At 41.5% G+C, this 144,179-nt stretch overlaps 1 protein-coding gene across 5 annotated transcripts; it reads left to right on the top strand.

The window, feature by feature from the left end:
* The first annotated feature begins 47,336 nt into the window (after nucleotides 1-47,336).
* Nucleotides 47,337-125,740, top strand: LOC112249847 (ephrin type-A receptor 7). 5 transcript variants are annotated; one of them, XM_042321601.1, is made up of 17 exons: nucleotides 47,337-47,512; nucleotides 49,263-49,327; nucleotides 50,329-50,998; nucleotides 71,472-71,627; nucleotides 78,439-78,774; nucleotides 107,717-107,841; nucleotides 108,922-109,090; nucleotides 109,739-109,850; nucleotides 110,734-110,789; nucleotides 114,490-114,603; nucleotides 115,046-115,231; nucleotides 116,761-116,822; nucleotides 116,996-117,205; nucleotides 117,530-117,679; nucleotides 119,679-119,872; nucleotides 121,433-121,588; nucleotides 121,867-125,740. In XM_042321601.1, exons 1-17 carry the CDS (start codon nucleotides 47,419-47,421, stop codon nucleotides 121,979-121,981), a joined length of 2,970 nt encoding a protein of 989 aa, XP_042177535.1. In that variant the 5' UTR covers nucleotides 47,337-47,418; the 3' UTR covers nucleotides 121,982-125,740. The 5 variants fall into 5 exon arrangements, with proteins under 5 accessions (XP_042177535.1, XP_042177533.1, XP_042177534.1 ...); XM_042321599.1 differs by having other exon boundaries at nucleotides 117,464-117,679; XM_042321600.1 differs by having other exon boundaries at nucleotides 114,478-114,603.
* The last annotated feature ends 18,439 nt before the right edge of the window (nucleotides 125,741-144,179 follow it).

The raw sequence follows: 144,179 nt of genomic DNA, 5'->3' as shown, positions 1-144,179 counted from the left end.
TGTACAATAACAATACTACAATTACAACGTCCCCGTATGTTGGCATTCCCAGGATCCTGTCCCACTAGCTCCATGTTGCCTGTGGAGTCTGGGGCACAACGCTGTCTTTGTTCTGTCAGGATAAACACTTTACAAAGAGATAAATCTGAAGACCCAGCGCTGTACTTATTCTTTAGTTTACTATCCAAATCATGATTGGGCAATTCCTGACCCTTGTTTTCCACTTCAACTCACGCATGGCTAGTTTCTGTCTCAGAAAGGCTAGATTGTAAAGGGATAAAGAGTTGCTAAAAAAGTGCTAAAATATGCCCTCACAGACTGTTTTCATCTTATAATACTCTAATCACTTAGATTATTAAAAAAGCTGCTAAAATATGCCCTCACAGACTGTTTTCATCTTATAATACTCTAATCACTTAGATTATTAAAAAAGCTGCTAAAATATGCCCTCACAGACTGTTTTCATCTTATAATACTCTAATCACTTAGATTATTAAAAAAGCTGCTAAAATATGCCCTCACAGACTGTTTTCATCTTATAATACTCTAATCACTTAGATTATTAAAAAAGCTGCTAAAATATGCCCTCACAGACTGTTTTCATCTTATAATACTCTAATCACTTAGATTATTAAAAAAGCTGCTAAAATATGCCCTCACAGACTGTTTTCATCTTATAATACTCTAATCACTTAGATTATTAAAAAAGCTGCTAAAATATGCCCTCACAGACTGTTTTCATCTTATAATACTCTAATCACTTAGATTATTAAAAAAGCTGCTAAAATATGCCCTCACAGACTGTTTTCATCTTATAATACTCTAATCACTTAGATTATTAAAAAAGCTGCTAAAATATGCCCTCACAGACTGTTTTCATCTTATAATACTCTAATCACTTAGATTATTAAAAAAGCTGCTAAAATATGCCCTCACAGACTGTTTTCATCTTATAATACTCTAATCACTTAGATTATTAAAAAAGCTGCTAAAATATGCCCTCACAGACTGTTTTCATCTTATAATACTCTAATCACTTCGATTATTAAAAAAGCTGCTAAAATACGCCCTCACAGACTGTTTTCATCTTATAATACTCTAATCACTTCGATTATTAAAAAAGCTGCTAAAATACGCCCTCACAGACTGTTTTCATCTTATAATACTCTGATCATTTAGATGATTAAAAAAGTTGCTAAAATATGCCCTCACAGACTGTTTTCATCTTGTAATATTCTGATCATTTAGATTATTAAAAAAGTAGTTGCTAAAAAATGCAGTATTGTAACACTTGTGGAATGGAATCGCCATGTCATACTTAATTGCCCAGACAGTTAATCTATGCCCAGACAGCCTCGCCTCTTTAACACAGATGATGAGCATTGCTCTTTTTATTGCCTGTTATATATTTGCCTGTACTGGAGTTGTGGCTGATGAAACCTTTATAGCCATGTAGAGGAATAAAACCCTAAAGTCTGTCATCTAAAGACAGCTGACAGTTATTCAATAAGATGACAGCATGGGGTTTTAAAGATTTTACTGGGCAGGGATTTTCACTTAGAGGAGAGCACATAAATCTGGACAAACACAGGGCTCTATTCAGATGGCACACAAACCTAACGCTGCCTTGTTAGTATCAATAAAGTAAAACACAATGTGCTTCGAAAGCTGAAGAGCAAACTGGGTGCCACCGGATGTCTCAATAGCACCAAAGAACACGTGGGAATGGAGAGCTCAGATTAGCAACAAGACTCCAATCCCGTCAACTCTGCCATCTAATAGAATGAGAGAGAGCAATTGACCCTTGAGCCTCGCTGAAAGAAAAATCACTTGTCCTAGTAATGACTGCTTTCTACATCGTCAGAGAGCGAGATCACATCGCAGATATATGGTCCAACGGTTACACTGTTCATTGTCAAAACTCTGTTGAGAATGGATGAGGAGAAGGAGGGGAACGATGCTGGCTGCCTCATCAAAACTCCAGCTGGTGTGCAGAATGAGGATCACACTACATCCTCTATCTAAACAAGAGGTGATGAACACAAACAAGGCTGGATCTTGTACAACAGAGTGATAGTAATTAGCATTAAGGCAGCTGAAGTGAACAAATAACAGAATGAAGAGCTGAATGAGGAAAAACATGTTTATTTACACACTGAAAGCAAGGATCTTTGCATTCTAAGCTGTCCCAATATACAAGACGAGAAAATGGGTGCTTGTGCATATACGTGAGGAAAGAGTTCATTTCACCTATCAGGGGACGTCTGTGTGTACGGAGGGTTCCAAACATTCACCCTGCCTGGCTGTAGGACCTATTTCCATTCCAGACTGGCCACACAACTCATAGAGGTGCTGATAATGGAGCAAAAAAATTGACAAATCACTAATCTACCCTATCTGGGGCAGATTCCGGTGTTGAGTGTGTGTCTCCATGTGTTAAATTGGCCTTGCCCCAGCCTTCCCAAACGTCCCTGTAATCCTGATAAGCGGTACTAACTCCCACCCCAGGCCATTCAGCCCTCCCAGCAGCACTCACCCCCTGCCGGTGTTCATGTATTAATCGTCCCTAGTGTTCCATTTGAGAGGAGCGTCACTCCCACAACCCTCCTAAACCCAGCCCCCCCTGCTCTCCTCCTCTGCTCTCCTGCTATCACTCTCACAATAATGTGTTCCCCCTCAGTCTATCTGTCGGGGAATTGCACTCTCTCCTGGTGACAGCCTCTTCCAAATGGCTCCTTGATAGTTGGATATCTCTGTGCCCAAATACGTCCCCCCACACACACTGTTGTGGCCTTGCCTCCAGCCCACAGCTCGACGCTGGTCATCTGTCTTCCTCAAATCTATCTAATGGTGTTTTTCCCGGCCTCTGCATGCCACACCGCCAGGTCTTTGAGGGGCTGAGAATCCGATGTCTCGTTGTATTTTTAGAGTTGCGCCGGAATAGATGAGGAGCCATGAGTGGGAATGGTTGCAGGGTGACAGTTAAAATGTGCAGAATGGCTTCCAAAATGTTAATGATCTCCCAGAGAAATTTAGAGTAGTTTACAACATGTGGACACATCGAAAGTCAACACGAATAAAGAAATAATCTGTCACAAAGGCATAATTCTGGTGTTTCAAGGAGGCACATTCATTTTTACACTGTGAGTATATATATATAGCTCGACTTGGGATGGAGAGGAAATTCATCATTCATAAGCTGGTAAATGGACTTTCCATGTAGATCCATATGATATGCGTCAAAGGGATTATCTACAACTAAAAGTGTTACATTAGTCAGCAGAAATGAAAATATGAATATGTCTCTTAGGAAGGGACTGTAGCTGTCAGTCAGTGGCTGTTGGTTTCCTTGTGTTGCAATTATCCACCAGACCTCTTCTTCTAATCTTAACCACAACACAATCTGTCTCGAGACTCAGGCCAGACTCCCAGTGACATCGCTAACAAATACATCAACGTCTGATCGTTTCACAAAGAGGAAGACAGGAGAGAAAGGAATAAATCAGCAGATGCAAATATTGACCTAGCTCCACAATTGCAAATCAGTTGCAAAATAGAATGACAGTCCCTACTATACTCTTTCTGGTAACCCCCTTTGAGATATATTTGAAGGGAAAATAACTATCTGTACATTTCAAGCAGTAACCTTTTATCTAGAACAAAAACCTAAACACAGCATGTAAAATGTTGTTCCCATGTTTCATGGGCTGAAATAAAAGTTCCCAGAAATGTTCCATACGCATAAAAAGCTTATTTCTCTCCAATTTTGAGAATTTTGTAAACAAATTTGTTTACATCCCTGCTAGTTGGCATTTCTCCTTTACCAAGATAATCCATCCACCTGACAGGTGTGGCATATCAATAATCTGATTAAACAGCATGGTAATTACACAGGTGCACCTTGTGTTGGGGAAAATAAAAGGCCACTCTAAAATGTGCAGTTTTGTCACACAGCACAATGCCACAGATGTCTCAAGTTTTGAGTGAGTATGCAATTGGCATGCTGACTGCAGGGATATCCAACAGAGCTGCTTCCAGATAATTGAATGTTAATTTCTCTACCATTAGCTGCCTCCAACGTTGTTTCAGAGAATTTGGCAGTACGTCCAACCGGCCTCAGACCACGTGTAATTGTTATGCGAATATTTTAATTTTTTTCCAGTCTCCATAAATATATTTGACTGTGCATCATGTTTATGTCTTGGTAGTGCCTCTAGCGTGTTTGTTATGGGGAGTGTTGTGTTGTAATGAGAGCACCGGAATGCTGCTCTCTGGTACATTGGAATGTTTATGTGAAGATATGAGGTGAGGTCCACTCAGGTGCAAGTTGAAAGGAGAGAAGGGGGCAGAGGTCACACACTCGATGAATAATCAGTTAAAGGTGAATTACAAGCGTTACACATATTTGCCAAACAATATAACTTTCTTGATTGAAAAGTGCAGCATGAACATACCCTTGCGAGGGAGTTTGGAAATGGCCTACTTCTCTCTGCTTGAGTAATGGATATGAGAGTGGCAGGTTCACAAAGGCCAAACAGTTATCGGAGCCTGCCAGCAGTAGGTGAAAAGAAGCCATTTTTAATTGAATGTTAGAGTCAAGCAAACTGAAGATGACTTATGATCTAAACACTTTTGAATGATTTTGTTTTGCACGTTTAAATTGCTTAAAGCCTGTCTCTAGGCTATCGAGTTAAATATGAATTATCTGCCTTGGGAAAATCGCCTATCAAGCTAAAATCAAACACTTCAGTTACTCCATTTGGTGACAACAGAACATTTGGCAACCCATTGTTTTCTTGGAGTCATTGGAACTGTGGTGTGTGGGTTGAGGTTATGATGAGCTGCTGTCCCTAAGGCAATGAAATGCACTGCAATGAAATGCACTGACAATCTCCAAAACAGGCATTGTTATGTGGGATAAAAGAGGTTCTGGCAGGAATTTCATGAAAAATGAAATGAGAAATGGATTTCCTCTAGCTTTAAAGAAAGAAAGGATTATGTAAAGCAGGGATGGGCAACTGGCTCCTTTTGTAGGCCGGCCGATCAATTTCCCAAATATTATTATTGTTATTTATTTTTGGGGAACTCATCATTCGGGGTCTCAACTTACTGTTAAGAGTTAGAATAGTAGAATACACAAGGTGCAATTTCAAATTTGGGTTGTTCATCAGCAGTTTTTCTCTTGTTATGTCAGTCACTGACAGTCACTCAATTAGCCCACATCGGTCGACATTTTTTAGATTGGTAAATTAGTCTCACCAGCTATCCAAACCTGTAGTAATCATGGTCGAATTATCGACCGGGGGCCCCCATTGATTTTGTTTGCACTCTCACTCAGATATCATATTAACATGGCATAAGTCTGGGCAAAATGTGTGTGTGTGTGGGTACGCAGACCCGTAAGCTACTGTGGCCCCACATGATGTGTTCAAATTTTTTGTGGCCCGACCCCCATCAAAGTTGCCCATCCCTGATGTTAAGGATATCTAGCTACAGATACAAAAGATGTTCAGACAGAATTGATCATGTCATCTTCACCTCTATTCAACTTTTTGGAATCTTGGAATGTCCCCTGAAATTCTTGTTTTTTGGTTCCAACTTGAGACCGCTGAAGGGTCAGGGAGACAGAGATACTTCTAGGATAAACTATGTGACTAATCAATCTCAAAGGACTGAAGATTACCGTGGAGGAATGTTTCTCTGATTCTTAATGATGTGATAATTGATATTACTGTCCTTTTTCAGGGTGACCTGGAAAACACATACATTTATACATGTGCAAGCACATGCAAGCACACAGGCACACACATACACATAGCAAGTCACATGTAAAAACATTACATCTTTTGTGCCTTTCAGGCCTGGACATCCTTGACATTCTGATGCTCTTGTTGATATGATGATTGTGGACTATATCGAATGGCATGTTTGTGTGCCCACATTTCAATAACCCTACAGAAGACCGGATGGCAGTCGCTCACATCTCATCTCGGGGACTTGCTCTTCGCAATGTCATTGCCGTGTTTATTGTCAGTTCCGTGACTGACCCTGAAGCTCATCTACATGCCTCTGCTTTGCACATCATTTGTGTTGACAGGATAACAAGCGTTCGTGTCCATAGTAAACTACCCTCCACTTCAGCCCTATGAACGACATAATGTAACAGACAATCTGAGGTAAGGTGAGGAGATGGATGAAGAGAGGAAGGATTCTCAGGTTGACAGAACAGAGACGTCGGCTCATACATTATTTTTGATGTAAACAAAGTTGACATGTGAACTCCAGAAGGTTGAAGCTGTCAGTCAAACCTATCGGATCCTTGACATTTGCTGTGACAAGACACACCGACGAGGGGACATCCAACACCTCACACCATCTTTAGCCTACACTCACTTTCTTCAAGCCGCTAACCCTACATTCAACTTAGTCATGGAGTAAACAATGCAGTATTGTGTGTCCTCATGTAACGCTTACCATAGCATAAGGACAAAGATGATTGTTATTGATTGTGTTCGAAAAGGGCTGTGCAGCAGGAGGACCAGTGAGAACACCTATAGAACGGAACAGGGAGGCTTCCTCGTGAATAAATCAATCTGGCTCACACTGGGAGCTGTTGTAAAGCAGCCAGCTTCAATTTCATTCACAAGGCTTCCCGGCTGACCCCAGGCCTGTGTTTACCTGACTGCTAATTGGAAGACCTGTTTAAACTGCTGCAGAAATGATACATGACCCTTCTCAGAGCAGCTACAATGTGCTTCTGCAGAAACTGCTCTATAAGCACATACTGTATAACAGGTGTGGATTGCTTTTGTGTTGTTGTTGTTGTTGTTTTGGTAAATCCCTTACATTGGCTACAGAGAAAGAGCTCCAAAAGTATTGGGACAGTTTTGGCTCCTTACTCCAGCACTTTGGGTTTGAAATTATACAATGACTATGAGGTTAAAATGCAGACTGTCATCTTGCATTTGAGGGTATATTCATCATACCGGGTGAACCGTTTAGAAATTACAGCACTTTTTGTACATAGTAACCCCCTTTTTAGGGGGCCAAATGTGTTGGGACAAATTAATTTATATGTGTATTAAAGTAGTCAAAAGTGATTAGAAACATATTCTATTCTTACTTGCAATAAAAGTGACTCCAAAATGACACATTATTTACCATTCATTTCTATTGTGCACAAAATAATCTGACACACAACCATAACCAACAGCAACATTTGCATCTAACACGTTTTTAGAGTCACAAGCTTGATATAATCAATGCTGTGAATATGGGACCAAATACTTAACTTTTGATTACTTTAACACACATATAAGTGAATTTGTCCCAATACTATTGGTCCCCTAAACTGTACAAAAAGTGCTGTAATTTCTAAACAGTTCACATGATATGGATGAGAATACATCCAAATTAAAGCTGACAGTCTGGACTTCAAATCCAAAGTGGTGGAGTACAGAGCCAAAACAACAGCAAAATGTGTCACTGTCCCAATAGTTTTGGAGCTCACTGAATGTGGAGCGCAGTGCATTCGGAAAGTATTCAGACTTTGTCCACATTTTGTTACATTACAGCCTTATTCTAAAATGAATTAAATAAAAACATTTCCTTTTTTACAACAGCTGCCTCTATGGTGTAAAGAAGGCCATATAAAGTTAGTGAACATTTTTGGGAATTTCTTGTCAGTTGAAGATGTGAACATATGCTTTGTACATCTGAACTAGACATGAAGGGCCAGTGAGGATGGAGGGTGGATCTTAGAGTCCTGGGGGCATCATTGACAGCAAGAGGGAGGAGAAAATGGCTGCATGGTACATCAAGAGTCTCTGGTGTGAAACATGAACGTGTCTCGGAGTGTAAACTGAGATTTTCATGTTTCCTGTGACCCGGGCTTTCCCCCCGTCCAGCCACACTCAATCACTGCTGAAGAGCGAAAAGCAGAGGGGAAAATCTGTGGAATGAGTATATTCATCCTCCAGTGAAGAGCACCGGGCAGGGAAGGGTCATCTGATGGCATGCCCATCCATAGTCTGCTGGGCTGGGTGAACATACATTCCTGATTCTGAGCAGGAATCTGCCTCTGTCCATTGAATCTAGGATCACTTGATAGAGACCGATTTTAAATACAGTAGTTCCTTGGCACATGGGTGTCCACATCACTAAGGACTTAACATGGTCCACACACACCCACACAGTCGTGAAGAGGGCATGGCTGCACCATTTCCCCCTCAGGAGGCTGAAAAGATTTGGCATGGGCCCTCGGATCCTCAAAAAGTTCTACAGCTACACCATCGAGAGATCATCTTGACTGGCTGCATCATCGCTTGGTATGGCAAATGCACCGCCCTTGACCGCAAAGTGCTACAAAGGGTGGTGGGGACAGCCCAGTACATCACTGGGGCTGAGCTCCCTGCCACCCAGGACGTATATATCAGGCGGTGTCAAAGGAAGGCCCAAACAATTGCCACCCAAGTTTCTATTCCCAAGCCATAAACTTGCTAATTAGCCAGACTGCTAAATAGTTCATTAATGGTACCTGAACTATTTCCAACGACTATCTTGAACTGACCCTACGCGCACACTCACTAGACAATATATATACACCATATACACACTCACTAGCAATATATATACACCATATACACACTCACTAGACAATATATATACACCATATACACACACTCACTCACTCACTCATTCACTCACACACACTACATTGACACTCCCACAAAAAACCCACACACATCCACATACACAACATACGTTCCACACACCAGTGGAGACTCCTCAGAGAAAGAAGGGAAGGCCCATCCTCCTCAGTCAATTTCATAAAAATAAACATGGTAAAACATTGAAAAAAAGTTATCCTTTTTAGATAAAACTATACTAAATATATTCACATCACCAAATAATTAAAACACACTGTTTTGCAGTGAAGGTCTACACTAGCCTCAACAGCACTCTGTAGGGTAGCACCATGGTGTAGCCAGAGGACAGCTAGCTTCCGTGCTCCTCTTGGTATGTTGACTTCATTACAAAACCTAGGAGGCTCTTGGTTCTCACCCCCTTCCATAACTAAACAGTAATTATGACAACTTCCGGAGGACATCCTCCAACCTATCAGAGCTCTTGCAGCATGAACTGACATGTTGTCCACCCAATTAAAGGATCAGACAATTAATCTAATACTGAAAGCATAAGCTACAGAGCTAACTAGCATTGCAGTGCATAAAATGTCATGAGTAGTTAACTCAAAGTGGGAGAAATACAATAGTTTAACAGTTTTCAATAAATTAATTTATTCAAAAATGAAGGAGAAGCAAGAGAGAGCGAGCGAATGAGACAGAGAGATTTCGTCTTTTTTTTCACTTTCAGTTTCACTCACTTAGCTAAAAAATGCAGGCGGCTAGTTTAGTTACTTAAACACCGGGCTCAAACAGAGGGATGCTATGTTAGCTAGCTAGCTATGACTATCCAACAAAACACTGGAACTCTTCCAAGTCAAGGTAAGCTTTTGGTTTTATTAATTTATTGCCACGGGGCCCGCCGGTGTAACTGCTTACTGACTATACACTGTAATGTTACTGCATGATTGTAGCGGGTTTACAAATGCATTAGTTATATAAGCTATTTTGACTAGGACATTACTTTAGCTAATAAGGGGACAATGACGTAGGCTGGGTGTAGCAGTTATGACATGGTTTGGCTTGGAAAGGTTTTTTCACCTGTTCACATACAGTTCATTTGAGTCCACAAACGAAGGAAAAATATAAGAGGAGGAGGAGAGTGCATAGAGGTGCGAAGGAATACAACGTGGCTGCTATGAAAGTGAACTGTGTTTATGCATGATCAGGGGTATATTCATTCTGCCCATTCTGTTGAAAAACCTTTCTTAAACAGAAGCAAACTAAACAGGGATAAAAATACCTGAATTTGTCCAATAGAAACTCTCATTTGCAACTAATGATTACACCCTAGAAAAGCTAGATGCAGGTAAGAGTGTACAAGGCGGTATTTAATGTGTTACTGTCCGTCCATGTGTCACTGTCTGTCATCTCAAATTTTTCTCTTGACCTGTGTGCACCTACGTTGTAAACTTTCCTTCATAGGCTAGATTGTTGCAACTTCATGATAGGTATATGGAAAATTTGAGGATCATGTAGTAGCCTAAATCTATGACTGTTACATTGAACTGGGTGAATGGAATATGAATAGTCATCCAACATGCTGTAATAGAAATAAGGCCATGCTCATGAACAAAAAATTCCTTCTTCGCCATAAGGGGCACTGACCACCACTGACACACACACACATAACGTATACACGTATACCGACACAACACACACACACACACACACACACACACACACACACACACACACACACACACACACACACACACACACACACACACACACACACACACACACACACACACACACACACACACACACACACACATGTCTTGCTGCTACTGCTACTGCTCTGTTCTTTATTTTACTTTCATTATTATCTATCCTGATGCCTAGTCACTTTGCCCTGCCTTCATGTACATACAGTGCATTCGGAAATGATGAAGATCCCTTCCCCTTTTCCACATTTTATTATGTTACAGCCTTATTCTAAAATTGAAAAAATAAAAACAATTATCAATCAACACACAATACCCCATAATGACAAAGTGAAAACAGCTTTCTTTTACATTTTGCAAATGTATTAAAAATAAAAACAGAAATACCTTATTTACATACAGTATGTATTCAGACCCTTTGCTAGTAGACTCAAAATTGAGCTCAGGTGCATCGTGTTTCCATAGATCACCCTTGAGATGTTTCTAAAACTTGATTGGAATCCTACTTGTGGTAAATTAAATTGATTGGACATGATTTGGAAAGGCACACACGTTTCTAAGTAAGATCCCACGGTTGACAGAGACGGAGAAGGGCCTTGGTCAGGGAGGTGACCAAGAACCCCATGGTCACTCCGACAGAGCTCCAGAGTTTCTCTGTGGAGATGGGAGAACCTTCCAGAAGGACTACCATCTCTGTAGCACTCCACAAATCAGCCCTTTACGGTAGAGTGGCCAGATGGAGATTCTTGGAGATTCTCTGGTATGATGAACCTGCTCCAGAGTGCTCATGACCTCAAACTGGGGTGAAGGTTCACCTTCCAAAAGGACAGCAACCCCAAGCACATGGCCAAGACAACGCAGGAGTGGCGTTGGGACAAGTCTCTGAATGTCCTTTAGTGGCCCAGCCAGAACCCTGACTTGAACCCGATTGAACATCTCTGGAAAGACATGAAAATAGCTGTGCAGAGACACTCCCCATCCAACCTGACAGAGCTTGAGAGGATCTGCGTGAAATAATGGGAGAAACTCCTCAAATACAAGTGTGTCAAGCCAAGAAGACTCAAGGCTGTAATTACTGCCAAAGGGGCTTCAACAAAGTACTGAGAACTGACATCAGCCGATGTCACAAAGTGCAATACAGAAACCCAGCCTAAAACCCCAAACAGCAAGCAATGTAGACGTAGAAGCACGGTGGCTAGGAAAAACCCCTCAGAAAGGCAGGAACCTAGGAAGAAACCTAGAGAGGAACCAGGCTCTGAGGGGTGGAGATTATAAAAGTACATGACCAAGATGTTCAAAGGTTCATAGACGACTAGCATGGTCAAATAATAATAATCACAGTGGTTGTAGAGGGTCGAACAGGTCAGCACCTCAGTAGTAAATGTCAGTTGGCTTTTAGACGATCATTCAGAGTTAGAGACAGCAGGTGCGGTAGAGAGAGAGAGTTGAAAACAGCAGGTGCGGGACAAGGTAGTATGTGTGAACAGGTCAGAGTTCCATAGCCGCAGGCAGAACAGTTGAAAATGGAGCAGCAGCATGACTAGGTGGACTCGAGACAGCAAGGAGTCATCAGGCCAGGTAGTCCTGAGGCATGGTCCTAGGGCTCAGGTCCTCCGAGAGAAGAGAAAGAGAATGAGAAAGAGAGAGAGAATTAGAGGGAGCATACTTAAATTCACACAGGACACCAGATAAGACAGGAGAAATTATCCAGATATAATAGTCTGACCCAACTGTAACGGTCGTCGTATGAAGGAGAGGACCAAAGCGCAGCGTTGTAAGTGGTCATCTTGATTTTTAATACGAATAGTGAACACTGAAACAAAAACAATAAAATGACAAACGAACAGTCCTGAACGGTGAAATAAAACACAGAACAGAAAATAAAAGAACTAAGGTCAGAACGTGACAGTACCCCCCCCAAAGGTGAGGACTCCGGCCGCAAAACCTAAACCTATAGGGGAGGGCCTGGGTGGGTGTCTGTCCACGGTGGCGGCTCTGGCGCGGGACGTAGACCCCACTACTTCTCCTTCTCTGCCTCTATACCCGCCTCCGTGGCCTCTTTAACGCGGCGACCCTCGCCGCCGACCTCGGACTGGGGACCCAAGCCACAGGTCCTGAATGGACGGGAGACTCCGGCAGCACCGGACGGACGGGAGATTCCGGCAGCACCGGACAGGCGGAAGACTCCGGCAGCTCCGGAGTGAAGGGCGATTCTGGCAGTTCCTGGCTGACGGACGACTCTGGCAGCTCCTGGCTGACTGATGGCTCTGGCAGCTCCTGGCTGACTGATGGCTCTGGCAGCTCCTGGCTGACTGACGGCTCTGGCAGCTCCTGGCTGACTGACGGCTCTGGCAGCTTCTGGCTGACGGGCGACTCTGGCAGCTCAGGACAGATGGGCGACTCTGGCAGCTCAGGACAGACAGGAGACTCTAGCAGCTCAGGACAGACGGGAGACTCTGGCAGCTCAGGACAGACGGGAGACTCTGGCAGCTCAGGACAGACGGGAGACTCTGGCAGCGCTGAGCAGGCGGGAGCACCTGTAGGAAGGATACGGAGAGACAGCCTGGTGCGGGGGGCTGTGTGGAGGTGGCACCGGATAGACCGGACCGTGAAGGCACACTGGAGCTCTCGAGCACTGAGCCTGCCCAACCTTACCTGGTTGAATGCTCCCCGTAGCCAGGCCAGTGCGGCGAGGTGGAATAGCCCGCACTGGGATGTGCTGGCGAACCGGGGACACCATGCGTAAGGCTGGTGCCATGTACCCCGGCCCGAGGAGACACACTGGAGACCAGATGCGCTGAGCCGGCTTCATGGCACCTGGCTCGAGGCCCACTCTAACCCGGCCGATGTATCGCACCGGGTGACTCAGCCCCCGTAATAGGGTTAGAGGCAGAGAATCCCAGTCAAGTGAGAGGAACCGGCCAGGCAGAGACAGCAAGGGTGGTTATTCGCTCCAGTGCCTTTCCGTTCACCTTCATACTCCTGGGCCAGACTACACTCAATCGTAGGACCTACTGAAGAGACGAGTCTTCAATAAAGACTTAAAGGTTGAGACTGCGTCTGCGTCGCTCACAAGGATAGGCAGACCATTCCATAAAGCTCAGTAGGAGAAAGCCCTGCCTCCAGCTGTTTGCTTAGAATTTCTATGGACAATACTGTATAATGCCTGCATCTTGTGACCGTAGTGTACGTGTAGGTATGTACGGCAGGACCAAATCGGAAAGATAGATAGGAGCAAGCCCATGTAATGCTTTGTAGGTTAGCAGTAAAACCTTGAAATCAGCCTAGCCTTACAGGAAGCCAATGTAGAGAGGCTAGGTTCTAGCAGCCGTGTTTAGCCCAAACTGAAGTTTATTTAGTGCTTTATCCGAGTAGCCAGAAAGTAGAGCATGGCAGTAGTCTAATCTAGAAGTGAAGCATGGATTCATTTTTCTGCATAATTTTTGGACAAACATTTTCTGATTTTACGTAGATGGAAAAAAGCTGTCCTAGAAACAGTAGATCAGGGTCCAGAGTAACGCGAGGTCCTTTACAGTTTTATTTGAGACGACTGTACAACCATCAAGACTAATTGTCAGATCCAACAGAAGATCTCTTTGTTTCTTGGGACCTAGAACTAGCATCTCTGTTTTGTTCGAGTTTAAAAGTAAAAATGTTGCCTCCATACACTTCCTTATGTCTGAAACACAGGCTTCCAGGGAGGGCAATTTTGGGGCTTCACCATGTTTCATCGAAATGTACAGCTGTGTATTGTCTGCATAGCAGTGAAAGTTAACAGTATGTTTCCGTATGACATCACCAAGAGGTAAAATATATAGTGAAAACAATTGAGGTCCTAAAAAGCAACCTAGAGGAACACCGACATTTACAGTTGATTTGTCAGAGGACAAACCACCCCACAGAGACATTCTGATATCTTTCTGACAGATAAGATCTAAACCAGGCCAGAACTTGTCCGTGTAGACCAATTTGGGTTTCCAATCTCTCCAAAAGAATGTGGTGATCGATGGTATCAAACGCAGCATTAAGGTCTAGGAACACGAGGACAGATGCAGAGCCTCGGTCTGACGCCATTAAAAGGTCCTTTACCACCTTCACGAGTGCAGTTTCAGTGCAGTGATGGGATCTAAAACCAGACTGAAGCATTTCGTATACATTGTTTGTCTTCAGAAAGGCAGTGAGTTGCTGCGCAACAGCTTTTTCAAAAAATGTTGAAAGGAATGTGAGATTTGATATAGGTTGATAATTTTTATATTTTCTTGGTCAAGGTTTGGCTTTTTCAAGAGAGGCTTTAATACTGCCACTTTTAGTGAGTTTGGTACACATCCGGTGGACAGGGAGGTGTTTATTATGTTCAACATAGGATGGCCAAGCACAGGAAGCAGCTCTTTCAGTAGTTTAGTCAGAATAGGGCCCAGTATACAGATTGAAGGTTTAGAGGCCATGACTATTTTCATCAATGTTTGAAGAGATATAGTATTAAAAAACTTGAGTGTCTCCCTTGATCCTAGGTCCTCACAGTGTTGTGCAGACTCAGGACAACTGACTTTTGGAGAAATATGTAGATTTAAAGAGGAGTCTGTAACTTGCTTTCTAATGATCATGATCTTTTCATCAAAGAAGTTCATTAATTTATGAAGTGAAGTGAAAGCCATCCTCTCTTGGGGAATGCTGCTTTTTAGTTAGCTTTGCGACAGTATTCTCCTCAATTAAGTTGGAAAAATAGGATGATCGTGCAACAGTGAGAGCTCTTCGATACTGCACGATACTGTCTTTCCAAGCTAGTAGGAAAAGACTTCCAGTTTGTTGTAGTGCCATTTCTGTTCCAATTTTCTGCAAGCTTGCTTCAGGGCTCGGGTATTTTCTGTATACCAGGGAGCTAGTTTCTTATGACAAATGTTTTTGGTTTATTGGGGTGTGACTGCATCTAGAGTATTATTCAAGGTTAAATTAAGTTCCTCAGTTAGGTTGTTAACCAATTGTTGTACTCTGACATCCTTGGGTAGGTGGAGGGAGTCTGGAAAGGCATCTAGGAATCTTTGGGTTGTTCGAGATTTTATAGCACAGCTTTGATGGTCCTTGGTTGTGGTCTGAGCAGATTATTTGTTGCGATTGCAAACATAAAACGGTGGTCTGATAGTCCAGGATTAAGAGGTAAAACATTAAGATCCACAATATTTATTCCACGGAACAGAACTAGGTCTAGAGTATGACTGTGGCAGTGAGTAGGTCCGGAGACATGTTGGACAAAACCCACTGAGTCGATGATGGCTCCGAAAGCTTTTTGGAGTGGGTCTGTGGACTTTTCCATTTGAATATTAAAGTCACCAAAAATGTGAATATTATCTGCCATGACTACAAGGTCCGATAGGAATTCAGGGAACTCAGTGGGGAACGCTGTATACGGCCCAGGATGCCTGTAAACAGTAGCTATAAAAAGTGATTCCAGTGAGATTTATTCCAGTATATCTTTATTCCAGTGAGATTGCTAAAATGAACACTGCCATGTTTAGTTTTGCCCAACCTAGATGGGAATAGCTGAGCTGACTACACTGACTGTGCTAGTGGCAGACTCCACTAAGCTGGCAGGCTGGCTAACAGCCTGCTGCTTGGCCTGCACCCTATCTCATTGTGGAGCTAGAGGAGTTAGAGCCCTGTCTATGTTCATAGATAAGATGAGGGTCTGAATACTTATGTGTGTGATATTTCAGTTGTTGTTTTTTATAAATTTGCACACATTTCTAAAAACCTGTTTTTGCTTTGTCATTATGGGGTATTTATTGTGTTTAGATTGATGAGGGAGAAAAAAAATTAAATCCATTTTAGAAAAAGTCTGTAATGTAACAAAATGTGGAAACAGTTAAAGTGTCTGAATACTTTCCGAATGCATTGAATCTACCTCAAATACCTAGTACCTCTGCACATTGATCTGGTACTGGTACTCCTTGTATATAGCTCCATTCCTGTGCATACAGTTTATTCCTTTCGTGTTACTATTTTAATTACATTTGTATTATCATTTTTAAACTCCGCATCGTTGGGAAGGGCTCTTAAGCAAGCATTTCACGGTGAAGTCTATAACAGTGTATTCCGCCCATAATATAGCACATCCCATTAGCATCAACCTTGATGATGTGTACGGTCAATAAATGTAAGGGTTTTCCTCCTCCTCTTCGTCTGAGGAGAAGAAGCGAGAAGGATCGGAGGACCAATGCGCAGCATGGTAAGTGTCCATGGTTGTGTATTTAAGAAAACATAAACTGAACACTATGAATACAAAAACAATAAACGTGAAACGAACGAAAACCGAAACAGTACCGTGTGGCGAACAAACACAGACACAGAAACAAACACCCACAAACAAACAGTGAAACCCAGGCTACCTAAGTATGATTCTCAATCAGAGACAACTAACGACACCTGCCTCTGATTGAGAACCATACTAGGCCGAAACATAGAAATCCCAAAATCATAGAAAAAACAAACATAGACTGCCCACCCCAACTCACGCCCTGACCATACTAAATAACGACAAAACAAAGGAAATAAAAGTCAGAACGTGACAATAAATCAGATTTGCAAATATCTAACTTAATCAGCACCTTTTTCTATTTATACAGGTAAGTCAATTAAGACTAAATGCTTATTTACAATGACGACCTGTCAGAGAGAGGGCGCAGCACGTATAACACACAAATAGGTTAAACAATATGATACAAACAACAGTCAAAAATGCACAGTCGGTAAAACAGTCAGTAAGACGTTCAGTAATAGGCAGCATTTAAGAGTCACAAGCAGTTATCAATTAAAACGACAGACTGTTTATTTTTAAAAGTATGAATGGGCACAAAAGAGCTTGGTTCCACTGATCAATAGCTCAGTAGAACCTGATCAATAGAACTAGCGCATTCTCATTCTCACTGTCACTCTCCTTTCCTACCTCTCTTGCTCTCTCTCTCCCCCTCTCTTGCCTTCTCTCTCTCCTTCTCTCACTCTCTCTCTCCTTCCTCTTTCCCCCCCTTCTCTATTGTTGTCCGGTGGACGGCCTGGAAAGGTGACTTGCTGCAATGGCACATACACTACAAGAAAAGTATGTGGACAGCTGCTTGTCAAACATGTAATTCTAAAATCATGTGAATTAATATGGAGTTGGTCCCCCCTTTGCTGCTATAACAGCCTCCACTGAACTGGGAAGGCTTTCCACTAGATATTGGAACATTGCTGCGGGGACTTGCTTCCATTCAGTCACAAGAACATTAGTACGATCGGGCATTGATGTTGGGCGATCAGGCCTGGCTCACCGCAGTCGGTGATTCAATTAATCCCAAAGGTGTTCGATGAGGTTGAGGTCAGGGCTCTGTGCAAGCCAGTCAAGTTTTTCCACACCGATCTCGACAAACCCTTTCTGTATGGACCTCGCTTTGTGCACGGGGGCATTCTCATGCTGAAACAGGAAAGGGCCTTCCCCAAACTGTTGCCACAAAGTTGGAAGCACAGAATTGTATACAATGTCATTGTGCTGTAGCGTTTAGATTTTCCCTTCACTGAAGCGAAGGGGCCTAGCCCGAACCATGAAAAACAGACCCAGACCATTATTCCTCCTTCGCTAAACTTTACAGTTGGCACTATGCATTGGGGCATAGCATCTGTCAGACTGCCAGATGGTGATTCATCACTCCAGAAAAAGCGTTTCCACTGCTCCAGTCTAATGGCCGTGAGCTTTACACCACTCCAGCCAACGCTTGGTATTGCTCATGGTGATCTTAGGCTTGTGTTCGGCTGCTCGGCCATGGAAACCCATTTCATGAATCTCCCGACGAACAGTTCTTGTGTTGACTTTGCTTCCAGAGGCAGTTTGGAACTCCGAGGACAGATGAATTTAACGCGGTATGTGCTTCAACTCTTGGATGTCCCGTTCTGTGAGCTTGTGTGGTCTATCACTTCGTGGAAGAGCTGTTGTTGCTCCTAGACATTTCCACTTCAGAATAACAGCACTTACAGTTGACCTTGACAGCTCAAGCAGGACAAATTGACTTGTTGGAAAGGTGGCATCCTTTGACAGTGCCACTTTGAAAGTCACTGAGCTCTTCAATACGGGCCATTCAACTGTAAATGTGTGTCTATGGAGATTGCATGGCTGTGTGCTTAATTATATACTCTGGTCAGCAACGGGTGTGGCTTACAATGCCAAATTGAAGGGGTGTCCACATACTTTTGTATATATAGTGTAGCTGTGTTGCGTTGTGGCTGTGGGGAATGGGCCTGTGCCAGGGGTGTCTCTGTGACACACAGAACAGATGTCGTACACTAACAAACAGCACAGTGTGGCTACAGCCTCCTGCAGCGCACCGAACCTGTACTGCTACAGCAACAAGAACAGGAAGCCCCCAGACCTGCAGCTGCTGAAGGGGAGACTCAATCCCCTCACTAATCTGCAAAGGTGATTTGTAAATCACTTCAGATGTTGATGTGTGTGCCTACATACGTGCACGCAAATATGTGTGTGTGTCACTTACATTGTTTCTTCTTTTACAGGTTTGTTCATTTGATATGTGCTTTGTGTGACTTTTTATGTTGGCATACAGAAAGGAAAGGAGACATTGCATGTAGCATGTAGTTCTTTCAACCAACAGTCTTTTGTTACAAGCATATTCAACATATTCCGACTTTGAAGATGTGCTATTGATGTAGTATGCACTGTGAAGTGTATAACCTACTATAACCTACCAAAGGAAAATACAAGCTTTTTGTTGTTCTTTTGATCTTTTTGCTACTCACACCATTTTTGTGGTGTACTTTTAACTTTTAACGAAGTTGAAATAACAAGCAATGGTGTTAGTCACCAAAGAGCTAAAGACCTGACTTCAATAGTAGATCTAATTTCATCAACATCACCCCCACTATGCTGAGGTTGTTTGTTACTTTAATTGTGGGGTTGAACTGTAGTTAAAACAAGCACAACATACAAACACACATAAACACACAAACTGATCTCCCTGATACAGACCCAAAGTAAAATGACTTATTGAGTATCTTTGGGTTCGGCCAATGTGCATAACAGTGCCATGGGCTTTAAATTAGACACAAACAGGCATTTAATTAATCTACCATGAATATTTCAAAGTCACATCTCTTTAAAGCAGGATTATTATTGGAGTTTATGGATAAATGACTACTAATAGAAACGGGTGCAGCTTGCATGCATTTGAATTATTCCCCGACAGCAGGGGATATAAAAACGACTAATCATCCGCTGCCAAGTGGTCTACCACCTCCAGTAGTGGAGCTTCTTCCTCTCCTCACTGATGAGTGGAGCTCTGCTGGCTAACGTGCCATTCCAGATTGGTACTTGAAATGTGGCATGCAGCACGGCAGTTTAGCTCTATAAAGCAGTGGTATGTAGGCTGACTTGTAATTGTGTGTTTCGACCTCTCTCATTAGATAATGTATACAGGAAAAACATGACGGCTGGCCTGAAGAGCATCCCATGCTTTGATCTGATACCAGTGCAGAGGCGGAGTTCTTGCCGGTGCTTGTTAGATGTGTGCTGTGGGCAAGTTGGTGCATTAAATATGTGTCAAGCTTTTTGTCTTCCTGTGTATGATCATGTTATAAGCATCATTGTAAACTGGGTGGTTTGATCCCTGAATGCTGATTGTCTGACAGTCGTGGTATATCAGACCGTATACGGCAGGTATGACAAAACATTTATTTTTACTGCTCTACTTACATTGGTAACCAGTTTATAATAGCAATAAGGCATGGGGGGGTGTGGTATATGGCCAATTTACCATGACTAAGGGCTGTTTTAGGCAGGACGCATCATGGAGTGCCTGGACACAGCCCTTAGCTGTGGTATATACAGTTGAAGTCGGAAGTTTACATACACTTAGGTTAGAGTCATTAAAACTCCTTTTTCAACCACTCCACAAATTTCTTGTTAACAAACTATAGTTTTGGTAAGTCGGTTAGGACATCTACTTTGTGCATGACACAGATAATTTTTCCATCAATTGTTTACAGACAGATTATTTCACTTAAAATTCACTATATCACAATTCCAGTGGGTTAGAAGTTTAAATGCACTAAGTCGACTGTGCCTTTAAACAGCTCAGAAAATTCCAGAAAATTATGTAATGGCTTTAGAAGCTTCTGATAGGCAAATTGGCATAATTCGAGTCAATTGGAAGTGTACCTGTGGATGTATTTCAAGGCCTAAATTCAAACTCAGTGCCTCTTTGCTTGACATCATGGGAAAATCAAAAGAAATCAGCCAAGACCTCAGAAAAAAATGTAGACCTCCACAAGTCTGGATCATCCTTGGGTGCAATTTCCAAATGCCTGAAGGTACCACGTTCATCTGTACAAACAATAGTACGTAAGTATAAACACCATGGGTCCACGCAGCCGTCATACCACTCAGGAAGGAAACGCGTTCTGTCTCCTAGAGATGAACGTACTTTGTTGCGAAAAGTGCAAATCAATCCCAGAACAACAGGAAAGGACCTTATGAAGATGCTGGTGGAAACAGGTACAAAGTATCTATATCCACAGTAAAACGAGTCCCATATCGACATAACCTGAAAGTCCGCTCAGCAAGGAAGAATCCACTGCTCCAAACCCGTCATAAAAAAGCCAGACTACGGTTCTCAACTGCACATGGGGACAAAGATGGTACTTTTTGGAGATATGTCCTCTGGTCTGATGAAACAAAAATAGAACTGTTTGGCCATAATGACCCTCGTTATGTTTGGAGGGAAAAGGGTGAGGCTTGCAAGCCGAAGAACACCATCCCAACTGTAAAACACGGGGGTGGCAGCATTCTGCTGTGGGGGTGCTTTGCTGCAGGAGGGACTGGTGCACGTCACAAAATAGAAGGCATCATGAGGCAGAAAAAGTATGTTGATATATTGAAGCAACATCTCATGACATCAGCCAGGAAGTTAAAGCTTGGTCGCAAATGGGTCTTCCAAATGGACAATGTATTGGATTGGATTTGTATTAAAGACACAACTTCATTGTTTGCCACATTTTTTGCTGTATTACTTTAGTGCCTTGTTGCACTAAATGGACTATGACCCAAAGCATATTTCCAAAGTTGTGGCAAAATGGCTTAAGGGCAACAAAGTCAAGGTATCGGAGTGGCCATCACAAAGCCCTGACCTCAATCCTATAGACAATTTGTGGGCAGAACTGAAAAAGCATGTGCAAGCAAGGAGGCCTACAAACCTGACTCAGTTACACCAGCTCTGTCAGGAGGAATGGGCCAAAACTCACCCAACTTATTTTGGGAAGCTTGTGGAAGGCTACCCAAAACATTTGACCCAAGTTAAACAATTTAAAGGCAATGCTACCAAATACTAATTGAGTGTATGTAAACTTCTGACCCACTGGGAATGTGATGAAAGAAATAAAAGCTGAAAAAGATCATTCTCTCTACTACTATCCTGACATTTCACATTCTTAAAATAGAGTGGTGATCCTAGCTGAGCTAAGACAGGGAATTTAACGATTTAATGTCAGGAATTGTGAAAAACTGAGATTAAATGTATTTGTCTAAGGTGTATGTAAACCTCTGACTTCAACTGTATGTCATATACCACAAACGCTGAGGTGCCTTATTGCTATTATTAACTGGTAATCTGTCACATTCTGACCATAGTTCTTTTGTGTTTTCCTTGTTTTAGTGTTGGTCAGGACGTGAGCTGGGTGGGCATTCTATGTTGTGTGTCTAGTTTGTCCGTTTCTATGTATGGCCTGATATGGTCTCAATCAGAGGCAGGTGTTAGTCATTGTCTCTGATTGGGAACCATATTTAGGTAGCTTGTTTTGTGTTGTGGTTTGTGGGTGGTTGTTTCCTGTCTTTGTGTTCTCTGCACCAGATAGGACTGTTTCAGTTTTGCCACGTTTGTTATTTTGTGGCGTGTTCACGTTATCGTCTTTCATTAAACATGTTGAACACGAACTACGCTGCATTTTGGTCCTCTTCTCCTTCGACGGAAGAAAGCCGTTACATAATCATCTTATATCATCGAAATGAAAGTCATGTTGGGGTGCTTGTCTTGTCCCCTGTTTTAAGCAGATACACAACCAACCTTAATCTCCCTGAAACGGGGGCTCCCAATCAGCTGGGTCATTTTCTCCGAACACAGATATTTAAACAAGCTAAACGGTCTGGGGTTTAAATCAGTAGATATAGATGTGAACTTCAAAATAGCCTGCGGTGTATCATGGTCCCAATGTGATCAGACGTTGCCATCAAAGTGAGTTACATAAATGTTGTAAGACTCTTTGTTCGCAAAGGGATAAAAGACATCTGAAAATGCAGCATGAAAATTATCATTTTTCTTAAAATATCTGAACTGGATAAAAAAAAGAGATTCAATAGCCTCCGCATGTCTCAAGGACAAATTCAACATAATAGTTGAGAATGCTCTGGGAGAAGTCATTGAATCCAATACATATGCATAAAGTGAAAGATACTCAAACTGTTTGTGATTCACTGTGACCTTGAAAAGGCAGCCTGTTTAGAATCTGCCAATACTTAACAACCTCCAGCTAAATCAGGTCAGATAGTGTGAGCTTGGCATTGTACTGTACGTAAAAGACTGCAAGAAATAAAAGACTGAGGAGGTTGTTCAAAAGTTTGAAAAATCTCAATTCAAGTAGTTTATTGTGAGTAACAAAAGAGAAGTTATACAATCCTTTCTATTAATTCAACATCTCCCTATGTGAACCTTGATATTGTTGATATGACTTTGTAACAACCCCCACACCTAGTTCCCTCAGTTCACTCTTTGTACTGATCTTCATAACTCTGATCCTGAATCAAACTTGGTGACATTGTGCTTTGTTTCCTCAGGGGCACGCTGAGGGGACATATTCTATGCTATTTCAGCTCTGCATGTCTCCAGTGCTGAGGCTGGGTGGGAGGCTACTTGCAGGGCAACAGATGAGAATGCTGATATGCTGTTCCAGAAGGCCCATGCACCCCCCTTTGAGCCACCAGCAGACCCCTGTCCTCTCTCTGCCCATACATTTTGAACGGTTGCAAGGGATTATGGGTTCATTTGGCCAGACATTTAGCTCTCCAAAGCCGCTCCGTCCTCGGACTGGAGGTGCCTCGAGAACATGAGCCCTTCTGTACCAACCCTGCATGCTAAATGGGGATGGGGACTCAGGAGGCAGCTCTACTCCATGACAATCCCTGCCCCGGAGCTTGACGGGGTGTCAGACAGTCAGCCCAGGTGCCACAGTGGCTCAGCCCCTCTCAGAGCTCCAGACAGGGCCGAGCCAAGCCTCTGACATCCTCAGTTTATGGGGAGAGGCTCGGTCCAGACACACAGCTGACCCCATGCCCTCCTGTCCACTATTTACCTTCAGGTGGCCACACTTCCAAGAAAAAAATGGGATTTTAAAAAACACTCACGTCTGCTTTCTTTTAGGTTTTCAAGACAGAAATGTGAAATTGACAACAATGGGTTAGAAAACACCTCATCTGACCCTGTGGGCCCAGTGGGGCTCCCAGACTCTGACTGGAGATTTATTTTATTTAACCTTTATTTAACTAAACCTTTTCTTCAGGCCAACTGAGCACACACACATTCAGTGTTACCTGGATGGGATGGGGAGAAAGGACACATGAATCACCATTGAAAATATTAATGAACACTGGCACCTTTCTCCACCTTGAACTCCTTCTTTACTATTAGCTTAATTTTATATTATTTCAAACATTTTATTATACAACCTCACATGCAAAATATATGAAAACACAATATAATATATTTACATAAACTTGACCTTTGAAGATGGGTTTAAAAAGAACGGACAGCAATTAAAGACAAACACTTCTGGTTTAGTGAATAGTGTGCTGTTCTTGGTGAGCATTAGTGCATGTGCAATTATGGAGAATTATTCAATGGGAGCGTAATTATGCAAAGCCTTTTAAATGACAGCCAAATCTGTTGCATTATGTTCATTGTTTTGCAAATGTGGTTCATGATTCCTTTCTCTGTCTTTTGCTTAGCAACACCTATTTAGTATAATTTAAACAAACTTTGACATGGGCTTTTGACAGTGGCAATCTACATAATCACAAATGTCATTCTGCACTGGGTATTGGCTGGGTAATAGCTGTCCACTGGTGATATTCCATATGTGCATTCTTCAATAATAGCTCAGCTATAATACAGATCTACTATACCCTCTTGTTTTGAAAAATATATTTATAACAAACCTAGCATCGTTTTGCCTTAAGCTGTAGCTTATCCAGACAAAATGCTTATACTAGTTAACATGGCAGTTTTCCAAAGAAATTGTAGGCTACTGTAAATGTTGTTTTAGAAAATGTAATGTTTAGGTGGATACATGAGAGATCTCTCGAGGTTGGATTTCACTGTCATTTAAAAAATGGAATGGAATCAGTAATTACGTTGGTACACAAATTAAAGGATGCAATTGAGAAAAGTACAAAGCTGTCATAACACATTTAAATGGTATTTGTGTTTGAACAATAATTGTAGAAGTATGTGTATTTGCGTTTATGTCCTGATCTGTCTGAGATGCACAGAAAACTAGAGCATAAATCAAAGCCAAAGCAGTAGATACGCCTATATGGGCTCTGAAAGCAATTTGTTTCACCCTTAAACGAGAAATGTTTCAAATTGATTTCAAATTGTTAAACAGATGAAAAGGAAGGTGAAAGAATGAAAGTAGATAGGAGTATTCTGATTGTCTCATGGCAGAATTGAAATGTAAGTCAAAAGGGATCACCAGTGTCCTCAAATGGTGCTCCCAAGGGGTCAAAGTCAATAACGTATTACATGAATTAAAATAGCCTCCTCCGTCCCTCACTGTTCTCTGCTGGACAACAAATAGCTTCTGATTTTTTATTCATTGGTTTCTATCAGCAAGAGATAGTTGGTAAAGAATGTGTCAGAAACTCTCTAGTAGGACATACCTTCCCTACAGAAGGAGAGACCCATGCTGAGACCCACTGCATTGGACTTCAGAAACTCTCTAGTAGGACATACCTTCCCCACAGAAGGAGAGACCCATGCTGAGACCCACTGAATTGGACTTCAGAAACTCTCTAGTAGGACATACCTTCCCCACAGAAGGAGAGACCCATGCTGAGACCCACTGCAATGGACTTCCTACCTCACAAAGAGAGAGAAAATCCTATTTCATAGAAAATCTTAAGCAAAGAGCACAAAAATCCCCATGATCAAGCGGCATGGTGTGAAAAAGAAAAACACTCTCTGGTTATGAGCTGACAACACAGTGCCTTTATTTAACATGGTTTTCATCTGTGACCGATCTCACCATTTATTTCAGAGTTGCACCTCAGATCAGATTGTGTCTAACCTGAGCAGCGAATCCTCGTGAATTGGCCGCTTAGAACGTTTTACACCATGGCACCATGAAATGGAATGGGTGCCATGCTTCCAATCCACCACAGATATGTTAGGTTCTGCCTGACAACATTTTTACCACCCAATAGGGGGACTTCAATGGCAGACTTGACTACCATTACACCTGCAATTCGAAAACCTTTTGTACCTTGTTGTGAACCAACCCATGGTTTAATCAAACTGCTTACCTGTAACCTTTTGAGTTTGCATGGACAATACAAAGGGTGTACATAGCACCCTTTTGGGAACCATTCTTGATATTCCATTACAACTATGTTATAAGAATATGAATGCCAGTTCTCTATACAAAAACATGTAAACAATATATGCGCGAGCTAGCATTCTACTACCACTAGCAACTCCATGATAAACTAAGACAATTGTGGTGAAGTGACCTAGCTATGTTTCACCATTACGTTTTAATTACCTGGGTGATTTGATTCACACTGCCCATTGAGTTCCAGACTTGTCCCCGACACAGAAGTTGTTAAAGGCCTGGCTGTGATTTATTTAGCCAATTAAACTTGGGGATAATTAGGCAGAGACAATGAGAGAAGTGGGCAGGGAATTTGTCCAGTATGCAAAGGTTAATGATAAGCCTCTTTGAGATAAGTGCCATGTGACCAGTTAAGACTTCAGTGTAACGTCTGATCCTACACCCACAGACATTGTCGTTGTCGTGCTCTGGTCTCCCAGCTCTAGCTGTGGATCTATTAGCGCTGCTGCATAGGTCAATAGTTGCTTCATTGAGTTACTGAAAATGCAAGGGTCCAGACAGAGGCAATAGAATGCCAGATCCAGACTACTGTAGTACTTCCACACTTTATTCACTCACACTTATTTGGACCTCATAACTAACGATATTTTTGAATAATGCAACCTGAAAATGTAATTACTGTGTTAAGAGTATCTTAAATAACTCTCACGGTACATCAGACACCCCCCCTACCCATTCCAACTAGCGCTGGCTTTGCTGATAAAACTTTGTTGAGGGTAAATGTACTTGATATGATTGTGATGTGTTGTTGTCTCAAGTAGGTATCTTAAGATTAATGCACTAATTGTAAGTCGCTCTGGATAAGAGTGTCTGCTAAATGACTCAAATGTAAGATACGTAGATGTTACTGATCCATGCTGTACGTGTTGAAATTCACCATCACCAGACATGTGCTCTGCTGTGATGGTTCCCTCTATGATCATGGTGTAGAGTGAGAACACAACACTGAATCAAGGAGAACAGGCACCGTAAAAGTGGGACAAATATTGTGTGGTTGCATGACATACATTAAAAATAAACTGTTACCATTTTATTTCTCATCCCGCATGTACTGCTATGGTAATTGGTAATAGTCTGTGAAGGAGCTCTGAAAATACAAGTGACAGATGTGAGTCAAAGCCAGGTCTATGTCTGAAATAATCCCTGGGAGCGCTCTGAGACCTCTCACCACTTGCCACCAACAGATGGATCTGAATTAGAGAAGATAAATGAGAAATGACTTGTACTGTATGAACACCGTCCAGCACACAATACAACACAGAAATGTTATCCATGGCATGAGAAACAGACCTGGAATGCTGGTTCACTATGGGGAATAAGTAAACCCACATTATTCTGATGTGAAACTCAAGCCATGAGAAAAGAATAAGATCAATCATGTCTTTCATGCTTTTCTCCAAATGCAGGATGTTACTAGTCTGGTAGGCCAGTGTCAATGACAGGTTGTATACTATAAAGCACTGGTAGCATGTACATTGAAACAACACACAAACCCAAGAACAGGAACAAAACGTCTACACTGCGTCATGGCTCAGGAGCCGCTGGGAATGCAGAGGGGGATGGCAAAAGAAGAATCCCTGGATGGGGAGAAAAGAAAACTGGGCCTGTTAGTCTGTCCATTTATACCTGCTGGGAGAACTGGTGAGGGAAGTGATCCTGTAAGTCTACTCTGTTTTGCCTGCACCTCCCACCCACATACCTCCCTCCAACCTCCTCTGATAGAAGCAGCAGTCTTTGCAGACCTGTGCTAAACAGACAGCCTATTGTAGCCCCTTGCCCTTCAGGCTACGAGCTTTCATCGGTGGGTTTGTCGTGCCCAAACAAAAGGGGGAAGTTCTGGGGTCGTTACACACAGAGACACAAGGCTTTGTTTACTGTATGACTTCCTAAAAGCCTCCCAGCAGAATTGGGTCGACCACCGTATTGCAAGTCAGTGGCAACACTCCAAAGATAGAGAAGGGGCTTCTTCGAGGACAACCTATCATTGCCTCATCATTGCTCAGGGTGTATTACTGTAATTCACATTAGCACATTAGCCTCTTCTGATTTCAGTCTAAAAGGGGATAGACAATGAGTAGCGCTTTCATGAGTGAATAGAGGAAATCAGAAATAAATTGTTCGAATTCCCCCCCAAAAACCTCTTTACTGTATTAATTTGGGACACGTCCGTGGAATCATCTGAAGGTGAGTAAAAAATATGATTTGTGCCAGATGCCTCCAATAAAATGATAGGGGATTTTTTGCCATTTTGTAGCCTACAGCAATCTACTCTAAGTATTCTGTTGGAGATTCTGATTTTGACGGTCATTCAATTAGGTTTGAAGCCACCGTTATTTCATCTACATCTCAGTGGTTTAGCGCCATATTCCCAGGTGTGCTAACCATACACAGTACCAGTCAAAAGTTTGAACACACTTACTCATTCAAGGGTTCTTCTTTATTGTTACTATTTTCAACATTGTGGAATCATATTGAAGACATCAAAACTATGAATTAACACAAATGGAACAATGTAATAACCAAAACATTGTTAAACAAATCTTCAACATAGCCACCCTTTGCCTTGATGACAGCTTTACACACTCGTGGAATTCTCTCAACCAGCTTCATGAGGAATGCTTTTCCAACAGTCTTGAAGGAGTTCCCACATATGCTGAGCACTTGTTGGTTGCTATTCCTTCACTCTGCAGTCCAACTCATCCCAAACCATTTCAATTGGGTTGAGGTCGGGTAATTTTGAAGGCCAGGTCATCTGATGCAGCACCATTACTCTCCTTCTTGGTCAAATAGCCCTTTCACAGCCTGGAGGCGTAGGTGTGTTTTGGGTCATTGTCCTGTTAAAAACAACTGATAGTCCCACTAAGAGCAAACCAGATGGGATGGCGTAACGCTGCCGAATGCTGCGGTAGCCATGCTGGTTAAGTGTGCCTTGAATTCTAAATAAATCACAGACATTGTCACCAGCAAAGCACTCCCACACCAATACACCTCCTCCTCCATGCTTCACAGTGGGAACCACACATGCAGAGATCATCCATTCACCTACTCTGCGTCTCACAAAGACATGGCGGTTTGAACCATATATCTCAAATTTGGACTCCACCAGTCTAATGTTCATTGCTTGTGTTTCTTGGCCCAAGCAAGTCTCGTCTTGTTATTGGTGTCCTTTAGTAATGGTTTCTTTGCAGCAATTCGACCACGAAGGCCTGATTCACGCAATCTCCTCTGAACAGTTGATGTTGAGATGTGTCTGTTACTGTCAGGTTAGTTGGAATGAATATCGGACCAAGGCGCAGCGTATGTTGAGTTCCACATAATTTTAATGAATAAAGTGAAACTTAGCAAAGACAAAAAACAAAATAAACAATAAACTAACAACAAACCGTGACTACAGAGATGCTACGTGCAATAACTCAAAACATATACATTCAAACAATTGGGAATCATACACAAACCCCAACATAGAAAATTAAACCTAGAACCCCACATAGAAATAATAAACTATACTAAAACCCCTAGTCATGCCCTGACCTACTCTACCATAGAAAATATAGGCTTTCTGTGGTCAGGACGTGACAGTTACTTAAACTCTGTGAAGCATTTATTTGAGCTGCAATCTGAGGCTGGTAACTCTAATGAACTTGTCCTCTGCAGCAGAGGTAACTCTGGGTCTTCCTTTCCTGTGGCGGTCCTCATGATTGCCAGTTTCATCATAGCACTTGATGGTTTTTGCAATAGCACTTGAAGAAACTTTCAAAGTTCTTGAAATAATCCGGATTGACGGACCTTCATGTCTTAAAGTAATGATGGATTGTCATTTCTCTTTACTTATTTGAGCTGTTCTTGCCATAATATGGACTTGGTCTTTTACCAAATAGGGCTGCCTTCTGTATACCACCCCTACCTTGTCACAACACAACTGTTTGGCTCAAACACATTAAGGAAAGAAATTCCACAGATTAACTTTTAACAAGGCACACCTGTTAATTGAAATGCATTCCAGGTGACTACCTCATGAAGCTGGTTGATGTCAATAGTGTGCAAAGCTTTCATCAAGGCAAAGGGTGGCTACTTTGAAGAATCTCAAATATAAAATATATTTAGATTTGTTTAACACATTTTTGGTTACACCATGATTCCATATGTGTTATTTCATAGCTTTGACGTCTTCACTATTACTCTTCAATGTAGAAAATAGTAAAAATAAAGAAAAACCATTGAATGAGTAGGTGTGTCCAAACTTTTGACTGGTACTGTACATTACATCTTCAAAACCATTTAGCACATTTCATAAGATGGTGATGATGTATGTTTGATCCTGTTGAATGCCCTCTAAAAATCCAGAAATTAATGTGACATGAACATGAAAATTACATATTTAGGTTACACTGAAACTATGGTTATGTATGTAAATATTTGTTATTGCTGGTGGTTATAAGGTATATATTTTTTAACAAGGTAGGCGTGTTTGTAAATGTGCTTAAAAAGCACTTCATTAATAAGCAAGATGGAAATATGTTACTGGCTGGATATTGTATCTGTGTTTTATACTACCCTGCATAAAAATGTTGCTGAGTTGCAAAAAGCTTGTTAGAAGGTCTACCACCTCCACATACTGTAGCATTCCCACTGGAGAACTAGCCATCTAGGCTGTCGTCAGTGTCAAATAACCTACCCTCTACACTCATGCTTTTCCTAGCTTCATGCTACCAACGTACAGGGTCACAGTGAGTCTACACAGACAGTACACACAGAGAGTTGCGCAACTTTTTGGCCACAGAATTGTGTAAGCAGTTCCCTCTGTCTGAAGTAGGCTGTGCTGCTTAGCTTGTAAGTCTTCCTAACACGTTTTAATATTCCATTACAGCTTTCTATTAGCAAATGATTCCTTACGTACTAAGAGCCATATATTTAGAGAGTTAGGCCAACTTTAAGAATTTGTAATATTGTACTAATTCTAGAATTTCAGGTACATTGCATTGTTTAAATATTCCCCATATAATGTTAATGGGGAGCTAAGATGGCTACCATAGAATGTTGAAGTGTCATGTAAATGCATCATAATGTAGAAACCTGCTTCGGCCCAACTCTCTAAATCCATGGCTCTGAGCATACCCTGTTTGGTATTTGTTAAGAAAACAATTCCAGCAATTAAATGTAAGGAGAGGGAATCAAAAAGACCACACTATGATTTTCTGGTTTTAACTAAGAAAAACTACAGTTGAGATGATATGGGCAGGGTTCTAATGGAATGTCTAAATTGTTTCGTTTTCCAAGACATTAAGAAGATAAATGATTGTGCGTGTCTGTTGTCGACATGGGATATGCGGTATCCTGACCTGAAGTCTACAGTTGCTATTGCCAGAAGAAGTGAAAGAAAAACAGGGAATGGAAAACCTATCTGAGTGTGTGATTGCAGTGCGTCCTGGGTAAGAAAGACAACAACTGGACCCCTTTGACAGCTTGCACTTTTATATCTGACAGGCAAAGAAAGGGAATTATGTGGAAAGAGAGAGAGATATCAGGATCTGAAAGATGAGGAGATATAACAAATCAAATGCAGAGAAAAAAATAATATAGATAAAAGATAAGACCAGAATAATAAAGATTAGATGTAAGACCAGAATAATAAAGATAAAAGATAAGACCAGAATAATAAAGATAAAAGATAAGACCAGAATAATAAAGATTAGAAGTAAGACCAGAATAATAAAGACAAAAGATAGGACCAGAATAATAAAGATAAAAGATAAGACCAGAATAATAAAGATTAGAAGTAAGACCAGAATAATAAAGATAAAAGATAAGACCAGAATAATAAAGATAAAAGGTAAGACCAGAATAATAAAGATAAAAGATAAGACCAGAATAATAAAAATAAAAGGTAAGACCAGAATAATAAAGACAAAAGATAGGACCAGAATAATAAAGATAAAAGATAGGACCAGAATAATAAAGATAAAATGTAAGACCAGAATAATAAAGACAAAAGATAAGACCAGAATAAATAAAGATAAAAGATAGGACCAGAATAATAAAGACAAAAGATAGGACCAGAATAATAAAGATAAAATGTAAGACCAGAATAATAAAGACAAAAGATAGGACCAGAATAATAAAGATAAAATGTAAGACCAGAATAATAAAGACAAAAGATAAGACCAGAATAATAAAGATAAAATGTAAGACCAGAATAATAAAGACAAAAGATAGGACCAGAATAATAAAGATAAAATGTAAGACCAGAATAATAAAGACAAAAGATAAGACCAGAATAAATAAAGATAAAAGATAAGACCAGAATAATAAAGATAAAAGATGAGACCAGAATAATAAAGACAAAAGATAAGACCAGAATAATAAAGACAAAAGATAAGACCAGAATAATAAAGATAAAAGATAAGACCAGAATAATAAAGACAAAAGATAAGACCAGAATAATAAAGATAAAAGATAAGACCAGAATAATAAAGATAAAAGATAAGACCAGAATAATAAAGATAAAAGATGAGACCAGAATAATAAAGACAAAAGATAAGACCAGAATAATAAAAATTAAAGGTAAGACCAGAATGTCCCGCTCATGCTCTTTCTTTCTTTTCAATCAATGAACCTATAAAACTAGAGCTTCCAGTCCGGCATTATTGAGACCTATGAATGCAGAGGCAATGCAATCATGTAGATTACATTGGTGCATACAGACAGTATGAAGTTCAGCAAATAACAGCAACACATTCATATTGACCTGGCACCCTGGCACCATTAAGCAATTACCAGCTAATGACTATGTTTGTGAAGGCCAGAGGGTTATCATCATTATGTGTGTAGTGAGCCGCAATGGTCAGCTCTGTCTGACCAGTGAGGGAGGTGTAAATAGATGTGACCTGCATATACATATTTCAGAAAGATGTTCTCAAAACAGAGGCATTAAGGAAAAGCAATACACTATAATCCACAGCATGCCTGTGCAGGACAGAACTTCTGCATGTTCAACTGCACAGACTTGCCTAGAGTCATCAAATAACGGAGATAATAACACTACATTTAGGATGATCCTCATGCCCTAGCATGTACTCTATGATGAAAGGCAATCAAAGTATTTAAATATAAGCCATAGATAAAAATATAAAAATATAAACACAACATGCAACAATTTAAATGTTTTTATTGAGCTACAGTTCATATAGGGAAATCAGTCAATTGAAATCCATTCATTAGGCCATAATCTATGGATTTCACATGACTGGGCAGGGGCGCAGCCATGGGTGGGCCTGGCTCCCAAATGGATGGCTCCCAAATGGATGGGCCTATGCCTCCCAGGCCCACCCATTATTTTTGTTCAGTGTATAAAGTCTAGAATTGCACCACTATGTAGCTGAGTGGGATTATATGAGTTTCATGTGGTGATACGGCGCAGACACTTACGACTTGCCCAGGGGAGTAGAAAACAATAATTTTGCAAAAGCAGCATGGGACAAGGAACATTTCACTAAACAATGTCTGTTTTCCCCTGCATCTTCATACTCTACATGAGGACATTTATATACTGTAAGTGATGATTAGGAGGGAATGAGGTCTAATAACTGTCTTAGAATGTCACTCAAGTGTCACCAACTTGACAGTAAGTACGTTATCCCCCCAAGCCAGGGAGACATAAATGTCTATTGAGCAGACCCCAAGCTGGTGGGGCAAATCCCCATGCCATATCTATTACTAGGAATTTCAATTTAACCGCAAATATAACTTTACATCCATTTAAACCCATAAAGTGCACTTTAGAGCTCCCTTTGTTATACAGTGGCTATTATTAAGTGAAACGCTCAGAAAAGGGAATAATTGGTACTCTGGTTCTTCATAACGTTGAGTTTTCTAATCCAGTAATGTTGAGCTATCTCTGGGAATTAAAAGTGTGTCTGTTCTTTTTGTGCTTTGTGTCTTAGAGTGCCAGTTTAGATTTCACATGTTGAATCAAACATTTAAGAAGATGTCACAATCGTCGCGTGATTTAATTATCTGATAACATTGTATAAGCTATGCTTTTCCAGTTAAATCCATGTATCTGGATCTGTCTTGTCAATCCTGACCAGTGCCCGACTACTATCTGACCCTTTTCCCAACAGTCCTCAGGGTCAGAAAGTTAAGCTGTCTTTTGTTTATCATTTTTTTCACTTTTGGTCACTTATGATAATGTCTGATTTTTCTCTCATTTTGGTCACATATGATAATGTCTGATTTTTCTCTCATTTTGGTCACATATGATAATGTCTGTTTTTTCAAACTTTTGGTCACGTGATAATGTCTGTTTTTTCTCATTTTGGTCACATATGATAATGTCTGTTTTGGCTGTATGTCAACCTCTGGCTACACATTGAAAGTGGGTTATTATGTCTTTCTATATGTATCTTATTTAAACAATATTTTGTTATGTGTTTTGTATCAACGTGTTTGTAATCTGAGACAGAGGTCAAATGTGTGTCAGAGAAAACAGGCCCCATAATTGTTTTCTTCTCTAACAACATCAGCTTTAAACCATAGCTCTCTGATTATTTTCTCTTTGATGAGATGCAGACCGTTGTTTAGCATCATCTCTTGTTTTGTTGCTTTCTTGTGTGTTAAAATATCTTTATTTCATATTCAATAGGATTTGTTTTGCTAGTTTTTGTTATTAAAATCGATGATTAACATTAATAAAATCCTTAACATCACATTTACATTTCATAATACAAAAAGGATTGAGAATTGATTATAAAGAAATCCAAAAAACAAGAATCTCCCATTGTTCACCCCTTCCTCGTTTCATTTCAATAGTTCTTCTCCCTTTTAGTTCCTTTCGACTTGCCTCCCGGTTGTTAGCTTGTGCTACGGTATTAATATCACTTCCTATAATGACCAAATAAAATTGATAAAAGTTCCACCACTGACATTCCTTTTACTCATAGCCCACGTTTTAAACTTGGTCAACTTCTTTTAGATTTTTCAGGCAGAATTTTTGTACAAAAATAATATCGGCCTTGTCTTTTAAAAGGGTCTCTATTTCTCCTTCCGATTACTGCTCAACTACTATAAAGGCCATGTAGATTACTTCAGAATGTTAATTTAGTGTGGCATCATCAACAAATATAGGGTGAAATGCTATGTAGGGGTAGGTTTCACTCCTTTCTTTTTCCATTACATGTACTGTAGAGTAACTTCGCTTAACAGTTTGAGCAGGCCGCATTGATTTTTTGGGGGACCGTTTTTGTTCACCAGAAGCAATTTGCAGGCCAAATTGCTGGACGATATGGACAAAAAGTCATACCACAATAAATTAACCCATTGTATATATATACCATATACAGTGGGGAGAACAAGTATTTGATACACTGCCGATTTTGTACCATATACAGTGGGGAGAACAAGTATTTGATACACTGCCGATTTTGCAGGTTTTCCTACTTACAAAGCATGTAGAGGTCTGTAAAAAAACGAACGAAAACAAAACAAAACAGTTCTGTCTGGTAAAGACACAGAGACAGAAACAATCACCCACAACTAAAATGGGGAAAACAGTCTACCTAAGTATGATTCTCAATCAGAGACAACAAATGACACCTGCCTCTGATTGAGAACCATACCAGACCACACTCATAAACACAACATAGAAAAAAGAACATAGACTACCCACCCCAACTCACGCCCTGATCAAACTAACACAAAGACATAATAAAGGAACTAAGGTCAGAACGTGACATTCAGCCTCATTTACTGCCTTTAAGTTGTTTTTATAGTTCACTAATATGGAATGGCATTCCCATAGGAAATCGTGTTGAAAATGTACTGGTATTGTTGTGGGGCAGCTCACAGACATTTGCATCTGACACCGGTTTGTTGATAAAATCACATTTCTGTCTCTGAGAGTCTGTCTCTGCCCGGGTGAAGTTTAAAAAAATGCAAAGCACTGAAGAAACAGTAATCATGCCACATAATTTCCCCCATGTTTAAACAGTAGAAGGCTCTTATTCATGCCTTGGGTCACAATTAAGTTCATATGAAAAGTAGCGAGAAAAGGAGGGAAATCGTCAGAAAAACCTTAATATGCAGCGATCCAATTAGTCAGTTCAAATAGAGTGATATGAAAACTTATCTTTACTAAGCATTTTCCTATCTGGTGTGTAGTTCTATTCAGAGATAACAGGAAGGAAGGATAGCAGGAAGGTTTAATTTGAGGCATATGTAGAGAGAACGTATTGTACTGCGGTGTTCTCGGCTACTTGTGTATGCCATTGGAACCAGAGTACGATGATTTGTCAGTGTATAAAGGCAGGCTGTTAAGCTTGAGTAATTGTCATAGCAATAATTTTTAAAAGTACACTTTTTTATATTTCATTTAATTATACGAAGAACAGAAGTTGGAATGGAAAATTATACACAATTGAAGACTAATGGAGCCTCAAACGACACAACAGAGGAAAAAACAAGCATTGATTGATGTGCTCACATTAAAGTTAAGCTACAACTATACTTGTGCTTTCTATTCAAGCATGTTATTTCATAGCAAGTGGAAATTAATTAAAGCTTTCAAACTATCTGCAGTATGTACACAAAAACACTGCCTTTATGCACCGATTTCAAATGCATCTGCCGTTTTAACCAAATGGGGATAGAGTCGGTTTGCTTTCCGTCCATAATTTTCCTTTAACATTGAAGTTCCAGTATTTTTCAGGGAAGCACTTCAGTTCTGCTTGTGTCGTGTGAGTTCTTCCTCTGCGTGCTGGTTCCTTAGAGGTCTGCCTTACTAATGACTGGGTCAGTGCCTGTGTCATGGGTCTTTGGGCTACCCCAGACATGGCGGGATTCTTGGAGTGACAGATGAAGACATCCAGACACCCATATGTATGGAAACCATGTGGTTACTCAGTTCCTCCTTCATGCTTCAGGAGAAGCAATTTGATTGGCTGAGACAGGATCATTAATGTCTACCTGTATATTTTGGAATGGTGAAAAAGACCCGCCTACATAACTTCAGTTGTTTAAACAGCTGTCACTTTGTACCTGGAAAAATTATGAACTATAGGGTCACTTTGTCCAAGAATAAAATCACAAATCACCGTTTGCATAAACTGTACAAGGAAGGGTAGGCCATTCTTGCAATCAATGATTAAGTCATTGAGATGTAGCTTTGAGATACATAAACCTTTTCCTCCTTATACCTGACTATAAATGTGATCTTTATATCCTCTGAAACACAGATGACAGCACATGGTGAGAACTGACATTGACAGGTTCCCGCGCAAAGATCAGACTTATGATATAATCTCATGATATGCTGTGGAGTTTCAATGTTAAGACTGAAAGAATATGAAAGGATGAGGTGTGACAATGACACTAAGAACCTATAAGCCGCCAATTACTGTCCATGTCTCATGCAGACCACTGTTCAATGAACAGTACATTTACAACACCCTATTCGTTATCACTTTACTTGCCACCCAGTGTCATATACAATGATATAACCATGTCATAATATGTCATAACAGCTGACATCATTTGTCATAACCTGACATCATTTATATTTACACCTGTTGTGACATATATTGTGTTATTTTATGGCTGGTTATGACATACTGTATGAGTGTCAAAACCCACATTAATTCAAATTAGTTTTTTCCCTGCTAAGAAGTTTCCTTTAAAAAAAAAAAGTTTTTATCTTAGATCCTTTGTAGATGTTGTAATGAATTCTCTACAGTCATGTTTTTTTTCATCATATTTTAAATGACTTCTAGAAAATACACTTTATGACACTGTCATGAAGCATTATGACCATCCTGTGTCGCTTTACTTGGACTAAGAAAATACACTTCATGATACTGTCAGGAAGGATTATGAGCATCTTAACCATATAAGCCAGGCCTATCATGTACATTCCCTTATTTATATCAGTCAACAGTCAACAAGGGGGTGTCTTGTCCTGCTCCTGAAATCTGCTCCTGCATTCATTCCAGCAACAGAGCTTTGGAGTAGGTGCATGCCTGACATCAATGTGTGCTCAATTACAGTGATAATTTAACATGGTCAATGTCAAAAACAGGTAATCATTTATATCATAAACATACTGTTGACACGTATTGTTACCCACCTGGAGGCCCGCGGGTGATTTTATTTGGCCCCCCAAGTTTTCTGAGCAAAAGATAAATAAATAAATAAAATACTTGTTGAATTTTCATTGTTGAACATAAAAAACAGTAAAAACACCAGGAATCAGCTATAAGTGATTTTAATTTGGGAAATCTGAGAAATGTAAGATGTGATCGCATACAAATGCAAGCAAGGTTTGAAATCATAATGTTTTAGTCCAATATTACGTCTGTTTGGGCTTCTTGCAGTCAATTTGCAGTCAGTTATTTGTAATTATGTTCCAGCTCCCCGACCATGCGCTCAAGAAATAAATCGGCCCCCGGCTGAATGATCCCTGGTGTAATGGAATGTTTTTCCTTGTGTGGTAAGTTTTGTGGGTTTTGACGCTCTTATGGAGGTGTCATAACCATTCATAAAATAACACAAAGTAAAACTATGTTTGTCTGAATTATTGCAGAATAAGAGTGGGTAAAACTTTATTGACACCCAGCATCGTAACACATTATGACACGGTCATAACCATGTCATAATATGTCATAACAGCTGACATAACTTGTCATAACCTGTCATAGCAGGTGTAAATATTTGGGTCATGACAGTGTTATGACCATATTATGACAGGTTATGACAAGTTTTGTCAGCTGTTATGACATATTATGACATTGTTATGACCTTGTTATAACGTGTTACGACGATGGGTGTCAATAAAGTGTTACCCACTATTCTTCTGCAATAATTCATGCAAACATAGTGTCTATGGTATGTATTGTAAAATGTAAAGTGTTACCATAAATGTATTAATAACCTGCTGCAAGACTTCAGCATGTAATAACCTGCTGCAAGACTCCTGCTGCAAGGATTCTGTGGTGGAGAAATACACTTCACGTATGAAAACGAATAATTTAAAGTTATCATTATTCAGCTGTTCATGCAACGATGAATCTCATTTTAAAGACAAAAATAGGTACGGGTTGCTGGGCTCAAATCAAGGGATACGTCCCAAATGGCACCATATTTCATTGTGCACCCTATACCCTACATAGTGCACTACTTTAACTAGGGCCCATTGGGCACTCGTCAAAAGTAGTGCACTATGTAGCGAATAGGGTGCCACTTAGGACACATTCAAAGCCTCTCTCTTTCAGATATTGCAGCTCTGTCAGAGTGTTACTGTATGTGTCACCAAGATCCAAATGTGGTAACAGTATAGCATTACTTGACTGTCTCTAATAAATCAACTACCTCAGAGAGAAAAAAACAGCCAGGGAGTCAGTTAGGATTTCCATAGCGTGAAATAGTAGTCGGTGGCCCCTCTGAATCTGAAGGATGCCCAGCAGAAAGGTGTTTTATTTGACTGTTTCTCCAGCTGCCTGCTCTGAAATGCTGACGGCATCCACTTTGGTAATGGTTGGCCTGCCTCTCCCAGCATGTGCAGCCAGCCAGGCAAACGGCCACCCACAGCCCAGACAGAACAGAGCCTAGCCCAGCTAGCCGTTGTCAAGCAGCCATTGCTCCTGAAAAATAATATATGTCCTATCCTCCAATTATGGTTTAATCAGGTCCCTGCACAATATATTGACCATTTCTCATTCCTTTAAGCATTTTTGTTTGGAATATTGCAATCGTATCCTCTTGTGAACACAACCAAGGTTATTTCTCCACTGTCTCATCCTTATGGGAATGGTATTTGCCTTCAATGTTATTTTTGGCAAATATTTGGTTAGTTTGTCAATTGAATATGCTTTTTCATGAAGTGTAAGGGCTTACTCTGTAACAAACTTGCATAAAGCCTAAACTTGTCTGAAATGAGACATTGGGGAACTTGGTCAGTGCAACAGTAGTGTATTGATAGGAAAATCAAAGGAGTTCAGCATAAACAACAAAATAATGATTCAATAATTAACAACAAATTAACTGAAAACCTTAGTCCTACCAGAACCTCTGGTTGAGTCAAAGTCCAAGTCCAAATAAATGTTTGTATTCTAATGGAAAAACCTTTGACGGACAAAATCCAGACGGATTTAAAGTCCCAGATATAAAGTCCATAATCCAACATCAATTGAAGTTGATGGTTCTGAACTATTCAATTTACACCAAAAACAGAGGAATATGGGAGTAAAGAGACCTGAAATCCATTTGAGCAAACAATGCTAGCTCTCATTTTCATTTTAGGCTATCATGGTAACACACGTTACAACTCTACTACTTCATTGCAATTGACCCCAAAAGTGAAACTCACCAATTCGACAGACTGTAATTCTTTACTGCATTAAGCTGTGAGATGGTAAGTGTAATTTCAGAAGTTTTGTCCTAAAAAGCCAATTAGTAGTTACAGTGCTCCCTATCCCTCTCTATTATAAAATGAGTGTCTTTACCCATGGAGAAAAATGGCCAAGCTCCTTCATCTGGCAAATCAAAGCAAAATAATTCTACGCTCTTCAGATTTTGCAGAAGCCCCGAGCTTTCAGATAATGAACTAGTGGCCTTGGGAAGAACCTACTATCATTAAAACATCAATTGTCTCATCAAGGGTCTGCTACTTTTTCAGCACTACTTTTTCCCTTTTCTCAGAAAACCACTATTTTTTTTACCTGTACAGATATAGGATCTTAATTTGATCACCCTGTTGCAGGATAACTTTCCTGTAATACAATAATTCAACTGTAAAATGTGTAGTATATTTGAAGTTTCAAAAGACTTCTGAAGTTTGTCATTTCAACTTTGAAATTTCAGACTTGATTTTTCATTACGAAAAACGTATCAACCCGTACAAAAATGTCCATTAATTATAATCCACATAATAATTCACACTTCCTGTTGCTGCAGGATTATTTTCATGCTGTAGAAAACTGGCTCAAATTAAGATCCTGCATCTGTATGCCTTGACTCAGGAAGGAGACAAAGTAAGAGACCAAGAAATAAATCCTTTAACCTGTGAGACACCTTAATGAGATGTCACTTGTTTCGCTCCAAAGTTTCGGCTCAACTTCAGACTTAGTTAATTTTTCCTGCAGGAAACAAAAGGCATTATGTTAGCTTTAAAGGGATTGGCCCCATCTAGCCCTGCTCTTCTGTTCCATTTCATCTCCTGATTGGGTTAATTCTTGTTTTGGGTAAAGGAGGAGGCAGAAGTGCTGAGTGAGCGAGAGAATGGCTTTGAAGCAGGGCCCGCCGTGCCATACTGCCACTGTACATACTTTGCTCTACCGGGGTCCTTTCTCTGCTCAGAGTACACAGGCTGAGGAGCCTCTCTCTCCATCTCTTCTCTGTCTCTCTCTCCTCTCTCTCTCCCCCTTTCTCTTCTCTCTCTCTCTTTCTCTCTTCACATCACCATGTGTCCTTTGTCTCCACACCACTGTCTCTGCCTAGTTTTCCTCACCTGTACTTCTCCATTTCTCTTGCTCTCTCTCTTTTGCGCTCTCTTTTTTCTCTCTCTCTGTGTGTGTACATGTTTGTGTGCGTATGTGCGTGTATTTCGCACCACCTCTCACTCTCTTTGTACTGCTTCGTCATTTCCCATCTCCCCCTCTGTCTATATGTACTGCATTATGTGAAACTCCCTCCCTCCCATTTTCTCCCTCTACTACACTCTCTGTGAAGCCACACTCCTTCATTTCTCCCTGTGAACATCAGTTAGAGACAGAGAGAGAGTGAGAGAGAGAGAGAGAGAGAGAGAAAAAGAGAGAGAGAGAGAGAAAGACTCACTATGCTTCTTCTGACAGCCATGTAAACCCCAAAGTCACACAAGTTAACAGTGGCATATTTTCACATGCTAATTCAGGTGCCCTGGGAAGTGTGGGCATGCAACAATGACTTATCTCCGAGTTAACGTACTCCACTAGCATATTAATGCCAATATAAACAATACTCTAGGGGTAAATTACACGAGTCGGGCAATACCACCTACATGTATATTTTTATCAATATGATTTATTATTATTTCACATTTGAGTGTTTAAAATTTCCACTTACTGTACCATGAAAGGGCAAGACTATAAATTCAAGCTAAATTAAGGCAAGCAAGCCCCTAAGGGTGGTAATGTATTTGCATGTTGGTTCTAAAAAAACATTATTTTAGAACAGTCATCAAATGACCTCAAGAACACTCACCTCTAGACAAGACATTCTTCTGGGACAATGTGTATGGTGGTAATAATAACAGTCAAATTAAGGGTGAAGGTGAAAATTTTAACACATGCTAGACCTACCAAGCCAAAAACGTCACATGGTTGGATAGATAACAACTACAAGATAGATAACCAAAGTCATGGGCAGAGGCAGACTTACCATTAGGCAACTCAATTGCCTGAGGCTTCATATCATCAGTGGCCTCGTGAACTTGGCATAATTTCATTTATTTGGTCAATAGTAATATGCATTAACCTGCTTATTTTGCTGCCTGCTCTCACTCCCTCTCCCCAATTTGTTCATGGAGTGAAGGGAGAGATCAAATCAAATCAAACTTTATTTGTCACATAGACCTTACCGTGAAATGCTTACTTACAAGCACTTAACCAATAGTGCAGTTCAAGAAGAATTAAGAAAATATTTACCAAATAACTCAAAAGTAACACAGTAAAATAACAATAACTAGGCTATATTGCAGGGAGTACCGGTACCGAGTCAATGTGAGGGGTTAGTCGAGGTAATTTGTACATGTAGGTGGGGCAGTGGCGACACGTCATTCAGGGCAGCGCCCCACCTGTTTTGAGCCCCATATTTTAATAAATAAACAATAATAAAAAATATAGTTTTTATTTTATTTTTTAAATTGGGGGGGACTTGCCTATTTTGCATGCTATTTTGGCCTTAATACGTGTCACATGTCAGTTTGCAAATAATGTAAAAAAAAATATATATATATCATTGAGTTAATAAAGCCGCATACAAACATGGTCTCTTTTTTGTTTTCTTGAGTAAGGCAGCTCCAAAATGCAGGTGCTTCAGCCTAGATCTGTGCTTTCTATGGTGGTGGGACAAGCCAAACAGAAAATAGGAGCATTGCGCCGTGATAGGCTCAGTGTTCTGTCACTCATGGGGACACCACGTCATAATCAATTCTGAGTTCTTAGTAAGGGTAGACATTGAAATGTTTAAGCCCTTTGGGTCCTGCCATAGAGTTACATTATAAGTGCCCTTCCAAAAAGGCTCAAGTTCATTGGCCACAAATAAAATGATGTCAAATCACACGTTATATGTACAGCAGCTTTGATTGGGCTGATCATGTCAACATCTTACTTTCAACATTTCAGCTAGCAGTCATCATCATGAATCAAGTCGACAATCTACTGGCATATCATTTTTAATCCTTGTCATATAAAGAGAAATTATAGATGAAGGGTATCGGTGCTCATTGGTCATTGGACAGTAACATGACATAACAAGTTTGCCACGTTCGTTCGTAGAAATAGACCAAGGTACAGCGTATGTTGAGTTCCACGTAATTGAATAAAGAAAGTGAAACTTTAGCAAAGGCAAAACAATAAACAATAACTAACAAACAACGAACCGTGACTACAACACTAACTCAAATGCTGCTGAATAAATTATGTAATATGCCAGGGAGATATACTGTAGCTAAGAAAGTAATACTAAGTTTATGTTGTGTAGTAAGCGCTTAGTAGCACATGTGCCTCGCCCTAATAATTTGGTCTATTGTCACCTCTTCATTTTGCCTACTGTTCTGACTTGGTGGTGCACATGTAGCCTATAACCTGTTTTTGAGAAATGTAATCATTGAATATTGTAAGAGCTTTCATTATCTGCTTGTATGCCCCCTTTATTTATCCTACGGTTCTGACTTGGTGTACAGGGAGAACATTGTAAGAACATGTTCTGAATTCTGTCGCTGCACATATCAAAAGCGCTTAACAAATAGTTATATTGACTACCTCTGGTTACTCACAACGTGATGCTAATTGCATTAGCCTACGTTAGTTCAACTGTCCCGTGGATGGGACACCGATCCTGAAGAAAAGTAAATCAGGTGTTAAATGAGGTTAAAAGGAGACTGGAGTGCCACTTTACAGCTCTGGGTGGTGTGTTCCTGGACATTCAAATTAGCAAAATATGTTCCGCTTGGTATGGTTACAAAAGACAGAAGGTTACTAAAGGTAAAAACGAAAGTAGGGTGGTTGGTTGGGGTGGGTGCTCTGTGTTCGAATCTCATCGCTGACAACTTCAGCGTTTTAGCTCTTTATTAACTTTATAACTACTTACTACATTTTAGCTACTTTGCAAATTCTTAGCATGTTAGCTAACCCTTCGCCTAACCCTAACCTAACTCCTAATACTAACTCCTAATACCCAACCTTACCCCCTAACTCTGCTAATGTTAGCCACCTAGCTAACATTAGCATTAGCCACCTAGCTAACTTTAGCCACAGCAAATTGGAATTCATATCATATCATACATTTTACAAATTCGTAACATATTATACAAATTGTAATTTGTAACATATCATGCGAAATGAATGATGGACGATGACAAATCAATACATTTAAGTGAACTATGTTACGTCTATCCTTGAGTCCAGGATGTTATAAGTAACCAGTCACCAACTTCTCAGCAGTCTTCAGATTGCTTTTGGTGAGAACCACATAATTCAGTCCTGCAGGGAAAGAAGCTAAAAAAAAAGTGTTTTGTAACTGCCTGCTGATGACGACAGTGTGGTTGGTGGAGGATCAGCTTTCACTGGAAGGGAACCAGAAAATAAATGTTGTATATAGCTGTATAATAAACTATTGCGTATGTGTCACTAAATTTGTAGTTACTCTTGTGAATTATTGGTCGCAGAGGGTAATTTCTTCTCAGGCTTTATGAATTGATTCGGTTTTGGTAGGCTACAGTACATCCACTTGCCTAATGATGTCACATTCATTTCCAATGATATCTCAACAACTAGGGGGTTCCTTAAACAGACTGAATGGGAGCAGTAAGTGTCTGTCAGTTCACAGCTTGAAAGAACACTTGGTTTTGCAGCAACAGCTGCATCTAACCCTCTGGCCACTCTCTCATCATTGTTTCCCCATATGATGGACAGTTGGACACCCGTTTCAACATAAGTTGCTATAATTTAAATACTATATGCAAAAATAGGATTTCATTGCCTAATCTACACCATTCAAAAACTATGATTTATGTTTATTTATGTGTACCTTTCATCTGACACATATATATATGGGTTCCTGTGTAATAATTTATCCACACCTTATTGCAGAGGATAGGCCTAGTTGCTGCTGATAGCTTTACTAGAGCTGCGTACCAAATGGGACCCTATTCTTTATTTAGTCACAATTCACACCCTGAAAAGGGAATAAGGTGCCATTTGTGACACAATCTATAAAACAGTGAACTCCACCACTACAACAATACGTCTTCCCTTGTGAAGAATGTCACTTCCACATGACCACTAACCACAGCACGGCTATAATAATAAGAACCCAATTAGAGAGTGCCATGGTCACAGTAAGCAACAGATAGTAAAAACAAATAGAAGGTAGAGGTAATGCATCTTGGAAGCTTATAATGACCTGAGATCTGACCCAGAGTGACAATTCCTTGGCATAATACAGAATATGGTTTGATGGATCATGGATACTCTATGATGTATTAATGCCGGAATGTTAATATTAACATCATAAAAAGACAGCATTGTGCTTTTCGGGAAACTACTTGTAAATGTAGAAACCTTTATGTATTGTTTACTCTTTGAATATCCTTGTGATCATTTGTCTATTCTAGCGATGGGGAAGCTTTGTAATGCCTGAGCTTGTCACGTGGGAATCAAGCCAAAGATTGAGAGTGAATAACAAATAGCCATGAATATTCAAATGTCTTTGATACAAATCCAACAGACAGAGTATAATGACAGTCAGTGGTACAGTAAATAAACACAGTCAGCAGGTCTGAAATGATGCCCCACTGAACATAATTTTTTTTTTTTAAATCAATGATTAAAGTCACGGTTTACATTATTGAGATAGACTATAACTATAAATAATAAAACATGCTGTATGAAGGTAACTTTAAGACATTTAAATGATCTAATAATGAAGGATACAGCATAATGCATTGGAGGAACACGTTTCATAGGTGAAGAGGATTAAGATTAATTTGCATAATAAACATGTCAAACAAAAAGTTAGGTACATAAAACTTGAATGTCTCCTTTCATCCATTCATGATGTACATAGTTTATTAATCAATATTTGTGGGCCATAATTACAGCTGTTTTTACTTGGTAGAGGTAAATTGTGATTAATTGGTGAGCTGAAACACATGTTGTGTATGTAAAGGGTTACTGTGTTCCTCTTTTACACTTTCATTTATCAGTGATTTTCCAAATCAACTGAGCAACGGGAAATTAACGTTACACTTTTTAATTGTGTTCTGTGTTTATCTTGATGTAGAGCGCTACTTAGAACCCCAGGATGCAGTTAGTTCCATCTTTACTGTCGCAGTTTTCCATGCAGCAACACAACATAAGGAGTCAACTCATCTCCTCCTAATGCCCAGACTCTTAAGGTGGCGTTCTCAAATCAACTTGTATTTGTCACATGCGCCGAATACAACAGGTGTTATAGTGAAATGTTTACTTTCAAGTCCTTAACCAATAATACAGTTTGTTTTTCTGAAGATGATGCACACTACTCCAATGTCTCTACCCATTGTCTTTACTCACTCTTCTAAACAAATGCATGGGACATTACAGCGAAGTGGTGACATGGTGAAAGTATGGTAACAGTTTATAGCAACATTATTTGCCCAGATAGCCCTTAATCTGTTTATATTTATGTTGTTATTTCAGGGTAATGCACCACATACTTTGGATTAGAGTTTTTTGGTTTAGGCTATGTTAATGTAGGCTGATAACTATTTGCTTTGTCTTGTATGGAAGGAAAGTTTCTTACCATCATCTTACCCAAAGCAAAGAGGTCCATCTTGCCCAAAGAAGACTAGACTGTAACATTGACTAAAACCATAATTCATTCAATTATCCTGAAGAACAGCCTCTGCAACGAATGTATTTGTCACAATGCTTGCACAGGATACTTTTCTACCAGCCGCGAGTGGATCATTCTTCTGTCAGTCTAGTTGAGTGACATCAGTTGTGTTACAGTCCACGCCCAGCAGATGCGGATGCTATTTGAGTGAGACACGGCAGGTTCTCGTACATAGAGCTGTTTTAGCGTCGTCAATGGGAAGTGCACGCCAAGGTGGAAAAGCGAATACTGTCTAGCTAACTTCCATTTACAACATGGGTTCTACGTCGATTCCGTGTTTGTGGATTACATTTTGCCTTCATTTATGTTGTTTGATGAACACTGGAAAAGCGCAGAATGCGAAAGAAGGTATGTAATAAAGTTTGATAACCTCTCATCATCGCCTCATCCAGGCTACATCTCGAAAACTGATCGGCAATCGCGCGAAGTGACATCCAGAGAAATAGCGCGCAGTAGACTATCCTGCGATTTTGTTGCTTGCGCACTAATGATCATTCCTGTATTTGTCAAATGTTTAAAAAATACAATATGTCAAGACATTAGTTCAATGACATTACAGTGTTGTTAGTCAGTGGATTGCAGTCTGTGGACATTACACAGCGTTTGTGTGACAAACGACCCGTCGTAGGCTATTTTAGTAGGCTTTTACGCGTGGCACCAAATCCAAAATAAGGCTCTATACGGACGATGGTGAAATTGTTGTTTTCAAGGCTAAAATATTCTACATTTAGACTGTCATTCCACTCAGTCTCATATCATGACTTGGGATAAACTTCCAAGATCGATGGGTAAGCTAACACCAACCCATTCACCCTAAGTATGGTACGCATTAACCCTCCTTGTCATTACAGGAGTTCATATTTGAAAGACCTGAAATGAGTCTATAAAAACTGACATGCACATAGCGAGAGCGCACAAGGAAAGTCTATGTCACAGACACGGAGAGATAGCAAGATCAAGGTATACTGTTTATATAAATGAACTAAAGGTTAATTTTGCTAAAGAAATTGACTTATTAATAAACAAATACAATTGGAAGGAGATAAATAATATTAAAGTATTGCCAAGTTGCTGACCTTCACTTTTAAGGTGATTATTGTATTCGTAAACACACTAATGATTCTGAAATACAAACTATTTTCGAGTCTGTCTGAAGTTTGAAACGGTCTGTGTAAATGATTTAAAGCATATGGGGCTATAATATATGATCGCATGTCTGATCAATAGATTGAAATTATATTTAGCCTATAGTAACTCTGCTATTAAACACTTTCTTTCACGGCTCTGCGTTCACGGAGAGGAATCGGCAGTAGGCTCTGAGGCTCTATTCGGGTGAATGAATACAAAGTCTACCTGCTAATAATCTATTAAATGCATATATATATATATATATATATATATATATATATATATATATATATATTATGTTAGACAAGTGACACTTTTACACCAAATTCACCAAATTCATGTTGCCGTTGGTAGACTACAGCCGAACAGTTTTAGGATTATATTTATCTTGTCAGTGCGCCTGTCGCCCATGGCACAGCAAGGACTCCTGCATTGCTTTTTATTGTCTTAGATTTACGTATAGAGGCAGGTGTTCTTGTTTGACCCTATTGCACGGGTATGTGTGCCTCCATACTGAAAAGTCACAAACAGATAGATAGGTTTAAATAATTTTGCCATTTTACCCCATGTTTATGTGGGTTGTAGGCTTCATGAAACCCAAAGTTGTCACAAATAACACTTACCATTTAGCTTAATGGAGATAAAAGCTGGCCTTAGTCTTAATAGGAAGGGTAGCCTACTGTATGTGACATGCGTTTATCCAGTAGTCTTCAATGTGAAAGCAGTTCTCAGGCAGTGCCATTGAGGTAAAAGTATTGTCATCAAATCAGTACCCTATTGCACAGCCTGTAATTGTTCATTTTCATAGCTGGCTGCAGAAAATGGGTCATGTGTCTAGTCATCTAGCCCTCACATACTGTATCAGCCTGTAGACTTTCATAGCTTATTCATTTAATAATATTTGTCGAACTGACAGTGGCACATACAGAGAATTAATCATCTGTTCTACTCTTTTATTTCCTGTCGCTAGTGATTCTGTTGGATTCCAAGGCACAGCAGACAGAGCTGGAGTGGATATCTTCTCCTCCTGGTGGGGTAAGTGGGACACTAACTAGCCTACACCTCTGGAAACATATAATACTCCAATTAACACTATTCCTTTCAGCGTTACCATGCTCTACCTCAATGGAGGAAAATCTAGATTTAAATGTGAAATTTCGACACGGTCCAGTATTATTATGTATTTCTGGCTGTGTCATTACCATGGATATGAGCCTCTGGGTCATTACCATGGATATGAGCCTCTGGGTCATTACCATGGATATGTACCTCTGGGTCATTATCAGTCGCACTATCCAGAGGCAAGCTTTTTAAAATGGTCACAGTGTCGGACCGAGTTCGAGAAAAGCCATTTGGGTGGGGTGTTTGTTTATGTTAATTGTTGTTAATTGTAGCAGTCCTGAAAATCTATAGGATGTGAAGAGATATTGATGTTGTTTTTTGATGTAGCCCAGGCCTCAAGTCACCTTTCCATAATAGCCTGTCCGTAAAGGTTTTAAAATCTAAAATAACAACATTTAAATAATAAATAAATACAAATCTAGCAATATGACTGGAAAGTAATCCTAGTTGATCCATTTGATTTTATGCTTATCAGATTTACTTATTTGCTATATTAGGAATATCTAACTTTAGGCTTATCTCTGTTGTCTAATCTTTCTTAAGGTCTGATTTTATAATAACATTGCAGAGGTTTATGGATTTTGTTTAATAGTTCCATACTCATTTCCAAATACTGTAAAAGCAAAATGTATGACCAATTGTTTTTAAAGTGCTCCAATAATGGAGGTCTTTTCATGCCCTATGTTTTTGTGATTTTATTTAGCTAACCCAACTTTAGACAGTGTTATTACTAGTTGTTACACCTTGTACACGTCTTTATTAATATGTTAAAACACTGTATTGAATCAACACTACAGTAGGACACAAAACCAGCCAGTATTTACATTGTTGTGTTTTGATTTCCTTGCAAAAGTATGTTGCTGTTGAGAACCAATCCATATAAATATACCAAACTTGTGCTCTGTTCTTTTCAGTGGGAAGAGATCAGCGGGTTGGATGAAAACTACACCCCCATTCGCACATACCAGGTTTGTCAGGTCATGGAGCCCAATCAGAATAACTGGCTTCGGACTAGCTGGATAGAGAAGGGCGATGCCCAGAGGATTTTTGTGGAACTGAAGTTCACGTTGAGGGATTGTAACAGTCTACCCGGTGTGGTGGGCACGTGCAAGGAGACATTCAACTTGTATTATCAGGAAACCGATTCGGAGGTCGGCAGGAATATACGAGAGAACCAGTACGTGAAAATTGACACAATCGCAGCAGATGAGAGCTTCACTCAGGGGGACCTGGGAGAGAGGAAGATGAAGCTGAATACAGAAGTGCGCATCATTGGGCCGCTGTCCAGACGAGGGTTTTATCTGGCCTTCCAGGATGTAGGGGCATGCATCGCTCTGGTCTCTGTCAAAGTTTATTACAAGAAGTGCTGGTCCATCATTGAGAACCTGGCCACTTTCCCAGACACTGTTACGGGATCAGAATTCTCCTCTCTGGTCGAGGTCGAGGGCATGTGTGTCAGTGACGCTGAGGAGGAGGCCGATAACGCTCCCAAGATGCACTGCAGCGCAGAGGGAGAATGGCTGGTGCCTATAGGGAAATGTATATGCAAAGCTGGATTTCATCAGAAGGGCGATGCATGTGAACGTGAGTGCAGTTATATTCATCTTGCTCTATCCTCTCTATACGTCATTTTCATTAGTGGCATAACTTTTTCTATCCTCTGCTACACTGCAATTTTCAATATGGAAAAATAGTATTGTTTTAATTAGGGGAAATAGGAAACTTATTGGTAAGCAGAAAATGTGCCTCATTCAAATGTAAATGTTTAGACTAGTTTTTCCCTTTGATTTATGGTTTTGCACAGGGTCACCCATGCCTAAACAACAGAAAGAATCTGTTGAGTATTTGAGTTTTTAATTATACCAAACAGGCAAAGGACAATCTAGGCCACATTGAATAGTTGTGGTGGCAAATAAAATGAAAGCAGCTAATTTGAGGGCCATATTAATGATGGATAAAGTATGGAGGCCTGAAAATCCTCAGTGTAATAATTGGAATCCATGTTAATTGTTTGATTAGCAGGCTCTTAATTTATAGCCATGGTTCTGTTGACACTGGGATTAAATGATAACTTGCACTTCAGTTTAGCTCAGTGCTCCTCGGTAAGAGCACTTCCCTCTCTGGCTGGCTGCTGGCCAAGGCAATCACTTGCAGAATAGACAGGTCTGGAGGATGTCCAACCAATCTCAGTATCCCTCTGCCCCTTCCAAACAACCCTGACAGAGAGAGAAAACAAATAGCCGCCATACTGTGGCATTTAGGCCCCAAGATATTTATGAAGGGCCCTAACAGGAAACACAATTAAAGTCGCTGCGGATATGCATTTTGTGTTGTTTGGTCCTAGCACCATGCCTCGGCAGTTAGCATTAAATGCTTTATGTCACTCTAATTGCACAAAAGATTATTTTCAGCGGCCACCTGACTTGTAAGATAACAATCACTGTGGATTAAAGGGGAACTACTTAAGTCACCGAGTTTAAGTGCTCTGTCTTGTCAGCCAAGCTTTTTTTCTTTCACGGAATGGGCAGTGTCCCTCTAAGCAGCTTATGAGGGGTACTGACCAGTAATAATTAAAGGAAATGTGTCTCAGGACAAACTAGAAGTCCAGGCAGGCTGGCCACTTTCAGGCAACAACGTAGGCCTCCACCAGAGAGGTAGGTCTATACCTTCTACCATGTGAAGTGTACTTAGGTGATATTATCAAAAACAAACAAAAATTGCCTCTTGAGTTATGTTGCTCTAAAATGTGGTTAGAGGTTAGAGCTTGTTCAACACCCGGTGAGTCCTTTTTTGTGTAGTCGTTTATATTATTTTGGAGCAAACAATGTAGCATATATTACATCAAAGCTTTGTCTAAAAGTACCAGCTGAAGCCTGCTCTTCTGCTTGTAAAGCAGGCCTGTTAGAACTGAACTGTTGCCCATTCGAGGCAATTAACTGGTCCAACTACTGTGCCAGCTAAAACTGTCCTTAATGAGGTGGAAAACATACCCACCTGTGTATGAGTGATTCAAATCCTTTCTCAACATGGTAACTTTATAAGATATTTATTTCCATTGGGGCATGGCTGGCCATTGTATTGAGGGGTAGTTAATCTAAATAAAATGAACATCTTACTGCAGAATCAGCAGCTTCTCGCAGAGATCTGTTGATAGTAAATTGCCCATTCAGTGGTTTCTCCTAGAGCAAGGGGAAAATCCAACAGTTTTCCATCGGTTGAACACCACTTCAATGGGGCCTAGAACGGAAGAGGGTTTTGTCCTCTGTAAATGCCCATTAGCTACAGTACAGCTACAATACTTGTGTTGGTGTTTACTCAGTCTTCACCCAGGCCTCTCTTTTCGCATCCTGCTTGCGATACTGTGACTTTCTATATAGAAAATAGATACACATTCCGCTCACTGTTCTATTTTCAATATATGCAGTATCCTCCAATTGTAAAATGTCCATCTGTGAAATATTGAGCAGAAGGCTTTAGGAGGAGCAAGTGAGTTGAGCTGTCAGTCATGTCATTCGAGGACTAGGAGCCCCCCCTCTGTGAATGCAGAGGCCTCCTCCAAAACGTGTTGTGATCCACTCATTCATCACCGTCACTGGAGAGGGACTGCATGTCTTTCACTCCTCTCCCTCCCCGTCTCTGTCTCTCTTTAACTATTTTGTGGCATCTGCAGCACTATAAATACCTGTGTTTCTCTCTCTCCCAATGTTAGGAGAATCAGTGTTATGGGTGTTGAAAAGGGCACATTTTAAGTGTCCTGCAACGTGCACAGGGTTTATTTGCATAGAAGTGTGTGGTGCTAAAATAGTGGCCATTCAGAAATGGAGCCACTGAGTCGTTACGAGAAATAGAGGGCCCTTGTGGACAGACATTGGTGTCTTTGTTTTGCCAGGAATGTAGGTTGTCCAATTTTAACACATCACATAATTATACCCTAAAGCAACTGACTCTTGAGAACTGATGAACTATTCACCTGTTCAACTCTTTCTCCAGTATGGGAGGCCTAGTCTCAAGTAAACAGATAAAAACACAACCTTATCCCAGCGCTATCGCTACATGCTAACAAGATCATTCATGAGAGGATACGGCATCCTGCAGACACTGACACCATCCATCTTGGTGTGTCAGGAACTCAGACAGGAGTTAGTCTACGGCTGATTGATGGGCTGAGACCCCTGAGGGAAGGACCTAACTGTGATGCGGTTGACCACACAAGCCAAGGTGTGTCTGTCTATGTGGAGGGGAGAGGGGCACCAGGCAGCCCCAGCTCCAGGCCCAGGCAAGGCCACTATTTAGCATTTCAAATGAAGCCAGGAGTCAGGGGTCCTCATGCATCTTGACGCTCCTCCTGATTGATAAGGTGTGATTTTAATAATGCTCCAAATGGCCATCCTTTACAACCGCTCCTGAGCTTAATTATTCAAATGGTGGTGCGCACGGAATCCCCAGGAGACACAACTGGATTGAAATCACTCAAGATTGAAATAATTTGGTGATGGACGGTGGCTAGTCTTGTCACCGCCCGTGTCGGCTAGCTTCTGGTGAAAAGCTGCATTCTTCCACAGCTTCAGGGTTGTTCCTGTTTTTGTTTGTTTGACCTGGCAGGTAGCACAGTGATAGACTGTGGGGCCATTGTATCTGTTGCTTTGAAACACAAACATGGTTGACAGCTAGCATCAAGTCTCAAAATGAATTAGTTTAGTTTTTTGGGGAGGGGATTCAAATAAATAGTATGTAGGCTTATACACCAAGCCTTAGATATTACTAATATTTGATATGGAGATTTACATTTTTGATTTGTTAGAAGCTGGAGAGACACATATTGACAGAAACAAACACCCTCACATACTTACACACCCCATATGTATAGTCACAGCGTAATAGAGTATGTGCCTGTTTTGTCCAAGGAGAACAAGTCACTGGGAAAGAAATGGTAGGCTTTTATGCAACAGAGCACTTCTAAGCACATTTTTAAGTCCCCTCCCTGCCTGCGGGTGTAAGTGGGGAAAAAAGTGTTGAGCTTATGTAATAAGTTATTGATTTTCCTCTTAAAGGAAGATTGAAGTGTAGAGCCACCGGTCTACAAAGCTCCCAGAGGAGACAACAGACAGAGCCTTCCCTCCCTGCCTCCCTCCCTCTCTGCCTTTCTCCCTGACGCACGGTAAGGTGCTAAGACCCTGGGCCGAGTCACTTTCCCCCACATGCCACAGGGACACTAAACGGCAAGACGTTGTCATCTGACATAGTGTTCCCCTGTCCGATCGGATCCCTCCCAACAGAATGGTGGCTGAGCAATTACAAAAAAAGACATCTGTGCCACAGTTTAGATAGCCAAAGGAAAATAAAGCCCGCAATCTCAAGAGGTATGGAACTGGGGATCGATGGAAGTGTCTGAACCTGTTAGTGCAAGTGGAGATGAGGGCTGCTGAGGCATGGGGAGGGGGCTATTGTTGTGCGGGGAGAGGGGGCCAGAGAGGTGACTCTTCTGATGAACAAGGGTCAACTGCTGCCATCATCCATCTTCCATCTTGGCAGTGTTCTGTCATCCAGGGCGCTCACGTTACTAAGCACAAAAGGCAGGCATCCATTGTCCAGCCCGGCCTTGTTTGCAGCCATGTGTAAATTAAGTTAATATTCACTGACCTTAAGCATAGCCAATGAGAGACCACAGTGTCACCTTGGAAATAACGCCATCTGACACAAAATAGCAAAGGTCTCTCTTTTAGGGTCAACAATGTCTACCCACATATCTCTTCTTATTGTCCTCTGTTGGCGTCAAAATGGAGAATGTTTACTATGATTTTGTCTACAGATGAAATTCAACTTGGGTCTCTAATTTGGCCTGACAGCTCTGATTTAGTGACAGATCTATAGATGAATAATGTGTGTCAGTTAGTTAGCCTCCATTTTGAACCAACATGACTCAAAGAGTGCTTAATACGAATATTAGGTGTGGTTTTGCCCCATTTGATTAACTGGTATTCAGGTAAAGGGTTAAATACATTTCATGTAATGGTGTCTTCTGGGCAAGTTGGTGTGTCCCCACAAGCGTTAAGTGGATTATATTTTACTGTCCTCTGATTCATATTTATATATACATGATTTAGTTCCAGCAGCTTATCAAGCGAGGTGAAAGAAAAACCTATTACCAATGACCAGGCAGCGAGCAGCAATGTTTCAGGGAGACTTATTCCGGATATTTTTAGGTCTGGATTTTACACCCTCAATGTATCAACTTTTATCTCTAGGTATAATATCTGCAAGAAAGACAAACAGTAGGGACAAACGTTAAAGATAATAGAGTTTTCGTTTGATTTGATATAGCAGCAACCCAATATGCATTATGTTAGAGTAAAAACAACTAGATTCAGCCGCGGGCCGATTTGTTTCAGAGCGGATGTTCGGGGGACCGGAACATAATTATAATTTGTACACTGCAAATTGACTAAGCCCAAAAATAGATTTGATTTGAAAATAACAATAATTGTATAACCTTGATAACATTGAGACATGTTCGTGAATTTCCCTTATTTTTTAAAAGTGGGAATACTTAAGAACAGATTTACTCAATTATTATTATTATCTTCTGAATTCCTGGTGATTTTCTGGTCTTTTTTGACCCAAAACTAAAACCCCCAAATATTTTAATATTGTATACTGTATGTGTTTTTAATGAAAAATGTGGGGGCCGGGGGAAAAAGCATGGTTGCCCGACCGACCACTGGATGTGAATCAATGCATATGGGCATATTCTATTTTTGCATATGACTTTGAAACAAATATTTACCATACCTAAATGAAATGGAAATGAGTGAGCCCTGTGAAACTATTTTGTTTAGAAAATGAGGCATTTGTATTTCATTTCACATGTTAAAGTTTCCCGCAGAATGTCCGGCCTGGCAGCGTTGTGCAGCTAGGAAACTTTGATTTTTATTATTTTATTTCTCATTCGGAAGTGGTGGTGTATATTTAAAAGGGAGAGACATTGTATCCAACATTAAAATGACTACCCTGTTTATTATAGCTCTCCACATTTACAATTTAAACCAATCTGTGCTCTTTCCAGTTCTCTGAGGAAGAAACTATGATTCAGTCTACTAATGAGAAGCAGAAGAAACTGCCTTTTTCTCATAACAAGGGATTAAAAAGAGCAAAGGCACTGCACAGAGGAATACAAGCTACTTTGTGAGGCAGGCAATGAGTGTGTTTCTGTGCTAGGTTATTACTAAATGAAAAATCTAAGCAAATTCATTGTCTAAAAATGAATAAAACAGCCAATGTTCTCTTGACTCAAGCCGCCTGTTTTTCCCCCACTCCAAATAATTTGATCTGCTCACGTAAGCAAAGCAGCACAGTGGTACCGCTTATTCAGATGCAAAAAAGCATGTTTGTTCTAATTATCGTGATTATTATAATCCATAAACTCGTGATTAGCATTTGTTTGAACTGGAACAGCCACAGACCTGAGCTGGGTTTAGATGTGGTGTACTGGTTGGATGTCAGGACAGGATCTGGGTTTAGATGTGGTGTACTGGTTGGATGTCAGGACAGGATCTGGGTTTAGATGTGGTGTGTAGTTGGTTGTCAGGACTGGATCTGGGTTTAGATGTGGTGTGTAGTTGGTTGTCAGGACAGGATCTGGGTTTAGATGTGGTGTGTAGTTGGTTGTCAGGACAGGATCTGGGTTTAGATGTGGTGTGAAGTTGGTTGTCAGGACAGGATCTGGGTTTAGATGTGGTGTGTAGTTGGATGTCAGGAACCTGAGCTGGGTTTAGATGTGGTGTACTGGTTGGATGTCAGGACCTGAGCTGGGTTTAGATGTGGTGTGTAGTTGGTTGTCAGGAAAGGATCTGGGTTTAGATGTGGTTGGTTGTCAGGACAGGATCTGGGTTTAGATGTGGTGAGTAGTTGGTTGTCAGGACAGGACATGGGTTTAGATGTGGTGTGTAGTTGGATGTCAGGACAGGATCTGGGTTTAGATGTGGAGTGTAGTTGGATGTCAGGACAGGATCTGGGTTTAGATGTGGTGTGTAGTTGGTTGTCAGGGCAGGATCTGGGTTTAGATGTGGTGTGTAGTTGGATGTCAGGACAGGATCTGGGTTTAGATGTGGAGTGTAGTTGGATGTCAGGACAGGATCTGGGTTTAGATGTGGTGAGTAGTTGGTTGTCAGGACACGATCTGGGTTTAGATGTGGTCTGTAGTTGGTTGTCAGGACAGGAGCTGGGTTTAGATGTGGTGTGTAGTTGGTTGTCAGGACAGGATCTGGGTTTAGATGTGGTGTGTGGTTGGTTGTCAGGACAGGATCTGGGTTTAGATGTGGTGTGTAGTTGGTTGTCAGGATAGGATCTGGGTTTGAAGGTGGTGTGTAGTTGGTTGTCAGGATAGGATCTGGGTTTGAAGGTGGTGTGTAGTTGGTTGTCAGGATAGGATCTGGGTTTAGATGTGGTGTGTAGTTGCTTGTCAGGACAGGATCTGGGTTTAGATGTGGTGTGTGTAGTTAGTTGTCAGGACAGGATCTGGGTTTAGATGTGGTGTGTAGTTGGTTGTCAGGACAGGATCTGGGTTTAGATGTGGTGTGTAGTTGGTTGTCAGGACCTGAGCTGGGTTTAGATTTGGTGTGTAGTTGGTTGTCAAATCTGGATTGATGGTCCTCTTTGCCTCGTTAAGTTGACCTGGCTGTTTCTCTGTGGAGCAGCGCGCACATCAGCACGGCCATCTGAGGCCAAACGGACGCCTTTGTGTGTAACTGGAGCCCACGGGGGCTGGCCCGCTGTAGGGAGACTAGTGGCTGGTTTGAAATTGTTCCTGTGTTCCAGTCCTTTCTGTCACAGCAGTGGGTCCATGGGGATTGGAGTGGGGTGGGGTAGGAGGGAAAGTGGGGCATGGGGAGAGGGGTGAGAGCATTGGCACAATTTGGAGATAATGCTTGGTTGCTGACTAGGGACATTTTAAGCGCTGATATGTTGTAGCTGCAGGGGGCTTTGGGTCGGGGTAGAACTTTGGGCCCTCTGCTTTTATCCCGAGAGCAGCACAGTCTCTTCTCTTCAGTGTAGAAGTCTTTCAGCAATAAGAGGTCCTCTTACATCTAGCCACATCCTCCATTTAAAGGTAGCCAGCCGCCCGGGCTAGCTGCCCTTAAGACTTTTTTCTCCCGTCGCCATGCAAGTTTAATGAACTAAACAAAAGACGATTAGGCAGGGACATTTCCATGTCACTGGAAAGTCATTTGGAAAGCCCTTACCCTGCATGATGAATTAAAGAAGTGAAGACCTCGCTCTCTCTCTCTCTCTCTCTCTCTGGAAGAGGGTGTACTTTTGTACGGACACAAGGTTCAGTTTCTGCTCATGCGGAACCAACGCTATAAATTCTGTAATGATTTAATGTGAAAACGTCCTTCATTTTCCACCTGCAGACCCATGCAGTAAATAAGTGTGATAGCTAAGTGAGGAAACAGGTGCTGGGGTTTATTGTTGCTTATTTCAATTTCTGACAACATGCGGTAGCTCAGGCTGTAATGCACTAGGAACAGATTTAAAAAGTTTGTGAACTGGTTGTGAATATTGTTTTTTTCACACTTATCATGTGACCTTTGTTATCAATGTGACATTTGCCAAAACAACTGTACATATTGATTATTGAATTGGATGTATTGGCATAATTATCATCACACCCGATACAATCTGTTCTCTTCTAAGCATTAGTTTTTAATATATATGCCTTGGTTTTAGGTTTGACACAAAAAATTGAGGCTAAAGATTCTTCCTTTGGTGTTGGGGACGACTAAGTGGAGCCAACAAAATGGGAATGTCAGAAATATAATATATTCAGCAGTAATTGCACAGCTGATACATTATCCTGCTGTTTTACTTAATATAAGTTAAATCAGTTAAATTTTTCTGTTATATTTCATTCCTAATTATGTGTATATTTCTAATTATAAAATGAAAATACTTTAAGATTTAAATAATATTTAGGTAGCCAGAATAGATTTTTTAGACTTTTAAAAGTTGATCAGTAGGCTAGCTAGCTTTGATCTTAGCTCGGTACGTCCAACCAGACACTTCCTCAGGAGTTTGGCTGTTTGGAGGCCAAAGCAGTGTGCCATCCAACACAGTGTAAGGGAATGCTAATCTTTTCTTTGTTTCTCATAGTAAAGCTACTTATCTCCCCTTAAGCAAAGGTAGCACCGATGAATGGAGGGGTTGTCTAGGTGTGCTGAGTGCACGCATAGCCAGGCACAGCCATTCAAGCTATGTGTGGTGTGGGCCTATTTGAGAAGAATTAGTGACAATATGATCGTTTTTAGGTTTTCCAGCCATTTAATCTGGTCTTTCTAGCTAAAATTCTTCATCTGAAAGTTTGTTTCGTTTTTTGCTCACTGTCGCCTTGTTTCCTCTCTCCTTCTATCTCCACCCCTCCATTCAAAAGCCCACAGGAGGTGTAGGTGTTTGAAAGTAGCTTGTTTGGAAGGGGTTAGACATTGAAACTCTATCCCCGTCCCCTGTGAAGAGGGTTCCAGTAGGGTCTCAGTTCTCTCTCCCTCCTCTCCTTTGTGTGTTGTGCCACTGTTTCCAGGAGCTGGGTAGGCGCCTCGCCTTTCAAAGGTGGGAGATTAACATGTCTCGGGGCAAAAGCCCAACTGTTCAGCTTAGTTTCTCTTTCTTTTCTTTCTTTATGGATAAAAAAAAGAGGGAGATTTAGTAGAAAAGTGCAGTACGCTACCTCAAGATGTTTTTTCTCACAGAGGTGGAGAAGTCTAAAAACACCTGTTGCTAGGCGGATGCTGTGAAATTACTCGCAAGATTTACTCCATGGGAAACAAGAGAGGTTGTTGAAGAAAAACCAAAGGGCATTAGCGTAAAAAACAACAACTGTGTAGAGTACACAACATGTCAGTAAACCGAGCTTGATGGATGTCCTAACACACTACTTGCCATGGCAAAAACACCCATCTAATCAGAGCCACACAGTATGCAGAAGAACGCAGCTTCTCCAGGGCTATTGACATCCCTCTCCAACAACACAGTGTCACATTCATAATTATATATTATGCCCTCAGAATAAAACCCAGTCATGGACCTAAAGCAATGATTCTGGAATAGAATTTCATGGCTCCGTGAACGTTGAGAAGCAGGGTGTTTTTAAATTACTAGCAAAGAATGTCCCCGGTAATATGAACATTGAGTTAGCAGTATAATGGAGTTGATGAAACAACACCTCGCAGGGTGAATAGGAGATAAATGTGTTTATGCTGTGTTGCCAGACAACGGAGCACTGAGGTCAGAACAAGCAAAACAAGGAAGAAGGAAAAGACTCTCGGAGGAAATGGATTCATAAAAACCAGCCTAGACAAGCTTCCCATATTTTGTGGGGCCGGTGTTTATAGTTGATATTTGTAAAGACATTTCCCTATCGTAGCGGCGGTGGCAACAGAGACTGTTTAAGGAAAGGCAATGGCGTTTTGAAATTAGAAAATAATCTGTTTCCTTTATCGTGTTTGACCTGCTTCACCTGGCATACATCAGTGAGCAGAGCCCGGTCTGCCTGGCTGTTGGTCCTGTCGACTGCAGCTCTCTCCCTAGGCCTCCTTTATCACTCTAATGGGGTGCTATCTCTCTAAGCTGCTCTCTCACTCCGGGTCTCTGCGGCCTCCACTCACCGGCCTGCCGACTCTCACATTCTTTCTCCATCCATCCTGACAGACACGCAGGCTGGTTTAACACATAATCAGGCTGGATGAGAGGGTGGCCAGGGGGAGGCCCGGCCCTGTCAGTGCCCTCAGACTAGCCCACACCAGTCCATCTCACTGAGGGTCAGGAGAGCTGGAGCACCACCACCAACACACACCACCACCACCATCACCACACTCACCATCACCACCACCACACTCACCACCACCACACTCACCACCACCACGAAAACCACCATCACCACTACCACCACCATGACCATGACCACCACCACCACCACCATACTCACCCTGAAGTCCCCTCTGTCCTCAGTAGTTGATAGGGAGAACTAGCCTGTTTAGAGCCTGAAGTCCCCTCTGATCTCAGTAGTTGATAGGGAGAACTAGCCTGTTTAGAGCCTGAAGTCCCCTCTGTCCTCAGTATATTATATGGAGAACTAGCCTGTTTAGACCCTGATGTCCCCTCTGTCCTCAGTATATTATATGGAGAACTAGCCTGTTTAGAGCCTGAAGTCCCCTCTGTCCTCAGTAGTTGATAGGCAGAAATAGCCTGTTTAGACCCTGATGTCCCCTCTGTCCTCAGTATATTATATGGAGAACTAGCCTGTTTAGACCCTGATGTCCCCTCTGTCCTCAGTATATTATATGGAGAACTAGCCTGTTTAGACCCTGATGTCCCCTCTGTCCTCAGTATATTATATGGAGAACTAGCCTGTTTAGACACTGATGTCCCCTCTGTCCTCAGTAGTTGATAGGCAGAAATAGCCTGTTTAGACCCTGATGTCCCCTCTGTCCTCAGTATATTATATGGAGAACTAGCCTGTTTAGACCCTGATGTCCCCTCTGTCCTCAGTATATTATATGGAGAACTAGCCTGTTTAGACCCTGATGTCCCCTCTGTCCTCAGTATATTATATGGAGAACTAGCCTGTTTAGACCCTGATGTCCCCTCTGTCCTCAGTAGTTGATAGGGAGAACTAGCCTGTTTAGACACTGATGTCCCCTCTGTCCTCAGTAGTTGATAGGCAGAAATAGCCTGTTTAGACCCTGATGTCCCCTCTGTCCTCAGTATATTATATGGAGAACTAGCCTGTTTAGACCCTGATGTCCCCTCTGTCCTCAGTATATTATATGGAGAACTAGCCTGTTTAGAGCCTGAAGTCCCCTCTGTCCTCAGTAGTTGATAGGCAGAACTAGCCTGTTTAGACACTGATGTCCCCTCTGTCCTCAGTATATTATATGGAGAACTAGCCTGTTTAGACACTGATGTCCCCTCTGTCCTCAGTATATTATATGGAGAACTAGCCTGTTTAGAGCCTGAAGTCCCCTCTGTCCTCAGTAGTTGATAGGCAGAACTAGCCTGTTTAGAGCCTGAAGTCCCCTCTGATCTCAGTATATTATATGGAGAACTAGCCTGTTTAGAGCCTGAAGTCCCCTCTGTCCTCAGTAGTTGATAGGCAGAACTAGCCTGTTTAGAGCCTGAAGTCCCCTCTGTCCTCAGTATATTATATGGAGAACTAGCCTGTTTAGACACTGAAGTCCCCTCTGATCTCAGTAGTTGATAGGGAGAACTAGCCTGTTTAAAGCCTGAAGTCCCCTCTGTCCTCAGTATATTATATGGAGAACTAGCCTGTTTAGAGCCTGAAGTCCCCTCTGTCCTCAGTAGTTGATAGGCAGAACTAGCCTGTTTAGAGCCTGAAGTCCCCTCTGTCCTCAGTATATTATATGGAGAACTAGCCTGTTTAGAGCCTGAAGTCCCCTCTGTCCTCAGTATATTATATGGAGAACTAGCCTGTTTAGAGCCTGAAGTCCCCTCTGTCCTCAGTATATTATATGGAGAACTAGCCTGTTTAGACACTGATGTCCCCTCTGATCTCAGTATATTATATGGAGAACTAGCCTGTTTAGAGCCTGAAGTCCCCTCTGTCCTCAGTATATTATATGGAGAACTAGCCTGTTTAGAGCCTGAAGTCCCCTCTGTCCTCAGTAGTTGATAGGCAGAACTAGCCTGTTTAGACCCTGATGTCCCCTCTGTCCTCAGTATATTATATGGAGAACTAGCCTGTTTAGAGCCTGAAGTCCCCTCTGTCCTCAGTAGTTGATAGGCAGAACTAGCCTGTTTAGAGCCTGAAGTCCCCTCTGTCCTCAGTATATTATATGGAGAACTAGCCTGTTTAGAGCCTGATGTCCCCTCTGTCCTCAGTATATTATATGGAGAACTAGCCTGTTTAGAGCCTGAAGTCCCCTCTGTCCTCAGTATATTATATGGAGAACTAGCCTGTTTAGAGCCTGAAGTCCCCTCTGTCCTCAGTATATTATATGGAGAACTAGCCTGTTTAGACACTGATGTCCCCTCTGATCTCAGTATATTATATGGAGAACTAGCCTGTTTAGAGCCTGAAGTCCCCTCTGTCCTCAGTATATTATATGGAGAACTAGCCTGTTTAGAGCCTGAAGTCCCCTCTGTCCTCAGTAGTTGATAGGCAGAACTAGCCTGTTTAGACCCTGATGTCCCCTCTGTCCTCAGTATATTATATGGAGAACTAGCCTGTTTAGAGCCTGAAGTCCCCTCTGTCCTCAGTAGTTGATAGGCAGAACTAGCCTGTTTAGAGCCTGAAGTCCCCTCTGTCCTCAGTATATTATATGGAGAACTAGCCTGTTTAGAGCCTGATGTCCCCTCTGTCCTCAGTAGTTGATAGGGAGAACTAGCCTGTTTAGAGCCTGAAGTCCCCTCTGTCCTCAGTAGTTGATAGGCAGAACTAGCCTGTTTAGAGCCTGAAGTCCCCTCTGTCCTCAGTATATTATATGGAGAACTAGCCTGTTTAGACACTGATGTCCCCTCTGTCCTCAGTAGTTGATAGGGAGAACTAGCCTGTTTAGAGCCTGAAGTCCCCTCTGTCCTCAGTATATTATATGGAGAACTAGCCTGTTTAGACACTGAAGTCCCCTCTGATCTCAGTAGTTGATAGGGAGAACTAGCCTGTTTAAAGCCTGAAGTCCCCTCTGTCCTCAGTATATTATATGGAGAACTAGCCTGTTTAGAGCCTGAAGTCCCCTCTGATCTCAGTAGTTGATAGGCAGAACTAGTCTGTTTAGACCCTGATGTCCCCTCTGTCCTCAGTATATTATATGGAGAACTAGCCTGTTTAGAGCCTGAAGTCCCCTCTGTCCTCAGTAGTTGATAGGCAGAACTAGCCTGTTTAGAGCCTGAAGTCCCCTCTGTCCTCAGTATATTATATGGAGAACTAGCCTGTTTAGAGCCTGATGTCCCCTCTGTCCTCAGTATATTATATGGAGAACTAGCATGTTTAGAGCCTGATGTCCCCTCTGTCCTCAGTATATTATATGGAGAACTAGCCTGTTTAGAGCCTGAAGTCCCCTCTGTCCTCAGTATATTATATGGAGAACTAGCCTGTTTAGAGCCTGAAGTCCCCTCTGTCCTCAGTATATTATATGGAGAACTAGCCTGTTTAGACACTGATGTCCCCTCTGATCTCAGTATATTATATGGAGAACTAGCCTGTTTAGAGCCTGAAGTCCCCTCTGTCCTCAGTATATTATATGGAGAACTAGCCTGTTTAGAGCCTGAAGTCCCCTCTGTCCTCAGTAGTTGATAGGCAGAACTAGCCTGTTTAGACCCTGATGTCCCCTCTGTCCTCAGTATATTATATGGAGAACTAGCCTGTTTAGAGCCTGAAGTCCCCTCTGTCCTCAGTAGTTGATAGGCAGAACTAGCCTGTTTAGAGCCTGAAGTCCCCTCTGTCCTCAGTATATTATATGGAGAACTAGCCTGTTTAGAGCCTGATGTCCCCTCTGTCCTCAGTATATTATATGGAGAACTAGCCTGTTTAGAGCCTGAAGTCCCCTCTGTCCTCAGTATATTATATGGAGAACTAGCCTGTTTAGAGCCTGAAGTCCCCTCTGTCCTCAGTATATTATATGGAGAACTAGCCTGTTTAGACACTGATGTCCCCTCTGATCTCAGTATATTATATGGAGAACTAGCCTGTTTAGAGCCTGAAGTCCCCTCTGTCCTCAGTATATTATATGGAGAACTAGCCTGTTTAGAGCCTGAAGTCCCCTCTGTCCTCAGTAGTTGATAGGCAGAACTAGCCTGTTTAGACCCTGATGTCCCCTCTGTCCTCAGTATATTATATGGAGAACTAGCCTGTTTAGAGCCTGAAGTCCCCTCTGTCCTCAGTAGTTGATAGGCAGAACTAGCCTGTTTAGAGCCTGAAGTCCCCTCTGTCCTCAGTATATTATATGGAGAACTAGCCTGTTTAGAGCCTGATGTCCCCTCTGTCCTCAGTAGTTGATAGGGAGAACTAGCCTGTTTAGAGCCTGAAGTCCCCTCTGTCCTCAGTAGTTGATAGGCAGAACTAGCCTGTTTAGAGCCTGAAGTCCCCTCTGTCCTCAGTATATTATATGGAGAACTAGCCTGTTTAGACACTGATGTCCCCTCTGTCCTCAGTAGTTGATAGGGAGAACTAGCCTGTTTAGAGCCTGAAGTCCCCTCTGTCCTCAGTATATTATATGGAGAACTAGCCTGTTTAGACACTGAAGTCCCCTCTGATCTCAGTAGTTGATAGGGAGAACTAGCCTGTTTAAAGCCTGAAGTCCCCTCTGTCCTCAGTATATTATATGGAGAACTAGCCTGTTTAGAGCCTGAAGTCCCCTCTGATCTCAGTAGTTGATAGGCAGAACTAGTCTGTTTAGACCCTGATGTCCCCTCTGTCCTCAGTATATTATAGGGAGAACTAGCCTGTTTAGACACTGAAGTCCCCTCTGATCTCAGTAGTTGATAGGCAGAACTAGCCTGTTTAGACCCTGATGTCCCCTCTGATCTCAGTATATTATATGGAGAACTAGCCTGTTTAGAGCCTGAAGTCCCCTCTGTCCTCAGTAGTTGATAGGCAGAACTAGCCTGTTTAGACCCTGATGTCACCTCTGTCCTCAGTATATTATATGGAGAACTAGCCTGTTTAGATGTAAGGGTTATTTAGATGTTTAGATGTAAGGGTTATGTTGTTTCCCTATTTCACCGACTCTAAAAGTGAGGTAAAACCGTTGCTTTTCTGGAATGGTAAAACTAGCTAGAAGGCAATGGGCCCTTTATGAAATGCGATCTGTCAATCTAAGTGGAAGATTAACCGAAGGAAAAACTCAAGTGCCATTGCGTCACGCCGAGACATTAGGAATAATTATCATCTGGTAAGGCCACAGGAAGCGATATGTCAGCCTGTCACAAAATGTCAGCACAGGATGAGAATCTCATCTGTCCTCTTTCCTTTTTCTGCCTCTGTGTCCTTTACCCAGATTGCCATTCAATTGCCAAACATAGAGAGCGTCTGGATGGAATTGAAGAATGTTAAGAAGCTGAGCTCGGAGGAAACAGACAAAGCAGTATCTTGAAAAATTAGAAAATTTAATTTCTTAGTGTGTGTCTGTTGGACGGCTTGTTGTTTCATCCTCTCGTGGCCCCGCAATGTGGAGAGTGATGTGGAGAGTGATTGAGACGTCCTCGGTATAGGGAGTCAGTCAGGGCATTTCCTCCCTAACTGTGCTCCTAGCCCCAGAGTGAGGCCTTTCCTGTTCTATCAGTACAGTGTATAAAATGCTGACTGCAGACAGTTTTTTCCACCCATCGCTGAATGAAAGCGTTTGACCACTGTAAGGTAAATTACAGATGCTGTCTGTTGCCCCTCGCTAAGGAGCCTGGTGGAATGTCAGACTTGTATTTTCAACCTCAGCCCTGTTCTCTAAAGACCGGCTAATTTCGCAGTGTGGTGTAAATAAGGCCTGTGTTGTCTGTCCCAGCTCCTTCTCCCTGTTTTTTAACCCACCGTCTGTGTCAACAAGCACAGCCTGTTAACCTAGCCTTTATCTGAGTGGTAGTGTAGGGCGGGTGTCACAAAACCAGACATTTTCAAGTAGTCTCTGTACTTTTTTCCCCCACGTATGAGTTTGTCTGTCGGATTCGGCGTCAATGTAAAACGCAATGGATTATTGTGAGTCAGGAGATGGACGTGTACGGTGCTCTAATGTGTTTCCGTGTCAGTGTGACACTTCTGTCAGTGAAGTTCTCAAATACTGTATGAGAGGCAGGCCGGGTTTGTCCTGATATTACAGACAAGCACTAGAGATTAAACCCAGGGTAATTATACAGTGACGTGTTATCCCCCCACACACCAAAAGAAATGTGTTGCTGCAAGGGGAAAATGAGGGGGAAAAAACTATCACCCTCTTTTACCTAATGCTTCAACATCTCCGTTAAAGAGTGTGTTTTCAGCTGACGATGCCAGGAACAGGATCTGGCCAAAAGCGTCTGTGCTGCTGGGACTGGAATGCAGGCTCTGGGATGGCTGTGTTTGTGCATGTCACTCAGTGCACTGTGAGAGAGTGCTGGAGAGGGAGAGCCAGGGCGAGCCCAGAAAATGGTTACCCATGTCACACAGCTGTTGGATTTGAGGCCCTAATTTGCCGCCTTGTTGCTTCTGTAAACATTTCCGGATGCCAAAGCCAGTCAGACACGTTGATAAACACAGGGGCCCTGATGACAAAACAAGGAAAATAAAGTATTTTTTTCACGGAAACTTTAACATGGAGTACTATTTACTTTTGAAAGCCCCGTGGTTCTAGTGGCTGAGATAGCACTAATCTGGGCCTGCTAGCTAGCGATGTGGAGGCTCAGCCTGGGAACATGGTAGCCAGGCAGCCCTGGGCTCAGCTGGGCCTCCCCTCCACACTGCTGGCCACTTAGCGGAGCACCACTACTCAAACCTAAAGGTAAACAGACACACTGGCTTATCAGAGTGTTTAAACAGCCATGCGTGGTGAGAGAAGAGAGGAGAAAGCAGCCTTTCAAACAGCACCGTTGGCCAATCTTTAACTTGCTTCAAATGGACTGCTCTATGTGAATATTTACATAGTCTTATCAGAGTATGGTATAGCGCATTATGTGTGTGTCTTTGCGCAGGTACATTGTTTGCACTTAAAGTCTAATGTTATGGTAGATTGGTAAATTAGAATATGTGTGATTAATATGTTTCGGCAGGCAGCACACAACTCTAACCAAAGGCACTTCTCTCACAGCCTTAAAACCCTTTTTTCAATTACTAGCTATCTCAGCTAAAGTAATGTTAGAGCTAAAATCATGTATTTTCCCACCCTTTCTCCCAATAATGTCTTGTTTCATGAGGCTGGTGAGATGAATAGGGAGTGACAGGGCTTTTATGTTGCTGAAATGGGGATACCCCGTCCTTCGCTCTCCTCCACACGCTGAGACGGTGTTACAATGAGGAAACCTGGGTTCCCTTATCCTCTCTATTTTAGATCTGTCACAGAAGTATGGCCAAAGATTTTGAACGCTTGAAAAAAGAGTGCAACGGAGATCTGAAATGGGAAACATCGCCATGAAAATTTCCCCAGCAGCTCATGAAAAAATTTAATTTTTTAAATGTTTTTCTATAATTTGCTAGTTTGTATGCAGAGCTATTTACAGGCGTACAGACTCCTTGCAGATTGGAACAGAAATCATGTGGCCAGAAGGCTTAGCAAAGGATCTTACACCAACAGTAGGTCACCGTGGATTAGCAGACTTATAGTGTTGAGACAATAAAAGCCAAACCCAGAATTTCCCTATTCACTAACATGGAACCCAAACCGCCTGCGCGTGTGCGCCATCGTGCATAAATGTATTTTGTCCCCCCACACCAAACACGATCACGACACGCAGGTTAAAATATCAAAACAAACTCTGAACCAATTATATTAATTTGGGGACAGGTCGAAAAGCATTAAACATTTATGGCAATTTAGCTAGCTTGCTAATTTGCCCTATTTAGCTAATTTGTCATGGGATATAAACATTGAATTGTTATTTTACCTGAAATGCACAAGGTCCTCTACTCCAACAATTAATCCACACATTAAACGGTCAAGCGAATCGTTTCTAGCCATCTCTCCTCCTTCCAGGCCTTTTCTTCTCTTGACTTTATATTGCGATTGTCAACTTTCATAAATTATGTTCATTTCTGGCACTGACCTCGTTCGTCTTTCATTCACCCACGTGGGGATAACCAATGGGTAGCTGCTTCTATAAACCAATGAGGAGATTTGAGAGGCAGGACTTGCAGCGAGATCTGCATCAGAAATAGAACTGATTTCTATTTTAGCCCTTGGCAACGCAGGCTCTTGTTGGCACACGCGAGCGGTGTGGGTGCAATAATTGAATAACATGTATGTCTAAATTTATTTTGAAGTGCTCGCGCACGTGACGCGAGCGGTGTAGTCAGCCTGTAATGCTTAAAAGTGAATTTGGATAATGTGATTCACAAAGCCCTCTATATGAATAATTGTATTCATTATACTGGAATTGTTTCTTTGCTAAAAAAAATGTTATTATCGCTGGATTTTGTCTGGAAGTATGCCCTTTTTTGTCCCCTCACGATTTAGTTTGTGGCCCATTGCATAAAACAATGATCTGTGATAATTCAAGATGCTCATGTGGATAGATTGAATCAGCGGCTGAATTAATGAATTGTCATTGAGACATGTCAATGGACCCACACAAACAACCATGTGAATGTCTCCTATCCCTGGTGGACAAGCCTATTCATCTCACCTCTTTCTTTTGAAGGTGAAACATTAAAATAATCCATTTAGGATTTCTACAACCTTATCTGTGTTCTATGGGAGCACCCCACGGAGCACTGTAGGACAACATTCTCTCTCAGACTGGGCTTTGATTAGCAAAAACCCTTCTTTATTTCAAGTTTCAAGTTTTTTTAATGTCAGGTGAACAAGCACTGTAAAATGCTTTTTTTGCTAGCTCTAAACCCAACAATGCAGTAATCAATAACAAATAACAAGGTAGAACAAAAATACACAAGAAGTGAAAATAAGAAGAACACGATAAAGTAAGAAGCTTTATACAGGGTCAGTTCCAGGGTCAGTTCCAATACTATATTTACAATGTGCAGGAATACTGGAGTGATGGAGGTAGATATGTGTAGGGGTAAGGTGACTAGGCATCAGGATATATTTTTTTACCTTTATTTAACCAGGCAAGTCAGTTAAGAACAAATTCTTATTTTCAATGACAGCCTAGGAACAGTGGGTTAACTACCTGTTCAGGGGCAGAACGACAGATTTGTACCTTGTCAGCTCAGGGGTTTGAACTTGCAACCTTCCGGTTACTAGTCCAACATTCTAACCACTAGGCTACCCTGCCACCCCAAAATGATGAACTGAGTAGCAGCAGAGTAAATTATTATTATTGTGTGTGTGTGTGTGTGTGTGTGTGTGTGTGTGTAGAGTCTATAAATGTGTGTGTATGTTATGTGTGTGTTGGAGTGTCAGTGTGCGTAAGTGTGTAGGGTCCTGTGAGTGTGCATGGAGACAAAAATAAAATACTAGGGTCAACTCAGATAGTCAGTGTAGCCATTCTGTTATCTATTTAGTCTTATGGCTTGGGTATAGAATCTGTTCAGGAGCCTGTTGGTGTCAGACTTGATGCACCGGTACCACTTGCCGTGCGGAAGCAGAGAGAAGAGCTTGGGTGGTTGGAGTCTTTGGCGATTTTTCGGGCCTTCTTTTCACAACACCTGATATAGATGTCCTGGATGGCAGGGAGCTCGGCCCCAGTGATGTACTGGGCTGTCCGCACAACCCTCTGTAGCACCATGTGATCGAGGGCGGTGCTGTTGCCATACCAAGCAGTTATGCCGCCTGTCAAGATGCTCTCAATGGTGCAGCTGAATAACTTTTTGAGGATTTGAGGGCCCATGCCAAACCTTTTTAACCTCCTGAAGGGGAAGAAGCGATGTCACCCCTTCTTTACGACTGTGTGTGTGTGATTGGACCATATTTAAGTCCTTATTGATTTGGACACAGAGTAACTTAAAGACTAAAGGATAAAAAATACACCAAATATAGCCAGATTTTTCCTCTGTAATAAGCAGTGATTTTTCCCCATCAGGTGCAGGCTTTGCCATGGTGATATTTGTGATGTGTTTTTAAGTAGAGTTTGTTAAGCTTGTTGATGATGCCAGAGGGGCAGGTTGATCCAAACACCAGCTGTTCTGTGATGTGAGCACAAGTGTAATGCTCTGTTCCATCATGCCCTTTCTCTTTTATGGGAATTCAAGTGTGAACTAAAGTATTTTTTTCTCTCTCTCTCTCTTCTCTCTCTTCTCTCTCTTCTCTCTCTTCTCTCTCTTCTCTCTCTTCTCTCTCTCTCTTCTCTCTCTCTCTTCTCTCTCTTTTCTCTCTCTCTCTCTCTCTCTCTCTCTCTCTCTCTCTCTCTCTCTCTCTCTCTCTCTCTCTCTCTCTCTCTCTCTCTCTCTCTCTCTCCCTCCTCCTGGTCATAGCATGTGGCCGTGGGTTCTACAAGTCCTCGTCCCAGGACCTGCAGTGTTCGCGCTGCCCAGCACACAGCTACAATGACCGGGAGGGCTTGTGGCGCTGCGACTGTGAGGACGGCTACTACCGGGCGCACTCAGACCCACCCTCTGTGGCCTGCACAAGTAAGTACTGGCGTGTTGCTAAGTAAATGAAGGAAGGACCTGTAGTAGAGTCTGCATTTATGCCCCCATTAACACATCCTTGCACACGTACAAACAATCTCGCACCCCTTCCAGATCCCTACTGACCACCCTGAGAATGTTTAATCTGGATGAAGTCTGGTGAAAACCCACTCCAGAGTCCATACCAGAGCCCTGCTTAAGCTTCCCAATATGTCTTTAGAATGATGTTAATGGGCCTGGGTGTCTGTCCCCCCCTAGCTGGTAGCTAATTTGCCATTTCCCATCTAAAAGATTGCAATTACAGTCAGCAGCAGTAGCCCTGGCAGCACCCTGTGTCTCCATTTGTCCTGGCCAATGTGGCAATTATGTGACAAGCATTGATGACTTGTTTACACAGGCCAGGGGAATCATTTTACAGGGCGGGGCTCATTTGCTCCCAAATCCACTCCTGTTGCTCCCAAACAGGTTGATTCAGGAGAGCCAAGGGGTATTTTTACCCCCTCAAACCACTGACAGTCTACACAGAGATTGAGAGAGAGAGGGAGAAGAGGGACAGTTAGAGAAAGAGAGGTAAATGTAGATGTGGAGGGAGAGGAAGAGGGAGAGGAAGAGGGAGAAGGAGAGGGAGCGAGAGAGAGAGAGAGGGAGAAGAGGGGGACAGATAGAGAAAGAGAGGTAGATGTAGATGTGGAGGGAGAGGAAGAGGAAGAGGGAGAAGGAGAGGGAGCGAGAGAGAGAGAGAGAGAGAGAACGGGGAGAGATAGGGGGACAATGAAATTAGTCTTCATTTAAAGGAACAGTAGCGTGGGCCGGGTGGTACAAGACTGGGCTAATAAGGTGAGGTGGAAAAGTGGACTTCTTCTGTAAGTCTGACAGGCTGATTTATCATTAGTGAGTTATTCCAGCGTCTCTCTCTCTCTCGCTCTCTCTCTCTCTCTCTCTCTCTCTTACATTTCACTGCCCCCTAACCATTCCCTAGCAACTACAAGCAGGAATCGGGATGGTCTCTCTCTCTCTCTGTTGAGCTCTTCCCGTGTTTGTTCTGGCCAGTCTTAATACAGTCATTGACTTGAAACAAGGACAGGACACACTGAATGCAATTTGACCTAATTGTTGCCTGGTACCTATCCCTTCCCACCCCTTACCTTCTCCAATCAAAAATTGGTAGAAAAAAAGCCCACATTTCCACGGTAACCACTCTCCACCAGGGCCGTCCTGTGGCTTTTATGAAAAGACTCACTTTACTGCTCTGCAAATCCCTCTTACATTGATCAAGAGAAGAACACATCTGGTTTGTTATTTGTTGATGCCCTCTGCCTGTTCTGCTGATTGAGCTCTCTATTTCACAGATTCACTATGTCTAGGTTTATACAACATAGAAAAATATTCATTTTATTCAGAATTACCAATATTAAGTCAAGTTTAATTCTTCCCATTCAACCAATAGAGAAGGTTAACAATTATTTTATGCCTGCATATGTAAATTATTGTTGGATGAAGTTATTGTGACCACATCAATGTTCGTGGACATTTTCTTTGTGGGGTCTTGTATGGTCTGGGGTACAATAGTAAACGAAAGCGAATTTACATTGCTTGAGCAAACAGCTTGATTGACATATTTTGAAATGGGCGCTTGTAAACCTCCCTTATGTTAGGCTCTGCACAAACAGATAGATCTCTGCAGCAGATGGATTAGACATCTAAGATGAAGATTGGATGAAGGGGAATATAAAGATGCAACATCACGGGAGGTAATTCACGGCAAGAGGCAAAAAGCCACGCAGAACAAAAATTAGGACACTAGTCAAACAATATATTTTGCATTATAATTGTTGCAAATATTGCATGTTGGGAGAGAAGGGAAAAAAACATATGATCGTCTTTTTACAATATTTGCTTACTCCATTTTTATGCAAAGCCAAGAGATAATGAGAACTGTATGCGGGTGACACTGCAGGAATGCTGCAAACATTTTTCAGAGCAGAAGCTGGGGCAAAGACTTGAAGCTGTTGACTGGTTGGGGAGTGGGCATCAATCATGTGACAGCTGTGAATAGTGCTGGTGGTAGTAGCATCTGAAAAGGGCAGTTATGATCAGCCATCTCACCCCGTCCTCCCCTCCAGCCCCTCTCCCCCCCATCTCCCCCTTCCTTCCCCCAGCTCCTCTTCCCCATCTCCCCCTTCCTTCCCCCAGCTCCTCTCGCCCCCGTCCCACTCAAATTTGCCACCTCCACAAGTTGACATCTCACATAGGGAGAGGGAAAGGGAGTGAGAGAAACAGAGAGAAACAGAGAGAAAGAAACAGAGTCCATTCTGATTCCTGCCTGTAGTTGCTAGGGGGTGTTCGGGTGCCAGTGAAATGTAAGAGCCCCACTCCTCTCCTCCTATCACAGCCTCCCTCTCTTCTGCATGGCTTCACTCAGCCAAGTTTTAATCACCCAGGTCAAAGGTCATGACACGTGTTTGTAGATTAAGGATTACTGCTTGGCTGATTTGAATACCAGCCTCCCCTTTCTCCTTCCATCCCTCCAATTAGTGAGCTAATACAGATGTATGATTTTAATTTGAGACAGTTTGCTAAAGCAGGGAAATCATTTTGCAGCAACAGGAAATGTTAATTATTATGTGGATTATAATTTTTGTCGGGGTTGATACATTTTATTTAAGGTCAAATCAAGTCTGACATTTCTAAATGAAAATTACAACCTTCAGAAGTCTTTTTAAACTCCAAAGTTTTACATTTCCCGCAACAGGGTGATCAAATTAAGATTGTACATCTGTAGGGCAGTGGAGGGCTGAGACAGCCTGGAGCACTTCTCTCTCCCAGTGCAGCTTTCTCTCACACCAGATAAGCACAGGATTCTTTTCTCCTAAGCCCTCTGACTAACTCAACTCTAAACAGACAAGCGACAGGCTCAGGAAGATGACCTAATTATCAACTAACTGCTATTAACCAAAATAGTCAGCCATCTTGATTTATACAATATAATTCAGTTGAGAAACGTCCATTAGATTCTCTTGGCACTTTGGGGGAGTGAGAACGTGCTGTCAGAGGCGGTTATTCATCAGCAATATCACAGGTTCACCCTGTCTCTGGAGAAATAGCTGCATTACGCTATGAGAAGGAGGTGGCAGGACACACATGCACAGACTCACACGCACGCACACACACACGGACGTGCGTGCTGACACACACATATGCGCACACAACACAATGCCATGTTGGAAAGAAGAAGCTAGCATGTGACTGAGACATCTCAGACTGTGAGGGCTATGGAAGGCCAATCTGTGAAATGAAACTTCACCGGGAGGAGGGGGTAAGAGAGGGAAAGGAAACTTCACCAGGAGGAGGGGGTAAGAGAGGGAAAGGAAACTTCACCAGGAGGGGGTGAGATAGGGAAAGGAAACTTCACCTGGAGGAGGGGGTAAGAGAGGGAAAGGAAACTTCACCAGGAGGAGGGGGTGAGAGAGGGAAAGGAAACTTCACCAGGAGGAGGGGGTGAGAGAGGGAAAGGAAACTTCACCAGGAGGAGGGGGTGAGAGAGGGAAAGGAAACTTCACCTGGAGGAGGGGTAAGAGAGGGAAATTAAACTTCACCTGGAGGAGGGGGTAAGAGAGGGAAAGGAACCTTCACCTGGAGGAGGGGGTAAGAGAGGGAAATTAAACTTCACCTGGAGGAGGGGGTAAGAGAGGGAAAGGAAACTTCACTGGGAGGAGGGGGTAAGAGAGGGAAAGGAAACTTCACCTGGAGGAGAGGGTAAGAGAGGGAAATTAAACTTCACCTGGAGGAGGGGGTAAGAGAGGGAAATGAAACTTCACCTGGAGGAAGGGGTAAGAGAGGGAAATTAAACTTCACCTGGAGGAGGGGGTGAGAGAGGGAAAGGAAACTTCACCAGGAGGAGGGGGTAAGAGAGGGAAAGGAAACTTCACCAGGAGGAGGGGTGAGAGAGGGAAAGGAAACTTCACCAGGAGGAGGGGGTGAGAGAGGGAAAGGAAACTTCACCTGGAGGAGGGGTAAGAGAGGGAAATTAAACTTCACCTGGAGGAGGGGGTAAGAGAGGGAAAGGAAACTTCACCTGGAGGAGAGGGTAAGAAAGGGAAATTAAACTTCACCTGGAGGAGGGGGTAAGAGAGGGAAATGAAACTTCACCTGGAGGAAGGGGTAAGAGAGGGAAATTAAACTTCACCTGGAGGAGGGGGTAAGAGAGGGAAAGGAAACTTCACTGGGAGGAGGGGGTAAGAGAGGGAAAGGAAACTTCACCTGGAGGAGAGGGTAAGAGAGGGAAATGAAACTTCACCTGGAGGAGGGGGTGAGAGAGGGAAATTAAACTTCACCTGGAGGAGGGGGTGACAGAGGGAAATGAAACTTCACCTGGAGGAGGGGGTGAGAGAGGGAAATTAAACTTCACCTGGAGGAGGGGGTGACAGAGGGAAAGGAAACTTCACTGGGAGGAGGGGGTAAGAGAGGGAAAGGAAACTTCACCTGGAAGGGGGGTGAGAGAGGGAAACATAAAGAGACAGAGAGGCGAGAGCAGCAAGCCCTTGAGCTACCAGGATCAGCAGACAGACGGTGGACACTCGGGATGTGTCGCGCCTCCGAGCTGCAAGTGAGGCGGGGGGAGGACAGTGTCACCTCACCCTACAGTGGCTTGGAGATGACTGTGTCGAGGCAGGGAACCAAGCCAACCAAGTGAACAGGAAGCACTATGTCTAGCCAAGGACAAAGAGGGGAAGCTTGCACCGTATTGCATGTCTGCAAAAACAAGACCAAGACCAAAACACAGGCCACTCAAATTCTATTTCAATATCCTCCTCCAGCTGTTATCTCTGAAATCACTGCCCTGGTCTTTGTCACTTGAGACCCAATGAGAGCGGCTGAGTAAAACTAGCTATTATCTGTTGGTATCCGTGATCATTGTAATGCAGTACCAACAGACCCCAGAGACGTGTGTGTGTGTGTGTGTGCGTGCGTGCGTGCGTGTGTGTGTGTGTGCGCGCGTGTGCTTGTTTGTGTGACTCGCTCTTTGTACCTGAAGATTCTTAAGGACGCAGGTTGAGTGTCGGCGACAGTGCTGAAGTTGTGCCTTGGTGCTCGCTAGAGTCACGCCGTCATTCCTCTTCACCTGCCACAGGTGTCTCTTTCATCTCCAGAGCCCCGAGTCTCACCATCTTCTCCCTCTGGGAGGAATGAGTAAAATAACAAAATGTGCAGTATTTTTGACACAGACGATTGTAGTTTTCGCTCTAAGCATACCTATTACCTGTTTGTAAATACGTCTGTCTCATTAAATGGGTTGAGAAGCTCCTTGCGAGGGTTCACTGATGAAAATGGAGTCGTTTAGAATTTTAGATGTTTTTAAAAAATGCTCATGAACAAAGATTACAAATCATAATCTACAGATGTAGGTATTCAAAGTTTAAAAAGGCTTCTAAAGTTTCTAATTTCCACTTTCAATCATCAGACTTTATTTGCCCTAACGGAAAATGTGTCAACCCCTACAACAAAATGTCCAGTAATTATAATACACATTTCCTGTTGCTGCAGGACTATTTTCCTGTTGTAGCAAACTGTGTATGATTAAGATCCTACATCTGTATGGTGCATTAAGGGGGCTATAAAACGAGCACTCAATTTCAAGTGTACAGTATGTAAACATCTGGGTCATAAAAACAAGGGCTGGAATTTGAATGATAAAAGCAGCAATTTGTAAATCATTGTTTTTATGAGAGGAATGTCATTCTTTGCCATTACACCCCCTGTTCAGAGGGCAATGGTTTGTGTAGTGCAGTTTGGAGACTTTCTGGAACTGATTGTTATTCTATAGGCTGTTGTGAGGCTGTTGTGAGATTTAATTTCACTTGTAAATTCTGGGGTGAGTCAGACTTGTCTGTCTGCCTATTTTACTCAAATGTATATGTTTAGTGTCTCTGCAATTCATTGGAAAGGAAACCCTTTGTCTCACCATGGGATAATTATATTTTGGGGAGGACTGAGAGAGAGCTAATAATGCCCTTTTATGCCTCCCTTTTATCCTCCGTTCAGGATGAATAATTATACAATGTAATGACATCTTAATCACTTAAAAATGGGATATTCCTACAAATCTTACATTTTTCATATAGGCCCATTCCATGTTTTAATGTAAACACTGATTTGTGAATTGTGGATGCATGACCATCGAATGAAGAGAGCGGGCATCCAAAAAGGGTCTACCTTGTCCTGGCATGAGCCATCCACACCTTTAAATAGGTCAAATCTCTATAAAAGGATACTCACACTCAAAAGTAAATACTGTTGCAGACTTGACATTACAATGTTGAATACTTCAGACATGAATAATTCATCATTGTTGCTGATTAACAATGAAAACACCCCTTAAATGGGAGAAAACAAATGACGTTGGGCACAGGACCAGTGGCTAACGATTAACATTCATATTTAGCATGCACAGCATCATATCAGAGTGGTAGTAATGCAGTCATTTTGCATTATAATGGTCTCCATGGGTTATTTCCATTTCAGCACCTCCTCTACATTGACCTTACTTGTATTTAACTTCCTCTGACGACCTGCACTAGTTTTTCTTTTTAGATCTGAGTTCTGTCATAATTGTGTGTCAGGCTTAGAGCTGGCATGTCCCGTGGCATTCAGTCTGAGGGAACAGAACAGAACGGTGAACCACAGATCCAGTCAGTGCACACATATGGTTGGCTGTCACTTTCCTTCCCTGGCACTCTGTTATTTAACTCTTCCTCGTCTCCCGCCTTTCCTCCTCTCCCTCCTCTCATTGTCTTCCCTCCTGCCCTGACAGGACCTCCCTCGGCACCACAGAACCTGGTTTACAACATCAACCAGACCACCGTCAGCTTGGAGTGGAGCCCGCCGGCAGACATGGGCGGTCGCAACGACGTCACCTACAGGATTATGTGCCGGCGCTGCAGCTGGGAGCCCGAGGAGTGCGTGCCGTGCGGGGGGAACGTGGGATACTCCCCCCAGCAGGCGGAATTAGTGGACACCTACGTAAATGTGGTGGACCTACTGGCCCACGCCAACTACACCTTTGAGGTGGAGGCCGTCAACGGGGTCTCTGACCTCAGCCGCACCCAGAGGCTTTTTGCCGCAGTCAGCGTCGCCACCAGTCAAGCAGGTAGGCTCATAGAGTTACAGTATTCAGTTCAGTTTAATTGCCTAGAACACTGAGAGAAAGTAGAAGTGCTGGGGAACTTCAATATTCCTCTGCTGTGGGCTGGTGTGGGCTGGTGAGGGCTGGTGAGGGCTGGTGTGGGCTGGTGAGGGCTGCTGTGGGCTGGTAAGGGCTGGTGAGGGCTGCTGTGGGCTGGTGAGCGCTGCTGTGGGCTGGTGTGGGCTGCTGTGGGCTGCTGTGGGCTGGTGTGGGCTGGTGAGGGCTGCTGTGGGCTGGTGAGGGCTGGTGAGGGCTGCTGTGGGCTGGTGTGGGCTGCTGTGGGCTGGTGTGGGCTGATGAGGGCTGGTGTGAGCTGGAATTGCTTTCATGATTGTGTTACAAAGAAATTTAATTAATGTTCATATGCAGCATTTTTTGGTCTTCTAGATGTTCAGGATGATAAGTGAGTCAAATATGGCCATTTTAGGATACAATATAATGTTAAAAGTTTGCTCTTTAGTCTCAGCACATTCTGACAGAATTATATGGGTATTTTGCACTGAAGTCATTAGTGAAGTTCAATTGAGAACATGCACCTTAAGTACCTTAAGCATTCTACTTTGGCTTTAATGATCATAGGCTGATATTTTCCACAACATTTACAGTTTGCATATTCCCCAGATGAATTTAAAGTGTGCGTCAGAGCTATGGTGGCAACCATTATTAATGTAGCAAGGCTTGCTGCCAGTTTTACCATAGGAAACAGTGCGTGTCGCTAAACGCCCCTGGGAACCTACCATAATTAAAATGCTGTATTTTTTGGGGTGACACACTCCAACTCAAGGCTGCACTAGATCTTTTTATTTGTTAATTATTTCTATGGATCCACCAAACAAGATGTGTCCATCATGCTCAAGCATCCATGAAATCCAGTTGGCGTAAAAAGGACCTACTAACTAGTGTTATTGAAAGAGGACTGCACAGGTCCCTGTTTTTGACCGTGTGGGAGAACTGTCGACGTGGCCTTGAGCAGGGTGTTGACCCTGATTGCTCCTTTGGATCACTCTGGATGGGAGTCTGTTAGATGAATGAATGTAATATAAATGTTGAGCGGCTTCACGGCAAGTAGATTGTATGGTTTAATCATTTCAAAAAAGAGGATTGCATAGCCATTGTGGCATATAAAGAGGGTATGGGGAATATTATCATCATAACCATGTTGCTTACCAGTATCTACAGATGTAGGATCTTTAATTTGAGTCACTTTTCTACAGCAGGAAAATAACCCTTCACCAACAGGAAATGTGAATTATTATGTGCATTGTAATTAATGGACATTTTTGTAGGGGCCGATACATTTTTCTGAAGTCCGACATTTAAAAGTGGAAATTACAAACTTCAGAAGCATTTTTAAACCTTGAATACACTACCAGTTTTAAATGTTTAAAAGTTCTCCTGCAACAGGGTGATCAAATTAAGATCCTACATTTGTATGAGCATTCTGGGACTCATGTGGGGCACTCAATAGGCTATTGTGGTATACGTTTAAGTTTTACTTTGAGGCACCTTTCAGATTACTGGCTAACTGAAATGAGGAAAGGGATGTTTTCTTTTGGGGTTTAGTATCACCCCTACCCAACCTTATACATGAATGGAGAAGAGCTGCAAGTCTTTGAATTCTTTGCTGAAAGAATTGGGTTAGTCCTGCACATCCAGCCATGTCCTATGGTGCTATGATACTCTCCTAGTAAGATTAAGCTTCATACAGTATCTGTTACATTCTGCAACGTTTGATTGCACTATAGAAAATTGTACCACATTTGGCATGTATTGAGAAATGAAAAGATCAAATAAACAAAGTAGAGAAACGAATATGGCGACAACCTCCATTCTTAAATTGCCAGAAGGTTACAGGGAGAGAAATGGGTGGAATAGGATGGTAATTGCTGCCAGGCAGCAGAATACATTTGGGATAAACTGTAGGGAATGATGTATGTTCTGTGACACAGTTGATGACAGAGACACACGCTGGATGGTGCTGGTGGTTGCCTTGCCAAGGACACATGGACACTGCAAGGAGGGAGACCTGCAGGAAAACACCGGGAAAACAATTAACACATGGCTCTCTCAAAGCCTCTTATAATTACATGTTGACAACAGACAATTACTCTGCTCACCCTGAGGAATATTTAGCCGTCATAAATGGAAGGAAATAAAGGGACGCATTTTGATGAGGAAGGAATTTGAAGCTATGTAGGCTACTATTTGAAGCTATGTAGGCTACTATTTGAAGCTATGTAGGCTACTATTTGAAGCTATGTAGGCTACTATTTGAAGCTATGTAGGCTACTATTTGAAGCTATGTAGGCTATTATTTGAAGCTATGTAGGCTACTATTTGAAGCTATGTAGGCTACTATTTGAAGCTATGTAGGCTATTATTTGAAGCTATGTAGGCTACTATTTGAAGCTATGTAGGCTACTATTTGAAGCTATGTAGGCTACTATTTGAAGCAAACCTAGTTTAAGATGCACTCCACTATTTATTGTAATGAGATGTGTTGATATATGTTTTATTAACCTATAGCCTAGATACATGATGACTGATTTCAACATTATGGATGTAAGAGATTGTTTGGCCTCAGTTTGATGATGGGCAAACACATATTGTTAGTGAGATCTTCATGTGAGACAGCAGGAAGAATCCGAGTGTTGTTGTGCACGTAGAAGGCCAGACATTAACCCCGTCCTGCTCAGCTCTTAGCACTGGCCCCTCACTGTGTCCGGCTGCTCTTCCCGGAGCCGTTAGGGAACGCTCCAGCGCTTTGTAATTGGAACGTCGGCGCTTCCTAAAACAATGGCCCCTTTCCGAGCAAGCATGCATGGCCACATCGTTAAAGAATGACTGCATTATTAAACCCTTTACGGCTCATCATCCAGAATTGATTAACCTTTCCTGGGGAAGGGGATGGGGGGGGGGAGAGAGAGAGAGAGCGAGAGAGAGAGCGAGAGAGAGAAAGCGAGAGAGAGAGAAAGCGAGCTGTGGTTCAGAAAAGGTCTTAAAGAGAGGAGGGAGAGGAGAAACCCTCTAGCGGGTGGTGCCTCTCTTCTCCTGCATGATAATCAGCCTGTGCAGAGGAGAGGAGAGGGAGCTGGAGGAGAGGAGTAGAGGGACTGACTGGGGGAAGGAATGCTCCGCAGTGCTGCTCGAATGCAGATGGTGATCCATCTGATGAGGAATTCACACCTCCTCTAATTATACCATAGGAAGTGTGTGGAGTGAGGCTGTGATGAGGCAGGCTGCAGCCGTGGAGCTGAGGAACTGTACAAGGTGCTGAGTGCTTATTGTTCCAAGTAAAACCTAATTACCTCTCATCTCAGTGTTTAAATAGCTACTGTTGGAGACGCAGTGCAAGTTCATCATCTTAATTTCTATCCGACTCCCCCCCTCGAGTCCTCACCACCTCCTCCACAGGTGAATGAATAGAAATTTGTCATCACATCTTGATGATGTGGAGTTTTTCTTTTCGTGGAAAGTTAGGCTAGCTAGACAGAGAGTGCATTTCAATCAGGGCTCTATTGTTGCTGGACAACTCTACAGAGCCATCCTCGAAGGTCCTCCGTGCTCCGGCTGCTTTCATGCCGCCACACTTGTAAATGAGGCCTTCTGTTCTGGCAGGAGCCAGTGAGTGGGAACCTTTCATGGAATAACCATTCATATTTATTCAACAGAGTGTGTGTGCACATCTCAGACAGAAAATTCACTGGAGAACAAGGTAGAAATAAGATTGGAATTGGTTAAGTGGAATGGCTATAGGAGTGTTGTGGTGGCGGGACACTCAGCCACAGATGATGATGCTGTTGAGGTACGAGCAGCAAGAGGCATAAACAATATCATAAAGAGAGAAAGGGAAAAGCTGTGGGAAATGATTTGAATGCTGACTGCTCATATTAGCCAGGAGCAGCGATCAGAAAGAAACTTCTACTATCGCTGAGCAATGCTGTTTGTGTTCAGAGCCCTCTAGCATGCATGAGTCAGAGTGGGACTGGGATATACTGTAACTAAGCAACATGTATTATTTACACCTAGATGAAGATTGGGGTTGTCTTTTATTCTTTATGACATCATCTTTCATGGTGGAACTGTTGAGGTGAAGTGTATGGAAAATATAGGAAGCCTTTCTTTAATAAATTGTTATAGATGAATGGATTCAGATAAAACAATTGCTTATTTGTTTATTTTGAGAGAACTATTGTTTGATTAACTTCATTTGTACTATAAAGGAGATTAGAGTGCCCTCATGAACAAACCTATTTAAACATTCAAAGGGAAGAACACACTATTCCCTTTGCTACCAATTCACCCAGGGAAATATGCATTCTAACACGCATTAATGTAAGTTAAGCATTTCACTTTGATCTGAAAAGCCTCTCTGCTCTGGCTTTGCGTGAGAAACAAATATCCCCCTTTCAACAAAGTTGTTGGCCTGCTAGTATTGTCAGGACTACTTGACTGTCTGATGTCAGTCATTTGTATGAAGGTGTACAGCAACATAAAAGTATTAGTGTAATGATTGGATAATCAATCTCCCTTAACACAGTGAAATTAGTTAGATAAATGTTGGGAGTGTGAAGTATTTGGACTTCTAGGGCAACCATGCAAGCCTATACTCTCAGGTTCTCCAGCAGTAATCTATACGGTCACCTTATCCACACTTCAGCACCACAAAATGAATATTGCTGAATGCATTGGTGAGAGTAACACTTTTGGGAACAATAAGGCCCATTGATTGATTCCTAATCTGTCATGGTGGCCTTAAACAGAATGGATTGATTGATTCGGAGGATTCCCCACTGACTTCCACCACCCGAGCCGGTGTAATTTTCTACTTAAGCGGATACTCCTTTCTAGCGTTTGTCTGTGGTTTTACGTTACCTGGGAGCCCATTCTTTTCTCTCTCTTTTTGCTCTGCCCCTCCACATGCAGTAATTTGATGAGAGCCGGGCAAAGCAGTCCGATTCAACAGCTGCAATAAGACAGCGGTGGTCTCCCCGAAGCACAAGCTCTCTGGCACTTAACCTGTTGCTTTCTGTAAATGCCTCCTGATTTGTCTGTCACCCAATCCGTCAGCAATGAATAATTTTCATGGAAGGTGCACTTTAATTACTTTCCCATTTAAATGGCATTATCGTGGCCTATCTAGGTAATTAATCTCCCCAAGTATCCTGTTTCAGTCTTTTATTGCTGGCAGACGAGCCACCTAAATCCCCCTGAATCTGCCGTGCATGACTGAGCTTTAGCTCACAGTAGCCCCACAGTGTTCCGTCTTTCCCCTTGACTTGGTCACCGACAGTGGACAGCCCAGTGGCAGAGGGGCTTTTCTATGGGAACACACAGAGTTTAAGCTCTCCGTGCACCCTGTCAGAATGACAGTCCTGTTTCTCTTTCTCTGCCTTGGAAAGGACACTTTTACAGACACCGTTTCAGACTGACTGTGTGGAAGAGCTGTGAAAGACATTTCCCAGTGGGCACAGACTGGTTGAATCAACGTTGTTTCTACGTCATTTCAATTCAATTACGTTGAACCAATGTGGAATAGACATTGAATTGACGTCTGTGCCCAGTGCGTTGTTACCGTCCACTAAATAGCATTTAAAAATAATAATAACTTTGTATTCCTTAGTCATTCTAAACTGTGATAACGTTGATGAAAGCAATATCTATCAATCTCTCAGACTAGGCTTTTGTGTTTGTGTGTGTCTGAGAGTGTTATGTTTGCGGTTATGCGTGAACATTTGTAGAAAATGGTGTTATTTGCCAGGAACTGCAACTTTTTCATGATTATGTTTTTCCCCAACTGGGAATCTTGTCAAAGTTAAAAGGCTCCGGTGCCCATTCCTATTCAGTTTCATCTTCTAGCTGGTGTCTCCTTGCAGAAGTCAGGATGGAGACCAGTTAATTATTTAGATGCCTGTGAAACTGCAAACAAAGTTGGAGGCAAAGTTTTTCCCAGGCTGCCTATTGTTCACCGTAGCAACATAGCAACTGAACTTTTTTCTGGATCATTCCCTGATCATCTTCCAATCTTCACTGTTTATGTCAAGGACCAGGAATCAATCATTAGTTTTACCTCACATCTCAATCCTTTAAGACCATTGGCATATATGACATACTGGCATACAGGACAAGTCCATGTAGTACAGATTATGAGCTCAGTGAAATAAATGTCCTTACAAAGAGTAGGACAAAAATGGAACACTAATATAGTTCATTCAAAATTGGATGGACTCTTATTAATGAGTTTCTTTGACTGACAGGTCCTAATTGAAGTAGTTGTTGGCTGGGCGGACATACCAGACGAGGGCTGGGATAACTAATAGCATGACCCGGGAACAATGCAACGCTAATGAAAAATTATGAAAATATTGTTAGCACTGATAAAAGTGACTCAACACAGGTTCAGAGACAATGCTTGCATTGTTATATAGAGGAATGGATTTGGCAATGCATAACCCTTGCTTTCAATAAGGTGGCACTTATTGTGTACCTCTGAGTTGTTCAAGAATGTGTTCAGCATTAGTATGTAACTCTTGTCTGTAACGCCAAGTGTGTAATTACCTCCCGCTCTTTCAAGATGTATACATACAGTAACAGTCAAACGTTTGGACACACCTACTCAGTCCATGGTTTTTCTTTCTTTTTACTATTTTCTATGTTGTAGAATAATAGTGACGACATCAAAACTATGAAATAACACATATAGAATCATGTAGTAACCAAAACAGTGTTAAACAAATCTAATATATTTTATATTTGAGATTCTTCAAAGTAGCCACCCTTTACCCTGATAACAGCTTTGCACTCTTGGCATTTTCTCAACCAGCTTCATGAGGTAGTCACCTGGAATGCATTTCAATTAACAGGTGTGCCTTGTTATAAGTTAATTTGTGGAATTTCTTTCCTTAATATGTTTCAACCAATCAGTTGTGTTGTGACAAGGTAGGGGTGGTATACAGAAGATAGCCCTATTTGGTAAAAGACCAAGTCCATATTATGGCAAGAACAGCTCAAATAAGCAAAGAGAAATGACAGTCTATCATTACTTTAAGACATGAAGGTCTGTCAATCAGGAAAATTTCAAGAACTTTGAAAGTTTCTTCATGAGCAGGCACTAAAACCATCAAGCGCTATGATTAAACTGGCTCTCATTGAAGACCGCCACAGGAAAGGAAGACTCAGAGTTACCTCTGCTGCAGAGGATAAGTTTATCAGAGTTACCAGCCACAGAAATTGCAGATCAAATAAATGCTTCACAGACTTCAAGTAACAGACACATCTTAACATCAATTGTTCAGAGGAGACTGCGTGAATCAGGCCTTCGTCTCATTCTTCCAATGAGAAGAAGAGACTTGCTTGGGCCAAGCAACACAAGCAATGGGCATTAGACCTGTGGAAATATGTCCTTTGGTCTGTTGAGTCCAAATTTGAGTTTATTGGTTCCAACTGCCGTGTCTTTGTGAGGCGCAGAGTAGGTGAACGGACGATCTCCACGTGTGTGGTTCCCACCGTGAAGCATGGAGAAGGATGTGTGATGGTGTGGGGGTGCTTTGCTGGTGACACTGTATGTGATTTATTTAGAATTCACTGCACACTTAACCAGCATGGCTACCACATCATTCTGCAGTGATACGTCATTCCATCTCGCCAATGACCTAACATACCTCCAGGCTGTTTAATGGCTATTTGACCAAGAAGGAGAGTGATGGAGTGCTGCATCAGATGACCTGGCCTCCACAATCACCCGACCTCAACCCAATTCAGATGATTTGGGATGAGTTGGACCACAGAGTGAAGGAAAAGCAGCCAACAAGTGCTCAGAATATGTGGGAACTCCTTCAAGACTGTTGGATAAGCATTCCCGGTGAAGCTAATTGAGAGAATGCCAAGAGTGTGCAAAGCTGTCTTTATTTAACGAGGCAAGTCAGTTAAGAACATATTCTTATTTACAATGATGGCCTACACCGGCCAAACCTGGACAACGTTGGGACAATTGTGCACCGCCCTATGGGACTCCATATCACAGCCAGTTGTGATACAGCCTTGATTCGAACCAGGGTATCTTTAGGGACGCCTCAAGCAATGAGATGCAGTGCCTTAGACCGCTGCGCCACTCGGGAGCCCAAGACAAAGGGTGGCTACTTTGAAGAATCTCAAATATAAAATATATTTTGATTTGTTTAACTTCTTGCGTCGAGCCATCCCGGATCCGGGATCGTGAATACAGCCTCAAGCTCATTACCATAACGCAACGTTAACTATTCATGAAAATCGCAAATGAAATGAAATTAATATGCTAGCTCTCAAGCTTAGCCTTTTGTTAACAACACTGTCATCTTAGATTTTCAAAATATGCTTCTCAACCATAGCAAAACAAGCATTTGTGTAACAGCTAGTGCAGCTAGCGTAGCATTTAGCGTAGCATTTAGCGTTAGCATCAGCAGGCAACATTTTCACAAAAACCAGAAAATCATTCAAATAAAATCATTACCTTTGAAGAACTTCAGATGTTTTCAATGAGGAGACTCTCAGTTAGATAGCAAATGCTCAGTTTTTCCTGAAAGATTATTTGTTTAGGAGAAATTGCTCCGTTTGGTGCGTCACGTTTGGCTACCAAAAAAAAAACGAAAATTCAGTCTTCAAAACGCCAAACTTTTTCCAAATTAACTCCATAATATCGACTGAAACATGGTAAACGTTGTTTAGAATCAATCCTCAAGGTGTTTTTCACATATCTCTTCATGATATATCGTTTGTTGAAAGCCTCCTCTCTCTTCTCAATCACTGGATGACTGCGTGCAGCTTGTAGATTACGCACCAATTTAGACAAAGGACACCGGGCGGACCCCTGGTAAATGTAGTCTCTTATGGCCAATCTTCCAATGATATGCCTACAAATACGTCACAATGCTGCAGACACCTTGGAGAAACGATAGAAAGGGCAGGCTCATTCCCGGCGCATTCACAGCCATATAAGGAGACAATGGGAAACAGTGCTTCAAAAATTCTGCCCATTTCCTGGTTGAAGTTTCATCTTGGTTTCGCCTGTAGCATGAGTTCTGTGGCACTCACAGATAATATCTTTGCAGTTTTGGAAACCTTAGAGTGTTTTCTTTCCAAAGCTGCCAATTATGTGCATAGTCGAGCATCTTTTCGTGACAAAATATTGCGCTTAAAACGGGCACGTTTTTTTATCCATAAATTAAAAGAGCACCCCCTATATCCAAGAAGTTAACACTTTTTTGGTTACTACAAGATTTCATATGTGTTATTTCATAGTTTTGATGTCTTCATTATTAGTAAAAATAAAGAAAAACCCTTTAATGAGTAGGTGTGTCCAAACTTTTGACTGTTAATGTACATATTCATGGTGATAAATTGATCCATTTATAAATGTTTGGCTGAATGAAATTATGTTGTAACAACTGTATTAAAGGGATAGAGTTCAGATGAACTTGTAAATACCATTTGTATGCGTCCATTTGTATGCGACCATTTGTCTCTGCGTCCAGTATGAAGTAAGTTAGAGGTACAATGTCCTCAGAAAGTATTCATACCCCTTGTTTTTTTCCTCTACCATCTATGCAGTACCCTATAATGACAAAGTGAAAATATATTTTTGAAATGTTTGCAAATGTATTGAAAATTAAATACAGAAATTCCTCATTTACATAAGTATTCACACCCATGAGTCAATACTTTGGCAGCGATTACAGCAGGTTAAGTCTTTAAGAGCTTTCCACACCTGGTTTTGTGCAACAATTGCCCATTTTTATTTTCAAAGTTCTTCAAGTTCTGTCAAATTTGTTGTTGATCATAGCTAGACAACAATTTTCAGGTCGTGCCATAGATTTAAGTCAAAACTGTACCTAAGCAACTCCAGCCTTGTTCTCAAATGTGAATTCATCTCCCAGTATCTGGTGGAAAGCAGACTGAACAAGTTTTTCCTCTAGGATGTTGCTTGTCCATTCCATTCCCCAGTCCTTAAAGATTACAAGCATACCCATAACATGATGCAGCCACCACTATGTTTGAAAATATGGAGAGTGGTGCTCAGTAATGTGTTGGATTGGATTTGTATTAAAGACACAACTTCATTGTTTGCCACATTTTTTGCTGTATTACTTTAGTGCCTTGTTGCACTAAATGGGCAATGACCCAAAGCATATTTCCAAAGTTGTGGCAAAATGGCTTAAGGGCAACAAAGTCAAGGTATTGGATTGGCCATCACAAAGCCCTGACCTCAATTCTATATGAAATTTGTGGGCAGAACTGAAAAAGCGTGTGTGAGCAAGGAGGCCTACAAACCTGACTCAGTTACACCAGCTCTGTCAGGAGGAGTGGGCCAAAATTCACCTAACTTATTGTGGGAAGCTTGTGGAAGGCTACCCAAAACGTTTGACCCAAGTTAAACAATTTAAAGGCAATGCTACCAAATACTAATTGAGTGTGTACACTTCTGACCCACTGGGAATGTGATGAAATAAATACAAGTTGAAATAAATCATTCTCTACTATTATTCTGACATTTCACATTCTTAAAATAGAGTGGTGATCCTAACTGACCTAAGACAGGGAATTTTTACTAGGATTAAATGTCAGGAATTGTGAAAAAATGAGTTTAAATGTATTTGGCTAAGGTGTATGTAAACTTTGTTGAAGTCGGAAGTTTACATACACCTTAGCCAATTACTTTTAAACTCAGTTTTTCACACTGGCAGTTTGTGGCTCTGTTTCCCTTTGTTGTCTATAATAGTTTTCAATGCCCTGCCACATCCGACGAGCGTAGGATTCAACAAAACTTTGAACAAAAAACAAACAAAATAGCATAGTTAGTTGGGAGCTTGTAAAACATCAGCCATCCCTTCCGGCGCCATTCTTTCCTTCCTCTCCGGCAGCTGAGTTAGGAAGGACGCCTGCATCTTTGTAGTGATTGGGTGTATTGATAACCTCTCCAAAGTCTAATAACCTCACGATGCTCAAAGGGATTTTCAATGCCTGCTTTTAAAAAAATCTACCAATAGTTAGTTGCTAGGCATTGAAAAGCCTCCCTGGTCTTTGTGGTTGAATCTGTGTTTGAAATTCACTGCTCGACTGAGGGACCTTACAGATAATTGTATGTCTGGGATACAGAGATGAGATAGTCAAACAAAAATCAAGGTAAACACTATTATTATTGCACATTTTTACTCCTGGACTTATTTAGGCTTGCCAGAACAAAGGGGTTGAGTGCTTATTGACTGAAGACATTTCAGCTTTTCATTTTGTATGAATTTATTCCACTTTGACATCATGAGGTATTGTGTGTAGGCCAGTGACAAACAATCTAAATGTAATCCATTTTAAATTCAAGCTGTAACACAACAAATTGTGGAAAAAGTCAGTGTGAATGATTTCTGAAGGCACAGTAGTAGCTATTCTCATCGAATTCTAGCCATTGGGCTAAGGGTAGTTGGCAATTGCGCAAACGCTAGAAAAAAATGTCCTTCAAACTGCACGCAGAGACATAAAAATGGTATCCACTAATTAATCTGACTGTGGAAGTAGATAAAAGGCCTCATTGCCAAAATCCCGAACAATCCCTTTAAGATATTCACCTTTTGCTTGAAACACAAATTTTGTTTACGATGAACCAGGGAGATCCTTTGGAGAAGTTGCAACTCACTGCTCAATCCAGTTGACCAGCAAAGGGCCCTACACACCCTACGCAAACAGAGCGAAGGAGCGTCCTATACGGTCTGTTCCAACATTTTTAAGCCATAAAAAAGTACATAGAAGTACATAGAGTACTTAGAAAACACTGCTCCATCGCTTTGTTTGTGTAAAGTTTGTAGTGGCTTTAAGTAGAGCAGACTGAGTGAGGCTGGCCTTTGTGTTGGTATGCAGAGTCTGTACGCCCCTTTGCTGCCCATGGGGGTGACTGTGAGGCCCCAGTAAACACTCATATACTCTCTCTTTCTCTGAGACACACACACCAGCTCAGCATGCACCTGTGACTCCCAGACACTGTGTTTATATGGAACACATGCTCGTCCATGCTAGATCCCCTGGCTGGAAAGGGCTCCAGCAGTTTGCAGCGTAGGCATTCAAGTGTTTCATTTCCTGTCGAAGAACTTAAAGGAGTTTGGAAATAAAACCTAAATAGTGATGCATGTCATAGGTGCCTGATAGTGACCAAATCCCCATCGACCAGAGAGAAAAAAACACACACTTCCACGAAGCCAACCACCAATTTCAAGAGCTTCGTGGCTTGTTTCTTTCACAGAGAGAATTTTCCCAGCACTGCTCTGGGTGCACTAGTGGGATAATTTACTTACGATCCAGACAGTTTAACCCAGGTTGACAGGGAAAACTCTATCTACTAGACTGCCACACACTGGAAAACGGTTCCGTCAGCCTGAGGTTAGACATTTGATATCCATTTGCAGTCTATTTCAGCTTGTCACCATGACTTTTATACAGAGAGAAGAGTTGAAGAAAATGAGCTGCAACGTCTGCAACAAGAAAACAACTACCTACTTTTCAGAGTTTATTTTCTTCTTTTGAATTCGGCTTGGGAAAAATCACAGATTGTCTTATGGGATGGGCTTTGGCAGGACTTGTATGTTGTATCACACAAGAATGTATTTTGGTAGCAGCGAGAGACCGAGATTTTTTTCCGGGTCTGTGAGCATTACTCACTCTTGTTTTGTGAGATAAAAAGAAAGGAGGCAGATTGACAGGTCTGTTTTTTCACTCTTTCATTGTCTCATCAGCACACTGTCTGTCTCCTGCAGGGAGGGGAACTAATTATGTCTTCAACCCCCTGCTTCACCCCCTCCCCTTTGTTCAGATCATCACATTTGGAAATCATAATGAGTTTGAGTCACACGACCACTTCGGCACTGAACGCAAAAAACAATATCAAAATCCAGAAATCCTCCAAAACAGCAGTTGCTACTTCTGAAAAGGCCTGCTGGTAATTGTGGGTGACCTCTTGACCCCCAAAGCTGTCACCTTATAGCCTGACCACTAGCCACCTGCTTGTCTCCTCAGCTGTGCTAGCTGAGCTCTTCACCTTCCCAATGTACAGCAGCTCAGTACCAGCAACACATTGTCTTTTAGCAAAGCACAGGGAATATTTGACAGCCATCTGCTACGCTGCTTTTGATGATTTGGTATAAAAACAACAGTAAAAAGATGATATCATCCATGGAGTCCACTGAGTGTTGGTTACTGGTTGTGAAGCAGATGGGACAAACATCTGGGCTGGAAGAATTTAGCGAGGGGTAGGAGGGAAGCTGGGTCTGACTGAGAAGTGGCCTTCCTTGGGCTTTCAAACCTACCTCCCTCCCTTCCTCCTTTCCTCAGTATCCATGCCCAGTGGTGAGGGTGGAGTCATCTCTGTGGTCATCTGGGTTAGTCTGTAACAAAATCCTTGGACAGTTCTGTAAGAAGTTCTAGAGAAGGACTTTTTAAAAAAGTGTTCCTTTGGTGTCCTATTCTAACTAGGGAGTCATGTAGTTGGGAATTTAATTGCCTGTTTAACCTTGTGCATCAGTGCAATTTTATAATTTTATACTTGGATGACTAAAACATGGTTTTACTTAATACTGCTGGAGAAACGGCTTAATTACTATCTTGGTGTCTCAAAGGATATTTCTTCTGGTAGTAGACTAGACAATAGTCTGTGTTGGGGATACATTATCCTTGCATGATCAGATTCAGCCTTTTTGCTATTCTTTGTGTTTGTTGTTTGTTGTGATAGTGTGGATGTGCACAAAGCTTTGGTGAAAAGGTGCTTTCTAGGTTCCTCATGCATAAAACCACCATAAAACCACCATATTTCATAGTGGAATCATCAATATACATGTATTTTTATTTGAAGAGATCTTGGGATTGTTTTCGGAAAGTATTCTCGGAAGAAAAACGATATAAAAAACTTGAAAGAGCCGATATCCCCAGAGACTGCAATAATTAAATGAGTTAATTAAATTCTCCTCAAATGCTCTCGTTGTCACGCCACTGAGTAGCCATAGCCAGCAATACTGTCACATAGCAGCTAGACTAATACACTTTGGCAAGACCATATTGTTTCATGCTGTGGATACTCTAGATTAGAGGTTACTGGCTGATACTGTGAGACATACTCCATGCATGGTAGCTTCATTGGGCTTGCTGCTGCAGGTGGGAGCAGGCTGAACCCCCAGACTGTCAATACGGTTTTGTTAGTTTGTTACCTCCAGATAATTGAAAGGTAGTTCATTTTAAATTGTGTGAACATTCCTGGTATTTACATAATAATACGGCAACATCCTCCAATTAGCTGGTGATTTGTGGATTTGCTAAAGAAAACATACAGTGTGAAACAAAGAGAGGCAAAATCTTCTGTCTTGTCAGTGTGCAGTGCGGGTAATTGGGAACAGGGTTTGGGACAAGCTCAACAAACTGAAAGCAAACGATAGTCCAGCCCTCCCACTAGCCCTAAGCCTGTTCCTTACTGTCTAACAATGCCCAGAAATCACCAATTACTATAATGGCAAATCCTGGCCTCAATACACAAAGGCTGAGAGAAGTGACACCTGGTTGATCTTCATCAACAAGGTTTACTTGATCTCTCAATACAGAGCTCCTCAGTCACTAACTCCCCTATATGCACAGCATTTAACCGTCTTAGTCCAATTTCAGGTTATTTTGTTACCCCATTGAGTTCGTTGTTAGGAGAACGTTCTATCTGTGTAAAAGCTGTTTGTGTGCTCTCTGCATTGCTGGTGGTCCTCCCGGTTGTCCTCTCAGTGTAGAATATCACATCACAAACAGCCCCACCCCCTTACCCTTCACTCCCTGCTGCCGCCTAAACTAAATCCACATCGAGGCTGCATGGCCAAAATGGAGAGTGCATGGGATATGGATATGAATGGCTGGACTAACTGTTCTTTAGTTTAATAGTGAAGGATTAAGGCAATTCAGACTGATAAACAAAGAAAAGGCTGCGGCAGCTTTTTAATTGTGCTGTTTGATAAATGGCAGCTGCGTTAGGCCAGGCATTTTAGGAGACAACACAATTAAAAGTGATGTAAAGCATTGACTACTGATTAGTTCCATGTGGAGGGCTGAGAATTTGATTTGGCCAGAACACATTTTCATTTGTAATAGATTAAGGGAAGTCCTGTCTTCCCCCTCTTCTAAAGACGAACAGGTCCACAGAATCTTGTGCTCTTACTGTACTGGTGTTCTCTTTGAGAAAATAAAATGACAATTCTGAGAGAAAATTTGAAGTAAGTCAAGATTGTGGTTTTTGTATCTGGCAAAGCTCCAAACTTTAATCAGGCTGACGACTTCAAAGGCCTTGCTGCCGGCCTTTCTATTTTCACATTTCAATACATTCCACTGGCCGTGTTCCTCCTTTCATAAATCCAGAGAAACTGATTCATCTGCCAAGCCTAGCTGAGTTTTATTGGGCCATTCCCTGGGTTTGTCATTTTAAGCAACTTGCAATAACTTCACCACAACGCAATGAAAACGTCTCGCTTTGATTCCCAAATGAGAAAACATTATCCAGCTAATGGAGCTATTACAAAAAGTACCCTCAATGATTACTTAATGAAACACGGTATGCTACCTACATCATGCTATATTTCGTGAATAACGTTAGTCCTGCTCTTCTGTGGGCACATCAGAATCAGCCTCTATAGATGTAGCTGGGCTGACCTCTGCAAGAATGTTTCTCAACTTTAAGTAAGATCTTGATTAGTAGCTTTTATAACATTTACCATTCAATATTAATCCTATTAGTCTGTGACTTACTTGTATTGTTTCAAAGGGCCATAGATTATTATGTAGTTGATCAATTGTTTTTAGGGCTGTTGGAGTTAATCAGTTAATCAGTTAGCTTTGTGTCGTTTTAGTGCACCATTTTGTTTTTGTGTGATTATTTGCATTGTCTGAAAGTACATGGAAACTTCCAAAATGCATAATATATACAGCTAAAATCTACAATGTGATAGAAACAAGTTGACATTGAGGTTAAAGAAAGTTAACCTTAAATTTACCTGATTTTGCTAACCATTACTTTAGACAAAATTAAGGCATTAATTAAAAAATCCTTAAATTACACCTCACTTTGAGCAAATTCTGACAATGCGATTAATTGCGATTAATCACAGAAAATTCTGCGAATAACTCAATAATTTAAAAAAATAATTTGACAGCTCTAATGCTTGCTTTATATCAGAGATGAATTGCAGTCATCTTTTTCCTACATTGTTGAAAGAAGAAAGAGTCATTACAAAGTCTGTTAGAAGAGTTAGTAACCAAATAATGCTCTTATAAGACAAACTCTGAAGAGTTCGTGGAACTGTACAGTGTTCTGAGGGATAATTTCCTTAGATAATGATGCCAGTGTAACTCATCATGATCCTTATGTCAAAATGTGAGAACGTATTCATATTCACACACTCACACCTGCTCTCCCTTGTATGAGCAAAATGTTGATCTGAATACCAAAAAAATACTACATTTATAATACCCCATTACATTTACCAGACTTGTGTAGCAGCAGAATAATTTCAGCTGTTGTGTTGAGAGATCCATTGTTTTCCTGAGAGCTGCGGTCTGGGGGAATGACTCTAACCAAAAGCAGTTCAGGTACTGAATACAAACAGAGAGGAAAAGACGGAGCGCCAGGATTTACTCCGCCCAAAATCTGTCCGCATGAGATAAGCCTGTTTTTGTATGGAACTCTAAGAGAGAGTGTTGAATTACCTGAGGCTTATTTGATCTAATAGAAGTTTCGTAATGTTTAGTCTGTTACAAATATACTGATATAAGTGGATGCACATGGCATTCTGGCAACTTTAAGAAAAACAACTTAGTTGTGCCTGTTGTTCACACTTGTATCTGCCCTCTCATTGGCTAGGATGGTCCCACCTCATCTCGCCTACCTTCAATCATAGCGGACTTGTATTTCCATTGTTAGAGCGAGCGGTCACTTGGTTATCTTGTCAATATAATAGATCATCTTTGATACAAAACAACAACAAACAGATCATATCTTCCTACCTCAGCAGATATAACCTCCTGTGGTTCTATTTCCTGGGTCAAGGGTCATACTACTGTATATAGTATAGCTTAGCCAATATCCACCAGCTGAAAGGTTGGGGGCGGCTGCCTCCAAACCCCTCGCTTTATTGTTATTGTCATCCCACCCAGAACAGTGTTGAAAAGGCTTAGGGGGGTGCTTTCTAGGGAAATGGAGCTGACCTGGCTATCTTCTGGGTATTATAGTGGTGTTGCGCTTCTCACGGCAAACTGAAGCCGATTTGTGCCCAGTGATTATGGCCAATCACATGCTCTGGAAGCTGGCGGAGGCGAGGGGAGTAGGGCGGTGGAGGGACAAAGGACAGTCTCACTGGTCTTTGTAGGGTAGAGAGAGAGAGAGAGAGAAAGCCTCTCTCAGCAGTTCAGGGTTCAGCTAAGCAACCTGTGAGAGACCCTTGTTTTAGAAGGTAGCACATCACTCAGCACAGTTTAGGTTGAAATCAGCGAGTGTTTCCATGTAAGGAGAGAGAAGACAGTGGTGGGAACAATCAGCTCTTTCTCATTCTGTTCAATTCATTCCCAACCTAGGGGTGGAAACAACGTAAGACTTCAATGAGTTCTAGCACGCCAAAACAGGTTTTACCTGACACTTTATAATAAATCATGGTTACAGTTGTGATCAAAACAGATTGTTGCAAGCTGGGGAAATGTGGCAAACCAACTCTGAAATTGTCTCCAAAGCCAGGAGTTGTAATGTTTTGCAGTGTGATATGAGAAAGCCCCATAGACACAGCGTCGTTGGATTTCTCTTTATATGGTAATCAGACATGACTCATAATCAGTTATTGTTTCTGTTTAGCTAATATAATACATCATGAATAAATATGGCTGGGTGGGCGGTCACATCTAAGATCATCAACGCATCTACATACTTTATTCCCTGAAGGAACTATGTTTGGAGTGTGCGTTGAAGTGTAAATTGAGCACACACTGTCAATGTAAGTGCACGTGTCTGATTTTCGCCATGCCCTGTCATTTTGTTTTTGACTGAACATAAGACATCAAGCTTGCTTCACATCACACAGATGAATGATAGCTCACCGGCGATGACACACAAAAAGCTGACCTCTAAAACTATACTGTGACTAAGCAGACTGTTCCACGCAATCTGTGTCTTAGCTGTCTGTATGGCTCAGTGGAGGGCGGGTTGAGGGCTGTGGGCTGAGTTTGTCTGGGTGTCCGAGGCAGGGTTTACTCATCATGACAGCGGCTGCTGCTAGTATGTGGGCCTTCCCCATCATGTCATTACTGGCTGCTTGGAGTTTGGTGGGCCTGCCAGCTCTGTCCCTCAACGCTCGGCACACTAAGCAGATTTTTCTCCCGCATGGACAGGCACGCTCACCTGTCACGGGCGGACTGAGTTCTGCTCCATCCTACACCCACTTGGAGTATTCCTCCCACTACTATGTTAAGTCATCATCACCCGGTTTGCAACAGAGATAGAATGAGGTGGCAAAATAGGAGGTAGAATGACGGAGTTGTGACATGGGCATTTATTTGATTTGTGATTTACAGGCAGACATAAGAGAGCTAAGAGGCAGCATACCTCCCCTCTGAGAGTGTGACTGTGACCTGTGGCTTGAGAAACATAAAGAGTTGCCAGTAAACTGAAAGGGTCAGAGTTGTAGTGAAATCTACTGTGGTCGGCCATGTCGTTAAATGAAATTACTTTCTACTCTTTTTTTGTCCGTCTTTTTCAGTTTTTTTGTTTTGCCTACGCTACAACAAACATTCAATCGTTTGTTGAATAGAACCATCTCCCCACTTATCTCACTCTGTGAGTCTGTGATGTCAAGTTTGTTGACTGATCATTTCCAGTCTGCTTGCCAAACCAGAAAAAAACACTTCAACCTCAAATCCGTGATGTTCAAAAAAGAAAGTCTTGATTATTGTGCTGCTCCTGCTTTATCTGTTGACAGACTCAGGTAGTCACTCAGTACACTGGCCACAGCAGCTCCAGGGGTGATGATGATGTCTTTATTTTCCAACATATCGCACCCCTGTAGCTTTCCAAAATGTTTCAAGCAGGCAGGGTTATTTTCCACACTGGGGAGAGATGGTCTGCCTTTGGCCTGGAATCCACAGGTATGGACCTGACTCGGTGTTCTTATACAGTGAGAGAAAGAGAGACCGAGAGAGGCAGAGAGAGAGAGAGACAGAGAGAGGTCTGCCGGCTTGGCTTAGAGCTGTTGGCAGTCAGCAGAGTGCGTCCAACCAGACTGCTCAATGCAAAATTACAGACTTGGCTGGAGGGGCTCTGGATATAATTTCCCTACTATGGATGCTGTCCAAGACTGTGATTAAAGAGCATATGAGCTCTGATTAATATGATCATCTTGGTGATGACAGAGGTATTTCTATAATAAATAGATCTTTATGATGCCAACCCTCGGTGATCATATGTTCCCCCGATTCCTGCGAAATGGTTTTGTGGTGGTTTCATTTGGCATTTGTATATTCGCCGTGCCGATGCCAAACTTAAGATTTATTCACCACTGATCAGGAAATGAGGATGCGGGGTTAAGGCAGTCTAAGACAAGCAGAGCTGCCGTTGTAGGAAGGCATAGATAAGTGGCCATAATGCTCCAGACCCAGAAATAATAGTCGTGCCTCGGGATTCCGACACAAGCTAGCCCTATCACCCTCCAGCACACTGCATTTTATGAATTCTCTCTCATTTCAATCCCCTTATGGCTCGGTTGTCCAATCAAGACTTTAGATGCATGTGCCGGGGGCCTGGGGCTGTGCTTTGACATTTAATAGAAGCGACGAGGAGGTGGAGGGCCTTGTGGCTGGTTAGCAGTGGATCCTGTAAATGTCCACAGTCACAGTCAGACCTACTCTTAGGAACATTCTGCCGTGTGCGCCACTGCTGTAATCTGCCTCTGTGCTTTTTCAATCCAGAGCCTTTGTTTTATTAAGATAAACGATAAAGCCACTCTGTATGCAAACACATAGGCTTTCTCTGCTTAGGCCTGTTGGTGGATTTGAAAAGACAGGCCTTGCAGCTGCCTGCAGCAGAAAGGTCATTGAGGCAGGCGATAAGCAGATCCAGGTGTGTACATTACTACATTACCACCTGTCCCACTACTTTCATTTCTCATCAGTTGTTTCATCACCTGATTCCCTGTGATATTCAGTGTGCGGAGCAGGATTTAGATATCATCATTAGAATACGACTCACATTAAGGGATTTGGATGAGCATGGCCGTGGCATATTTTTCTGCCTTGAATTCCATGGGTCTGGCCCTGTACATCTTCCAGGGAGGTTCTGTTCTGTACTCCGACTGGGATTTACACTAAGTGAGTTCAGATGGAAAACGGACTGGAACAAAAACTAGATTCATTTACAAAGCCACAGAGATCTCACTCTGTTTTTTACCTTACATATATTTCCGACCACCGCCCCTAAAACAGGTTGGTATTTAGCATCGTTTACATTCTTCTCCTCCCACATCCAGGATTGCTGTTTTATTGTCAGTCAAATTTGGATTGCCAACATAAGTCAACAAAAAGCCTTATTTGGCAGCAAGTAAAATGTATTGCATTAAATTGGCCTCTTGTATTCCCCTTGGTGTGAGCAGCAGAGGATTTGACAGAAATGCGGAGCTGAATTACACATTTTATGATGCTGTTATTTCATGTTAAGAAGCCAAATTTGACTTCAGAGGTGAATGCAGGGTCTTTGTGTTGTGTTGTGTTTTGTATTGTAGTATATAGGGCAGGGACAATACCAGTATCACAATATTTTATCCATTGCCAAAATTATTTGGTCCTTTAAAACCTGCTGTGTGTAAAATATTGTGTGCTATAGCTTGGAAAATAAATTCATGTGATTCTGGATGACAACATAATGATGTTTGTTTCCAACATTACGGTTGTTTTCCTAAAGAAGTAGGAATCCGCTTCGTGTTTTGTTTCCTTGCTAAAGAGTATCGTGATACTGGTATCGTCCCGGGCCTAATAGTACATGGACCATTGTTTACTCTCTAATAATACATGGACCATTGTTTACTCTCTAATAATAGATGGACCATTGTTTACTCCCTAATAGTACATGGACCATTGTTTACTCCCTAATAGTACATGGACCATTGTTTACTCCCTAATAGTACATGGACCATTGTTTACTCCCTAATAGTACATGGACCATTGTTTACTCTCTAATAATACATGGACCATTGTTTACTCCCTAATAGTACATGGACCATTGTTTACTCTCTAATAATACATGGACCATTGTTTACTCCCTAATAGTACATGGACCATTGTTTACTCTCTAATAATAGATGGACCATTGTTTACTCCCTAATAGTACATGGACCATTGTTTACTCTCTAATAATACATGGACATTGTTTACTCCCTAATAGTACATGGACCATTGTTTACTCTCTAATAATACATGGACCATTGTTTACTCCCTAATAGTACATGGACCATTGTTTACTCCCTAATAGTACATGGACCATTGTTTACTCTCTAATAATACATGGACATTGTTTACTCCCTAATAGTACATGGACCATTGTTTACTCCCTAATAGTACATGGACCATTGTTTACTCCCTAATAGTACATGGACCATTGTTTACTCCCTAATAGTACATGGACCCTTGTTTACTCCCTAATAGTACATGGACCATTGTTTACTCCCTAATAGTACATGGACCATTGTTTACTCCCTAATAGTACATGGACCATTGTTTACTCCCTAATAGTACATGGACCATTGTTTACTCCCTAATAGTACATGGACCATTGTTTACTCCCTAATAGTACATGGACCATTGTTTACTCCCTAATAGTACATGGACCATTGTTTACTCCCTAATAGTACATGGACCATTGTTTACTCTCTAATAATAGATGGACCATTGTTTACTCCCTAATAGTACATGGACCATTGTTTACTCCCTAATAGTACATGGACCATTGTTTACTCTCTAATAGTACATGGACCATTGTTTACTCCCTAATAGTACATATACCATTGTTTACTCCCTAATAGTACATGGACCCTTGTTTACTCCCTAAGAGTACATGGACCCTTGTTTACTCCTTATGTTACAGCATCTTTCTTTTTCTTGGTTCAGACTTTTATTCACATTTATTTACATTTAAGTAATTTAGCAGAGTCTCTCATCTAGAGCGACTCACAGTAGTGAGTGGATAAATTTTTGTACTTTTTTTTCCCACACTGGTCCCCAGTGGGAATGAAACCCACAACCCTGGCATTGCAAGCGCCATGCGCAACCAACTGAGCCACACGGGACCTTATTATTGGCTGTGGTTCATTAGCCTAGTTGACTATTATAGCCAGGGAAATGTCCTTATGAAGACAGAATTATTTGGGCCCCCGGCCTTGAAAACAAAACATTGACTTATCTTTCTCAAACCATTAATGCGTACTATAGAAGACATTTAGGCTATCATTCTTCTATTTACATCATCATGATCCTGAAGTTGATGATACAATTTTCCTTTTACCTTGAAACATGTCATTATAATTGTTTAATATTGTTGTGTCTCAGCGGGCCACTAGGGTATAAATAGGAGCTAAATGCAATGGTCTGGTCACTCTGAGGAAGACATCAGCTTGACGTCGAAACATCAGTCACCTGTCCGCATTCTGTACAATGGATTAAAGTGAGCAATAAGAAATCAATCTCTGCCTTTTTTTGTTGCGTGCTTCAACTCCTTTTAACCTGGAATAGGCACTTTAGGATTTGTTTCTTGGTAAGCCAGTCTCTTGGTGACACATTGTTTCTCTCTCATTTTAATAAGTTTTTGTATTTATTTAAATGTTATTTTATCTGACCTTTATTTAACTAGGCAAGTCAGTAAAGAAGGGCAAAAAGGCCTCCTGCCAAAAGGCGAAAGGCTTCCTGCGGGGATGGGGGCAGGGATGAAAAATTTAAAAAATATATATAAATATAGGACAAAACACACATCATGACAAAAGAGACAACACAATACTACATAAGAGATACCTTAGACAACAACATAGCAAGGCAGCAACACATGACAACAAAATGGTAGCAACACAACATGGTAGCAGCACAAAACATGGTACCAACATTATTTGGCACAGACAACAGCACAAAGGGCAAGAAGATAGAGACAACAATACATCACACAAAGCAGCCACAACTTTCAGTAAGAGTGTCCATGATTGAGTCTTTGAAGAGATTGAGATAAAACTGTCCAGTTTGAGTGTTTTTTGCAGCTCATTCCAGTCGCTAGCTGCAGCGAACTGATGATTTTGGATAAGAGTGATCGGCAGTGCATCTCCAGGTAGGAGATGATTCCATTCATGCTCTACATGAGGGTAGAGGACAAATATCTCCATGACAACCAAGCAGCCCCAGCTACTCTCCTATCCTCTTGGAGGAATCGGGGTGTGTGTCTCAGAGCTGCTGATGATAGGCTGCCAGCCCTGTTAGCCCTACTTCCTAATTTGGCCACTGACACGGAGCAGAAGAGTGTATTTTCAATAAGTGGGGTCCCTGCTGCCTAAACGATTATGTAACAAAGCTGACCAGTGATTTCTGCATCTGTTACACAACTATTTGGAGATTAGAACAGAGTTCACACAGCATGGGACGACCATTGAGGGGCAGGTTTGAACGGATCGGACTCCCTGTCAGCTCACGATTGAGGGGCAATGATGCACACGGCACTGTCCATGTCAGTGAGTATGAATATTAAAGGGGTCTGGAGCAATTTACCCCCCACTGACCCTCACACTCACGGCACAGTTCAGCACAAGACTATAGTTATTTTGTTATGGTGGGTGACACACAGGAAACCTGCTGAAACGCATTGAATTGAATTCATTTGCAGACATAAAATTGGCCAATCGAGAAGTTATTCATCATTGATTCAAATTTTGGTCAGAAAGCTTTTATTAGATGTTTTAAAGATGTAGACACAGTATACCATTGTTACCACAGTATACTGATGTAATATGAAAGAGCCAACCTCCTCTAAATCAGTTTCTGCTAATTACTTTGAAGCAGAGGCCCCTTTGACCTCCCTGCATGCCCAGCAAAGGTGCCCCTAGTCCAGCATTGTCATTATACAGGTAGTGGTCTGACTAGCTAGCTAGTCTCTTGCTAACTCTATTTTGAAGCAAACCACATCAAGGGTATTTATATAGGGATATTTTCACAAGGGTATTTTACAAAGGTATTTATATAAGGGTATTTTATAAGGGTATTTATATAAGGGTCATTATATAAGGATATTTATTTTAGAGTATTTTTACAAGAGTATTTTTATAAGGGTATTTATATAAGGGTATTTTTTACGAGGGTAATTATATAAGGGTATATTTATAAGGGTATTTTATAAGGGTATTTTATAAGGGTATTTTTATAAGGGTAATTATATAAGGGTATTTTATAAGGGTATTTTTATAAGGGTAATTATATAAGGGTATTTTTATAAGGGTAATTATATAAGGGTATTTTATAAGGGTATTTTTACAGACACTCTTTAATACGTAGCACTCACACTGAATTTGAATCAGGGTAAATATAGAGATGATCAAATGAAATATAACTCACAGATGAATAAAGACATTCTAGCTTTGGCTTATTATCTATATTTAATGACTTGTTTGAAAAGAGAAGGAGATTGCCAAGTGCTGGGAGTGAAAGGAGAGAACCCTGGTTCTGCTGTAGGTGCTGAGCAGAGCTTGGGAATTTCTCTGTTACAAAGGACTCCACTCAGCGATGTCATCCACATGAAAGCTGAAGCCTTGATCCTTCTACAAAATGAAAGCGTTACTTAACGGGGCTGAACAATTTACGTCTGCTGTGGTCGCTCTCACCATCTCCCTCCCCGAACTCTAAGCGGAGGTGACAAAGCTGTGAGCGGTGGTGGCTGGGAAAACACATTTCCGTGTGTGGCTCGTCGCGGCAGGCAGTGGAGCGGGTGGATGAAGGACGCACACCAATGCAGATCGAGGCCCACTAGCCAATCCCGACAGTTCCCCTCACATTCATCAAAGGCTGGGCCTATCATTGTCTGAGGTTTTTATTTTCTGAGTCACTGAGCCTCTACTGCTTGCTCTGAACACAAAAGGTGAATTCTCCTTCTGTCTTCTTTTCCATGTCTGCTCCCAGAGTGATTGAAGAACCTTCACTACTAGGCTGGTAGACCCAGTCTGCCGTTTCCAGCTCAGGCAAGACTACACTGTCTCCCAGCCAGTTAGGCTATAGCTGGAAACCTAGTTATAACAATGAGGGAGTACACCCACTTCTTACACACACACACACACGCGCATGCACACACACACGCGCATGCACACACACCATCTCTACTTCCCTTTGTCCACTGCTTCAACATCCCTCTCTCTCCTGGGTGCCGCCAACATTTAATACCAGGGAATTTTTCTCTCCTACGTGAGTCACAATGTCAAATGGGAAGTATTGGGGATTATGTCATAGCTCATTAGTGTCAACCCTGGGACCATACTGTCGCCGATCTTGATGTTTTCATAGAGGCTCCCAATCTATTAAAATTGAGATCCTTAAGTGGGCCATAAATATCAAACTTGTGGTCATGACAGAATGAAATCTAGAGGACAGACCAAAAAACAACGTACTGTGTGTAAAACATGTCTGAGGTGGTTCCTGTCTGTGTGACATCACACCAGTTTCCTTAGCCTAATATTTATATCATAGGCTAAACCAATGTATGTTATCTGCAGGTGTTTAAAGTGTTGAAATGACCTTGTTGTTATTAGATTTCCTGTCTACTGTGCAGAGCCTGTTAGATGCAGCAATCTCCCACTCATTTTCTATTTAAATGTTGTTAAGTAACCATGGCTTTTAAGATACGTATACGTCATCGAGTACACTCAGTCAATAATGTGGGCGTCAGATACTCAAGCTTGACTTCAGTAGTTTGGTAATTAAAAGCAGAGTAGTTTATAGAGGAGCAGAAAGAAAGGAGTTTCTATAATGAACTGACATTTTCTCTGCCACTACTTCCGCCACTGTAGACTTACTCAGAACCAACCGGCTGAGTGAAAGAGAAGCGGATATTAAAATCTTCCAGCGTAATGTATTCATAAAGGTATTCAAATGCAGCGCATGAGAGAGAGTGGGCTTCCGGATGAGTTAGCTTTACAGGGGGAGGTGTTGGGGGTCACTAATACATTCTCTAACATTGCAGACTGAGTGATTGCACAAACGCTTTCCCCCAAACAGTCACTTTGAGACGGGCATAACAATTAATAAATGTTCTGGTACACTAAGCCCCTCGGGTTTGTTAAAAGTCTTTTGGCTGTCTGGGTTCTGGTCTCTATAATGTTTAGTACGTCATTAATGGTTGTCACAGGGTGCTGCCTGAGTAATCCACAGGGGAGGAATAGAACAGTTTAAAGGAACATGCCTTGTCCGTATTAATAACCTACCCACCTCCCTCACTCATTTTCACCCCTCAAACATTTGAGATGCTTCAAGGCCACTGCTACCCCTTCCTTTTTTAAATGATCATTGGATAATTCACTTTTTTCTCTCCTGTGGAACAGATCTGCAAATGGTGTGCATTGATCTAATGATGGTACTTAGTGAAAACAAAACATTGCAGATGTGTGTCACCTGTGGTTGAGTTAGGGAGGGAGGGAGGGAGGGGTGAAGTGGAGGAGTGAAGTTTGGATGGGCTGCTGGGTGACTGACAAGAGCCCTAGCAGAAGGCTCAGGGCTGGAGGGGGGTAAATGTGGAGGATCTGATGATGAGGCCTGCCTGAGGATGTGTCCCAAATGGCACCCTATTCCCTACATAGTGCACTACTTTTGACCAGGGCCCTTAAGTGCCCAAAAGTAGTGCACTATATAGGGCAGGGTTTCCCAACTGGCGGCCCGAGAGAGAGAGGGGGGGGGGGCTCACAACAGTCAAAATCTTCATTCAATTTCCAAACAAACACACGCTAGAGGTGTCTTGAGGCTGTTCTAAACTCAAACCAGAACATCCATCGATCAGGAGAAAGGCGGTTGTCTGTACTTATAAAAGGACCAGTCACAGGGCAGGGTGCAGAGAACAGGCATCCAAGATGGCCCAAGTTAGGCTGCCTAACCTTTTGTTGTGGAAACTTAATCGTCCCAGTAACTGCGAGGCCATTGTGAAAAATATATATTGTTACCTTGCTTTGGTTGGATTGGTAGGATTATATGTGACATATCAAAACAGGGAGTTTTCGACAGGGTCTCTGGTGTCGTGTGCGTTACTGTCAGGAATGCAGATGAGCCCTAACAAGGTTTAAATCCAGCACCAGTCATTAGCGGGGAGATCATCTTAAAACAAATCTGGGGTCAGGCCCTGTTGGGGCCCAACCGCTCCGAGAGCCCCTCTTCCACTGGGTCACTAAACAGCATGACACATAGAGACATCAGCACTTTATCCGCTCTGAGCTCCAACTTCAACCTTCCTTCCCACACAATCAGGACTCCCCCTCCTCCTTCCTATGCAAAATCCCTTTGCCTGCTTATTTCATAGACATTCTCATAGGATATAGGATAATAATTATTTATTTATTTCTTACATTTATAAAACGCTTTTCATTATACAGAATAATCTCAAAGTACATAAAATAATAAATAAAGAGAAAACAAGTGGAGACAGCTAGACATTAAGAACCCAGCTGACACTACCAGGGACAAGGACACCAAGGAGCTCAGATATCAACAGAAAGCCCAGAGTCTGTGGTGCCTTCAGGTGGTCTGGGAGGGCAAGCTGAAAGCTGAAAGGATATACTCTACTGTATATTCATAACTTCAAGTTCAATTAGTATTTTCCATTTTCTGTGGAAGTTCTGGAGTGAAACCTTATGTGTCATAATTTGTGATTCTGAGAAAATAAAAGCATTGTTTCATTCAGAACCTAACTGGCCTTGAGTCATGACTGTGTGGAAGTAAGAGTATCATACACCAATCTGTCCATTTTACAGCTCACAACAGCAATGAGCAATGCACGCCCAATCTGCACGAAGATTTGAATTCATTACCTTGAGTTTATGAGTTTATTATCTTTGCTACAAAAAAACCTGCCTATGTTTACTTCTTCTTGCTTAACAATGGATATTCAAACATGTGGGAGAATTTAAATATTCCGAACTGTTACAATGTACAATTACAAGCTTAACTTCACAGCTCTTCACACCCGGTGCAGTAACAAGACACTTTAATTGTGCTGTAGAAGGGGAAAAAGAGACTGACTTTCAGAGTTTATGCTCAGTGCAACAGATAATTACTCTGCTATAAACCAGGTGTCGCGAGGTTACAGGTACATTTCACTAAAAGGATTTTTGAATACCTCTGTCATTAGGGAGAATAAGTGCTGCCGGTTCGACCGCCATCTCACTGGAATTTATTTTACTTCATTGTAATATTCAGTATAATAATATATGCCATTCAGTAGATGCTTTTATCCAAAGCGACTTACTATCATGTATGCATACATTTTACATATGGGTGGTCCCGGGACTCAAACCCACTACCGTGGCGTTACAAGTGCCATGCTCTACCAACTGAGCTATGAAGGACCACATGTGTTCAGAAGCCACATGTTGAAGTTTTACACTGGCTGGGATAATGCTATCTTACGCTGTATGCACTGTAATTAAGAGGTGTAAACATTTAGGAGCAGCCGTGTGAATAGAGTGTGTGTGTGTGTATTTGTTTGTGTGCGTGCGTTTGATGAGTTTGAGAAAGAAATACACATTTAAACATGCAACCAATTTTATGGATAAAAAGTTGATTAAAAAAGAATGTGTGCAGAGTGGGTTTGCCCATCACTTATTGACACGTCTTGTTCCAACAGCTCCCTCCCAAGTCAGTGAGGTCATCAGGGAGAGAGTGCAGCAGCGAAGCGTCCAGCTCTCCTGGCAGGAGCCTGAGCAGCCCAACGGAGTCATCACTGAATATGAGATTAAGTACTATGAAAAAGTGAGTGTGTTTGAGAGAGAGAGAGCGAGAGAGAGAGCGTGTGTGTTGCCTGTCTGTGTGTATGTACCTGTGTGTGATTGTGTTACAGCTTTGAACACAGACAACTTTGGCTCTCCCAAACCCCACCACCCCATCCCCATCCACACCCCCTCCCTATCTCTATCCTCTCCTTTTTAGTTTCATTTTGCCTACTCTTCACTTCACATTCTATCTGCATGCCATTGCGAGTGGGATCGGCAGGATTCTGCGAGGAGATCCTTTGTCCCATAATTGCAATAATGAATGAGACGCTCATAAGATTTTAATCAGTCCCTGGTTCTTCACAGCCACCCACACACACATACCAGGCAGCACACACTTTATCATGCTACTCTGCCATCATTAACAATCTGTTTCTGTATCTTCCCTCTCTCCTTTCCCCCCTTCACCCCCTCATATATAATATAACCTCAGCTCTCGCGTGTCCTAAGTCTGAGCAGATGAGCAAGGTAGCGATGGGGTTGAGGAGGTTGAGAAGAGTGGGTTTAACACAACAAATCAAAGGGCTAGATTCCATGACTCCTGATGTTCCAGGCCCTGTTGGCCATGGCCTCTCAGGCTGCCAGGAATCAGTCTCCTGTGTCACGTACTGTAGCTATAGTCTGCCCAGCTGTAAAATTGGAAGCAAGCATGACTTCACTCCTAACAGGCTTTGGCATTCCATTTGGGTTTTTTGCAGAGCAAATCATTTACAGATCAACAACAAAAGACACAGTACACGCAGTCTGTAAATTCTAAATGGATTCTGAGCCTGGCATCATAGCTTTTTTTATTCCTATTGGTTTGAGATAGAGAGTCTACACAGAGAGTAATTATTTAACCCCAGATAGGGTTAAATAGTTCATTAATAAATCTTCTGAAATCATATAAAAACACCAGACAAACTGAGGCATTCAAACATTTACAGACACATTCTGGCTGTATCTTGGTGTCTCAGATTGAGTCAATTCATTCATCATCTAGACATACTGGTGTCTACTGTCTACGGTTGCAAATTGACAGGATGATTATAACACAAATCCTGTTTATTCCTCTCTATAGGACCAGAAGGATCGTATCTACTCCACAGTGAAGTCCAGATCCACGTCAGCCACAGTGAACAATCTGAAGCCCAGCACAGCCTACGTGTTTCAAATCCGAGCCTTCACCACGGCCGGCTACGGCACCTACGGACCCCGCCTGGAGATCACTACCAAGGAGGAGGCCTCAGGTACCAGCAGAACACATGCACAGGCAGAGATGATTAGTGTGTAGACCTTCATCAAAATGCCACTGATCTCATAGCTCCATTTATCCCATTTAGAAATATGGTTGAGTATCGTCCACAAGGAGCAGTAGGTCCCAACTAAAGTGCCAGGGCTCAGAAATCATTACTCTCCTCTCTCGCTGGTGTTTATATAGCAACTGAAGTGACTTGATTTAAAATGCATGAATTCTCCCAGTCATACACCATGTGCACTGACAGTGTAAAGTGCCTTAGCACCATTCTTTTGAGCAATTGGTGGTTTGTCAATGCAAACAGTCTAACAGCATAATAGGCTCTGAACGGGAGACAATCCAAACCGAATGTGTCATTGTTTCAAATGAAGGGCACCAGCATTACCATCTGGGACCGTTAAGCCCACTTTCTGAAACAGTGGAGGCGTGCATGCAGAGGGCCCAGAAATAGAACTAGCCTTCCGTGTCTCTGTGGTAAAGGGTGAGAAGGGGGTTATCAGTCTCCCTGCTCGCTACTCATTGGTTCTATTATGTCCTGCAGATTCCAATGCCTGATGTGCTGAATGTTCACACTGTGTGCCCTTTGTCTGTGTGTGTTTGTTTGTGTGTGTGTGTGCTTGCATGTGTGTCCCTCTCCAAGCATCCACCATTGTCTCCAGCGAGCAGAACCCCGTCATCATCATCGCGGTGGTGGCCGTGGCGGGGACCATCATCCTGGTCTTCATGGTGTTTGGCTTCATCATTGGGAGAAGGTACGCTCTCGCGGGCCCCATTGACTCTCCACTGCTGTGAGTCTCTGCTTGTCAGTTAGCCTTTCTGTCACTCACAGGCCTCCATAGCCGTGGAGTCAGTCCACCACACACCACAGGCACCCATCGTCTTTGGCATGCTGTGCTAATGGATTGTGATGCATCATTTTCCAGTCCTCACACTATGAAGAACAACTGACTCGGTTTTTTGCATGTTTATTTTTTTGTAATGGATCCATTATAGAGATAAAAGTACTCTAAAATTAAAGCTTTTGTCTCCGCTTTGTGCGTGTGTGTGCGTGTGTGAGTGTGTGCGTGTGTATGCCTGCATGTGTGTTACATCATTGGTGTTAAACAGTAATACACTCATGACACTGCCTGTAGCCGTCTCCTCCCAGATCAACCCTCCTGTGTGTCAGTCACCACCCTGCTCTCCTCCAGTGGTCCTTCATTTCTATGTGGATAGCATTTCATCACAGCATGCCTTACATGGGGGTAGAGCCATACACATGTTATTTCTATATCCATTTGACATTAACCTGCATGTCAATCATCACTCCATTATCAGTTCAGTTTGTTGGCAAACCATATTGTACAGTGCTATAGAACAACCATGTACTACGAATTACCTGCCCGAGGGTGCATTCAATACATCAATGTTACACATATAACAAGGACTACTAAACAGTCTTACAGAGTATGTATATGGAATACCAGCGGTGGGTACTTTAGTTCAACATCAGCAGCCAAACAGTGTTCCCATGCTTCTCAACTGTATCTGTACCTGCAGCATTGTGGCGCTGCATTAAGATTCTAGTAAAACAGACAGTCTTCTGCCTCGGCCCGATCAATTGATTGTGTGTTCCTCCGCCTCTCTCCCTGTCAGGCACTGTGGCTACAGCAAGGCAGACCAGGAAGGAGACGAGGAGCTGTATTTTCAATGTGAGTCCCTTCTTTCCTCGTCAGCTCACACACACATTGAAACATCTCACTTACAGCATGCTCCTGCCTGTCGCCTCACAGGAAGTGGGTCCAACAACATTGCCCCCAACTGAGTTTAAAAGTAATTGGCTAAGGTGTATGTAAACTTCTGACTTCAACAAAATGTACATACACCTTAGCCAAGTACATTTAAACTCAGTTTTTCACAATTACTGACATTTAATCCTAGTAAAAATTCCCTGTCTTAGGTCAGTTAGGATCACCACTCTATTTTAAGAATGTGAAATGTCTGGATAATAGTAGAGAGAATTATTTATTTAAGCTTTTATTTCTTTCATCACATTCCCAGTGTGTCAGAAGTTTACATACACTCAATAAGTATTTGGTAGCATTGCCTTTAAATTGTTTAACTTGAGTCAAACGTTTCAGGTAGCTTTCCCACAATAAGTTGGGTGAATTTTGGCTCATTCCTCCTGACAGAGTTAGTGTAACTGAGTCAGGTTTGTAAGCCTCCTTGCTCGCACACACTTTTTCAGTTCTGCCCACACATTCTCTATGGGATTGAGGTCAGGGCTGTGTGATGGCCACTCCAATACTTTGACTTTGTTGTCCTTAAGCCATTTTGCCACAACTTTGGAAGTATTCTTGGGGTTGTCCATTTGGAAGACCCATTTGTGACCAAGCTTTAACTTTCTGATGTCTTGAGATGTTGCTTTAATATATCCATATAATTCTCCTCCCTCATGATGCCATCTATTTTGTGAAGTACACCAGTCCCTCCTGCAGCAAAGCACCCCTACAACATGATGCTGCTACCCCCATGCTTCACAGTTGGGATGGTGTTCTTCGGCTTGCAAGCCTACCCCTTTTTCCTCCAAACATAATGATGGTCATTATGGCCAAACAGTTCTATTTTTGTTTCATCAGACCAGAGGACATTTCTCCAAAAAGTACGATCTTTGTCCCCATGTGCAGTTGCAAACCGTAGTCTGGCTTTTTTATGGCGGTTTTGGAGCTTCTTCCTTGCTGTGCGGCCTTTCAGGTTATTTCGATATAGGACTCATTTTACTGTGGATATAGATACTTTTGTACCTGTTTCCTCCAGCATCTTCACAAGGTCCTTTGCTGTTGTTCTGGGATTGATTTGCACTTTTCGCACCAAAGTACTTTCATCTCTAGGAAACAGAACACGTCTCCTTCCTGAGTGGTATAGCGGCTTTGTGGTCCCATGGTGTTTATACCTGCGTGCTATTGTTTGTACAGATGAATGTGGTACCTTCAGGTGTTTGGAAATTGCTCCCAAGGAAGAACCAGACATGTGGAGGTCTACAAAGTTTTTTTCTGAGGTCTTGACTGATTTCTTTAGATTTTTCCATGATGTCAAGCAAAGAGGCACTGAGTTTGAAGGTAGGCCTTGAAATACACCTCCAATTGACTCAAGCTTCTAAATCCATGACATAATTTTCTGGAATTTTACAAGCTGTTTAAAGGCACAGCCAACTTAGTGTATGTAAACTTCTGACCCACTGGAATTGTGATACAGTGAATTATAAGTGAAATAATCTGTCTGGTAACAATTGTTGGAAAAAGTAGATGTCCTAACCGACTTGCCAAAACTATAGTTTGTTAACAAGAAATTTGTGGAGTGGTTGAAAAACAAGTTTTAATGACTCCAACCTAAGTGCATGTAAACTTCCGACTTCAACTCTAGCATCTGGTTGGTATTTGATAGATACATCTATTGAGCAGAGGACACGAGGCTCCAAACTGCAAACACATGAATATGAGAGTTGTCAGAGACAGTGATCCAGGGCAGAGCTGAAAGAGAAAATTCTTCATAAAAAATGTAAAGGCCCAACTTTTCAGCCACTTTGGTAGGATAGGAGGATGCTGTCGACCTCCTGGTGGTACTCGGAGTAGAGATGTAGAGATGTACACACATATTTACTCTATCCCAAGGTTCCTCTTCTAGGCTCCTTTAACCAATACACACACACGGACACACACCACCCCATCCTAACGATGCCCCTAGAGATGCAGCCACAGACATCTTCCCAAGCGAAGCCCAAATGATCTGTTGCTGTAGGCAAACTGCTGATTGTGAAACAAAGGTTCAAGGTGTCACATTTCCACAGTGGTAGAAAGAGGGCTGTGTTGGCTTTTCGCAATCCTCGGCTGATAAGTACCTGACAGATCATGCTGCAGGAAGGCACAGGTCCTTCAGCTAAAAACAGTGGGAGATAGAAACGCAAACAAGAGCTCTCCGCTGTGTGTTGTTGGGCCTAATAGAGGGACTGGCAGGGTGACAGAAGCCAGATAGTGCGTGAATTCAACATGTAGGCCCAATTTGTCCTCTGTCTAGTGCCCGGAAGTCGTGGTAAGATGTCTCCCTATCAGATCCAGTGACAGCTTGGATGGACAAAACAATTATAGGATGGATTGGAGGGAAATATCAGCTGCCATCGCTGGAGCTCCTCGCTGGAACACAATGTGTTTGTGTTTATGTTACTGGATAGGCCAACATGGCTTTCCAGGATGTATGCAGAGGATATTATAAAATTAATGTTTGTCATTATTGAGCCTGGAGCTGATTAGTCATTTAATGATGGTGTTTGGTGTGTCTGATTTCCTTGTTTCTGTCTGTACTGTGTTTTCGCTGTGTGTTACTCTTCCACTATGTGCATCTCATTAAATAGCTTGTGGTATTGAAGTTGGCAGGTTATGTTATAATTAGGTATAATTTGATATGAACAAATTAGGTCAGTGGAACACAGTCATGTACAATAACCCTGTAATTTATTAGTGTGGTATTATATACATGGGAAGAACTACACTGCTTCTTTCTCAGGCAGTGGCTTTTTTTTACCCTACAGATGTAGGATCTTAATTTGAGCCAGTTTGCTACAGCAGGAAAATAATCCTTCAGCAACAGAAATGATCTATTATTATGTGGATTATAATTAATGGAATTATTTATAATCCACATTTTTCGTTAGGGCGTCAAGTCTGACATTTTAAAGTTGAAATGACAAACTTTAGAATCCTTTTTAAAATTTGAATACACATTTCTGTTTCTCAGCAAATTGTGAGTGATCAAATTAAGATCATACATCTCTATGTGCGCATGAATATGTATGAACCTTTCCAGTATCATTGTGTTATAATCGTAATATTGTACTAGTTGTGATAGAACTAAAGTCACCATTATCTGGGTAGCAAAATCCAGAAGGTTATCAAGTCACAGACCATAAGAAAATAACTGTCTTCTATGACTCGTATTACAGTATATGAGGGATTGCCTTACCAGACTTTTAAATTCACTGGCAGAGCTTGAGAGACTTAGCTAACTCAAAACCCTGCTCAGTATAGCAGACAACTTTCGCAGCAAATCCCATTCTAGGCTGCTGAAATCCTTGTCGCTCCTTTGTGAGGAGGTTAGGAAGAAAATATAATAACGTTTTCATTTCTATTGGAGGAAAATAAAAAAGGAGTAACATAAAATAATAAATGTCTGGTTTATGGTGTTTGTAGAAAGACCTTTTGACATGGATGCTTTCCATCAGCGGGCTGTTTAGCAATTCCTTCTGAATGGTTGCCCTTGGTAATGGTGTGCCTGTCAAGCTCCCGGCCAGCCTGGTGCTCTGTATGCATATTTAATCGTAACAGTAATCCCCTTACCTTTCTACAGTTAAATTTCCAGGCACCAAAACATACATTGACCCTGAAACCTACGAAGACCCGAACAGGGCTGTCCATCAATTTGCCAAGGAGCTGGACGCGTCCTGCATTAAGATTGAGCGAGTTATTGGAGCAGGTGAGTCTGGCTGATATCTCCCAGCTCTCTCTGTTTAGTCACGTATACTCATACATCATAATGACAACCACATATTTACACCTTGAATGGGGACACGGTTTATCCTTACCGTATATTGATAGTGGGGAAAAGTTCATTGCAATTAATGTGTGGCCCTGCTACTTTGTAAAAGGCAAGACAATAGCAAAGCAGCTCACAGCTGATAAATTGCTGCCACAATAGTTTTAGAGATGCAGTCAATGAGAGTATCTATATATCCACAGCTTGTCTTATTATGTGTCCCTGCTTCACTCCCCAGAGCAGAACAAGATGTCCTACTCCAATTTGTTTTGTCCAGCAGCGCAGCTGTTTTGTCTGAAAACACACTAAGCGCTTTGTCAAAACATGAAATGCTAGTTTTTCTTAAGGGTCATGACAGGTTATGTCTCTGTCTGTCTCACAGGAGAGTTTGGGGAGGTGTGTAGTGGACGGATGAAGCTCCCAGGGAAACGGGACACGTCAGTGGCCATTAAAACCTTGAAGGTGGGCTACTCTGAGAAACAGAGGAGAGACTTCCTTTGTGAGGCCAGCATTATGGGCCAGTTTGACCATCCCAATGTTGTCCATCTGGAGGGAGTGGTGACCAGAGGTAAGGACTGCATTCTTTTACATGCACACACACACACACACCCACACACGCATACACACACGCACACACATGACTAAAGCTCTAGCAAGGAATTAGAGCAAATGCACTCAAAGACCATGCTTTAAGGTCACATAAAAAGTCAATATTTCTTGTTTTTAGCTTGCATTTCAAGTGTTAAATTGCTACAGTCATTATAAACGGAATGTACAAAACATTAGGAACACCTGCTCTTTCCATGACATAGACTGTCCAGGTGAAACCTATGATCCCTTATTGCTGTCACCTGTTAAATCCAATTCAATCAGTATAGATGAAGGGGAGGAGATAGGTTAACTAAGGATTTTTAAGCCTTGAGACAATTGAGACATGGATTGTGTGTGTGCCATTCAGAGGGTGAATGAGAAAGACAAAACATTTTAGTGCCTTTGAACGGGTTATGGTAGTAGGTGCCAGGCGCACGGGCTTGTGTCAAGAACTGCAAGCCTGCTGGGTTTTTCACGCTCCACAGTTTCCCGTGTGTATCAAGAATGGTCCACCACCAAAAGGACATCCTGCCAACTTGCCACAACTGTGGGAAGCATTAGTCTACATTGGCCAGCATCCCTGTAGAACACTTTTGACACTATAAGAATATTTTGAAGATAAATACACATCCTAGAGGATGAGAAGACGAGAGTAATAAACTAAATATAGTACTAATGGTCAATAGGGAATTGTCGATGTAAATAGTTGGTCTTCAGTTCAACAGCTGTTTAGAATCTGTGGAATGTCAGTCCTGAACTCAGAGCTACGTTTGCTACGTGTGCTACGTTCTGTACATTGAGTCGGGAGCAGGATACTTGTTATTTGGCCATTGGCCCAGTCGTACTGCAAGGACTTTCTGATTGGTCAACCCCAGGCTAGGGTGGGGGGTTATAAATGGCATCCTGTTCCTTTGTTCGGTGGAGAAAAGCTGAGGACAGGGGAGACTAAATATCTACCTCCTAGCATAACATCTTGATTTGTCCTCAAATAAACCTATTTTTCTCCCCCTGATTTGCTTTGGAGTTTGTGTTATTGAAGAATAACATCAATTGCTAACAACACCTTGTAGTGTCCATGCCCCGACTAATTGAGGCTGTTCTGAGGGTGAAAGGGAGTGCAACTCACATATTAGGAAGGTTTTTCTAATGTTTTGTACATTTAGTGAATCACGTGAATGTGTGAAAAGGTCTAGTTGCCAGACCAACTGCGAGAGGAAGACATGAGAGGAACATTTTACAATATATTTTGCTAGCTGTACAATGTGAAAGTGCTCCAGTCAAGAGGAATGACATTGAGAAGTATCTGATTGAATTAGCCTTGCTCCCTGTTTTCTTTTTTCTAATTTAGACAGCCTAATATAAGGGGCAGATGTTAACACTTAATTACAAACAAACGGCTCAAAATAACACTGAGGCGGAAATGTATTTTTAGCAGGCCGTCATTAATAAACACTTGCAAGCCATATTTATGAGTCAATTAACGGAAAGTGTCACCTTTGTTTTCAGGAAAACCGGTGATGATTGTGATTGAATATATGGAAAACGGCTCATTAGATGCTTTCCTCAGGGTGAGAACCTTTCAATGCATTTAAATGGCAAATCCCTTACCAGTTATACATGTATAATACAATATGTTCCCAATAAGAGCTTCTTATTCTATGAATAAAAGCACTGCAATAGATTTGTGACCTGGATCTCACTGGATCTTGATTAGCTGACGGTTGTCCTCTGTTGTGTACAGAAACACGATGGTCAGTTCACAGTGATCCAGTTAGTGGGGATGCTGCGGGGTATAGCAGCGGGGATGAGATATCTCTCTGACATGGGATATGTCCATCGAGATCTGGCTGCACGAAACATCCTTGTCAACAGCAATCTCGTATGTAAAGTATCTGACTTCGGCCTGTCAAGAGTGATCGACGATGATCCCGAGGCTGTCTACACAACAACGGTGAGTCAATTAAGCCAGCCCCGTATTACTTTCCCTTCCTAGACACCTTGCGCTCTCTCTGAATACTCAAATCCAGCCAACAGCCAATGCATGAAAATGTAGTATAAAATATGGATGCATGCCCATGCATGCCTGTGCTAGCTAGCTATTCAATATGCAAAGCATGCAGTCTATGTGGTAGAGTTTTTGCTTTGAAAGTTTTCAAGTTTTGCTGACCCTGTGTGCAGAGTTATAACTCTATTTTAATTGATGTTTTAGGGGAAGATGCAGGATATAATGAATGTGATCTTTACTCCAGCCATTGACCTGCATTTTACTGAACAGGGTGGAAAGATACCTGTTCGATGGACAGCAATGGAATCCATCCAGTACCGTAAATTCACTTCCGCTAGTGATGTGTGGAGTTATGGCATTGTCATGTGGGAGGTCATGTCCTATGGGGAACGGCCTTACTGGGACATGTCCAATCAAGATGTGAGTTGCTCTCTTACATAAAGTCAATTATACACCAAATGTCATGTCAGGTTTCACATGTAGCTCAGGGACTAGCTACCATATTGCCCAGGGGTTAACAGAATTAACAGAATTCTTATAAATGATTTAAACATGGGCCACAATTACTATTCAGAGTTAAATGAGGTGGATTGTTAGGTTTTAATTGATTCCGTTTTAATCAGAGATTGATATTCATAAAATGTATATATGATAATATAAAGAAAAAGAGTAGCTACCCAGCATACAAATAATTTTCTGACTTCAAAACGGCTTTTAACCTTTATAATGAGTTAGGATAATGAAAACCAAATTTGCCATTAGCTGAGTTCAATAATTCCAGAGCTATTTACTTAGTCATGTAGAGCCTTTAGTTTGAACTGCAGTCATTGCTTTGTTTCAGCTAAATTGGAACAGATGAACATTGCATAGCTGTTCATCATGCTGATCAGAAAAGTGGCTTTAGAGGAGTTTGGCCGCCAATTCAAACACCAGTAACGATGATACTTACAGATGTAGGATCTTAATTTAATCTAATTTTGTAGCAACTGAAAATGTGAATTATTATGTGGATTAGAATTAATGGATATTTTTTGTAGGGGTTGATACATTTTTTGTTAGGGCAAAACAAGTCTGATATTTTAAGGTGGAAATAAACTTTAGAAGCCATTTTAAACTTAGAATACACTACAAGTTTACAGGAACAGGAACATTCTCAGGAACGAATGAGAGTGATCAAATTAAGATACTACATCTATAAGTAGTAACATTTTTACATTTTTTATTTAACCTTTATTTAACTAGGCTAAGAACAAATCATGATTTTACAATGACGGCCTACCCCGGCCCTCCCCTAACCCCGACGATGCTGGGCCAAATGTGAGCCGCCCTATGGGACTCCCGATCACGGCCGGTTGTGATACAGCCTGGGATCAAACCAGGGTCTCTAGTGACGCATCTAGCACTGAGATGCAGTGCCTTAGACTGCTGCGCCACTCAGGAGCCCAAAATCCACCAATGTTTGCAAATACTAGTCTGGGAGATGCTTCAGTGTTAGTTGTCTCCCTTGGCAAAGTTAAAGATGATATAATCCAGTAGGACAAACATTCTTCTCCTCAGCAGAAAAAACTAAAAAGGATTATATTACTCTCAACTCCTCCTAATGGGAAGCCTGCTGATTGAACAATCAGCTGGTAGAAATACTAAACATGATTAGCCATTTTAGTGCTTGACAGGCATCAATGTCAGGGATTTCAGTTCCTCTGTCAAGATGTTGGCAAACAGCTCCTCTGGGATACACAAAGAGAAATATTTACATTTCCTCAACAGTTTCAGTGTTTCGACACTTTTCCTTCCGTAGTTCAGTGTTGTTTGAATAGCCCTGACAGGAATAACAGATTAATATTTGCAGAAAATAAATCCTAGAATAGAGGAAGAGACTGTTGAGTCTCAAATCAAAGTTTCCCATTGCCCCTAATGTTAAATGTTCTCACGCCATAGACTTTCAATGGACTTGGTTTTGAACTATTGACACAGTGAGAATGGATGTAGCTTTAAGGATATGCAGATGCCCCCCTATTGATGAGACAAACAGTATAAATTATGCATCTAAAGGAAAAAAGTGCCACTGTTGGCTAAATGAATTACAATCATGTCTATTGGTTCTTTATAACAGACAGGAGCAGTTCTTCCAGTGACTAATCTCAGTGCCATACAGGGACATACTATTGCTACTCTCAATAGCTCCTCATTTGGGTCCTGCTACTCTGTGTCCTTGTGTCTCACCATCATCTTTACATGCTGACACTGAGCGATGAACATCCGGTTTGGCTTGTTTCCCCTCGATGTACCACGTCTGTATATAGGGAACCACAAAAGACTTATGTACTGACACTTCCTGTTTATCTTGATTACAGGATGAAATGGTAATGAACTGTGTTTATGTGGTGGTAATGACTCTCCTGTGTTTCGGTTTTCCCAGGTGATAAAGGCAATAGAGGAGGGGTACCGCCTCCCTGCTCCCATGGACTGCCCTCCAGGCCTGCACCAGCTAATGCTGGACTGCTGGCAGAAAGACAGGGCTGATCGACCCAAATTTGATCAAATAGTTGGCATCCTTGATAAGATGATTCGCAATCCCAATACCTTAAAAACCCCTTTGGGAACATGCACAAGGTAAGGAAAGCTTGTCTCATTAACCCTATGACTGAGCACTACAAAACTCTAATGAAATAAATTGAATTTTCAGCTTCATTCATTAGATTTGACCATGTTTGCTACAGATGTAGAATCTTAATTTGACCTACAGGTAACTGCCAAAATAATAGAAACACTTGAGTAAATGAGGGATACAAAGTATATTGAAAGCATGTGCTTCCACACAGGTGTGATTCCTTAGTTTATTAAGCAATTAACATCCCATCATGCTTAGGGTCATGTATAAAAATGCTGGGCAAGACATTATTTTGGCTACCATTGCTATGCCCCCATAGGATGACAATGCCCCCATCCACAGGGCACGAGTGGTTACTGAATGGTTTGATGAGCTTGAAAATGATGTAAACCGCATGCCATGTCTGTCTCAGTCACCAGATCTCAACCCAATTGAACACTTATGGGAGATTCTGGAACAGCTTTTTCCACCACCATCAACAAAACACCAAATTATGGAATTTCTCATGGAAGAATGGTGTCACATCCCCCCCCTCAATAGAGTTCCAGACACTTACAGAATCTATGCCAAGGTGTATTAAAGCTGTTTCAATGCCCTAGTAAGATCATTTCTGTTGGTGTTTCCTTTATTTTCTGGCAGTTACCTGTATATTGTCACAGCAAAATAATCCTGTGTTTAGTTCACAATGTTGCTTGATTGGTGCTTAGGCTGGAAACGTTGTCAATAAAGAGGTGAATTGGGAACTTTAAAAGTATACTACAATTTTAGCCAGCCAAAAGTAGGCTACATGATGAGTGCTATATTGTTTATATAACTGTGCGTTTTCAGTGAATTTATGTCAATCACGAAGCTCATCTAGATTTCCTGCCGAGCAGGAAAATTCTCAGCAACAAAAGAGTGATCAAATTAAGATCCGCCATCTGTTTAAGACTCTGGAAGTATGTATTGTTTCTTCATATTTCATTCCTATGGACCTACATTAGTGGACAATTCAGAGCATCCAATGGTTGATTTATCCATAGGAGTTCACAGATGAAAGATAAATCCCTGAGAATCAATAAGCCAAAGCAGCTTCCATGGCTTTATGGTCAATAGCAGGGCTTTTAAATCAATCGCTGTAATGAGTTCCTGGGACTTTCAGGTGCTGTGGGAACTCTGGACCCCACTGTGACATTTGTCAAATTAATTATATTTACAGTCTGAACACAATCTCTCTGGGTGAGATTGAGAACGTAACCCCCCTGAAAATGTAAAAAAAAACTATTTCGTTTCTTGGGGCCATTGTGGAGGTTTGAAGCAAAAATTGCCATCCAACTGATGTTGAGGGTTTTTGATAGTTACTTAGCACACATATTTGCCTGAAAAAGAGGATCAGATGGCATAGTCACTTTTGAATTTGATATTGAAGTGTAAAAAATGTGTTAATTTATTTTTCACCTGCAATTTACTGCACCCCGGGATGTCTTTGGCTGTCTTTGTATTTTGTTTCCAGCTGAATTTGTATTTTCTGTAGGAATGTTTTTGCATAAGATGTTAATGTCTTTGTCTTGCTCATCCCACAGACCGATTAGTCCCCTGTTAGATCAGAGCACACCAGACTTCACGACGTTCCGCTCGGTGGGGGAGTGGCTGGAGGCCATCAAGATGGAGAGATACCAAGACAACTTCACCGCCGAAGGCTACAGCTCACTGGAATCTGTGGCCAGGATGTCAATCGAGTAATGAACTTTAAAACACTTGTGGATGCCAAAGCCACCATAGCCAGTTCTGGAGAGTTATTTTATAATTATTTTCTCATTCAAAATCCTTGGATATGCCCGAACTGAATTTAAATTTCATCATTTTGATTCATGAACAAGCCTGTCGAGTTTTACATGTATTTTTTTAATCCTCCATTTCTCCTTTAATGAAATACCTAGTGCTATAAATCATGAGACGTTTTGAGCATCTTTGTGTTACAGTGCTGTGATTTTTGATTGGTTGTCTTGTCTTTCAGGGATGTGATGAGCTTGGGGATCACTTTAGTGGGACATCAGAAGAAGATCATGAGCAACATACAGACTATGAGAGCCCAGATGCTAAATCTCCACGGCACGGGCATCCAGGTGTGATGATAGACTACAGTACCCCCTGTGGACAGGGGGGCAAAGAGCTATATAGAGCAGCGCTAGGGCAGAACTTCCCAGGATAATCATAACAAATCATGTGACGTGACGTCGTCTCCTGTGTCTGACTCTGTTTTTCCGGATGTTATCGGAATAAAAATCATTCCTTTGTTCCTTGGCAAAGGATTTAACCCCTCTTTAGAACGGGTACTAAGGAGAGATTGAGAGAATACTCCCTGGACATGATGCCGCTCTGAGAAACTCAACCACAAATAGAGATGGAGCTTTGGAAAAGGAGTTTTATCCATATTACCTTGTTCTTTTAACCTTATGAATTTTTGGGGGGAGGGCACCATGAAAATGGATTTCACTTAAAAAAGAAAAGAAATCCCAGCCGAAACTTTTTTCCCTTGCAGTGTTTAAAAAATATATTTTTTATTCTAGTTTGTTAATTTTATTAGTTTCAGAAGGCACAGTGATATGGTCTGGTACGTAAAGTAATCTAACATCTTTCTTTCGCGTTACAATTTTTTCTTCCTTTTATTTTGGACTTGACAACAGGGTAAACGTTCCCATCAAAAGGACAGGGAGGATGAATATGGTGTCTGAACATTTTGGTGGAGATGGTTTCGACCAGTTTGTCTTGAGACACTACTGCCTGTTTTAACTGTTTGCAGTGAGTTGTGTTTTTTCTCCCTGATGTTTCTGAAGTGGAAATGGCATCCTGCACCTCAGATCAGTGACTTCAAGGATAGTAGTATTCACTTGGTTTTTTCAAGCTTGTAAGAGTGGCTTGTTGTATGAATTTTTCTGAAGACAGATGCTCTCGTTGTATTTGAAAACATTTCAAATTTGTATGTAGGAATTGCGAAACAGTATGACACCAACAAGGCAATTCGATTTCAGATTGATCACAACTTTTATCTAATATCAAGCATCACATTGGCAATGTTTATGTTTACCACATGAATTATTTGACCTTATTGTCCAATATACTTTCAATCTGAAATGTTTTGTTGTTGAATTATTTATTTGAACGTTTCCGCAGACAGCACTATAGAAAGGTTGAAACTTAAAGGACTTGATCCACTGCAAAGGGTTTGAAATGCCTAAACAAGCATATTTTTTGTTGTTGCAGCAAATGGTATTTGTTTCCTATTTTGGTGAAAACAGTTGTCAAGGGTGAATCTATGAAAGGCTGTGTATGTTCGTTCTACAAGTAATTGTCCCTTAAAACGAATGTATTCCCATTATTTTTCGGCACTTCTATGGCAAGTTTTTTTGCGATTCACTGAGACAGTCTTTTGTAGGGTTGAATGGACAAGTTCCCTTTTTTCTTTGTGGTATCCTGTCATCCTGAACTTGAATAGATCAAATCAAGTGCATTCACAGTGATGGTTAACGCAGTCAGTGTAGGGTAGAATATTGAACAGAGCAATAATTAGCCCAGGTGGAAATGGTCCTCTGAGATTTTAAGGTGCTGGGTTTTATACAAATATCAGTTGTGCTGGGAAAATTATTTGGAAATGTTCTGTCACCAACAGGAAAAAGGAATATGTATTGACCTTTTTCCAGTTGAAGATTACCTGGATTATAGGGCTGGGACGATAGATTGGTACAGTACAATACCGAGTTATCAAATAATGAAATAGTAATGCCACTTACGAAATGGTATACCGTGGCATGCTAATGACTTAATAACAATGTCACAGAGTATGAGTATGTTTGGAATATATGGCTGTTACAGTGGAGTGAAATGACATTCAACCAGCGGAGAGTCGTACATATTAGTCATGACATCATCTTTTCCATTGCAGCACACTGCATTTGCAGGCGTTCAGTTCGGTGTGAGGTACACTAACTACACTAACTAATATTATCATAATATATTGAAAATCCTAATACTCCTTATTATGATGCTCATACTCTGAAAATCACATAGCGTCCCAGCCATATGTTTATTAATGTGTCTCTGCTCAAACCTTTCCAGGCAAACAGGGTGATGTAACATGCATAAAAGTGTTTTCTAGGCTTTTTTCCTTAACTTACCTGGCCCTTCGCATGTTAATCACGGCACAGAGATAAGGAATGGGCTCTGCAAAGATGTGCTAAAGAGCCAACCTAATGGTGCCATCGCAGTCTTCTCTTTCTACAACAAAATGAATGTTATCACGTTGAATATGTCTCCAGCACTCTGATGGTCAATTCACTCATTTCTTTGTCATTTAAAGTAAAGAAAATATAGGTATTTCCAATTGCAATTATATTCAAGGCTGTCTTTATGGACTGATCATAGATTCAGATTTTCAAAGCTGCAGCTTTTCCCAATGGTTTATTTAAGATGCCTTTTAATATGCCTGTAGATTGAATTGGTCTTCAGAAAACCAACCTTGAAACACTATCATGGACTATGGCTGCAAGCTTAGTTTTTGTAAAGCCATTAGTGACTTTGTCTATTTTTTCCTAGATTACTTTCCATTGTGCTCGGTCCAAAGGGACTCACACCTGTGGGGGGGTACCCAGGGAATCAGACCATGCCCAGCCCGCTCTGGGCCCCATGTCACAGACAGACCCATTCTTTATCCATACAGCAAAGCTCAGCAATTGGGAACATGCCAGCCCTTTGAATTGAATACCAGCGTAAAGTCATTCAGTCAGCATAAAACTCCCCAGTTCACAGGAAGGCAAGCAGGCTCTCTCTCTCTCTCTCTCTCTCTCTCTCTCTCTCTCTCTCTCTCTCTCTCTCTCTCTCTCTCTCTCTCTCTCTCTCTCTCTCTCTCTCTCTCTCTCTCTCTTTACTCTCCCCTGCTCTGATCTCCAACAGCGGGCCCCTAGGGGCCTTCACACCCCGGAGCTGGAGGCCCCCACTCCCTCTCCTCCCTCTCTCTCTGAGTCTGGGGTCCTGTAGAGACAGCAATTTTGAGCCAAATTGAGATTAAGACCTGGATACAATCGATCTGCCATATAAATAATCTGTAACCTTCACAGGCCTTCACAACCTTCCATCCTCATGGTTCCTCTCCGCTTTTACTTTGTTTCTTACCTGTTTTCTTGTTGAGGATGTTCAAGTGAATATATGGGGATGTTGTTCTCTTTCAACAAAGCTGAATGCAGTTTGTGTGGTGAGTTGATTGGATTCAGGAATGAGAACACATTTTAAATACAAAGTAGAATGGTTATTATTTTCAAACCTTTTGGACAAACTGTTGGAAATTGTGGACACGCCTTTGCAATGCATAGGTGTTGGATGATTCCAAAGAGTTCAGCACTGTTGATTGTGTCAGAAAGATCTGAGGTCCGAGGGGAACTTTGTATATGTTCTAATTGTAAAACCTGTACATTTTTATTTATATAGTTGTCTTTTTACACATATTACTCTGTAGTGAGCTCTGAATACATTGAAAATGCACTATATTTTTCTATCTCACTTGCAGATGATTATTGTCACCCAGAAGATTTCAGTTGTACATACTTTCTCATTTAGGACCAAAGACAGGTTTTCCATCTAGAATTGTATTTTGTTTTTATTTTCTCTTTTAGTTTAATGTACAGTTATATGAATTGTCAATGTATTATTTATTTTTTTCTGTGATGAGAGTATTGAGTATTCATCGGTCAAGAGTATTTTCCCCAAACAGCAGAACTTTAAAATCATTACTTCTTAGACAATTTCCTGTTACATAGGACATTTCTTTTTTGCTTTGTAACCTTTGTAATAGACTGTACATATATTTTTGGAAATATAATACAATCTCTATAGAAATCTTTTGTTTCTCATTGGATTCTTTTCCATCATAAATAGCTACTATTATAAAGGATTTCCATGTAACCGTGGTACAACCTTTGCTTTTAAACAGTTTCAAAGAGTTTAATATATTCATCAACACACACACCATTTTGTAAATCATTAATCCGTGTTCTTTGAAAGTTAAAGTAAGAATACAATCGAAGTAGTTTTGATTCAATCTAAACAAATGTGATACATGACTGTTTGTGTTTAGTGAGTGAGTGAGTGTGTGTGTGTGTGTGTGTGTGTGTGTGTGTGTGTGTGTGTGTGTGTGTGTGTGTGTGTGTGTGTGTGTGTGTGTGTGTGTGTGTGTGTGTGTGTGTGTGTGTGTGTGTGTGTGTGTGTGTGTGTGTGTGTGTGTGTGTGTGTGTGAGACTGAGTGACCTGGGAGGGTACAGTCTATATGAAGAACAATAGCTGGGATGTTGTCATTAAGAAGACATTACTAAACCTCCAACATTGCACAAAACATCTAATTAAGCTCCATCCTGAGGGATTTTATACAAAGGAATCTTAATCGATTTATAAGGATTATATCTCCTGTTGTTCTAATATTTATTTTATTAAGTTGGAATGGTATCAACATCTCGTCCCACGGGCTGATGGACTGCAATCATTATTAAGGGTTGCACCCCAAATAGCACCTTATTCCCTTTATAGTGCACTACTTTCGACCTGTGCCCATAGGGCTCTGGTCAAAAGTCGTGTACTATATAGGGAATAGGGTGCAATTTGGGATGCATCCATAGTGTATATTTCTAGGGGAGTTTGGCCCCCATCCATGCATTTTTGGGTGACTAGGAGAGGCTCTATGGCTACTCCTCTGTCACCACTAATCCCTACAGTACACTACAGTCTGCTTATCGTCCTGCCATCTGACATGGACGCAGAAATGTTTGAGTATTTTGATATACACAGTAGAGTTGGACTGATTTAATACAACACAGAGTGTTCTTCCATCCTCATGGTTCCTAGTTCGGCAGATTTATGCTTAGGGTCCATTGGTAGGTTGGTTGTATGTTATCGTGTTTTTTTCTCACGACTGCAGGCTGATTGGACATGGTATTGACGTTGAAAATGTGAACTCCAACAGAACAAGTATAGAAAAGAAGCTCTGCAAGTTTTCCTGTAAAAGTTGGGTTTAATTTCAATCAGTTGCTTGAGGCGTTGCAATACTTATCTTCTCTATAAAACCCTTTTCTCAATGTTTGAATAGGAAAAGTTGATATCTCCCAGATATGCTGCACTTAACTCAACCATCAGACAGAAAGGGAGAAAAACTGGAAGACTGCCAAAAGAGGATTAAGGGAAATAAATAATTTATATTTTGCAATTCTGCAAAAATCTGAAGCACTAGTTTGCCATTATTCATACAATTCACATCTAATACCAAGGTCAACAGTGATATTGTTGAAATATATAAGAATACACTTTGCCTGGATTGGATAATACCAGTCTGCCTCAGCAGGTTAAAAAATCATGACCCTTTTAAATAATGAGGGCTCATCATCCAATGGCCAACTGTGTTCTGCTGGGCAGTATGCTGTACATGGAAATCAGATGAACGGTAACCCACTGGGGACAGAAGTCAATTCAACATCTATTCCACGTTGGTTCAACTTAATTTTATTGAAATGACGTGGAAACAACGTTGATTCAACCAGTGTGTGCCCAGTGGGAAGGCTTAACTAAACCATCTGACTTCCTGCTTTCTATAACTCACTTCCTGGTTTGAAATATGACTGCTGGAGCTAGTGGACTTGTCAGCACGAAAAGCCAAGGACAGATATGCAATTTCCACACATGAAAAAATTGGATGTTGACTGGTTACGTGACTATTTATCATGTCTGATCCCAAGGTGAGCAGTCATGTTAAAATATGACATGGTGAGCATGCAAAGGTGTGTATTTGTTTGTGGGGGTTTTATGGCAGTTTCGAGACTTTAAAAAAGCAATTATGGATTTGACTGAAGATTCAACTCACATCTGTCCAACACACTATAAATTGACGAAATCTGTTAAGCAAACCTGCAGATGGGGCGGCAGGTAGCCTAGTGGTTTGAGTGTTTAGCCAGTAACCAAAAGGTTGAAAGGTAGTGAACATACTGCTCCCTGGTAGGCTGTCATTGATTTTACATTTAACTAGGCAAGTCAGTTAAGAACAAATTCATATTTTCAATGATGGCCTAGGAACAGTGGGTTAACTGCCTGATCAGGGAGAGAACAACAGATCTGTACCTTGTTAGCTCGAGGGTTTGAACTTTCAACCTTCTGGTTGCTAGTCCAACACTCTAACCACTAGGCTACCCTGCCACCCTGAATGTAAGTAAGAATTTGTTCTCAACTGACTTGCCTAGTTACATTTAAAGATAGATGGATAATATAGCATTGATTGAGCATTTATTTTTCCACAAAAAAAAAACTTATATACAGTTGAAGTCAGAAGTTTACATACACTTAGGTTGGAGTCATTAAAACTCGTTATTCAACCATTCCACAAATTTCTTGTCAACAAACTATAGTTTTGGCAAGTCGGTTAGGACATCTACTTTGTGCATGACACAAGTAATTTTTCCAACAATTGTTTACAGACAGATTATTTCACTTATAATTCACTGTATCACAATTCCAGTGGGTCAGAAGTTTACATACACTAAGTTGAATGTGCCTTTAAACAGCTTGGAAAATGTCAGAAAATTATGTCATGGCTTCTGATAGGCTAATTGACATCATTTGAGTCAATTGGAGGTGTGCCTGTGGATGTATTTCAATGCCTACCTTCAAACTCAGTGCCTCTTTGCTTGACATCATGGAACAATCTAAAGAAATCAGCCAAGACCTCAGAAAATGTAGACCTCCACAAGTCTGGTTCATCCTTGGGATCAATTTCCAAACATCTGAAGGTAGCACGTTCATCTCTACAAACAATAGTACGCAAGTATAAACACCATGGGACCACGCAGCCGTCATACCGCTCTGGAAGGAGACGCTTTCTTTCTCCTAGAGATTAAAGTACTTTGGTGCAAAAAGTGCAAATCAATCCTAGAACAACAGCAAAGGACCTAGTGAAGATGCTGGAGGAAATGGGTGCAAAAGTATCTATATCCACAGTAAAACGAGTCCCATATCGACATAACCTGAAAGGCCGCTCAGCAAGGAAGAATCCACTGCTCCAAAACCGTCATAAAAAAGACAGACTACGGTTTGCAACTGCACATGGGGACAAAGATCGTACTTTTTGTAGAAATTATGAAACATAAATAGAACTGTTTGGCCATAATGACCATTGTTATGATTGGAGGAAAAAGGGGGATGCTTGCAATCCGAAGAACACCATCCCAACTGTGAAGCACGGGGATGGCAGCATCATGTTGTGGGGGTGCTTTGCTGCAGGAGGGACTGGTGCACTTCACAAAATAGATGATTTCATGAGGGAGGAAAATGATGTGGATATATTGAAGCAACATCTCAAAACATCAGTCAGGAAGTTAAAGCTTGGCCGCAAATGGTTCTTCCAAAGGAACAATGACCCAAAGCATACTTCCAAAGTTGTGGCAAAATGGCTTAAGGACAAGTCAAGGTATTGGAGTGGCCATCACAAAGCCCTGACCTCAATCCTATAGAACATTTGTGGGCAGAACTGAAAAAGTGTGTGTGAGCAAGGAGGCCTACAAACCTGACTCAGTTACACCAGCTCTGTCAGGAGGAATGGGCCAAAATTCACCCAATTTATTGTGGGAAGCTTGTGGAAGGCTACCCAAAACGTTTGACCCAAGTTAAACAATTTAAAGGCAATGCTACCAAATACTAATTGAGTGTATGTAAACTTCTGACCCACTGGGAATTTGATGAAAGAAAGAAATGCTGAAGTAAATCATTCTGTCTACTATTTTTCTGACATTTCACATTCTTGAAATAAAGTGATGATCCTAACTGACCTAAAACAGGGGATTTTTACTGGGATTAAATGTCAGGAATTGTGAAAAACTGAGTTTAAATGTATTTGGCTAAGGTGTATGTAAACTTCCGACTTCAAGTGTATGTAATTGAAAACAGTTTTGAAACATGTCTTCTGTTGTTGTCAGGTATTTCACTGAAACTCAAACATCTCCTTTTAGCCTTAATCGTCAGTCTGGTTTGATCATTAGGCCTACATCTGGAAGCATATTCACAAGTAAGAAATTCATCCTTTGGTTGACAAATATGGACAAATGAACAGGATCTTATGCAAATTAAATGCTTCAAACTCAAATATAAGGACATTTGAAAAACACATTTGGCTTTAAGATATATAAAGCTGAATAATTATGTGCATATTTGAACATTATTTGCATATTTGATTGTATGAATCGAATAGACAATCAGCCTAACTAATCTACCTCAGACAAGACCTTCCTTCAGCAGACAAACAGAAAGGTTATTATTTTTTTGCTTGTGTCAAATTTTATGTAAACGCAGAGAAATAATTGGCAAAGTGCAGGGAAAGGTTTACGCATAATAATTACAGTGTCTCTGCACTCACCTAAGATGATGACATTGACAGCAGAGTCATTTTCTAGCTTGACATTCAAACATGCTTAAAGGTAAGAATCATCAGTCCAGTGTGATGCAAATAAAGACATCAACTCTGCAAACTCACACAAAGCTCATTGAAACCCGTTTTGCTCAAGGCAGATACTGTGAATGGATAATGGTCATTTGTGATTCAAATCTGACATTCGTCTTACCCCAAAGAATACTAAATCATAAGCCTTTTTATTTTAATACCTTTCAAAATATCTCCCTTTTTTTATGAAACGCGCTGGCATCACTCGAGTTAGACACATTATCTCCTTTATGAAAATCCTTTCAGATGCTTTTCCCATACCAGTCTACCCTGGACTATTTGATTGGGAATAGCCTGGCCACCATTGGATTCACGCTGATTCCTTTTTATGGCCTGGCACATGGCACCTTGCAGCATTAAGTATTTAGGGGCTAGTAAAATATGTCTCCCCCTCTCCGGACTGCCATCCCCTGGGCAGATGATCAATTTCACAGGCTGGCAAAAGCCTCTGTGGAGAAGGATGATGGATTTGGCCGATCTGATGGTTTCTTTAAAGACACAGTAAGTTATGCGTATCTGCTATTAACTGGCCAGTAGCAGAGAAGGAGACAGCTCATTTGGCATGAGCTAGCCGAGGCTCTTTTTCTAGCCCCGTAATGGCCGACTGTGAAGACGAGCCTCACAAATCCATGTACCTGCACATAGTATCAAGGAATATATTCATGATAACATATTTGGGCTGAGGAAGGATTTGAAATGCCATTTAGGTTGAGCTGCTCTTGTTATGAAACCTGAAGAATCAGAACTCTTGGGTTCAGAGAAGTCAATGGTGATTACTCGCCATCATAGATATTCCATATCTATCTCCTTGCCTTTTACTAGTCACTGCTGTGTAATGAGAGAGTATGATGATGACTATTGCATAACATTGTGGAAGGGCCAGTGCAAAGATCATTGATTAAAATCCAATTCAATCTCAGCGGGGTTCTAAGCAGGGAGGAAAGAAATAAATTAAACCTGGGAAAATAACGATGCAATAAAGGTTTCTTCCTCAAGGGAATCATGCGAGGGAGGAACCAAAGCTAAAGAAATCAGTGAAGTCAGACCTGCTCCGCACCATCCACGGCACGCAAAGGTCAAGTAGTGTGAACTGCGTGGGTGCCACTCTACTGAGAGTCAAGGGTCAATCATGCATCTTCTCTGCAAATCGCCCTCTCATTGGCCAGCAATGTGAGGGATGAAGAGGCAGGGAAATCAGAGTGTAGCCCATTGTCAATAGAGATGTGTGCCAGCATTGTGACACCATTGTCTTTCCATCTCACATGAGATGTACCACATTATTAATGGGAAATGAATACTGTAGGAGATGCCAACAGCTCAGGCGGTAGTGAGGTATCTGGGTAAACGTGCTAGAGCAGAGTTTGCATAACCACTATAGTGATATAGAATAAATATTGCTTCACGACTGTTTATGAACCGACACATGCACGATACCCGTCCCTATCGAAACAATTACCATACATTCCTGTGAACATTTGTTTGTCTGATATGTACATTAACAGCAATTCCCCTCTATCCCTTTGTAGTGGTATGGCGCTGTGCATGAGACCCTATGCATGTGAAAGACAACACTAGAAAATCTCCACAAGACTAAAATGAAATAAGCCACAATTCATTGACACCTGAATTGATACAATGTGAACGCATAGTAGTTCAGCAGAAACAGTGGCCAACAGCTGCTTGGCTGTCCTCTAGCAGGATGCTTGATTTTGATAAACACAGATGACAAATTCACTCCCTCAGTAGCCAATATTCACAGCTCATAATAACACTGGAACCCACTAGAATAGATGAGAGGCTGCCATTCGTGCTGTGTACCTGGAAGAGGGAGCTGTGGTATGGCTGGAGAGAGGAACTAGGGCCTGATGGATGAGTGCCGCAGGGCTTGGAGGGGCTCCCCATCCCCACCACCACCACCAACAACACCGCTAAGAGCAGCAGCCAGGATAGGCCATTCAATGCCCAGAGCCCATCCTCCACGGGGGTACCTAATGGGGCCTCTATTGACCGAGGGCCCAGTGCTCTCCCCATGGGTCTAATGGGAAATACTGTGCTGAACTAGAGGAAAAGAAAGACACATGGTTCTGTTTTGGTCCTTGGAAAAGGTACAAAGTACTACTTACTGTGCCCCTGACACATTGTATTTTCCCTCTCACAGATCGATTCTCAGTTGATAAATCAACAGTTCAAAGAGTATTTAAAATGGCACCTTGCAAGATAACTCTTGTCGGACTTGTATCAATAATTTATGTTGAATGAACTTATGATGCATGAAAAAATTGCTACAGTTACATATCACAATATTATTTTTGGATGATGCTATATCGATATTTGACTCCATGTATTGATTTATAAAAATACTAATTAAAAACCCATGCTTCTGTAGGTAGCATAAGTCATCGCTTGTCCGCTGTTTCTGCAACAAAACTCTGGTATTTTTCATCCTATAGCTTGTTCTTCATCTTCTTCTTAAATAGTGAGCCAACATGTTTTCAGCGCTTTTATTTCCATGACTGAAAAACAAACTTTCTCATGCTCTGTCTTGTCTTTCTGTTGCAAACACAAACACAGCCTAGTGAGCAATATGTTTGGAACATCGATTCGCAATACATACACTATAGAATCGTGAGAATCACAATACATATCATATTGGCACCTAAGTATCGTGATAATATCATATCGTGAGGTCCCTGGTAATTCCCAGCCCTAATGGAGTACAGTAAGCTGCCCTCTATGGTGTACTGCCTTTGTTTGAATATCTGCTTAAAGCTCCAGCCTCTGATGTATGGAGTACATATCCCCTAATAACCTTGGTGTGGTGTTATTCAATGTAGACTAGGTTAGATATCAGACACATTTTCCAATGAAGTATGGTGTGTGGTGCAAAGGGTCATGGGAAATTGTAAGCCCAGACCAACATTCATCATGCCCTGATTCCAGCTTGATCAGCCCTCCAGGGTTAAGGGGAGAGATGTGGGGAGCCATTGATATTTCTAATATGACTTAGATGAGGGTAAATGGTACTTCAGTACAGTCTCAGCTAGGGAACTGTCTGGAAAAGAAACTAAATCACCTAATGGCAATTCACCCTGACCTATATGGAGAATTTCTACAGGAAGTTAATTACTCCCTAGCACTGGGAATGTTTCCATATCGATGTTTTATTTTGGTTATTTTGGACTGTGCTCAAAGGTTCTATAATCTGAGATGACAGTTGCGGAGGCATGTTTCTTGTCTACTTCCTCGCCTTCCTCAACCAGTTTGTAAGGGTTTTATTTCTATATGAGTAACCATTTTGGGAATCACATCCTGTCTTACTTTTCAGGGAGAATGCCTCTAGTTTACATAATTCATTACTTATCCCGTTTATGCAGATTCAATGATTACTAGATTAACCTCCTGGTCTCCATTCAACAGTAATTGTTAACAAGAAATGGAGCTTTCATTTGCAATTGTTTATTCTATTTCTGTGACTAACGCAGCTGTCAGCTGCAGTACACATCTGCAGCGGGAGATTTGGGTATATGGAGGAAGAGCACAGCTAAACTAAGCCAGAACAGAGATGCTTTTGAATACAATGAAATGCATCCATTTCCCCCCATATAGAGCTGGATGGTGGTGTTGGGATTCTGATAAGGATGGGAGAAAACTCACAAATGAATCACTAATTTGTATAACAAGACAAACAACAGATCCCCCTTGAGTGCTAAAACAATTATCTCTATAGATAACAGAATCATTTGGGGTTGGAGTTCAGTGGCTGAAGTGGAATGGTAGTTTTGACATGTACAGGGGCATCATTAGTGTTGTTGTTACACATGCACGAACCCATATTTCACTTGTCTGACATTGGATATACATGGGGAGCAATTATAGGGTATGAAATGAGAGGATTAGTGGATTATTTCCAGCATGGTTCAATTAGATCCAGTTTGACATTCATAAAACCACTAGTCCTGTTCTTTAGACGTCTTTCAGAAGACAGACGGCACAAATACACCCTTGTGGAATGTGATTTTTTTCCAGAAATATATTCTTTGGAAAAGGATTTGGAACCAGTGTGAAACTATAAATCCGATTGCTTGGTTTTGAGAAAGTCAAAATGAAGTGTCTGAAATTTATAATGAAAAGGTGCAGGTGAGGATTTTCAGATGTGTTATTTTTATGATTTACATAGATACATATATTGTTATTACGATGTAGTAAACTGTGTATTTCTCAAAAAGACAAATCAGTGAATTCCATAACTTCCCAAACAAAGGTCTGATTTTTATTTTATTTTAAGTGAATACCAATGCAGTGGTGGAAGGCGTACTCAATTGTCATACTTGATTAAAGGAAAGATAGCTTCAAAGAAAAGGACTCATGTAAAAGTCACCCAGTAAAATAATACTTGAGTGAAAGTCTAAAAGTGTTTGGCTTTAAATTATCTTAAGTATCAAAAGTAAATGTAATTGCTCAAATGTACTTAAGTATCAATAGTAAAAGTGTAAATAATTTCAAATTCCTTATATTAAGCAAACCGGATGGCAACATTTTTTTAAATATTTTTTTTTACAGATTGCTAGGGGCACACTCCAACACTCAGACATAATTTACAAATGAAGCATTTGTGTTTAGTAAGTCCGCCAGATCAGAGACAGTAGGAATGACCATGAATGTTATCTTGATAAGTGCGTGAATTGGACCAGTACTTTTGGGTGCGAGGGAAAATGTATGGAGTATGGAGTAAATCACTTTCTTTAAGAATGTAGGGAAGTAAAACTAAAATTTGTCAAAAATATAAATAGTAAAGTAAAGATACCCCAAAAAATGACTTAAGTAGTATTTTTACCGATTTACTTTACACCACTACACAAATATTGGACTCATAAATGTCTCTCAGGACTTTGTCAGTTTGGATTTTGAGACCCTGCCTGCCATTCATTATAACCATTCATAATAATTATTTTTCTGGCTTTTTTTTCCATTGCATTTTCAGCAGAAAAAAAAAATGCACTACATACCATTACACACAAGGGAATGGGTCTCAAAAATCTCAACTTTGTCAACGAGTAATCAAATTCCACATTTGACAACTGAATGGAAAGTGGGGAAGACAACGCATTCAATTCACAAATATTGGTTCCATCACCATGTAATATAACCCTCAAAGGGAGGGACATGATTGATGTAGTCCAAGCAGAAGGGGGAGTGATAGGATCTTATCTGATATATGTGTCACACCCTCAGAACAGGTGAGAAATGGCTGCAATTAACACAATGTCATTGGTTGCATTATCATAAATATTACAAGGTGAGAGGTAATTTGCATGATTGATAGGAGTAGTCGTTGACAAAAGGATCCTCCAAATAGTATTCTCCCATAAGGCTTTGCAGTATACGGCTTTGCAGTTGATGTTCAGTGAGTGAGTACTATTGTGTCTCATATAATAGCTATCAGTATGTATTCAGTTGATAAATCTCAGTTTGGCCCTCCCCAGGCCCAGGCCATTGTGCTAATGTTCTGTGTGTGGTCACATGAAGGATGGAAGAGTAATACAGGAGTAACAAAGACGAATATCTCAGAAACATCATCTTCCCAAGTACATCACAACACTTGGACAGCTTTCCATGACGTGTTTCTCCCAAAATGTATTTTCAAAATTTGTATAAAGATGACTTTACTACCTACCTGTGTTAATTGGTTCATGGTGCGGTGAGGGAGTGCTGCAGTGTGGATTGTGCTAAGGCAAGCAGCTTGTTTTTAAGGGAATTACATTGAGCGATAGATAGAAGGGTTGGCTCCGATTTAAAGTGATGCTTCCTCTTGGGCTCCCGAGTGGCGGAGCCGTCGAAGGCACTGCATCTCAGTGCTAGAGGTGTCACTCCAGACACCCAGGTTTGAATTCAGGCTGTATCACAACTGGCTGTGATTGGGAGTCCCATAGGGCAGTGCACAATTGACCCAGCATCGTCCGGGTTTGGCTGGTGTAGGCCGTCATTGTAAATAAGTATTTGTTCTTCACTGACTTGCTTTGTCAAATAAAAAAATTACAATTCTTTCTTTTACTTGAGGTGCTGGGAAGGGAAGACTGCAGTGACTCTCAATGGAAAGATGTTGTTGACCCTTGTCAGACTCTACTTATGAGGTCGCGCCAACGGTAGATGCAAGATCAATGTAAATGTAAATAATGCTGTAGTGGATCACTCCAGTTGTCACCATACACTAACTCAGCCATGTGACTGCTCCTCTGATCTCATACCCATCCACACATCCAAGTCGTTTCTCCCTGTTGTTTCTGATTTTTCTGCATGACACTTGTGCCCTAAGACCAGACCATGCCAAAGATAAAAATGATTTTTTTTTAAGAATCAGGTTCAATTTAAGACATTCTTTCAATTACCTTTTAGTGCTTCTGTAAGAGGATCCTTGCTGAGTAGTTTGGCTTTAACCTTTTACTGCAGTGGACTAAATCAGGGTCACACGGAGTGTTTCTTGGAAGTCTTAACCAAACATAATTTGAAACAAAAATATCACATGGTTATGGGCTTAGAAAAAGAAGACACCTGTACCATGTCAGATATTGAGTTGAAATGTATTACATTTTGAGTTTGCACCTCAATATTACACTTTATATACAGTACATCACAGAAGACTGAAATATAACAGAAGCGTTTGACATAGAAACACAGGGTTTTCTGCAGGTTTTTGGAAATAATGCTTATTAATTATGGAATGTTTTAATAATATTCCACCCATGAGGCCACTAGAGGGTGATTTGGACATTTGACTGTAGTAAAGGGCTACAGCATAGTGGAATTGAATTAATTTAATCTGCACCTTTTACGTCACTTAGGGGGGTCACTGATATAGTATTTGATGCCTTTATGATGATTCTATATGAAATTGTATGTCCCCAGCTAACAGGGGACGTCTTAAGGACGTCCAGTGGTTCATGATACAACCTGACATTCCAGGTACATCCTAACGGCTCATTTTTGTTTGCAGGGGTATGGCCATATGGGCTATCCATGTCCCCTGGTTGCGTAAGTATGCAGGGAGCATAACAAATCAATGGAGACATTTGGCGTGTTTTCTTCTCAATGGAGAGCTGCTCACTTATGTGTGACCTGAGGTTGCAGGCAGATTGGGATATTGGAACAGATGAGCGCCCCCTGCTTTGGTCTAGTCCCTTGTCAATACATCTCTTCTGATGAGGAAAAGCGACCAGCTATATAAAATATGCAGAGGACCTAGTTAAGAAGTGAAGAGAGTGAAGGCCTTAGCTTTAGGTTCAAAGTGCTATATGAAGCCCTGGTAAATGCTGCAGAAACCTAGAAGAATAATAACATATCTGGGCTTGCATTGCATGTCTTCTGGCCTGTCTAAAGCAAATTCCATTTTTCTGAGAATACAATACGAGCAGTTCAATCAGTATGCACCGCGGCATCCCAGAACGCAATCTGCTGATCTCTGTGCCATTTCTGTATTTCACCATGTGTAAAGTTGACTATCTTTCTGAAGGGACATAATCTTTTGTTTGCTGACTGCAGGTCAGTGGCAGTATTGAGTGGAAAATGTTTGCACGTACAGTAAATCTAGTGGTAATTCTTGAGGTCATTGCTTGGAGATGTTCTTGCTTCCATGTCAGAGCGGATTTTAATACATTTTGTGAAAAATCAATGAATTTTCATTTGCTAACAGGATTTCATAACTGCAAATCACTGTAACTGAGAGAGCGAGAGAGAGAGAGAGAGAGAGAGAATATAGCCACTTTTTCTAATTAAGACGATAGAATCCAGATCAAGTTCAGAACATGTCATTTCTTCATTTTCTCACTTTCCCTTACTTTATTTTCCTCTTACAGAAGTTAATGCATGTGGATTTAATGGACTCCCATTAAATGCATTTCTGTTCAATCTAAAGCAAACGGGTAAAATACAGCAAGGCAATATATGGTCTTGCCAAACAGCCAATCGGTGATGTAGTGAAGGGGAATCCATGTCATTTATACTGAAAGAACTTCATTGGATACACACAGTTTATTCTGGATACAGATGCTAATTGCATTTTAATGTGTCATTAAAAATAAACCCATAAATCAACTGGTAGCAGTGTAATTGGGGTTTAGAGATTTAATGGCCCCTTAGGAGACATAATCCCACTTCCAGAGGAGTGGCGAGCACAGTGCAGTGTGGGATTTCAGGGCAAACAGATAAATGCCCAGCTTTTCAGTGTGACCACAAATATGTCCAATGGTGCTATTCAGCTCTGAGGCCCTGCTTTGAGCAGCCAGCACATGACTGAAACACAGTGGAGGGGATCCAGAATACAGGAGTGATTCTTAGGTTCAAAATTAACTTAAGCACAACCATTGACTTGTGATTGTACTGACAATTCTCAGGATGCTAAATCATTTCTTTCAAGCAGAGGTTACTCTGTACAATGAAGGTGATTTTTCATGACACATACTTTAAGTTAAAGCCCAAATGCAGTCTTTTAAATGTAACTGTATGTCTATTAAATCACTGTGTGTTTTCATTTCATGAAAATATCTCCAAATAAATGTATATGAATTTATTTCCCTGAGCCTCCTTTTACCATTGAAATGCTCAGTCTGATTGCGTGAAGGTGTGTTGATACAAATTTTAATATATTTACATACACAGCCCTGATTGGCAGAGAGGACCCTATAGACTCTTGAGCCTACCTGCTTACCAATTAAAAGTAGGATACATATACAAATAAAAGATGACTAGTCATTGTTCAAAATAATCAGATCAGATTGTGATGTCTTTATCTGGGCCAAAAACTCCATCCCACCGGAACAAGCTGAAATTCCAGGAATTTCCTCTCTAACACAAAATCGGTATATCATCATTTTTTACAATTTCAGAGTGTTATTCGACCTCAAAATGAAACATGAAAATCATGGTCTTGACTGCACTGCCCCTTTTAACCATATAAAAAAAAACAAGTAATCAGGTGAGATGTCTGTGAACAAAACACTTGTTCATTACATCCGCAAACCCTCCAATAATCAATAAAGAATAGGATTTCTAGAGGTTGGGAGAATAGGGCAGAAAGTCCAGGAAAGGTGGTCAAGCTTCTATTGTTGGTGGATGAGTGGCGGTTGAATTGGGGGGTAGAAAGAGAATTGTTCGAGTCTAATTTTCTCTCTTACCCTCTCTCTGTTATGTAAAATCCAAGAGCAAGCTGAAACAAGAGGGAAAAACAATGAGGGAGAGAAAGAAAAACATTTGAGTTATTTTTAATTGTTGTCCCACAGCGATATGTAATTGTCAGATGCTTTATCTGTCAGCTGCACTCCTGCCAATATACAGTAGACAGCTCTAGGCCCTCTGGGAGGTTTCACGGTGGGTTTTTTCTCACCCCACTCCCTCTGGCTGTGGCAGGTGTAGAGTCATTACAACTCTGTTATCTCCACCATGGCAATAAAAGCACATTAACCTGCTAGCTGGAGATCCCTGCTCATTACCCTAGTGAGGCCCAGTAAGGCTCAGTGGACCATGGAACCAGGGGAGAGGGGCTGGGGCTCTGTCCAGAAGGGCCCAGCCCAGACCTGCTGCTTTCATCTTTCCACTGGCTCAGAGACACGGAGCATGGTGAGGCAGGGAGACAAGAGGTCACATGAATGAAAGCATCAAACACTGCTGGATTCTGATCACATTCCACTCTAGCCTTCACAGGCCCTGGCCCTGTCTCAGAATGCTTAGAATCCCCCACATGCTCCCCCATAGTAACCATCTCTCAACAAAAGACAGTGATAATAGGTGACCACTGACAACACACTCCACCCAGCACACGGCCCTGGCCCTTCTGCGGTCAGCCATCGTGGCAGGCAATCTCCATTCACACCCGGATAAAGGCCTGCTGGTCGGGCTCGCCTGGTTGGGGCTACCTCGCCACAGGGGCGTGTGCGCCTCCCTCTTTCCACCTCACTAATCCCAAGCTAGCCTACCAGAGAAGACCATTGAGAGCATACCTGGCAGGCCCCTCCATATCCATCTAGCTGGTTCTGAGATAATTAGCCTGTAGATTTCTCTTATCCCCACTGCCTGTGCGTCCCTGAGAACAAGCCCTTTGTGCAGCAGACATTTACTAAGGCCTCAATGGACTCCTGGAGGTGTAGGGTGGTGGGGGCCAGTGTCCCAGCCCCTCAAGGAGATGGAGAAATGTTGACCCTTTGTTTTCCCTGTGGAGCTTTTCTCTCAACCTGGAGGTTTGGAGATTATTAAAAACTCTGTAACATTGTTAAAGGAAACCAGATTCATTCAATTTTTTTGTTTTGTCTCTATCTGTGTACAATAATGTTTGGTTCTGTTCTTTCCTTCCTTCTCTCACCAACCTAGTCTCAGAGCATTTCGTATTATTCTTAATCCGTACACTCCATTCAGTATGATATGTTATGTTTCGTATGGTATGTATTAATTTGTGGATGTCCATCATCCATTTCGTATGATATGTTACAAATTACAATTTGTATGATGTTATACATTTCCAAAATATACTATATATTACAAATTTGCAAAAAGTATGATATGTTACAATTTCCAATTTGTTGTGGCTAATGTTAGCTAGGTGGATAACACTAATGTTAGCTAGCTGGCTAAAGTTAGCTGGGCTAGGGGTTAGGTTTAGCGGTTGGGGTTAAGGTTAGGATTAGGGGAAGGGTTAACTAAATGGTTAAGGTTAGGATTGGGGTTAGGGGAAGGGTTTGCTAACATGCTAAGTATTTGCGAAGTAACTAAAATGTAGTAAGTATTTGAAAAGTTGCTAATTAGCTGAAATGCTAAAGTTATCTGTGATGTGATTCAAACACGGAACCTTTGGGGCGACGTTTGCGTTATACGCCCACACATCCACCCCGACCAACCACTCCCTTTTTGTTTCTGCCTTAACTTCTTAAGGTATTGGGGGCAGCATTTTCACTTTTGGATAAATAGCTTGCCCAACTTCAACTTCCCGGCTACTCATGCCAAGAATATAAGATATGCATATTATTAGTAGATTTGGATAGAAAACACTCTGAAGTTTCTAAAACGGTTTGAATCATGTCTGTGAGTATAACAGAACTTATGTAGCAGGCAAAACCCCGAGGACTAACAGTTCAGATTTTCTTTTTTGAGGTCTCTGTCTGTTCAGTGAGTTCTCATTGGGAAATGATATTTCTTTGGAACTAGTTTTCAGTTCCTACTGCTTCCACTGGATGTCACCAGTCTTTGGAATTTGGTTGAGGTTTTTTCTTTGTGCAATGAAGAAGTATGGCCATCTAGGAACTGCGTCTCAACTCTGTTGAGAGTTGCGCAAGACTTGAAAAGTAGCTTGGTTTGTTGTCTTCCTGTATTGAACACAGATAGACCCGTCTTCAATTTGATCGATTATTAACGTTTAAAAATTCCTAAAATTGTATTACAAAAGTAGTTTGAAATGTAGTTTGAAATGTTTTGGCAAAGTTTACAGGCTACTTTTGAAATATTTTGTAGTGACGTTGCGCAATTTGGAAGCTGTTTTTTTCTGGATCAAACGCAGCAAATAAATGGACATTTTGGATATATATGGACGGAATTAATCGAACAAAAGGACCAATTGTGATGTTTATGGGACATATTGGAGTGCCAACAAAAGAAGCTCGTCAAAGGTAAGGCATGTTTTATATTTTATTTCTACATTTTGTGTAGCGCCTGCAGGGTTGAAATATGCTACCCTCTTTGTTTACTGTTGTGCTATCATCAGATAATAGCTTCTTATGCTTTCGCCGAAAAGCCTTTTTAAAATCTGACATGTTGGCTGGAGTGTAGCAACGAGTGTAGCTTTAATTTAGTATCTTACATGTGTGATTTAATGAAAGTTTGATTTGTATATAATTTTATTTGAATTTGCCGCTCTGCATTTTCCCTGGCTTTTGGCCAAGTGGGACGCAAGCGTCCCCTATACCATAAGAAGTTAATTAAGTAACATACTGTTTTATATAACCATACCAAACGTAACATATTATACTAATTTGAGTTTCCCGGATTTGCTTTTACTATGTTACTTCTAGTCTATGAGACCAGGCTGCTCTATCCTGTCACATGTATTGCCTCAGTCAGAGAAGCTGAGTTCAAAACTGTTTTCTCTGGTAGGAGACCAAGATATACAGCTTTCAGTTTTTTGGACATTATCACATTTTTACTTGGTAAACATAGAAGTTCCAAAATAAAAAAAAGTCCTCACTAACAACTTTATCGTCTCATCTCCCAGCCTTAGGAACCAGGGAACTGTACACACAGATGGAGGTAATATGCCGCACTTCAAAAAAGTGAGGCATATAGGCTTCACTGTTATGCAACAAAAACAAGCAAGGATTAGGCCTAGATATGAATTAGTACACAAACATACTTTTATGCAGTGTAACAACACAGCGTGAAGCAGAATGTATGCTGGTGTGTAGATTGTGGCCATCAAGATCTAAATAGAAGGGGGAACGTAACAGACCCTTCACTTCATTCTGCACCTATTCCAGAATCACATTAGGGTTGTAGAGTGCTGCTTTAGTGCTTTTAGCTTTTCAATTAGGCCAAATAATTTGTGTCCACCTCTATGAGATTAGATTTTAAATTAGAAACATGTTGTGTAATTAATTATCGGAACTCTTATTTTGTGGACAAAGCTCTTTAACTCCAAACAACTTTTTAAAAAAATTGTCAAAGAAGTATGTAAATGTCCCTTCTCTCTGTCCCCTGCATGGCTAATGTGATGAGCAGGGTGGAGCGGAGCTAGCTCGGGGCTGGGGTGTAGTGGACAGACAGACAGGCTGAGTGATTAGCTCAGTGACGATGAGAGGGGGCTGTCACAGCAGTAGCACTGAAGGCCCATCAGGCGCCTGCATAACCATGCTGTCGGGCTGGCGCTGCGTCTGTCATCTGCCTGACACCTTCACACAGGGTGGTGTGTGTGTGTGTGTGTGTGAGATGCTCATTCCTCAGCACACTGCTAACTCTTCTTCTGCTGCGGCTCAGCTTAGCAAAGTGGGTCAGGACTCTGCCGCTACTGCTGCTACTGCTTGCCTCCGTCGCCCCTGGATCCACACATACTGAGAGAGACAAAAGTGCTGCTACAGCGTGACTGTTTACACTGCAGGCCCTGTGTATATATACCATACGTGTACTTTGCATCATATGTCTATTTGAGGTCTATATTGAATTCCTGTGGAGTCCTCCTCGGGTGTTTAGCCTGTGATAATGACCCCTATCACACAAAAATGTCAATTAATTTTAAACCACATAATAATTCACATTTCCTGTTGCTGCAGGATTGTTTTCCTGCTGTAGCAAACTGGCTCAAATTAAGATCCTAGATCTGTTAGAAGTGGCTGACTAGAGTGACGGATGTGTTCAGCTAAAACAGACATCAACAAGGCTGGTGGTTTTAGAGTATGGGTAATGCTCTGGTAGGTCATGTATTTATTTTTTTACCATATGCCTGCTGTTCATTAGAGCTGTTAACCACTCTGATCACAAACTAGGTACACAGTACTCCAATTCAACCATAATGTGACATTTCAGTAAACCTATCAGGCCACTCTGAACTTCATGTGAACTTAATGTTAGTACACTGATCAGGAGTGTTCTAGAGTAGAGCTGTGTTCTCTGTGACACATGCTCTGCATTTTCTAATCTACATTTACAGGTGATGTCATGTATTTATAAAATGGAAACAAAGCAGTCATTGATTTGCATTATGCATGCTCAGGCAAAGTCCTCTGAAACAAGTAGAGACTTCAAACATGACAAAGTGATTGAAACATTATGCCTACAACTGGGTT

Source organism: Oncorhynchus tshawytscha, linkage group LG05 (assembly GCF_018296145.1).
Source record: "Oncorhynchus tshawytscha isolate Ot180627B linkage group LG05, Otsh_v2.0, whole genome shotgun sequence".
NCBI classification, from domain to species: Eukaryota; Metazoa; Chordata; class Actinopteri; order Salmoniformes; family Salmonidae; genus Oncorhynchus; species Oncorhynchus tshawytscha.
The sequence above is the reverse complement of the archived record's forward strand: the minus strand, read 5'-3'. Positions and strand labels throughout refer to the sequence as shown.

What these genes read in the sequence shown, in the direction of transcription:
- LOC112249847 (XM_042321598.1), top strand. Translation starts at nt 47,419, where the DNA reads ATGGGTTCTACGTCGATTCCGTGTTTGTGGATTACATTTTGCCTTCAT. An exon ending in CGAGGAGCTGTATTTTCAAT is followed by an intron (nt 110,790 to 114,477) that starts GTGAGTCCCTTC and finishes ACCTTTCTACAG; the next exon opens with TTAAATTTCCAGGCACCAAA. An exon ending in GGGACATGTCCAATCAAGAT is followed by an intron (nt 117,680 to 119,678) that starts GTGAGTTGCTCT and finishes CGGTTTTCCCAG; the next exon opens with GTGATAAAGGCAATAGAGGA.